At 49.7% G+C, this 120,644-nt stretch overlaps 2 protein-coding genes across 3 annotated transcripts; both read right to left on the reverse strand.

The window, feature by feature from the left end:
* Window positions 1–563: 563 nt before the first annotated feature.
* FBLN7 (fibulin 7) lies at window positions 564–35,779 on the reverse strand. Its single transcript, XM_030558216.1, has 8 exons — window positions 34,998–35,779; window positions 24,668–24,827; window positions 16,006–16,176; window positions 10,811–10,936; window positions 7,497–7,634; window positions 6,352–6,489; window positions 2,724–2,862; window positions 564–1,334 (listed from the first exon to the last, which is right to left on the reverse strand). The coding sequence occupies exons 1-8, from the start codon at window positions 35,070–35,072 to the stop codon at window positions 962–964; spliced, it is 1,320 nt and encodes a 439-aa protein (XP_030414076.1). The 5' UTR covers window positions 35,073–35,779; the 3' UTR covers window positions 564–961.
* A 19,875-nt stretch (window positions 35,780–55,654) lies between these two features.
* On the reverse strand, window positions 55,655–117,806 carry MERTK (MER proto-oncogene, tyrosine kinase). Of its 2 annotated transcripts, none has more exons than XM_030558218.1 (19): window positions 117,736–117,806; window positions 105,955–106,396; window positions 103,464–103,564; window positions 102,976–103,149; window positions 94,532–94,618; window positions 91,414–91,529; window positions 82,670–82,853; window positions 81,026–81,177; window positions 73,837–73,987; window positions 71,999–72,152; window positions 69,196–69,281; window positions 68,550–68,645; window positions 67,476–67,556; window positions 64,355–64,447; window positions 63,502–63,620; window positions 61,677–61,786; window positions 61,024–61,183; window positions 60,367–60,503; window positions 55,655–56,519 (listed from the first exon to the last, which is right to left on the reverse strand). In XM_030558218.1, the coding sequence occupies exons 1-19, from the start codon at window positions 117,776–117,778 to the stop codon at window positions 56,024–56,026; spliced, it is 2,982 nt and encodes a 993-aa protein (XP_030414078.1). In that variant the 5' UTR covers window positions 117,779–117,806; the 3' UTR covers window positions 55,655–56,023. The 2 variants fall into 2 exon arrangements, with proteins under 2 accessions (XP_030414078.1, XP_030414077.1); XM_030558217.1 differs by having other exon boundaries at window positions 73,837–73,990.
* Between the last annotated feature and the right edge of the window lie 2,838 nt (window positions 117,807–120,644).

Genomic DNA, 120,644 nt, shown 5'->3' on the forward strand with positions numbered 1-120,644 from the left:
CTGGTTAAGGCTAAGAAACAAAGGGAGGGGGAAAATCTCTGTGTTAGATTTACTAAGCCTGACTTTGCATACCCTCTGGGTGAGGGGAGAGAGAGATTGATCTCTCGGTACTTGTGTTTCAAGGACTTGAAGCAGGGACTGTCCGAGAGTACCCGGGGCGGGGAAACCTGGGAGGAGGTAAAGAGGGAGAAGGGAAGTGGGTTATTTCCCTTTGTGGTGAGACTTAGGGCATCTGAGTCTTGGGGGTTCCCCAGGGAAGGTTTTGGGGAGACCAGAGTGAGCCAGACACTGGAATTCTGGCTGGTGGCAGTGATATCAGATCCAAGCTGGTAATTAAGTTTGGAGGTTTCATGCTAGCTTCTCATGTTCTGAACTCTAAGGTTCAGATCTGAGTAGGAAAGTTATGACAGTGGCCCATTGCTAATCTGACTGCAGGGCAGGCCAGATTTCTGGGCGGATGCAGCTGTTGAGAGCACGTGATTTCAGTCACACTTGGTTGCCTGTTTTCCATGTATGTGAGTGTAAAACCAGCCAGGAGACAGAGCAGACAAATCAACCTGAAATCTGGTAGAAGGATATTTACTCTATGGAGGCTTATATAGGCTATAATCTGGATTTCCTTGCTACATCTCTGTTACTATGATTAATGTTCCTGGAGGCATGTGCTACAGAAGATGGTGAGAAGTAGAGTCAGAAATGTCCAGAGTCAAAACTTCTCAAGAACAAATGAGTCTGAGATTATTGCAAGCCCCATCTTGGCATTGCCAGAGTAATGTGGTTTGTCTTGTCTCTCAGCACTGGGCTTTTAAGGTCCTGTTTTTTAGAACTGCTGCAGCGCCGTGGCCTTTCACCGTTTCGAAAGGAAGGAATTTCATTCGAGTCAGCACTGAAAGAAAGCGAGCGATGAACAGGAACAGTCCTTGTGGCTGTTTATTTGCTGACTTGCAGAAATTGCGTTTCTTTAAAACTCATAGGGAGACACAAAGACTGTGATCTTGGAGACATGCTTTGCCTGGAAGGTGCGATCCAGATACTCGGACATGTCCACCTCCACCTCGATGGTCTGGGGTCCTTTCAGGCTTTGCACAAGGATCAGTTCTCCCGTCTGCCGGTCGGAGCGCTGCATCACAAAATGCCCTCGGTTGTTGCCTCCAATAATTCCGAAACGCAGGCTGTCAGGCCCAGGCCGGCCTGGGGCGGAGGCAGTTGCCATGCGGAAGAGAGGGGTGGGGGTTATTAGATTGGAAGGCAGAGGGAGATAATGGAAGGAGATGGACTTTGGGGCATGATGGCACAATCTGCTGTCCATTGGGCAGGGGTTGCGTTCACATTGGCTAGCAATGAAAGAAAGGACAAGGGTTAAGGCAATCCTGGAAGCGGGAAGAGCCTGTGCACTCTTACATTGTTACCATTGGGCCTTTGTGTTCTGTTCTGTTTCTGATGAGCCATTAAGGATCATGTGGAGAACTGACTGTCCCGTTTACTGCCCACACATTTCCTAAAGCACCTTCCCCAAAGTAACCTGGTGATAAAGCAGCACTCATGTACAGAGCCCCTAAACCACTGGAGACTCACAGCTCTAGTGATCTGGGGCAGTACTTTCATAGCTTGGATTCCTGAAAAGTAGCAGACCGGGGGCCAAATTCTGTTCTTAGTTAAACCAATGTAAGTCTACGGGATCTTCACTGAAGCCAATGAAATGAGTTTGGATTTATACTTGTGTAACTAAGGACAGAAACTGGCCCCTCCAGTGACTGAACTAGGGCCCCCCAACCTAGACACAAAGCCTCTCTGGGCATGTCTACATGGGAGGTGGGAGCCAGCCTCCCAGCCTGGGGAGCCAGATTGTCCTAGTGGGGCTTGAGCTAGCATGCTAAAACAGCTGTCTGGACAGCAACACCAGCAGAGGCTCAGGCTAGAGCCTCCATCCTGCCTGCTGGGTCTGAGCTCCGGGAGCAGCTCAGGGCTGCACCAGTGCCGCGACATCCACACTGCTATTCTTAGTGCGCTAGCTTGAGTGGAGCTAGCAGGAGTCTGTCTCCCTGGGCTGGGAGGCTTGTTCCCAGCTGCAGCGTAGACAGATCTTACGAGAGCTGGAGCTAGAAAGCCAGGCTCTGTAGCAGGGGCTGTAGCAGGCATCTGGTTTGTCTCAGACACAGCAGGGGACATGAAACCCATGCTGACCAGTGTGTCCCGCACACATCTTTCAGGAACGCCTGGAGGAGACCCAGGCACTTACAAAGGGTTGGGTATTGCAGCTGAGATCTGCTAGGTGAAGCTGAGGGTGAAAACCAGGGAAATCAATGAGAGTTTTGCAATTGACATCAACAGGGCCAAGATTTCATCTGCAGAATGGTATTTAACCCTATATTCATAGATGATACGGCCCGAAGGGGCCATTGTGAGTGGCCATCTAGGTTGTCTTCCTGTCTAGCACTGGCCACAGGACCTCCCTGAATTAATTCTGGTTTGAACGAGCGCACCCCTCTGCAAGATGCTCCCCTACTTTGGATTTAGCCAAATGAAGGATTGAACTAACTTCCAGCCGCACAACCTGGGAAGGGAAGAACCCTGTCCTTGGGAGTGACAGTGATCTCCCCGAAGCAGGCCTGTTTTAACACTGTTGCTCAAAAAGGTAAATACCCTGTCGAAATTATCAGCCATGGGCGGTTTTCTCTTGCATTGCCAGGGGGTTGATTCTCTCACAGTCCCCTACTACTTACAATGGCAATGTTTTCACATAGCTGGCATTGCCGCTGGGCCGAGGGCACTCGGCACTGACGCACTGGAAGCCTCCTCCTGTATTAATGCACGTCATGCCCCTGGTGCAGTTGTGCTGGGACAGGCTGCACTCGTCTATATCTGCAAAACAGCGAGAATCGAACAGAGCAAGCCAGACGGAACTGCTCAAAGTGCAGAAAAGTGACCATCAGTCAGCACTGAGGGCCTGACATGGCCGCCGGACTCCTATAAAACACGCTCTCTTTTACAAAGGGAAAGATGGGGGCATTTTTTAGAGTAGATTTGCCCTTGGAAGACTTCACGCAGCAGAGCGACTCTGCATTGTCAGAGACATTCCAACTCTCCTTGCGTTATATCTGCCTCATTAGAAATGATTGTAAATAACGTTAAATGTTGTTTTACTGAGTGGAAAGGTTAACACTCCATTGTCACTCACTCCTGCCCACCTCCGTTTTATCTCGTTACTGGGGAAATTTGGTCTTTTGGGTCAGAGGCTGCTCTTATCTCCTTTTCGCCTATTACCATCATGACAGCTTCTAAAGTGGTTAAATGGTTAAATATAAAGAAGAAAACACGATAGCAGCAATTTTCACTGATCCCTCTTCCTCTCTTTACTTAGCCATCAGGACCTTCTAAATACACATTACCCGTCTCCAGCAAAGTGAGTTTTAAAATAAAAAGCTAATGAAAATCATTCAGACTTGATAGAAACACTAGCATTCTCCATCTCTTCCTTCCTTCTGTCCTTCTGGCACATAACGGGATGCTTCTTCTACTATAACCTCTGTCCGTAGATAGGTTAGCCCTGCTGGCCCAGGAAAATCAAAAAAGGTCTAAACTAGAGCAGAAAAATTAAAATCTATTTTTGCAACAAATTTCAAAATTACAGAGTTGTTTGAAACTGACCTATTTTTTAAAAACATGGATAGAATATTTTAATTAAAAATCTTGCCAAACCATTATCAAAAATTTTCAGTAACTGCTCCTTCCCCCGCCCCCCAAAATATATTAAAAGGCACTAAATTTTTCACAAAAAAAACCACATTTTGACAAACTGATGCTTTTTTCTAATGAATTTCATTTTTGAAAACAGGCTATTTGATGAAAATCTGTTCACCCAAACAATTTCAACCAGGTCTAGTCAAATCTTTTAAAATAACCAATTCAAACTGGGACAGGTGCAGAGAAGGGCTACACGGATGATCTGGGGAATGGAGGGCCTATTTTATGAGAGGAGGCGGGAGGAGCTTAGCTGAGCAAAATGAAGGCTGAGAGGGGATCCGATCTCTCTCTAAGCACATCCAGGGGGTAAATACCAGGGAAAGTGAGGAGCAATTTAAGCTAAAGGAAAACGTTGGGACAAGAACAAATGGGCATAAACTGGCCATGAACGAACGTAGGCTGGAAATTGGAAGGAGGGGTTGTAACCCAGTATAGACAGTACTAGGTTGATGGAAGAATCCTTCTTTTGACCTAGCTACCTCCTCTTGGGCAGGTGGGTTAACTATGCTGATGGGAGAACCCTTCCCATAGGCACCGGCAGCATCTACACTGAAGCGCTACTGCAGCGACAGCGTTTCAAGTGTAGCGAAGGCCTTTCACCTGATCTGCCAACTCCTGTGACACCCGGAGGCTGCCTTCCTTCACTAGAGTCAACTCCAGCTAATGACACACCTTTTGTCCCAGTGAAGACAGGGCCACACAGATACAATAAAAGCCAGAGGCTAAATAATGTGCTTCCTAAAAAGCGAACTGGCCCAGCCCTCAGCTCTGCGCCATTCCAGTCACACACAGGGAGTGGACACTGCCCTCAACTCCCATGGGGGAGAGTCCCCAGCTGGAGAAGAGCCAGCCAGCGGTCGGCTACTAGGCCACTGCCCTGGAGCCCTGCAAAAGGGATGTCAGTGGGAGGAAGGTGTTGCCGGAGCCTAGCCTAATGGCTCTCTCGTTCCTTCCCTGCCGCACTGGATAACTCTTTGGCTGTGTCTACACTATCAGGCTAAGTCGACCTAAGTTACGCTACTCCAGTTATGTGAATAATGTAACTGGAGTCGACGTGACTTAGGTCGACTCACCGCGGTGTCCTCACTGTGCTGCATCGACAGGAGACGCTCTCCCCCCGACTTTCCTTACTCCTCCCGTTCTGGTGGAGTCCTGGAGTCGACCGGAGAGCGCTCTGCCGTCGATTTCGCGGGTCTTCTTCATGAGACCTGCTAAATCGACCCCTGCTGCATCAATCACAGCAGCGCCGTAATGAAGACAAGCCCATTATCATGGCACAGAATCCAGCAGTGAGCATTCACCACTACTGCTGACCCCTGAGCATAGGCACCAACTTCCTCTCTACCTGGGGGTATTTGACCCCCAACTTCGCCCCAGGCCTGCCCCCACTCCACCCTTTACCCCAAAGTCCCACACCGCCATGCCTCTTCCTGCCCCACCCGGCCTCTTCCTGCCCTCTTCCCCGAACACGCCTGGTCCCCGCTCCTCTCAGTGCCTCCTGCACGCCACGGAACAGCTGGTCGCGGCAGGCAGGAAGCACTGGGAGGGGGAGGAGTTAATTGGGGGAGCCACTGGCAGATGGGCGGTGCTGGGGGGAGAGTAGAGGCGGGGAGGAGGACTTGGCTGCCAATGGGTTCTAAGCACCCACTTATTTTTTTCCGTGGATGCTCCAGCCCTGGAGCACCCACAGAGTCAGCGCCTATGTCCCGGATTATTGAAAAATCATGAGCCAGACCACCAAAAAAAAAAAAAAAATAAATCAGGAGATTTGAAGCCAATCACGCATTTTATTTTATTTTATTTTTTTTACTTTGGGTTCTTTTTATTTACCTCCTGATTTTTGAGCTATTAGAATCACATTTTCCCAGCTTTTCTCCACAGCCCAGGAGGGCCAGACCATGACTTCTGTGGAAATGAAAGCTGGGATTCTCACCAAGCACCTGACTTGAGTTGGGGCTTTCAGAAAAACACCTAATATTGCCAGACTCATGATAAAATCCAGAGAGCTGGAAGCATCGAGGCCCTGATTCAACAAAGCACTAAAGCACAAGCTTAGTTTTGAGTGAGGAAAATCCCAATGCCTCTCCCTTTTACCTCTCTCCCCTACTTTGTTTCCACTGGGAAAGGGGAGAAAAAGGTAGAAAAAGGGAGAGAAAAGGATGTTTTTGACCAGCTTTATTAAAGACCCACCTTCTGCAGAATTCGGGAATGTATCGATTTTGATGAAATTCCACCTGGTGTCCTGCCAGCTCACTCGCTGGCTCCTCACAAGTCAGCCTGGGAGGCTGAAAGCCCACCTCCCAGGCTCACTGATCCTGGACAGCCTGTAATTACCACTCTCCACCCAGCTCTAACAATGGATACTGGCAGGGTGAAATCTCTGAGTCAACAGGAGTTTTGCCGTGGACTACACCATGTGAGGATTTCAGCCCACTTATAGCTTCCTAGCTATAAAATCTCTGCACACGTTCAGTTGGACCCAGCAGGTCTTTGTGACAGGAAGATACATATGAAATAAGAAAATAATACAGCTTCTGCAAATGCACTTTTGTTTCCTGCAGCAGGCCCCAGCCTGCGGTGCCCAGCTCTCCGAGCGCGCTGGCTCACCTTCACAGCTTTTCCCGTCTCCGAGGAGCTTGTACCCGCTGGGGCAGGAGCAACGGTAAGAGCCGGGAACGTTGACGCAGGCGTACATGCACAGACGAGGGGCTCCCTCCAGCTTGTAAACCTCACACTCGTTTACATCTGCAGAGGAAACACACAGTCCCATACAGCGTAGACTCTGCACAAAAGGGTCCACCCCGGCAAAGAATTCCTGCTGACAACCCTTTTGCTCTTTGCCAGGACAAGAGCACCTACGAATAGCAGCAAACTGCTCAGGTCCTCCCAAGAGTGGCCAGGAGTGGACCACCATGGAGAAACTAGTGAAACTGCAAAGGCACAGCGTTACCAGAGCAAAGGTATTTCGGTGCTTAGTGGTGTGTGGGATAAAATCTGACTCACCCCCACTTTGGGGCTGTCTGGCTTGATTCCAGCCCATGCTATATGACAATACGAGCGAGCAGTACGTAGGCTACGGGCCATGCAAAATGTATGTGCAAATTGGACTAGTATTTCCTTAATGAATGGGCAAGTCTGCTTGGGTTCTGCAAGTGATGGAGTTCTCGGGATGCTCCCAATTGCAATAGACAGAACTAGGTTAGCTGGGTTTAAAAGGCTTGGCACTTATCCTGGCCCTTGTACCCACAGATCACAACGCACTGATTTACAGGTAGGGGTCGTTTCATGCTCTACTGAAATGCAGGCGCTTTGGGGTTGGGAGGCTGCAGCCAGGGGATACAGCTGATTAGGACACTAAGTGAAGGAGAACAACTTGGCATGGAAATGCAGGGACTCTGGCTCCAGGGTATAACGTGGCTTGCAGGTACATAGAAAGTCGCCCTTGCATGGTATCTCCCTGAAACTGCAAGAGCTCTCCTGCTGACAAAGCACTGCTCACTCTGGCACTTTCTGTCCGCAAAACTTTTGTCATTCGCGTGTGTGGTTTTTTTCACACTCCTAAACAACAAATGTTTTGCTGACAAAAATCCAGCGCAGACAAAGTCTTAGCTTCTTCCAAGCAGTTCTGTCCACCATATTTGTCCGTAAAAGCTGCTGCACCTACTGAACATTCAGCTGCTTAGATGTGTTGTGTGTAAATTGGGCAGCAGACTGGTGAAAGTTGCCGATGGATATTTCTGCTCGTCTCCTACCCTGACATATGCTGTTGTCGGCCGTGCCGCTCATGTGGAAGCCGGCTTCGCAGCTGCAGTGCTGGGTCCTGTCGATTTTGGCACAGCGTGGCTTGCGACTGAAAGCTGGGTCATTTGTAACACTCCATGCAGGTGGGGCTAAAAGAGAGAAGAGAGGAAACTTTAAAGTGCTTCTCGGACACCTGGCTCACAGGCCCGCAGTAACATTTTCAAAAGTGCCTAAACCACTTAGGAGTCTCAGACCCATTTTCAAATGCAACTTAGGCCTAGATCTTTAAATGCACATTTGAAAATTCCACTCGATGCCTCTATGCATCTTTTGGCACCCAAATACTTTGAAAAATCTATCCCCGAGGAGCTTAAGTCTTACTGAAGATCACTGGGAATTATATTTTTAAGTCACTTAGGGACTTTTGAAAACGTTACTCTTGGTTCCTACTAGAGCCATGTGATTTGAATTTATTGTTCATATAATTTTACTTGAGTTTTTAATCACAATTCCTCTTGTTCAGGGGCATAGGTGATAAGTAGGGGCAGGCATGCGGGGGTCAAGTGCCCCCCAAGATTTCTGTCTGGCCTGGCAGTGGGGAGTGAGAGAGGCTCCATTCTTCTCCCCCTGGCCTGCCTCCCGGCAGGCTCGGCCTCTGTCCCTGGCAGCTGGCCTAGGAGGGGGACTATTTGCAATTCATTAATCATGTTGTGTGACTGCTTACCAAAGTCACATGATATTTTTTCTCCTCCTTGATGAGGTGTGTGAAAGTAGAATGAATTATATTGTAAAAATAAGAATGAATTAAAGAAATGTTGTATGTACCTTGTGAAAAAATTCCTCCTCTACCTTGGTGGGTCCTGCACTTATTGGCAGATTTGCTCACCTCAGTGATCTTCCCCACAATCTGGATCAACTCCTCCTGTGTCTGATCAGGAGTTGGGAGGTTTGGGGGGAAACTGGGCCCACCCTCTACTCTGGGTTCCAGCCCAGGGCCCTGTGGATTGCAGCTGTCTATAGTGCCTCCTGTAGCAGCTGCATGACAGCTACAACTCCCTGGGCTCCTTCTCCATGGCCTCCTCCAAACACCTTCTTTATCCTCACCACAGGACCTTCCTCCTGGTGTCTGATAACACTTGTACTCCTTAGTCCTTCAGCAGCACAGCCTCTCCCTCTCAGCTCCTTGTGTCTCTTGCTCCCAGCTCCTCACACGCACTTCCTCTCCTCTGACTCCCCCCTGCCTGATTGGAGTGAGCTCCTTTTTAAACCCAGGTGCCTTGATTAGCCTGCCTTGATTGGCTGCAGCTGTTCTAATCAGCCTGTCTGCCTTAATTGGTTCTAGCAGAATCCTGATTACTCTAGTGCAGCCCCTGTTCTGGTCACTCAGGGAACAGAAAACTACTCATCCAGTGACCAGTATATTTGCCCTCTACCAGACTCTGTACCCCACCGATTTGGGTCTGTCACAACCTTTAAGCAGAAATAAGAAATGTTGAAATACAGGTGCCAGGAAAAGAAACATTAGGCATAAACAATGGTGCTAATGGTGAAACATTAACAGGAGATTGGTAATAGTAATGAGATAAGATATGCATGCCTAGCCCAGGTAAACTTATCAGATTCTGTAAAAGCAGCAAAGAATCCTGTGGCACCTTATAGACTCAGGGCTTGTCTACATCAGAAAGTTGCAGCGCTGGTGAGGGAGTTACAGCGCTGCAACTTTGAGAGTGTCCACATCTGCAGGGCATCACCAGCGCTGCAACTCCCTGTTTGCAGCGCTGGCCGTACTCCCGTTTTGTCTCGGGTGTAGAGGATCCAGCGCTGGTGATCCAGCGCTGGTAATGCAATGTAGACACTCACCAGCGCTTTTCTTGACCTCCGTGGAAGGAGGAAGCCTCTGGTAATCAAGCTGGTTTCCTTTCCCGGTTTGCTCTCTCGGTCCCGGAGCCAGCCAGCAAACCGCAGGGAAGGAGACCTGCTTGCTCGGGGTTCCGGGACCGAGAGAGCAAACCGGGAACGCCGCGGTTTGCTCTCTCGGTCCCGGAGCCAGCCAGCAAACCGCGGGGAAGGAGACCTGCTTGCTCGGGGTTCCGGGACCGAGAGAGCAAACCGGGAACGCCGCGGTTTGCTCTCTCGGTCCCGGAGCCAGCCAGCAAACCGTGGGGAAGGAGACCTGCTTGCTCGGGGTTCCGGGACCGAGAGAGCAAACCGGGAACGCCGCGGTTTGCTCTCTCGGTCCCGGAGCCAGCCAGCAAACCGCGGGGAAGGAGACCTGCTTGCTCGGGGTTCCGGGACCGAGAGAGCAAACCGGGAAAGGAAACCAGCTTCGCCGCAGTTTGCTCTCTCGGTCCCGGAACCCCGAGCAAGCAGGTCTCCTTCCCCGCGGTTTGCTGGCTGGCTCCGGGACCGAGAGAGCAAACCGCGGCGTTCCCGGTTTGCTCTCTCGGTCCCGGAACCCCGAGCAAGCAGGTCTCCTTCCCCGCGGTTTGCTGGCTGGCTCCGGGACCGAGAGAGCAAACCGCGGCGAAGCTGGTTTCCTTTCCCGGTTTGCTCTCTCGGTCCCGGAACCCCCCTTGAAGCCGCCCAACAGCGCTGCAGTGTGGCCACATCTAACACCACTTGCAGCGCTGGTTGCTGTAAGTGTGGCCACTCTGCAGCGCTGGCCCTATACAGCTGTACTAATACAGCTGTAACAACCAGCGCTGCAAAATTTTAGATGTAGACATGGCCTAACAGATGTTTTGGAGCATGAACTTTCATGGGTGAATACCCACTTCCATGCATCTGAGGAAGTGGGTATTCATCCACGAAAGCTCATGCTCCAAAACGTCTGTTAGTCTATAAGGTGCCACAGGATTCTTTGCTGCTTTTACAGATCCAGACTAACACGGCTACCCCTCTGATACTTATCAGATTCTGCTTCCTTTGTTATCTTGTTAAGTTCTTGCCCTTTTATCTGTATAAATAAGATAGTTTGTGTCTTGCATGGGGCTCACATTAGCTGGGTGTTATTAGCAGAGTGCTGTGCTAATAAAACAGAGTGGTCTGACAAACTGTGAGTCCTGAGTCTAACTTTGACAGATGGGGCAGATTTTGGAAAGTGCTTAGTCTTTGGAAGCTCAGGGCCAGGGACTCTCCTTTTGTTCTGTGTCTGTACAGCACCCGGCACAGTGGGAATGGGCCTCTAAGTGCAACCACAATGGAAATTACTGTCATTCTGAGGGTAGAGGCTGACATCTGAGATGGGGCAGGGGCTTCTGCCTTGTAATTCATCGTCTGCCTTGCTCAAGTCTCTTTCTCTTTCACACCTCTCCTGGTTACATACCTGTTTGTGATTGGTACTGGCAGTTGTCACCAGTCCACCCTTGAGGACAAGTGCATTTGTACTGGTTCACTCCATCCACACAAGTTCCACCATTCTGGCAGGGATTGCTCCAGCATTTGCTGATCACTGGGGGAAAAAGCATTTTTAAAAACAAACTACACTGTCTCTCTCTCTCCTAACGTAAGGCCTGACCCTGCAGTCCTTCAGTGGATGTCAGCAGGAGCTTTGCCTGAGTAAGGACTGCGCGATCAAGCCCATAATTTTAATACTACATTTAAATCAGGATTTTAAAAATGGGTGCCAACATTAAGGCTCCTAAGACTTCCATAAATGTTAATGGGGGGATGCTGGGTGCGCAGTGCTTTTGAAAATCAAGGATTCAGGAGCCTAAAATAGGGATTTAGGAGCTTAAGTTGAGGCCCCCCCTCATTTTTTAAAATGTTGGCCTTAATTTTAAGCACGTCTTTCCTTGCCAAGCCACCAACACTACTACCCACGTCGTACCTTGATGGCTTTAGTGCCACGTGCATGTTTTCTGGTTGGCTGTTTCTGGTCAGTAAGTGTCTTACTGCCGGTGCAGCTAGTTTGTTTAACTGCATCGCCAAAGTAATAAACCTCCCGAAGGATATTTTCAGATTGTTTTTATTAGCAGCAAGTAACCCCTTTGCGATGACTGGCCCCATCGCTTGCAGAATCAATCTAAAAGCTATCATAGATGGTCAAACAACAAAGGCGACAGAACCCAGTGCAGTTAGTCACACCTCCGCCCCAGGATCATGTTGGCCTAAGCTGGGACAACCCCCAGCTTTGGAAACAATAGACAGTTCAACAGGACAGATCCAGCCTGAAGTACTTGCTGAGTTTGGTCTGAATGCTCCCAAACTCCTGTTCGCCTGAGCCATATTGTCACCCCTGCCTGGCATATTCTCTTCTTAACTTGTTAGTTCAAAGGAATGGTGCTGAAGAAGCAGGCTGTGAATGCTACGTGGCTAGCAAGTCCTAAGCACATGCGAAGAGCCGAGCTTGCTTGGTCATCAATAGCATATTCTAAATACTTCAGGACTCCTAGAGCATGAAGTTATTGACCAAGACGTGAGAGAGCATTAGCCGCCCCCGTCCTTGGATTTGCTGCCAGCAGAGATCCAAATCTCTCCTCTCGCTTGCTCTCTGCAGTGATTGTGTGCAGTGGGCCGCACTGACACCTGGCCGACAAGCTGGGGGGGGAGACATGTCCCAAAGTGGAACGCACGGCAGTGGCTGCACAGGTGTTCAGCAAAGGAACGCAGGGTTGTGTTGGTTGCCAAGCACTTTCATGTCAAGGAACACTACATAAAGCCTCCTTTATTTCTCATCTACATACCGAGCCTGGGAAGATTAAATGGCTCTCTGTCCTTATCCCCAGCTCAGTCTAGTCTCTTTCTACAGACAGTCCAGGCTGTCAGCTTATCTAGTATGGCTGAGTTCATCTCTTTAGGCACTTCATAATAGACCATTACAGCGTTCTGTGATGTCAGCAGTGCAGGGCGTAGATGTTGGGAGCTTAATCCACCATTAGCATTTCAGACAATGTGGTGGAATTTCCTTAAACAAACAATACTTTCAATCTGCACAGCTCCAAGCTATTTAAACCTTGTGAGCCCCACTGTGTGAATGTCAACTACCCAGGCTATAAAAAGTATGTTGGCCAAAGGGGACTGTTTGAGGATCCAAAAGACTGATACAAACATAGGCTTTATCCAGAACAAATGACATGATGTGTCTTGCATGGCATCCATACATGCCTGACCTTAAATTAACACTCAAATTCAATACTTCCCTACGAATTGCCAGGCATGAAAGGACTGGTACTAAAAAGACTCATGCAGTGCAGCTGGTAAGGTTTATTTTTCAAACTCTCTCCCATAACTCTGCCCTGAACCTGAGCTCCCCCAGCGAGCCACTCCACATACCAGCTGGGGTGAGTTCTGGGAGAAGTTGTGATGTGGACAAACTCCTTATACGATTAACAACAAAATCAAAGGCTCCATATGGTACGAGATGGCTCACTGTCTTATTAGCAAAAGGAGAACACAGATTTCTCAGTAGCAGGCACCAAAGATCTCTAAAGAACAGCTGGGGAGAGGAGGGCGGTGCAGTCAGTGACTTTGTGATTCTGAAGTGTTTGCTTGTCATAGGCTAGGCCGTAATTCATGTTCTGATTGCGTATAGCTTTGTAGGATTGTTTTTAAATCAATGAACACTTTATAAGCAAAGCAGGTGCCCGTGTTCACAGCCCTCCAACTTTAAACAGTTCATGTTGCTTTATAAATAGTTTTTCATCAGGATCATTTACTTTACGCCTGGCCAAGAGTTTGGTTTTAGCAGGTCTGTGAGGCTCTGATCTCTTTCTCAGCTTATCTTTGAGCCTCCTGGGGAACTTGGTTTTTTTTTTTTTTAGAACTCAAAGCCACTCCTAAAAGAGCATAAATACTAGTAATACTTAATGTTCTCTGGCACTTTTCATCAGTAGATTTCAAAACACTTTACAAAGGAAATCAGTATAATTATTCCCATTTTACAGATGGGGAAACTGAGGCAGGTGGCGATGCAGTGACTTGCCCACATTGACTCAGCCAGTCAGTGGTGGAGCCAGAAGTAAAACAGCAGGTCTCCTGAGTCACAATCCAGTGCTCTAACCACTAGGCAATGCTGCCTTGTATAAATATCCACATCAAGTTGAACATGTTTCCGAGATTCTAGGTTAAAACTGGCCTGAACATAGAGCAGCCACTGTAAGTTCATTGACTTCCTGGCTGAAGCATCCATGTTAGGAGTGCTTCAGTGGGAGGTTTATGTAGCATTAATCATTCTTCTCCCGTAGGTGTTTCTTAACGGGGGAATCTTTGGCAGATTCATGTGCGTTAAATGAAAGCAGATGTCAGTGTCTTGTAATCGACTCGTGCACAGTTTCTAGAATGCTGCTCAACAGCGTTTCTTTGGACTGATTCAAAATGCTGCATTTGGAAGGGAACGAAGCCCAGCCCAGCTCAGCTCTGGGAATGACGAGGGCAAGGGAGTGATGGAGGGATTCCAGGGTGGGTTACTGTGAAAAGCTGCCAATGTTTTAACAGAGGACCCCTCCGAAATGTTCCCTCTTTCTCACGTGCCAGGGGCTGAGCAGTGGTGAGAAGAGATGTGCATGAGGCACTGAGCAATTCCGAGTATCTTCCTCTGGGGAAATGTTTGTAAACGAGCTGTCTTTTGGTGCGATCTGGGCCATTCCCAGTGCAAAACAAGTGATGGTGAGAAGTGTTTCCAAGCTCCCCAAGTGGCCAGAATCATGAGTTGGGTATTCAAAAATCACAAGACTGGTTTAGACAAACAGCTCTGGCTCCACAGGCTCACACGTGCTACTTTGGAGGGTCAATCCTGAAAAACACTTGGTGCCAGAGGACAAACTAGTATGCAAGTGCCCTTGCAAACAAGCGCCTCGCACCTGTGCCACATCCCTGAAATACGCACAGTGTTTTAACAGGAAGAATAGCCAGTATCCTCGAAATGAGAGACACGTTACATGACAATGCATAATGCCAAGTTTAAATGGTTGTAAATTGGATCACAATTTGACCCAAAAGGAAGATGAGAACATGGATCCTGCTGGTAGAAAGCTCAGATGTTGTTACAATAATGTATCTGTGAATTAGAAATATATGTGAGAGCAATAGTTTCAAAGTAAATTTATTCTCCACCCATTGCACTTAGAGAGGGTCTTTCAGCTGAGGATCTCCCTGTGGGTGTGTCATCTCCCTGTTATATAGAGGAGGGAACAGAGCCATAGAGACTTTAAATGAGCTGAACAAAGTCACAAAATGACTGAGTGGCAGGGAACTGGCAACAGAACCTGTGACCCCACATTGAGCACAGGAATGCTGCTTCCGCGCAAAGTCTTTCTTTCTGGTACATGGAAATTTGTGGGGATTGTATTTCTGTTGAGTTACTTTGGTGGTCAGAGCGCCACAGTGGGTGCTGTAGGCTTTGAATACCAGTTTCAATCAGTCTTGTGGTTTTGGAAAACATACGTCAAAAAAAAATCCTTTTTTGCGCAACTGCATTAAGCCAAATGCCTGTTAACTACCATGAAACTCTGCCCAGGAAATTATTTTTAATAGAGGTAATTAGATATAATTTTCTTGTTTGCCAATTCAGATCAATCACATGTTGGACAGAAAGGCAGCCGTCCAAATAAACATCTGAGGGGAATTATTATGAATGTGATGCGCCAGCTGCTTCAGACCCTGATATTTCTTGTTATGAAATGAACTGTCTGTTGTGGAGTTGGTTTTATGCTCAGAGCTTCAGGATGAGAAAAGTGGAACAGATGCGAGGTTGACTGTTAGAGCCGGGGACCCCCGTTACGGAAAGCTGGAAACCAGCCGAACTACTGGTACACAAGGCAACGTACCCAGCCATTATTATTCCAAGCTGAAGAGGGGGACTTTTCCAGTTCAGTGGAGACTGTTCAAGCACAGCTGCAAGTGTGCGGACTTGCTGAGGCCTGCAAAGGGCCAGCTGTGAGTTCTGCAGGCAGGAGAGGACTAGCCGTGGCATCTCCACATCTCCTGTCCCTGGGAGTTGGTATACCTCTACCCCGATATAACGCGACCCGATAAAACACGAATTCGGATATAACGTGGTAAAGCAGTGCTCTGGGGGGGCAGGGCTGCGTGCTGCGGCGGATCAAAGCAAGTTCGATATAATGCGGTTTCACCTATAACATGGTAAGATGTTTTGGCCCCTGAGGACAGCGTTATATCGAGGTAGAGGTGTACGTGCAAAGAACAGAACATCAATAAGCTAAATGCTGAGGTCACAAGACCAACCCACTACTCAGTAAAGAGTGTAAGGTTGCTAAAATTCAGGAGAAGAATCCTTAATGGATAAGACAAACCCTCCCCACTCATCACCACACTTATGCAAGAAGCTGCAGTTGAGGAGATCCCTGACAAGCCAAGGGGAAGCAATAGCATCAAGGGGAACCTGGGAGATGCATTAGACTTTCCCGCACACCAACCATCTGCACTAAAAAGTTACGACACTTTACAGCAGGGTAGCGACACTAGTTTTGATCGCTAACTGATCGTGGCATGCACGGGCCTGTGCGGTGACATGAAGATGGGCTCGCACACTCAAACCAAGGGCATGAAAAGGCAAAGTACCTTTGCACTGTGGTGCTTCTCCAGTCCAGCTGCCATTTGCCTGACACACTCGGGTGCTGGAACCAGAGAGCTGAAAACCAGGTCCGCAGGTGAAATGGACTTCATGGTCCACAAAGTACTTGGTACCAAATCTTTTGCCATCCACGGGGGCATCCAGTGCAGGGCAGGACACTGCAAAAGCACAGTGGGAAACAGGGAGGTTAAATACTCAGTATGCTAGCCGCCCCTGGAGCACTCAGACAGCCAGCTGGCTTACAGCCTTCTAACTCTCAGCTCAGTATTGTTCCCATGGAGTAACAAAGCCACCTCCTCGCACAGCCTGAGCAATTGTAGTTGTTACCCCTGGGTGTTGGTCAAGCCTTGCTGTGCCTCCTGTGTTTAAACAGTGAAAGACCTAGAATCTGACAGAGATCCTCACAAAGGATAATTTTATGAAGAACAGGCCAGATACTGAGACTTGTATTCATAGTGAGCAATATTTGAGGCTGGAAGTGGTTCCATTGACTTCAGTAGGGTTACTCTCAGGGTAAGGCACTATTCAACTAGACAAAGGCCCTCAGAATCTGCCCCCAAAATACATGGTTTATTTTACATTAGGTATGAAATAATCAGAGAAAAAGTTTATGAAACATCAGCTAGCAGAGCCCATTCCTCCAGATGCCGTCTTCTGACTGAAAGCAAGACAGAAAAGTGAAGTATTGACATTCACAAAAAATCCACAAACCACAGGAGGAGAGTGAAATAGCTGTACCATTAAAGAATGCTCTGTCCTCAGCAAAGAAAATCAGCATGTCAATCAGAGGTTTGTGTTCAGAGCCCGCTGGTCTATTTCATGACAGAATTATATTAGTGCCCCGATGGCTAGTCACGTATGAAAGAAAAGAAAGAATGAGCAGATACCTCGCAGTGGAAGACTCTATGACATACCTACTTGTACTTTCTGGGAGATCCCTACTCTGAGTAGCCATTGGCCGGATGAAACATTTGATAACATGCAATTGTTACACTCTCTGGGCCAGATCTTCTGTTGGAGTAAACCGGTGCAGTGCCACTGAAGTCAGTTTAGAGCAGTAGCAAACCTGGCCATCTTCTGTTTTACATGAAACCTCTTCGCTTTCCGCAGAATGAGAAATGCGTCTCTGTGGGAGTAAAACGCCCCCTTGCTAGATGTTAAAAAAGTGCCTCTTAGGCTGGGGTTGCAGAGCACCATGTAGAGTGGTGGGGCACAGGTTTCCTCCAACCCTCCTCTTGCTGTCTCATGGGCCTCCCCTGCAGCAGCCTGATTCCCCTGGCCCATGAGTCCCTACACCCACCCCCTCCAAAGCTGAGTGGTATTGCCACCCTGTGTGCCAGGTCACAACCTCACTCTCTTAAATTTGGCCTGCCTGCACCACTGTCATGACAGAGGGGGCCACCGGGTTATGTTTCAGTGAGTGGGGATGTGAGCTGGTGCACAGGGTCGCAGCACCACTCACATGTGGCCTGGCCAAAAAACAGTTGGCCCATGGCCTGGGAGGCCCCTCTGGCTCTGTGGACTATGCTTTTGAGAACCTGATCCTGCCAATGCTACAGAGTGTAATGCTTCCTACCACTGACTCCAATAGGCACGGGATCTCACACCTGCACAAACTGTGTGAAAAGTTTAGGTTGCCATGTCGAGCAATCAAAAGTCACAAGTATCAGATCCATGGAGGCCCACGCAAGCTTCATTCAGCCTCCTTATGTATCCAGCCTGTCCACTGAACGAGGCAGGGATCTGGTGGGTGAGCCCATAATTAAAGACCGTACCTGAACGCAGGGTGATGCGAACAGCACCAGCCACCACGGAGAGGCTCAATATTCCTGTGTCCTAGCTCCAGTGCTGTATGTAAACATGCCCCCCATTGAATGCCTCCCTGTAGCAAGTCCAGTCAGCAGCAAGTGGGACTGGGGCAGGGGCTGGTTTGTCTCATCACCATTAATGTTTTAAATGGCTGGTAAAAGATGAGATGGTTTCAAAGGCTCACCCAGCACCTGCGGAGTGGGGCGCTCTAAGGGCGCTGCCCCAGACAGGTGACAGGCGTTGGGAGTCCATTCCAGGCAGAGGGGCAGCAGAGCAGAATGCAGAAAGGTCTGTGAATGAAAGGCTATTGTTGTAGCATTAGCAGAGCAGAGGGTGGGAGAACCTGGGGGGGGAGGGTGTTTGCAGGCTCCCAGAGGCGAGTCAGCTCTGGAGAAAGACTGCTGGGATTTCTGGAGTGTGCATTCCAGTCTGTCAGGTTGACTCTGTTCACTGCTCTGTTGTTTTATTAGCATCACAGGACACGAGTGAATTTTATTCAGCATTCTCAGAAATGTTCTCTGACACTCTTCGCCCCCAGTGGCAAAGCTCCCAGATAACACTCAGCCAGCTCTCAGAGATAAGGTCAGCTAGCCGAATCTTCACCTGCCGTGTGAAGATGTTTGGCCAAAGGCACTTCTGCTAAGTCAAAGCTCTTGGTTCTGGGTATGCCATTCAGTGTGCTATCAATTCTGTTACCTTACAGCAATGTCAGGTAAGAAAGTGAATCAGTAACATCTAAACTATACCATGAAACTGAAAAGGGAACTACAGGGAACTTCATTTACACTTTTCAATTTGGACGTGCATTCTACTGCCATCAGGTGCCATGCCCTGGCAGCTAGTGCCTGTGCTAAACAATATCCAGAAAAGAACCCTGCGATGGCAGAGAAATGGATAGTGACTGGCAAGAGTTAGGAGAACAGAGGGGTAACATTTGCAGGAACATCCATTGGCAGTTTAATTTCAGTGAGAGCTGGATTGAAACTAATGTGAGACTTTCCATGGACCCCTGGGAGATCTGAATTAGTGTATGTTGGAGTTGTTTTGGAACTCACCATAAGCGCTTCTGAAAGCGGCTTGTAGGCTGAGTTGATAAAATGACCACATCTTGACCATACATGTACAGCTCACATCTTTCATGGAAATGCTGTTGTGAGAGACTTTCATTCTGTGCATACTTCTCTTCTATAGGTGAAAGAGACTTGGATGCAAAAGATACAGGCTCTTAATCCGGTAGCAGGGTAGCATCCAATCCCATTTCATTGACATGAGTTAGGAAAAGAACCTAAGTCTCCTGACTCAGAATAATTGTTCTACACACTAGACAACACTTCCCTACAAAGTTTAATCATATGAGATTGCATTGGAAGAGCCTGATTCTCCACAGCCTATCTCCTTGGGGAGTCATTTGCACGGTGCGAATGAGGTGCAACGTAGCTCATACATTTCAAGGCAGGAAGCTCCATTAAGATAATTTACTCTGACCTCCCACATAGCCCAAGCCAGAGAAGTTTGCCCAGTGACTCCTGCATCCAGCCCAATAACTTGTGGCTGAACTACAGTGATTTTTTAGGCAGACATCCAGGCTTGATTTACATACCACAGGTGACAGAAGATGTTCCTGTGGTTAATTCCCATTCTGTGTTAAAAATGTGTACCTTATCTCTAGCTGCACTTAATTTAGCTTGAGCTTCAGCCACTGGATCTTGTTGGATGGATGTAAGTCACAATCATGAAGATCTGGATCAAGTAATAAAAGAATGTGAACATAAGAACAGACATGCTGGGTCAGACCAATGGTCCATCTAGCCCAGTATCCCATCCTCCAACAGTGGCCAGTGCCAGATGCTCAAAGGGAACGAACTGAACAGGGCAATTAGTGAGTGATCCATCACCTGTCGTCCAGTCCCAGCTTCTCGCAGTCAAAGGTTTAGGGACACGCAAAGCATGATGTTCTGTCCCTGATCATCTTGGCTAATAGCCATTGATGGACCTATCCTCCATGAATTTAATTAATCCTCGTTTAACTCGATTATCCTTTTGGCCTTCACAACAAACCTGGCAATAAGTTCCTTCCACAGGTTGACTGTGCGCTGTGTGAAGGAGCATTTCCTTATGTTTGTTGTACACCTGCAACCTACTAATTTCATTGCATGACCCCAGATTTTGGTCTTATGGGAAGAGGAAAATAACACTCCTGTACTACTTGTGCCACCTGGTTCATGATTTTATACACTTCTATCATATCCCCCCTTAGTCCTCTCTTTTCTAAGGTGAACAGTCCAAGTCTTTTCAATCGGTCCTTGTATAGAAGCTGTTCCATACCCTAATCATTTTTTGCTGCACTTCTGTATACCTTTTCTAATTCAGATATAGCTTCTTAGTTTCGAGATGGGGTAACCAAAGCTATATGCTGTATTCAAGTGTGGTCATACCATGGATATATCAAGTGGTGGTTGATATTTTTTGTTTTATTATCTATCCTTTTCCTAATAAGCTTTTTTGACTGCTGCTGCACATTGAATGGCTGTTTTCAGAGACTATTCATAACAACTCCAAGATCTCTTTCTTGAGTGGTAACAGCTAATTTAGACCCCATCATTTTGCATGTATAGTTGGGATTATATTTTCCAATGTGCTCTACTTTGCATTTATCAACATCGAACTTCATTTGCTGTTTTGTTGCCTACTCACCAATTTAGTGAGATCCCTTTGGAACTCTTTGCAGTCAGCTTTGGACTTAACTTGAATAATTTTGTATCTGCAAATTTTGCCACCTCACTGTTTACCCCCTTTTCCAGATAATCTATGAATATGTTGAACAGCACTGGTCCCAGTACAGATCCCCAGGGTATCTTGCTATTTACCACTTTCCATTGTGAAAAGTGTTCATTTATTTCTACCCTTTGTTTCCTATCTTTCAAACAGTTACTGATCCACACACAATGTGACCTTTCCTCTTATCCCATGACTGCTTACTTCGCGGAAGAGCCTTTGGTGAGGGACCTTTTCAGTTCAAGTAGATTATACCAAGTAGATCACCCATGTCCACATGCTTACTGACACCCTCAAAGAATTCTAATAGATTGGTGCACCTGTATTGATTCTTCCCCAACATATTGTGTTCATCTACGTGTCTGATAATTCTATTCCTACTATAATTTCAGCTAGCTTGCCTGGTACTGAAGTTAGGCTTACCAGCCTGTAATTGTTGGGATTACTTCGGGACCCTTTATTTATTTTTTTTTTTAAATCGGCAATACATTAGCTATCCTCCAGTTATCTGGTACAGAGACTGATTTAAGCAATAGGTTACATATCACAGTTAGTTTTTCTGCAATTTCATATCTGAGTCCCATTAGAACTCTTGGGTGAATCCCATCTGGTCCTGGTGACTTATTACCATTTAATGTATTAATTTGTTCCAAATGTCCTTTATTGACCCTTCAATCTGGAACAGGTCCTCAGATTTGGCCCCCAGAAAGAAAGGCTTGGGTGTGTGAATCTCCTTCACATCTTCTGCAATGAAGACCCATGCAAAGAATGAATTTAGCTTCTCCACAGCAGCCTTGTCTTCCACAAGTGCTCCATTAGCACCTTGACACTCCAGTGGCTCCACTGACTACTGGGCAGGCTTCTTGCTTCTGGTGTACTTACACACAATTTTGTTTTTAGCAAAAGACACAAAAAGTAGCTGCTCTTTAAATTCTATTTTGGCCTGCCTAACTATACTTTTACAATTGACTTGCCAGAGTTTATGCTTCTTTCTATTTTCCTCAGCAGGATTTGAATTCCAATTTTTAGAGGATACCTTTTTGCCTCTGAGTCTTCCTCTGCTGTTTAGCTATGAACAGACTTCAGACAGACTTCAACGAGAAACTGCAGAACTGGAATTAATTTGCAAACCTGACACCATCAAATTAGGCCTGAATAAAGATTGGGAGTGGCTGGGTCACTAGAAAAAATAATTTCCCCTCTGTTGATACTCACCCCTTCTTGTCAAGTGCTGGGAATGGGTCACATCTACTTTGATTGAATTGGCCTTGTTAGCACTGACCCCCAGCTTGGTAAGACAACTCCCATCTTTTCATGTGCTGTATATTCATACCTGCCTGCTGTATTTTCCACTCCATGCATCTGATGAAGTGGGTATATCCCACGAAAGCTTATGCCCAAATAAATGTGTTAGTCTCTAAGGTGCCACAAGGACTCCTCATTGGTTTTACTGCTACAGACTAACACGGCTGCCACTCTGAAACCTGTTTAGCTATGGTGGCATTTTTTTATCCTACTTTTTTTTGTGGGGGTGGGGTGAGGTGGTTATACATGTAGTCTGAGCCTCTATTATGGCGTTTTTTAGTAGTTTCCATGAAGCCTGCAGGCATTTCACTCCTGTGACTCTCCCTTTTAATTTCTGTTTAACTCACTTCCTCATTTTTGTGTAGTTCCCCTTTTTGAAGTTAAATGCTACCACAGTGGGTTTCTTTGGTATTTTCCACCCTACAAGGATGTTAATTTAATTATATTATGGTTGCTATTACCAAGCGGTTCAGCTACATTCATCTCTTGGACACGATCCTATGCATCATTTAGGACTAAATCGAGAATTGCCTCTCCCCTTGTGGGTAGCAGGATAAAATGCTCCAAGAAGCAGTCATTTAATGGTGTCTAGAAATTTTCTCTGCAGCCTGTCCTGAGGCGACATGTTCACAGTCAATATGGGGATAGTTGAAATCCACCATTATTATTGGGTTTTCTGGTTCTGTAGCCTCTCTAGTCTCCCTGAGCATTTCACAGTCATTGTTATCATACTGGTCAGGAGGTTGGTAGTATATTCCTACTGCTATTCTCTTAAATTCCCTACTTGAACAATCTCTCCATGGAGGTTCTGTGGTACAGTTTGATTCACTTAAGATGCTCTTTCACATATAGGGCCTCCCCCACACCAGCATGACCTACTCTGTCATTCCAATACATTTTGTCCCCTGGTATTACTGAGTCCCATTGATTATCAACTGTTCCACCAAATTTCTGTGTTACCTATTTTATCACTGTCCTCATTTAATACCAGGCTCTCAAGTTCACCATCTTAGTATTTAGACTTCTAGCATTTGTATATAAGCACTTATAACGTTTGTCAGTGTTTGGCTGTCTGTCTTCCGGTGATGTGACTGACTGGGACTCTTTCATGTGACTGTTTCTCTTCAGTTCCTACCCGGACTTCATCACCCTCTATCCTCTCCTCATCACTAAGATGTTGAGTTTCCCTTTTAATAGCTCCTCCCACTGGCCAAACTGTGTGCTCCTCTCCCTGTCGACTTCCCCCAGCCCTTAGTTTAAAAACTCCTCGACAACCTCTTTAATTTTAGATGCCAGCAATGTAAGATGCTATGCAGCGTTGCAGTGAAAAGGCTGGGAAACTTGAAAGTCAATACGGAAATGACCTTCCTTTCAACAGACATAGGAGAATTAAGTACGAATCATGGGGGCTCAAAAGACCCTAACTGACTTAAATTTCAGTGTGACTTGTTCTCCTACGATGCTTCTATAAATGTCACCTGACAACTCTCAGGGCTTGTCTACACTGGCAATGTTAAAGCACCGCCGTGGCAGCGCTTTAACGTGGCTTGTGTAGTCACGGCACAGTGCTGGGAGAGCTCTCTCTTACTTAAAAACCCACCTCGACGAGGGGCGCAGCTCCCAGCGCTGGTGCACTGTCTATACTGGCACTTTACAGCACTGAAACTTGCGGTGCTCAGAGGGTTTTTTTCACGCCCCTGACAAGAAAGCTGCAGCGCTGTAAAGTGCCAGTGTGGATAAGTCTTCAGTTTCTACACTGTTGTGACACTGCAAACCGTGCATGAGAAGTAAAGCTTTCAGGCACTATTGTTTTCCACAGAAAATATTATTTCTGCTTATCATATGCTGAGAAAACTGAATATCATTCTAGAGCAGTGTTTCCCAAACTTGGGATGCCACTTGTGTAGGGAAAGCCCCTGTCGGGCTGGGCCGGGCTGGTTTGTTTACCTGCTGCATCCGCAGGTCCGGCTGATCACGTCTTCCACTGGCCACGGTTCGCCACTCCAGGCCAATGGGGGCTGAAGGAAGCAGCGTGGGCTGAGGGATGGGGCAGATAAATAAACTGGCCTGACCTGCCAGGGGCTTTCCCTGAACAAGCAGCATCCCAAGTTTGAAAATTCCTGCTCTAGACCATAGAGAGACATATTTATTACTGCATGTGTCTCCACTGTATATGGAGACCAAGCAGACCCGAGAGAGAAACAGGAAAGAGGATTTAGCAAGCGAGAGCTATAAATATACTGACCTAATTTTAAGATCTAAAATTAAGATCATGGGCTTGAGCCCATATGGTCACAAGGCTTCAGCTGGTTGCGTGGAAAGAGCAGGTCACACTGAACATGATCTACTGTAGCTACTTTGGGGCAGATTCCTGATCTACAATCTGCATGCACAGTGATGTGTACAGCCATGGGATGAGACTGATGGACAGTGTGGTATGGGGAGAAAAGGTGTACTGGGGCTGTCCCACAATGTCTGGCACCGTTTGGGTGGGACACGTGTTCCCTTTCTCTGCCAAAAAGTAGGGAGAGGAGGGGAGAAGAGACAGGGGCAGCAGTGCCGCTAGGTCTTGGCAGTCGATAGTGCAGCGTGGCATGGTGGGCAGTGGGATATGCCAAGAGCCAGCTTGCCAGGCCCTTGCTCTCCCTGTCAGGGCAGGGCGGGGCGGGGGGAGGAAGCAGCCTGTCGGTTCTAGTATACACTGCAGGCAGATGCTCTATGGCTGCTCTTGTTGCTGAAAGGCCAGCTGTGGGTTTTTACCAGATTGTGGGTCCGGGGTGGCTTTCGTCACCGAGTTCTGCAGAGTTATCAGCCGGTTCTTCATGACGCGCACTCCCTCTGCAAACCGCGTTTCCTGCCCCTTTAAGAACTGCTGCATTTGGCGGATGGCAGCCAGGAGCTGCTGTTTGTTGAGACAGTTCTGTGAAGAAGAAAGAGAGAGAGAGAGAGAGAGCTGTTTCACCGCCGAGCGCATACGGCACACAACTGCGCGTTAGCTCCCTTTATCAGCAGCTGCCAGGGACAGCTCATTCAGCAAAATTAGCGAGCGATTATTCCAGTGTCCGCTTCCCCTCCTAACACATGTGGTCCATGTACATTTAGTGGGGTTCTGAGCAGTTTCGTTGGCACACCCAGGCCTTTTCAGGGATATGCTGTCAAATAACTGCAACATGGTAACCAGAGTGAGCAGCCAGAGCTTGTGAAAATCCATCCGTATTTTTAACCGTAGCAACAGCAGTTCAGCTCCTGCCAGCATCGTCCCATTCTGCAATTCCTCCCTGCAGCCCCAGCCGAGACATGTGCCTAGTGCCCCCTTCCTTGCCAATCCTCAAGGACTTAGAGATACATAATTAATTAAAGATTATGTCATGTGACTAAACATCCAGGAATACGTCCAGCCAAAATCAGCAACCCCTTTGTCCATCCTCATCCCCCCCCACACATCCCACACATCCCCAGCATTTTGTAACCCTGTTTTATTTACACATAAAGGAGATCTGGTGAAGTTTGGACCCTCAGAAAGACCGAGTCAGTATGGCATCACCAACGAGTTCCAGGCACTTTGTCGCACGGCTAAGTGCCAGCGCTACGTCATGCTGCCCATCTAGCACTGGGCCTGCAGTCACCCCATTGCCGGAGCCTTTCCTAAGCAAAGACAATTGCCAGGTGGATTGGTGAGGTGGCCCAGGAGGTATCAAATTCAACATATAGAAAGAAATGGCAGAAAAGCCAGACCCTGATCTGTGAGGTGTTATGTCACCACTTGCCATGCATGCCTGGGGGCCCCACAATGCTTTGCTACAGTAGCTCCCGGCCTGGACTCCTGCAGATCACATCCTGGGTGTCTGTGCATAGCCACCACCCTGGTACTGCAATTCTGACCTCAGCTGCCTGTGCACAGCCCCCCAACCTTACTCCAGCTTCCACCAGCCTGGGTTATAACAAGCAAGGTGACCCCAACGCACTCCCCATCCCAAATTTTCCAAAAACTATGTGCGCTGCAATGTCCAGTCCTTTCCTGGACAACTCAGAGAACTAAAAAGGTTTGTCTGTTCCTCTGATGACACAAAAGCACATCACAGCTTACTAATTTAACTGGATAAATACACCCTTCTATTTAAACACAGCACTGAGCTGGTTTAGAGTAAAAAATAAAACAAACTGTACTAACAATAGGACACAGGTTAAGGGATGCCAAATAAAAGGAATAAAGTTTGAAAGGGTTGCAAGCAATTAAGTGTGAAAATGTTTATCTAAAAGTGTACAACAATCTAGCAAGGTATAGATGTTATTCAAGATGGTTTCTCACCTATATTCAGAATATATGAGGTACACCATATGTTGTGATAGGTATGTATAGGATCCATGGATCTTGAAAGGTGTGTTGATCATCATGGCAGTGGATATATGTCCACAGGTTTTGCATTTGTTGCTCTGGCAAGGTCTGATGCTGCTTTGAGTTGGTGTGTCGTGGTCTGTGGGGGGCTTGCCTCTGATGAGCATGGGACAGGTTCCGGGGGTGGGGGTTGCTTGAAGGCCAGAAGACAGAACTGGGAAAGATTTCTTTCAGTATGGGGTGCCCACTGAGTATGGGTTTTAGTTGTTTGACGATACCTCATGTAGGTTCCAGGTGGTAGGTGACAACTAGGGGTGTGCAGTTGGAGGGGTTTTATTTCTGTATTAAAGAAAGTTCTCTCAGGGTATTTGGATGGCCCACTGCATGATGTAATCTACTATTCTGGTGGGGTATTCTTGTTTGGTGAAGGTGGTTATGTGTGTTTAGATGTGTCTCCCGGACTTTCTCTTCGGAGCACATTCTGTGGTATCTGAATGCCTAGCTGTAGAGAAGAGATTTCTTGGTGTGTTTGGCCACATACAACAGAAGTTGGTCCAATAGAAGATATTACTTCACCTGCCTTGTCTCAGGCTCTCTCATGAGATTCCAGAGCTTTCCCTTCCACAAACCAGGTGGGCAGGGGTCTGAGAAGATCGAAACTAAAGTTACCCCAATTATTTCAGACCTTGTGAAAAGTTCAGTTCCTGAGGTTCCAGAGTGATTCTAATTTTATCCAAATGGGCTCACACCAAAAACTGACTAGGTGAAGATGATAGCTGACTGTTTCCGGGGAATATGCCCAGAGAATGGACAGGTGGGGCAAATTATCAGATCAATGAACAGTGATTTGTTCATCTAAATCCCAATGCTACTAACTTCCATATTCCCTGCACACTGCTTATGATAATCAGTCCACCTGAAAAAGAAACCAAAGGGGATCCAAGTGTGCTCAAGGGTATGAACCACATGAATATCAGTCATCTCAGTCTAGCACTGAATCCTGAGAGGTGCTGAGGCATTGCAGTCAATGGATGCTCTCAGCATTTGGCTCCCAGGAATTTAGAGGGCCAGTAAAGAGGCAGGATGTTGGGGAGTGGGGCCACTAGCTAGCTCCTTAAGAGCACAGGACAACTACTATCACTTAATGTCTGCAGAGAAGGTGAAAAGCCACCCCAGTTCCCATCAATGTATGCTGCATGGAGGGAAGAGTGTGCCATTTGTGATACTTCTACATTAGGCCCTCCAAATATGGGCGTTTGCCTTGACTAGGAGTCAAGATAATGACAACCAGAATACTCACAGCACTGCTCAGTAAACACGGCTCTCTCTGGGAATCTGGCTACCAGTACTATCTGTCATCTCATCACAGGCAATGGCAACTGGGTAATACCACCTAGCTCTTCTGTAGCACTTTTCATCAGTAGATCTCAAACCTGCCAGTACCATTCCATGGAGATGCTCTGTACAATAGCTATCAATAAATCGACCTGTTAAGTGTGCGGTGACTGATAACGAGAGAGGTCAAAGTGGAAATTTCTTGTCTCACAGAACTTCTTTTCAGTAAACACATGCAGGGCCGTGACACCGTGGGAGTTACAGCCGTGACATGCTGGCCTAGAAGACATGAACCTCCCCAAAAGGAGCCATTCTGTATTTTGCAGAGTGTTGCGCAATCACTTGTTATGATGTTTCACTCTCCCAGACCCAAATCCATTCTGATTGCCTTTGATTTGTTAAACCGTCTCTCCTGGCTGGGTTATTACTGTGGAAAAAAATATCTCCTCAGAGAGAGAGAGAGAAAGAGAGTGTTTTGGGGGACAGATTGGAGATCCTGTTCCGCTGATCAGGAATCTTGGTCAGAGGAGAGTTATTTTCCAAGCACACACAAAGCTGAACAAGAAATCTTCCTGTTGTAGCTGGAAGTCACTCATGTTTTCTTCCTTTTTCAATATTTGAGTCTTCTTTGGTTAGCACTGCCCTCTAATTACAATGGGCAGACACTAAAATCAACCCTTCTAGCTACATTGCACTCCCAGTTCTTGATAAAATCTTCATAAACATAAATAAATGAGTTTTCCTAGGATTCACGCTGACTGAATGTATCCCTGCTGAGCCCAGCATGGGGCTTGCGGGTTAAATCTGGCTCCAGATTTGGGCCTTGATGCTGCTTCCAGACAAACCTCCCAGTGGCTCTGATGGAAAATTCTTTGTAAGATCTGTCTGGGGCAGATCAGGACTTTCTGCAGATTTTGCTTTTCATGCGACCAGACTCTTGAGTCCTTCATCCTAATAAAGAAATTCTTACTTCAAGGACGGCTTCCTGTGAACTACTTGTAAGAGAATAATTCAATGCTGAGTATGACAAGGAAGGGCTGTGATTACTTTGGAAATCCTGGGAGGGATTCCATAGCTCATGTTAAGTCCTTTTGGAACCAGAGCTATATTCCACTTCAGTTTTACAAAATAATAGGAAAACAGATGTCTTGTCCTTTCTTAAAGTGCCAGGAACACTTGTGAGATTTATGCCTGAACGCTAATAGTTCTGGTTCAAAGCCGGAGGGACTGATTCACCTGGGAGGTGTGGATCTTTGTGACAACATGCAGCAGAACTAACTTAAAACCAAAAAGCAAGCCTGAACCAAACAGGCAATTCTGTAGCTCAGACTCTCACCAAAACTCAGTTTCCCCCACAAATAAGCAACTTCTGTTCTACTGGAAAATGCCCCTTGTCAATGGGAACAGAGAGAAGATATGGTTCCTGCCTCTTGTTAAGAGCATTTCAGAAGGACCACTGAGTGCATAGGGATTGTCATACAGTCTTTAGCTACCTGCTTGCACACTATTTGCTCAACTTGGCCACGGCCTCAGTCAGTGCACAGAACATACAGCGAAGGAAGAGAACGATAGTCTTGGGTGCTTAAGGCATTAGCTCGGGACTCAGGAGAAATGGGCACTAACCCTGGTTCTGCTACAGTCTCTGTCTGTAACTAGAATGGTGAGAACGGGGAAGTAAGCTGCACTCTTTCCAAGGTGCTCTGTCTGAGGAATGATGTTAGACCCCGAGCTACTCCCGGGGTCCCAAAAGCCACGTCCACCTAGTGTTATGGAGGGGTCACCAGATGGCGCCGTGGTGTGGTGCAGATTCCCTGGGGAGGCTGATGCAGTCAACAAGAGAATTTGCTCTCTGCAAATTAATTAGAGGCAGCTTGGGCAGAGTCCCTTGCTGGGAGCCAGGCACTGGCGTTTGGGCCAAGCTCCTTGGTAGGAAGTGAGCCACGTTCCTTTCTTCCCCCAGTGAAGTATTGTGTTTTGGTCTAGATTATGGATTTATCCCAAGCGCTACATGTGGGGCAGCTGGGACCCCCTTGCCCCAAAGGGGACAGGAATTTGCTACTGGCCCTTACTAGCAGAGAATTTCTATGTCTATCTGCTAAGGTTCTGCCCACTCCTCCACTCCCTGGCCATCTGCTCTTGGGGTAGGGTTGAAAATGGGGCACACAGTGCCTCCCTGTGCGTCAAGACCCAAGGTCTGGGGAGGCCAAGCAGTGTAAGGGGCGGGTTCAGGAACCTATTTCCTATCATGCTGCTGAATAGATTGACTCAAGCCTAGCCCTTCAGTCTTTAGAAAGCTCACAGGTGTTTCCTTATAGATGGACAAGCAGCACCAGCAAGATCTGTGTTGTTCCCGCCTCTTTGAAAGAAGTAGGGAACAAAAATTCAGGCACAAAATATAGATGGCTACATCCGTAAGACGAGGTGTCCCAGCTCGCTCACAGGCAGGGCAGAACAGAACAGTTAAGAACCCAACATTTCAATCCTCAAATTTTGGCAGAAATTTTTAATTTTGACCAAAAAGGAGGGATGATTGGGGGTGGGGGGGGGGAGGTTGGGGAGTTTTATCCTGTTTTTTTGACTGGCTGTAATCACAGGTACAGACAGAACATAGCTGAAGGTAGGTCTTTCCCCTGCATCTACCACCTCCCTGAGGCTGCCTGGGGCCACATGCAGAAGCTGCTAGGACACGGGATTTCCCGCCAGGTGCAGCCAGGAGTCACTTGACAGAGGGGTTCCAGGAATGTGGGCAATGCTGTGCACCATGGTGGGAAAGTTCACACTGGCCAGCATTCAAACACAGACCCCTGCCCCTAGGCACACACTGGGCTCTCCGACAAACACAGGCAGCTGGAACAGCAGCCAGGAAACGTCTCTGACTCTGCCGTGGCGCCGCTCAGCACGATGTTTGCAAAGACTCCAAGGCCAGAAGAAGCCATTGTGATCACCTCCTCTCCGACCCTCCTGCCTAGCACCGGGCAGAGAATTTCACGCCAGGATTCCTGCCTGGACTCCCCGCCTTCTGGTTGACTGACAGTAAATCTCTTCGAATGACATCCAGCCTCGATTTACAGATTCCAAGTGATGGAGGCGCCCTCACATCCCAAATTACTTTGTTCCAAGATTCGATTCCTCTCCCAGTTTCATGATCTGCCCCTTCTTTTCAGTCTGAATGTGTCTGGGGTGACCAGATGTCCCTATTTCATAAGGACAGTCCCGATTTTTGGGTCTTTTTCTTATATAAGCTCCTATTACCCCCCATCCCTGTCCTGATTTTTCACACTTGTTCTCTGGTCACCCTAAACGTGTCTAGCTTCCGCTTCCCACCATTAGAGCTCACCGGCCCTTCATCTGCTAGAGTAAAAAGCCCTCTGTTCATTGTGAGAAATATTCTCCCTATCCAGGTGCTCTGGGTGCAGGGGAAACGCTCACTGTGACTAGGGAAGGGTAGAGAGAATGGACAGGGGAGCTACTCCGACTCAGGGGCTGACCTCCAGCTCGGCGTGCCGGTGCTCTTGCTCCCAAGTTCTTCCCTTCCCCAGGACTGGGGGTTTCCTACCTACTCCCCAGAGACTGGCCCAATCCGGTGCCCCATGGCGGCTGCTCCAGCCCCTCCTCCAGGCCCTGCTCTCGTCTCTGTGCCCCACACACGTGTGCAGGGGCAGAAACACAGCCTGGGCCCATTGTTTCCAATATTTCCATTGTGGGGGCGTTAGATCCCTCTGTTTCCACCACTGCTGTAAGCTCCAGTCGCCTCTTAAATGTCTCTTCACACCAGAAAGAACTCGGGGCCAGTGAAGCTTTAATCCTGCCCCCAATTGCAGGTTCACCCCGGTTTGTAGTTGTGAGGCAGGCTATAGTGGGGGTGTCTGAGGGGAGTTGGTTTTGCCCGCACAGTGCCATGCCCTTACTCCTGGACTTAGCAGCAGCCAGAAAGGATCGGGGCTGGCTTATTAGTGAAGGATCGGGGCCAGCTGTTCCCTGGCCCGTCGCAGCACGTTTTGCCTTGTGCTTGTGCCCTGCCACACCCTAGGGCTTTGCCCGTGGTGTCTGTCAGAGCGTCCTGCCCCACAGCAAGCCCCCCCACCAGAAAAGCGACTCACCAGTCAGCACCCCCATGTGGCTGGGTGAGGGCTGATGGCCGGCCGGACCCTGTGGCAGTCGGGGTCGGTGACTCTGGACAGGTCACACTTAAAAGCTCAATCCCCTTGCAGGATACATGGTCAGGCCCTAAGCTGGCTTCCTGAAAGCCCCTGATCCAGCTTCACGTGAGCCAGCAACAGTCTTTCCGAGCTGTACAGACCCTCATGCGAGGAGCCCTCTCTGACCTTACCTTTCGTGATAATCACACTCTTCCTTCCGGAGTTGCTGGGCCCTGGGCTTCTCCCTGGGGCCCTGCAGGAGAGCTCAGCACTACAAATCCGCCACCACCACAGCCCTGCTGCAAGCTCAGACCTCCCGTCCCTCTGGGGCTTCTCCTCAGCAACACCAGGCCCTGCACATCCTCCCGGGAGCCTGGCCTCGCCCCAGGGCCTGCCATAGGAACGAGCTCCATTCTTACAGCTGTCCCTCCCCAGCTGAGCCTCAGCTGCTCAGCTTCCTCCCATTTTATCCCACACCCTACAGCTGTGGCAACCAGAGCTAACCCAGGCCTCCTGGTCCTTACAGGAGCAGGCCACCCTGTTACAGGGCCTGTCAAACAGGGCTATTCCTGCATACCCTCCTTCCCAGAGCATGACACGTGAACGAGCACCATGCCAATGCAGAGTGTCGCTGATAAACAGAGAACACCAAGTCCTCACCTGCAGGCCACTGCTCTAGCCACTAGACCACACTCCTCTTCCAGAGCCAGAAATGGAACCCAGGACTCCTGACTCCTTACATACACAGCAAATAGTGGTGTAACCCGCTAGCAAAATGCATCTTACAGCTCTCTCTGGGGGCTGCCCCCCCGCAAGGATGATAACAGCTTTCTACTGCTGCCCGTCACTTCATTTCTTTAGCTCAACTGGTAGAGGTCTGTGCTGGAAATCTAAAGGTCTAGGACTCAAAACCTGCTAATGACCCAAGAGAAGGGTCACTACAGTGGCACATAAGATAATGTCTTTTTTTTAAATCTTTTTTAAAAAACCTAGGTAATTCCATTAAAAACCCCAAAACTATATTAACAGAACATTAAGGTTGCAATTCAAGTACTCAGAAGTTAAGAAAAGCAGATTCAGATTACCTATGAGACTTTAATTTGGCCCCCTTGTGTTATGAAACAGTCTTTATATTCATGATACCCTCCTATTTGTTCCACAGGACTGCTGCATCATTCAGTGCCCAGGGCAGGTAGTAAACGAAGCAGGAGAGTGCAAGAAGTGAAATATTGTCGTGTGATTGAGGCACTCGCCTAGCATTCCAGAGGACTGGATCCTATCTTAGCTTAAATAAAAGAAGGTTAAGGGGTGACTTGATCAAAGTCTGTAAGTATCAAACAAATATTTAATAATGGGCTCTTCAATCTAGCAGAGAAAGATCTAATACCATCCAGTGGCTGGAAATTGAAGTTAGGCAAATTCAGACTGGAAATAAGGTGCAAAGTTTTAACAGCAAGCAATTAAGCAGTGGAACAATTAACTGAGGGTCATGGTGGATTCTCCGTCACTGACAATTTTTAAATTAAAATTGGATGTTTTTCTAAGGCTCTGCTCCAGGAATTGCTCTGGGGCAGTTCTCGGGCCTGTGCGATACAGGAGGTCAGACTAGATGATCACAATGGTCCCTTCTGGCCATAGGATCTAGGCATCCCTAGTTCTGCTACCAACTTCTTTTGTGAAGCTGGACAAGGTGTTTAAACAACAAGCTTCAGAGGCCAGAGTTGCCAGTTTTGCCTTTCATTGAGCTACCTCGCTGGGGCATTATCAGGGTAAGTTCATTATCATCTGGGATGGGTGCTGACGCGCTCCATAGAAAAGCCCATGAGAAAACCAAAAGCCCCTTCTTTGGTGCAGGCTTAGGCTGGTGGCCAGTAAATCTGGGACAAGGCCACACAGTGAATGAGGGGGATAAAACAGCTATTGAACAGCCTCTTTCATTGAAGCCCTGTCTAGGCTATGTACGGAGATAGGCTGGGTCAGGTGGAAAAAGGAGTTTGTAATTCAAGACTGCATCATACAGCATGTGCACCAAGGGACTGACCTGAATTTGCAAGGGCAACTAACTTTTGAACACTTAACTCTGCAACCCCAATGTTCTTTTCTTTGTGTGGAATATATCTGTAGATATCTAGGCCAACTACCACTTGTTGTCCAACACTGTCATAAAAAATTATAGCAGCTGAATGTGGTATACAGAAATCTGGGGGAAAAAAAAAAGTTGATTCCTGGCATGTGGTTCACTTTTATAATAAGTTCTTTGTTAAAAGGCTATTTTTAATTTGAACTGCCAGACATACTGCAGCTAGCTTATGCTAACCAGAATAAACAGCACTAGGGAACTGCTCTCAGAAAATTGGTTCTAGTCTTTGTCCCTAACAGACCAGCAGAGTTTGTCAACGTGATTAAGCATGTGCATTGTATTCAGGATGTACCTGAAAGAGCTAAGTATTAACCATATTATTGTCTGCTGAGAAAAGGCTTGCGCATACCCTTTGTGATTCTCCTGATAATTACAAACTGTGTTACAGTCCCTGGGTTGTCACAGGACTGCAGAGTTCAGATACTTATGTGACATCTATGCAAGGATCCAAATTCACCGCCAGCATAGTACTGTAAGAACAGATGTATTACATGTAAAAGCTGCAGGGAAGATCATTACGCTGGGGATACAGGTCCAAAATATCCAATACTTCTGGCTGTGTGTGGTGAAGAAGAGTTTGAGAATGATGCAGGGTGAAATTATGAAGACTACAGCACCTGTATTTTCATGGATGTGACTTTTAACTATTACCTTGCCTTTGAAAGAGAAAAATGTCAGTGACAGAGGATAGTCAGAAGTAATGGCCTGTGATGGGTAGTTTTCCAGTAAGTTTATTCACAGGATGGATCTAGAAAGGAATATCACGAGTCCATGAAAAGAACAAGCTGAAGAGGGATACAGTCCTGCTCTGTGCAAACTATTTTGTTCCACAAACCAATTTTTAGCAACAACAATTTTCTGCAAATGCACAACTGTCATTGCTTGGTTAGTTCTGTGAAAGAAAGCTGGTTAGCACTCACAGGCTACCTACCCACAGTCTCTCACCTACATCACATGGAACTGGCTTGTAAAATACACACATCCATTGTTTGTCTTCTACACCTGGCTGAGGAAAGGCAGATTCTCCAAATGCCATGGGAAGACATAAAAGACAGTGGGGGTTATAGGGGGTAAGAGACAAGCGACAGCCACCTTCTTTGCTGTAGATAGTGTAATTATATGATAGAGATGGAGGCTTACCTGGGAAGCTGGAGATCCCTGGCATGCTGTGAGGCACAGGAACAGAAAGAAGCTGTACTGAAATCCAGAAACCATGGTCCTAGTTTCAAGGTAAAAATCTCTTCTCAGATTAGTTTCGAATGCTTTCCCCTCCTGAGTGTTTTCTCAACCTGCCTTAGAAGTCCCTGGGAATGCCTGGAATGCAGCCGAGGGACAGCTGACTCCGGCTTGCCAGCACCAACCTGGCTGCTCCTCTCACAGAAGGGCTGAAGAATACCACTCAGTTTTCAAGTCCTCATCTGCTGGCTGCCCTCGCAGCAGCTGCTGCTGTTGCTGCTGCTGCTGCAATCTGCCACTGCTGCTGCCTGTGTGAGCTCTGACAATCCTACACCTAAGCTGTGTGGGTCTGGCTGGGGGATTGGGTTCTCCCTCCCACTCAAGGTAGTCGTGGAAGGCAGGCTGGCTAGCTGGGTCCTAGCAGTAGGTGTTGGTCTCAGTGGAGAAATACTTGCCAAGTGGATATCTCCTCGTGGCTCGCACACTGGGCAGTGACCAAAGTGGGAGAGACTCTTCCCATTTGTCTTCTAGGAGAGGTTGGGGCTGTATTTCCCCAGAAGGCCCCTGAGAAAGGAGCACTCCTTTGGGATCCAACTGGTTTCCATTAGCCTTGCTTCCTTCTCGGATGGAGAAGAACAGCCCCATGTGCAATGCTGATCTGCTGCAGAGCAACTGGAGAGAGGAGGATTTGGGTGGAGGTTCATCCCTCCCTTGCCTGGCCTCCTAGGGTGCTATCCTGGGAGCACGGGGTTCAGGTGCATGTCACCACACTTCTGCCTTCAGCTCCCACGGAAGCCTGTGGACTCATGCATGGGTGTTTATCCAAAGGCAGAACTGGGCCCTGGGCCAGGGCCAGTGAGAATGCCAGGGTGCACTCAGCTGGAGAGCTCCCTTCCTAGAGAGATTGGGTCTTGTCATGCAATACCCAGCAGCTGATCTCGAAAAGCTTCTCCGCAAGCCACCTTTGGGGGTTCCCTCGCCGTCCAGCCTGCCAGCAACAGCTCCACCTCGGACACGTGATGGCCAATGCACCGTGTTTAACGCTGACAAACAGCCACTTGAATATAGCGGTCTTTAGACTCCTCAATCCACCCGGAGGCCTCTTTACAGACACAGCGGGGAACATTTACTCTCCCGGTCCACCTTGAAGCTTTACAAATCCTATAGCTTCGTGACTGATTTGGGGTGAATAGGTGGGGCTGCATTGATGGCTGAGTAGTGGCAGTGGCTGGCTCTGAATGCCCCTCCCCATCCAACCCCTTCCCCTGGTGGCTGCTGGTCCCCTCTCCTTTATCCTCTCTAGGCTCACCTGCAGCCCAGGAGTAGAACTAGGAGTGGCGGAGGGACATTAAGCAAAGGCAAGTGGAGCTGTGTTGGGTGTGGTGCGATCAGTCCTGGGAAGTGAGGGAAGCCACTGATACTAGACTGGACAAAGCAATGTCAAATATTGCGGGGAAAACACTACCTGCAGCAGAAATGTGGACAAAGTGGGACTGGGCAGGAAACAGTTTTCTTGGCCCCTGAGTAGTTTGAATAGTTCACAATTCTTTTCCATCGTGAATTGAGGAAAAATCCTCAAAATATTTGCAAACCAAAAAAACCCACCAAAAACAAAACAAAACAGATTTTTTTAAAACTCCTTTATTAGTCTAATTTGCTTAAATTTCTAAACAACCAGAATGGTTTGGTGCAAAAGCATCCAAACAAAAATGTTTCAATAATTTCAAAACGCCCCCTCTCCCCCTCCAACGTTTTTCTGAGTCAGGAAATTCATGGAAAATGACCTTCTTTGGCAAATAGTTTCGATTCTGATTAATTGACCTATTTATTGACCAAAAACCCACAAAGCATAAAAAAAAATCCCACCCAGCTGGCGTGCTAGCAAGACTTGCTTATCTCTGTCCTCTGTTATGGCCAACCCTACCAGAGAAGTCCAGAAGCTAGAGCTTTTGACTAACATGAATAGCAGTGAAATGCTTAATAGTTTAAATTGCTACGGGAGTAGGAGCAGGATCATGATCCTATTAACTCCCCATTGGGATGCGGGGGGGGGGGGCAGTATGCAGCTCTCTGAGCCCTTCCTCACAGCCCTCTGGCAGCAAATAACATTTGAAAGGTTTTCTTTAGAACCATGGCAATGAAAGACACCAGCCCAGCTCACAAGAAAGACCTGAAATGCTCCCTCTTCACATTCCCTTCCAGCCCCGGGTGAGAGATGGGCGGGAGGGAAGAGCACCCCCCCTTAGAACTACAGTATCCACTCCTGTTAGCACAGCCACTTCTCGGGGGTAGGAAACCCAGAGAGGCGATAGCCCTTCTGACCTCACCGCTGGGAACAGGGGCTGAGTCACATGGTTTGGGTTATGTGGATGGTTTTGGCTTTGATGCTGGGCGGCATTAGCAGCCTGTGGCATACAAGGGGGCTAACTGTGTGAGCTGGTGGCCTTAAACTCTAGGACTCTGTGATGGCTCTGCCAATATCTGCTCTTCTTGGGCTCTTTTTTCTCCCCCTAGACAGTCTGACCACAACAGAAGTCTTAGGTGGGGAGCTTTGTCACAGGACAAAGACATATGTGTTTACCTACAGCAGTAGTCTGCACTCAGCACTTGTGCTCCTCCGCTCGTGGCTATACTCACGCTAATTAAAAACCACATACATCCTATTATATCGTGAGCCAGTCGGAGACATTCTGATATTTGCATTTGTTTTATCCCCACCAGCTTCCCCTAGCCCAGAGGTTTATAACTGTGGCCTGCAGACACCTGGGGGGCAGGCGACCATACTAAGATTTCTAGAGGGGTCAGCACCGCCATTCAAAAATTTTCAGGAAAAGTTTCAGGGGTCTGCAAAAAAAAAGAAAAAAAGGTTGAAAAGCCTTGCCTTGGCTATCCCTATGTTCCATGTCTAATGTCTAGGTCGCTGTCATAACATATTTCCCAGATTTGAACCTTAGCGTCCAAAATATGGGTGTTAGCATGAAAACCTCCAAGCTTAGTTACCAGCTTGGACCTGGTAAAGCTGCCACCACCCAAAAAATTAGAGTGTTTTGGGGCACTCTGGTCCCCCCCAAAACCTTCCCTGGGGACCCCAAAGACCCAAATTCCTTGAGTCTTACAACAAAGAGGAATAAACCATTTCCCCCCCCCTTCTCCCTTCCAGGTGTTCCCTCCCTGGGTTCCTGGAGAGATACACAGAAGCAAGCTCCGTGAATCTAAACATAGGGACTTCACCCTCCCCATTTCCAGTCCTGGAAACACAAGTACTTCCCTCTTCACCCAGAGGGTATGCAAAGTCAGGCTTAGTAAATCTAACACAAAGAGATTTTCCCCCTGATTTCTTCCTCCACCAATTCCCTGGTGAGTTGCAGACTTAATTCCCTGGAATTCCCACTAAAGAAAAACTCCAACAAGTCTAAAAAAGAAAGCTTTATAAGAAGAAAGAAAAATACATAAAAATGGTCTCTCTGTATTAAGGTGACAAATACAGGGTCAATTGCTCAAGAGAAAAAAGTGAATAAACAGCCTTATCCAAAAAGAATACAATTTAACACATTCCAGCAACTACACACATGTAAATACAAAAGAAAACAATATAAACCTATGGTCTTCCTATCTTTGTACTTACAACTTGGAAACAGAAGATTAGAAAGGCAGGAGACAGAAAGATCACTCTCAGAGCCGAGAGAGTCAGACCCAAGACAAAGAACTCACACACAAACATCCCTCCACCCAGATTTTAAAAAAGTCTTGTTTTCTGATTGGTCCTCTGGTCAGGTGTTTCAGGTTACTGGTGATACCCCTTTACAGGTAAAAGAACATTAACCCTTAGCTATCTGTTTATGACAGTCGCACACTCCTCAGTGTTGGAGTTGTACCTTTTTCACCTCTGTGTGCTCCATACACGCTGTTGGTGTGACAAACCTGTTAATTAATACTAACAGGATTATGCAGAATAGGGATATGGCAATTTGAGCAACAGCCATTTTCCATGTCCTAAGTGAGCTTTTATGAGAGTAGCCCGGTTACTCTTGGGAGCCGACGTACTGACGTCCATGTGAACAAGGTCTGCACAATCCACCGGTACGTGGTGAAACGTTAGACTTGTCAGCTCCAGTGATCTGGTGGTGTGTGGGGGGGGGAGGCAGTGGAGAATCTGCCCCAAAGATTTTTCTCTTTGGGCAAGGACAGAACATCCGTTATCCGAGGCGGTTCGATCAGACTTGCACTGTAGGGCCATGTTCCCGCAATGCCACACACGTCTCTCAAGCCAATCGTACGTTTATGGACAGAATGATCCTAACAATGGTCCCAGACCAGGGGTGCTGGAACAGGTTTTATAATGGGGGTGCCGGGAGCCATTGAACCAAACTGTAAACTCCGTGTTTGATGGAAACCACTTCAAGCCGGGGGTGCGGCAGCTTCCCCAGCACCCCTAGTTCCAGCACCTACGTCCCAGACAATCCGGGACCAGGTCTTCGAAATAGGTGTTTCCCCAGCAGAATTCTGAACAGCAGCTAGATGTCTGCTGAGCTCTGCTGCCATCTTTTGGACAATATGAAAACGGACCCAAACCTGGGACCACGAGCTCTTTGGGGCAAGAGCTAACATTGATCCTAAGCATGTACCGGGCCAGCACAGTGCGCTGCCACCTGAGGGAGGTGTTTTGCCACTACCCCACTATAAATGTTAAATAGTAAAGACTGTGTTGGTCCTGCTGCAAACCTTGACGGATGGTGGGCCCACCTTGATATGAACTGGTCGCTCCCACCGGAACTACCTGAAGAACATATAAATGGCCACACTGAGTCAGAACTGATCCCTCTAGCCCAGTATCTTTTCTTCTGACACGGGCCAGGGCCAGGCAGGTGCTTCAGAAGGAATTAACAGAACAGGGAAATTATCGAGTGATCCATCCCTTCTCATACACTCCCAGCTTCTGTCAGTCAGAGGTTTAGGGACACCCGGAGTATGGGATTAGATCTCTGACCATCTTAGTTAATAGCCATTGATGGACCTAGCTGACAACCAGAAACTTAGCTAAGACTTTTCTTTAAAACCCAGTTATACTTTTGGTCTGCACAACATCCCTTGGCAACAGGTTCCGCAGGTTGTGTGTGTGTTGCGTGAAGTACTTCCTTTTGTTTGTTTTAAACCTGCCGCGTATTAATTTCATTGGGTGGCCCCTGATTCTTGTGAAGAAGTAAAGAAGACCTTTGTATTTACTTTCTCCAGACTAGTTATTTTATAGACCTTTATTACTTCCCCCCTTCCTTGTCTCTTTTCCAAGCTCATCAGCCCTAGACTTTATAAACTCTCCTCTTACGGAAACTGTTCCATACCCCTAATCATTTTTGTTGCCCTTTGCTATACTTTTTCCAATTCTAATATATCTTTTTCGAGATAGGGTGACCAGAACTACATGCAGTATTCAAGGTGTGGGCAGACCCTAGATTTATACAGTGGTATTATGATATTTTCTATCTTCTAATCTATCCCTGTCATAATAGTTTCTATTAGCTTTCTTGATTGCTGCTGCACATTAACTGGACTTAACTAACCTGAATGATTTTTTATCTTCTGCAACCTTTGCCACCTCTCTGTTTACTCCTTTCCCCAGATCATCTATGAATATGTTGAACAACACTGGCCTCAGTACAAATCCCTGGAAGACCCCATTATTTATTACTTTCCATTGTGAAAACTGACCATTTATTCCTATTCTTTGTTTCCTATCTTTTAACAGGTCACTGATCTCTGAGGGGTTCTTCCCTCTTATCCCATGACAGCTTACTCTGCTTAAGAGCCTTTGGTGAGGGACCTTGTCAAAGGCTTTCTGAAAGTCCTAGTACACGATGTCCATTGGATCACTCTTGTCCACATGTTGTTGACCCCCTCAAAGAATTCTAGTAGATTGTTGAGGCATGATTTCCCTATACAAAAGCTGTGTTGACTCTTCCCCAACAAATCCTGTTCATCTGTGTCTGATAATTCTGTTCTTTACAGTAGTTTCAAGCAGGTTGCCCTGTACTGAAGTCAGGCTTACTGGCCTATAATTGCCAGGATTGACTCTGCAGCCTTTTATAAAAATCAAAGAATGGGATGTGAGGCACAGACAGGGCTGCCAGTGGTGATGCCTCTCTGCCCTTGACCAATCAGCGCAGAGATGGGTCAGGAAATCCCATCCCTCTAGATCTCCCCAGACCACACCCAAGAGGCATACGCCATGAGTGTTTGTGTTTCCTTCTGGGGGGTGAGCTAGCCCCCATAACCTTTACTGCAGCCTGCTCACATTCCCCTCCAACAGTCAGCCTCAATCTAGGCCTCCATGTAGGCCTGAGTGGGAGCCAATTAGTGAGGCCTTGAGGTCGGTGGGATGCCTGAGGCCCAGCCCAACCAGAGAGGGTACCTTAGTACTTAATCTTAGCACGTAACCATTGCCTGCTTGATAGCATCAGTCTGGAAACACATCAGCCCTCGAGGTATGAAAGAGGGTGTCTTGTTTAAAGAGCCCATTTTCAGAAATTGTGAAAACATAGAGCGGAAACTTGGACTCCTTCACCAACCCTCGTGAGAACGACGGACAGTGTTTGAACTCTGACCATGCTCGGGCACTCGCAGAGAAAGCTCTACGTCAGTGGCAGTCATGAAGGAGGGCAGGAGGAGGCTGAGGGGATCTCTCTGACCCAGCTGCTGCTGGGGACTCTGGAACCTGACCGGGACCCCTGACTGATTGTGAGGCCATCTGACAGATATGGTGCCCGCCTGTTGTCTGAACCTATGGAGGAGGATTCATTCAAGGCTGGGGAATCTCCCTCAAACAATTTGAACCACGGAGCTGAGTCATAGGTAAATAGGACACAAAATACTGAGGGCTGGACATGCTGGGGTGTAGGAAGTGACCATGGCTGTGTAAATGTATAACGCATGCTTACCAGGGATTCTTTAGGGAAAATCTCTCAAAAGATGTACAACACCTACTAGAGAACCGGGAGAACATGGACAGTGTTAGAGTAGAGGATGCAGATGACACAGACCCAAAGTGCTTTTCCCCTCCCCAAGACAAGCTGTTTGAGAGGACGCTGAGGATGAGAATGAGAACAGTAAGAGGTCGCACTCACGTCTCGTGAGTGCCCCCTGCCCGAGTGCACATACCTGCACTCTCTCCGTTTGTGGTGGGTCTTCAGTGTCTCAGCCCTCCGGTCAAGTCCCACACCATCGGTATGTGAAATAAAATCCCCTTATGAGGAAACAGTTTGACATGGGGGCCTTACCTCAGAGCCCTGCCCTGGTTGAGTCCCAGCAGCCAATCTGGAGTTCCTTCTCGCTCCTACCGGTCTCTGCCAGCACTGCTCTGTCCAAGGTCCTGTAGCTTCCTCAGCCAGCCAGGCACACTATCCATGCTCCTCCAGCTCCTGCAAGGAACTGAATGCTGTGCTGCACTGCAGCTCCTTTTATATGGACCTGCTGGATCCTGATTGGCTGCCCCCTGCAGCCCCTTTTTGATTGCCTGTGTCCCACACAGCCATTCTAGGAAGCTTGGAGGTCCCTCTCTATTACCCTTTTCTGGGGCTGGTGTGGCAGGGCCATGAGGCCTCTAGCAGGGGGCTTCAGGGCCTGGTTCAGCTGCCCCAAATAGCTATAAGGAGCTCACTAGGAATAGAGCTGCGTCTGTCACGTCACAGTGCCCTTAAACACTGCCACAGGGACTAGCTTTCTGAAGACTGAGAGGGGTGTGTTAAAGATGTGCCAGGCCACTGACATCATGGCTGTGAACTGGACCTCAGTGGATCTAAACCATGAATTTCTGGCCCTTTATGTTGATCTTTGTCTGGAAAGCGTATTAAATGCTGTTACTGCCTTAGATTAGGCAATGTGCTGTCTGTGCTCATCTCAAGAAAACTTAGCTGAGGGGGCGGCCTTGCGAAATGCTGTGCAAACTTTGCAAAACAATAGGATCAGGCCGAAGGCTGACTGAGGGTGCAATCCATCCCATCATCCAGATCATTAATAAAGATGTTGAACAAAAAAGCATCTGGCTGCATGTCCACACCTGACAGACCAGAGCAGGGTTTGTCTACCTTGTCACATCCCCCATGTTCTTCTGTGCTTAGAGCCACAGGTGGGGCTGCTGCTGCCAGGCCTTGGTGCAAAGGGAATGCTGATAAGATCACAGGTCAACTGCGTGTGCATCAAAGGGGCTGTTCCCAGTTACCCTGCTAGCAGGCCCAGTGTGCAGGCCGGGCAGCAGCTTAGAGACTGCACAGCTCTGTGGTGCCCCTCTTCTCTCTCTAGGATCTGTTTGGGCAGCTGTTTCTAGCACTCTCAGAGCCAGATGTGCACGGGGTCGTGCCATGGACTGGCATGTCGAGTGGCCATACAGGCCTGGCAGCCTGCACCCCATGGGACTCCTCTGCATGCTGGCCTTGCGGGGTAGCAGTGGAAGGGATGGGTCTGTGGGCAGCTCTTTCCATAGCTTAATCTTCCAGCATAAGCCACACAGCAGGGTTGCGACTGCTTGCCCGACCCAGGGCTGGCTCCAGGGCCTTCTGCAGTGGAATAGAGCCCACCCGAATTACGCTGGCCTGTGTGGTGCTGTGAGCATGCCGCACCATGGGAACATGCCAATGGGTTTTGGAAAGCCACGTGTGTCCCCGCAACACAGTGAGATCTACTGCAGGAGACAGGAGCATCCACATTAAAGAGGAGAGGAAGAAGGGTAGCCAGCCACCTCGCTGCACTGTATTCTCAGATCCAGCAGGTGGTGCTCATGGGACGTAACTGACCCCATCCAAGGACAGTCCCACTGCAATCCCCCAGCCCTGTGTTCTGATATGGGCGGCTCAGCTCTTGTTCTGAGCGCCAACAAATCTGGATCTCAACCTCCTGGGTCTGTGCCACAGCCGAGCATTTTCCAGGTTTCCCTAATAGAAACGGAGTCTCACACGGAGGGCAGCGAGTGGGAGATACAGAAAGCACCTGGCCTGGCGAGGGTGGACATAACTGGAATCTTGTACCGCTGAATCCCAATGCTGGCTCTGCCATCTCCATCTACTGCTGGGGAGCCGACCCGTGGGCGAGCAGCGTCTTCTAGAGGCTTTATATAGACCCAGCGTGCTGCCCAGTGCCAGCCCTTTTCCCATGCTGGGCAGCCCAGTCAAGTTTTCCAGAGCCACAATGTTTTCACTTTTTGAATCCTCTGCTCAGCCTCTATCATTTTCTCTCAGAACAGAGCAACGACGTGTCCAGTGAAACAACCAGGCCTGTGTTTTGCTCCCATAGGAATTGTCAGACTGGATCAGACCTGGGGTCCATCCACTCCTGTGTCTGACTCAGACAGTGCCCCGCGCCAGATGCTGCAGAGGAAGGGAATATTGTGCCCCCACATTAATTGTCTCCATGATCTCTAACAATTAGAGCCTGGCTGAGGCCCTGCCACACGAGGTTTAATATCCCTTCCGGAATTTTTGTTGCCATTCATTATAATGACATGCAGATTCTCGCTATCTGTAGAAACATCCAGTCCTTTTTGCAGGAACCATTTTCAGGGCACAAACCCTGCAATACAGTCTGTGTATCTGCCATTCAGGCGCTCTGCAGATTCGGTCTCACTAACCACCAGCGCCCAGTTCCAGAAATCCAGCACAGCCCCTTCCCCGCTGCCAGGTGGACAGCACTCCTCACAGCAGCAAGAGAAGTGGAATTGGGCCCCTCATCTCTGGGAAATCATTTTCCCGATTATTATTCAGTTATGGGATTTCGTCCACTCAGTCCCATTTGAAACAGCACAGAGCAGAAACAGCACAGGGAGAGTCCAGGAAGGAAAGGAGAAAAGTACAAAACAGCTGAGGCAGAGTCTGCTCTTCGCACACGCAGTGCACCTTGGAAATGGACTTTGCTGTGTTGGAGTCAATGGAATCACTGATTGCCGAGTTGCTCCAACTGTGGCTTTGTCCCAGTGGACTCCCGAGAACAAAATTTGACCTCTTCAGACATGTCAGAATCTAATAAACATGCTTCCTTCTTTCCCGTTATCAGTAGGAAACATCCCTACGTTACAAAGAAGGGAGCAAAGCAGAAGAGGAATATATGTCACAGCTCTCGGATAACCATTATGGACAGCTTTGAGTACATAGTGTTAGAGAATGACATGGAACTGTCACAGATTAGGCCATCTCCAGAATGGGAAGTTAGAGACACTTCCTTGCATGTCTGGTGGCAGAGAATCTGGCAGTCAGCAGCTTTTAAGAACAAGCCCGTGATTTACCGCTAAAGTGACAGCAATGCAGATTGCAAATATTGTAGAGTAGTATTCCTAGGGAACCTGTGGCTGTGCCTGGGGACTGAGCTGAGAATCCTGCTAAGGCTCTGACTCCATCCCGTCAGGTATTGCAGCCCTGGAGGGCCTAAGCCAGGGGTAGGCAACCTATGGCACGTGTGCCGAAGGGGCACGTGAGCTGATTTTCAGTGGCACTCACACTGCCTGGGTCCTGGCCACTGGTCGGGGTGGCTTTGCGTTTTAATTTAATGTTAAATGAAACATCTTAAACATTTTAAAAAATGTATTTACTTTACATACAATAGTTTAGTTATATATTATAGATTTGTAGGAAGAGACATTTTAACGTTTTTAGAAGGTATGACTGGCAGGGCCGGCTCTAGCCATTTCGCCACCCCAAGCACGGCAGCACGCCGCGGGGGGCACTCTGCCGCTTGCTGGTCCCGCGGCTCCGGTGGACCTCCCGCAGGCGTGCCTACGGATGCTCCACCGGAGCCGCGGGACCAGCGGACCCTCCGCAGGGATGCCTGCGGGAGGTCCATTGGAGCCGCCTGCTGCCCTCCCGGCAACTGGCAGAGCGCTCCCCACGGCATGCCACCCCAAGCATGCACTTGGCGCGCTGGGGCCTGGAACCGGCCCTGATGACTGACACGTGAAACCTTAAATTAGAGTGAATAAATGAAGACTCTGCACAGCACTTCTGAAAGGTTGCTGACCCCTGGCCTAAGCACTCAGGGCTCACCATTAGCTTCCGATTTCCCTTGAATAATATATTTGTTTCTTACAGCCGTCATCTCTAATAATCCCTGGGCCCCTGCCAGCATGGGGAGAAGGACATCACACCCACGCATGCCTCAAGGATTGAGAACAGTGCCCTCGCTTGACTCTTCTTGAGTACTCCTCCCTGCTATGTTGCTCCCAAATCAAATCCCTTGAGTTGGGCAACTCTGCAGGGGAGGGCAGTGAAGGGTCAATGATGTTTTTGAATGTGATACAGAACAAGTGACCAGTAAGGCAGCCAGTTTGGGCAGGACCAGAAAACATGAAACCGTATTTCCTATTCCAAGTGCCTCTAACAGCTATCAACACAGCAACTAAACAGGGGAATCCTGAGCAGGAGCAAAGAGGTTATTTTACCTCTGTGTTTGGCACTGGTGCGACCGCTGCTGGAATCCTGTGTCCAGTTCTGGTGCCCACAATACAAGAAGATGTTGATAAATTGGAGAGGGGTCAGAGAAGACCCACGGGAATGATTGAAGGATTAGAAAACCTGCCTTACAGTGATAAATTACATAGATTGAGCTTCCTGTGTCTAGGGGTGACTTGATGACAGTCTATAAGTATCTACATAAGGAACAAATATTTAATAATGGATTCTTCAATGCAGCAGACAAAGGTCTACCACTATCCAAAGGCTGGAAGTTGAAGCTAGACAAATTCAGAGTGGAAATGAGGCGTAAATTTTTAACAGTGAGAGTAACTAGCTTTTGGAACAACTTTCCAAGGGCTCTAATGGATTCTCCATCACTGACCATTTTTAAACCAAGATTGGATGTGCTTCAAAAAGCTCTGCTCCAGGAATTATTTGGGGGCAGTTCTCTGGCCTGTGTTATCATCTAGTCTGACCTCCTGGATGACAATGGTTTCTTCTGGCCTTGAGATCTATGAACTAGACATCTTGCTCATTCTCCCTGGTGCCTGGTACTTCTGTGCTCTGCTCTTATGCTACCATCATAACAGGCTCATGAAGCCCTGGCAAACATCCCTCCAGCTCAGAAGGTGATAGCTCTTCCCATTAAATCATGAACCCTCTGTGACAGGCTAAGACGACCAAGACATTTGCTGTCTATAATCTTTCTGCAATGTTCTGAGCTTGTTAACATCAAAACAGGGGTTTGCTCTGCACCAGTGGGGTCTCTAGTCCTGACAACATAACTTGAGGCTGAATGAGAAAACACCTTGTCAGAGAACAGTGGAGCAGAAGAAAGGCTGGCAGGTTCCATATGTGTCCTGTGAGGGACAGGAGGAATGTATGTCTATCATCAAATCCCATTATCTTTTCCCTTCCACATAAGTGAGCAAGGATGAGGGAAGAATGAGACGCAATGAATTCACAGATTCATAGACTCTAGGACTGGAAGGGACCTCGAGAGGTCATCAAGTCCAGTCCCCTGCCCTCATGGCAGGACCAAATACTGTCTAGACCATCCCTGATAGACATTTATCTAACCTACTCTTAAATATCTCCAGAGATGGAGATTCCACAACCTCCCTAGGCAATCTATTCCAGTGTTTAACTACCCTGACAGTTAGGAACTTTTTCCTAATGTCCAACCTAAATCTCCCTTGCTGCAGTTTAAGCCCATTGTGTCTTGTTCTATCATTAGAGGCTAAGGTGAAGAATTTTTCTTCCTCCTCCTGATGACACCCTTTTAGATACCTGAAAACTGCTATCATGTCCTCTCTCAGTCTTCTCTTTTCCAAACTAAACAAACCCAATTCTTTCAGCCTTCCTTCATAGGTCATGTTCTTAAGACCTTGAATCATTCTTGTTGCTCTTCTCTGGACCCTCACCAATTTCTCCACATCTTTCTTGAAATGCAGTGCCCAGAACTGGACACAATACTCCAGTTGAGGCCTAACCAGCGCAGAGTAAAGCGGAAGAATAACTTCTCGTGTCTTGTTTACAACACACCTGTTAATGCATTCCAGAATCACGTTTGCTTTTTTTGCAACAGTATCACACTGTTGACTCATATTTAGCTTGTGGTCCACTATGACCCCTAGATCTCTTTCTGCCATACTCCTTCCTAGACAGTCTCTTCCCATTCTGTATGTGTGAAACTGATTGTTCCTTCCTAAGTGGAGCACTTTGCATTTGTCTTTATTGAACTTCATCTGGTTTACCTCAGACCATTTCTCCAATTTGTCCAGATCATTTTGAATTTTGACCCTGTCCTCCAAAGCAGTTGTAATCCCTCCCAGTTTGGTATCGTCTGCAAACTTAATAAGCGTACTTTCTATGCCAACATCTAAGTTGTTGATGAAGATATTGAACAGAGCTGGTTGCAAAACAGACCCCTGCGGAACCCCACTTGTTATACCTTTGCAGCAGGATTGGGAGCCATTAATAACTACTCTCTGAGTACGGTTATCCAGCCAGTTATGCACCCACCTTATAGTAGCCCCATCTAAATTGTATTTGCCTAGTTTATCGATAAGGATATCATGCGAGACCGTATCAAATGCCTTACTAAAGTTTAGGCATACCACATCCACTGCTTCTGTAACGGGATATCAACTACTTCTCACTTTAAATCTGGCACCTATCCCCATTTCGGTGAAGTGCGCATCACGGCTATTGTACTAGGGAATGGGCTACAGTCTTATGTTTGTCAGTCCGTAAAGCTGCAGGACAATTCTTGCCCCCCCCCCCCCCCCCCCCCCCCGAAACAACCATGTTCTCTTTCTACCCAATGACTGGCTGGAGAACCCAATTTCCAAGGGAACATGGTCCATAACTGGATGGCAGCACAGTATGTGTCTAGATCTGACCAGAAGACTCCAGCATGCTCAAGACAGTTGGGCACCAATGCTTAGATTCATGGATTCTAAGGCCAGAAGGAACCCTGGGATCCTCTAGTCCAGGGGTCGACAACCTTTCAGAAGTGGGGTGCCGAGTCTTCAGTTATTCACTTTAATTTAAGGTTTTGCATGCCAGTATTACATTTTAACATTTTTAGAAGGTCTCTCTCTATAAGTCTATAATATATAACTAAACTATTGTTGTATGTAAAGTAAATAAGGTTTTTAAAATGTTTAAGAATCATTTAAAATTAAATTAAAATGCAGAGCCCCACGGACTGCTGGCCAGGACCTGGGCAGTGTGAGTGCCACTGAAAATCAGCTCATGTGCCACCTTTGACACGTGTGCCGCAGGTTGCCTACCCCGATCTAGTCTGACCTGTATAGTCCAGGCCATGAAGCTTCCATTTCCCAGCCTTATTAACCAAAGCAAACTACGGTGACAGGCCAACACACAGGAGAGCCAGTTCACTGGTACCCTATTGGTATGATCGAACTACCTGGCCTGAGCAGACCTGACCATGGGCCTGATACACCAAAGGGCAAGAGATGTGATACAATCCACTGACGAGGGGAAACTGGGGCCAATCCTCTCCTACCAGGCTCAGGTCGAAATCTGAAGGGAGATCTGCGAGTTTGACAAGTTTGCCTGGTACTCCCCGGTTTTGGTGCCTGTTTCTCATAACCGAGTGCACAGTTCCTTTGTCTCCAAAAGAAAATAAATGGATAGTAATGGGCATCCCTTCTGCCTCATCTTTAACTTGTCATTAGCCTGCTGGCACCAGTAGCTGTCAGCCCCTTTGATGCAAGCTGGGAGATTTCATAGCTTGGTCCATGCCAAGTGTTTATTGCCCAGAGCAGAGTAAGTGTTTGCCTTCTGCAGGCTCCCACCTGTGGGCACAGCCCTCGGTGCCACTCAGCTCCCATTGCAGCCACTCGAGTGCCATGTCTCAGCAAGGAACGCTATATTAACAGTGTAACACTGGTGGGGGGAGCAGCGAACATCATTCTGGGCTGTATTAGCAGGAGTGCTGTGAGTAAGACATGAGACGTAATTCTTCCACTCTGCTCCGCACTGATTAGGCCTCAACTGAAGTATTGTTTCCATTTCTGGGCGCCACATTTAAAAAAAAGGGGGGGTTTAGTCAGGAGAAGACAAGGCTGAAAGGGGACACGATAACAGTTTTGAAATACATAAAAGGTTGGTACAAGGAGGAGGGAGAAAAATTATTCTCCTTAACCTCTGAGCTTAGGACAAGAAGCAATGGGCTTAAATTGCAGCAAGGGAGGTTTAGGTTGGACATTAGGAAAAAGTTCCTAGCTGTCAGGGTGGTTAAGCACTGGAATAAATTGCCCAGGGAGGTTGCGGAATCACCATGGTTGGGGATTTTTAAGAGCAGGTTAGACAAACACCTGTCAGGGATGGTCTAGATAATACTTAGTCCTGCCATGAGTGCAGGGGGCTGGATTCGATGACCTCTTGAGGTCCCTTCCAGTCCTATGATTCTGTAATTGGGGCATGTTGAGACCTGAGTGCTGGGTTCTGCTCATGATAAGGAGCTGGGGTTTGGAGCCAAGGCCTTGGAGCTAGTATAGCTGAGGGCCAGTGCACGTCTCTGCATGGGGAACAAATGGGGTCACATTCCACATTACACACCTGGGGCTTTTCTGCATATTGTTTAACCAGAAGGCAAACCCTGGAGTCCAGATGCCTTATGAGCAGTGACATGAGCTTCCGCTGACTGCCCACAGCCATGCCCAGTAAAATTAATATTTACCTGTCTTCTATTTGCCTGGGGTTACTGGGGTCTGCTCAGACATGTGCCCACGTGAGTTAAATGCAGCAATACCTTTTGCAATTACATTTCTGAGGCATATACTTTGACTTGAAGTTCTGAACATGTCACAGTTCAGGAATTTTCCATCCCGATCTGTTTCCCAGCCCCTGGGCGGGGGCAATAAATCACACCTGATGTAATGCACAAGCCAGCTCAATAAATCTCTGCTCAGAAAAGCAAGACAGAGTCCTCAGCTCAGGAACAGGATTATGCCTCCTGCTCCGTGGGCCATGCTGGAGGGGGTGGCTCAGAGTCCGGCCCCTAGACCCAGCTGGAATCAGAAGCAGCTATGGACTCTCTTTCTCCAACCCACTCGCTATTGGCCAGATCCTTGGCTATCACCGAGTGTCCCTTGTGCTGCTGCAGCCAAGGGGACTCTGAGCTGCCTAGGATTCTCCAGCAGACGGCACAGCCCTGCTCACCCCAAGCAGCAGAACAGTCCCTAGAGGAACGCTCCAGCACAACCGAGAGCGGCTCATTGTAGGAGCAGCACTCTAACCTGACGCTGGGCAGTGCTTGGCAAACACAAGCTGCGGAAGGTCCTTTCCCCTTTGCATTTACGAGAATATGCTTCTGTGTTCTATAAATCAGTCGGGGACTGGGCTGATCTGCTCAGTGCATCTCAGAGCCAGCCAGAGGCTTTGTTGTTCCCCTTGCAGCTTTGGGTTCAGTGACAAAGCGACCAAACAGAAGAAGCTAATGCTGACCCTGTAAATGGCACTTTGTGCCTGGCCGGTGCAGAGTGGGCATGTGCCGGGAAGACTGACCAGTTGCTATCTCTGTTTACAGAAAACAGAAACATGTTCTGCTCACAGAAGAAAAGGCCTCTCTTGGCTGGTCCACTTTGCACTTCTCAGCAGTTAAGCTCGAGGTACATTACTTCCCTGCTGACACAGCAGGTCAGGAGAGCCACAGGCATCAGATTTCTGAACCGTTGACCAATAGTGACCTGAAAGGTTTTAGTTTTGTATACACACCTGTGACAATTTGGAATTTGTCTATGGACGGCTTACGAATGCCAGTTTGCAGTTATGAACTCTTGGTATATCTGTATCTTTGTCAAACTGCACGCAAATGTGGGCCTCGTCTGTCTCACGTGCTGTCTTTTTACCTCCATGTTGGACAGAAGTCACAAGGAGTGGGACAGGCTAACACTGGAGGGTCATTAAACTTGGATGGCCCTCTAATCACAGAGAAGTCTCCTTGGACAAAGAGTTAGCTACTGTCCAGAAGAACCAGTCTGCCCAGGTGGGCTGGTAACTAAGCTATGGATCACCTGGTGGCGGGACCTTGATTATTTTATGAGGCTGCTCATGGAGTCATCTGACAAAAGGGACTGGAGGTTATAAAAGCCAGGGTCTCTCGGTGGCCATTTTAGAGAGAGGGAGAAGACCCCAGGAGCAGAAGGAAGCTGGCTGAAGGAAGGAGAGGAGACTCCATGTGTGAGGGGAAAAGCCATGTGTTAGAGAGGGACACTGGACACCCTACAGGACTCTGACTTGAGCTCAGAGAATGGTCATGAGCAGTGAGGAAACCTGGCAGGGGAATGCATACAGGTGTTCCATTGATTTATCTGGATCTGTCTCTCTCTTCAGCTATCTAAGATAAAGAGTGATCGTGCTGGAAACTTTCACAAGCCTGTGTGTTATGTGCTTCAAGTATCATGAGTCCCTGATGTTATATTCATGGCAAAGAAGTTAGATAAAAACACAAAATACTCTTGCAGGAAGGTTGCAATGCAACACAGCATTATTGCTTAGAATTCAGAAATGACAACACACCAGAACCCCAAACACAGAACGACACAGCAGGCTGCTCGGTAGAGCAGAGAGGCACACCTCACCCATCTTAGTCTAGGATGGCTTCTGCAGAGTAACTGCAAAAGACCCAGCTCATGCACTGCTCTACACAGCCCTCTTGCCTGCAAGCAGGATCAGGAATCCCCTCTCACATTTAATCTGACAGCTTGTAAATGTAGTACAGCTTTCAATACACTGTCCGGACCTGGAGGGGGAAGCTAGGTGCCCACAAGGGTGGAGCCCTGGGAAAGGGTGTGCTCAGCTACTGGGATGTACTGGTCCTGGGGGCCTAAGAGCTGGACCGTGAGGAGGCCCCACTCCCATGAAGGGGGAACACAGGGAGAGTCTGCGCCCAGGGAGTGTGCCACAGAGGCTGAAGAGAGGGACAGCGCTGGACGCTACGCAGACCAAGGAGAGCCTAAGAGCACACAGGACCCTACCCCAGCAGCCAGTGAGTGTCCCGCCCAGGAGCTCCCCCAGGCCTGTGACGTCCTGATGACACATACAGAGGTACACAAAGTTTCAGTTTCCTGTCCGCACCTTGTCCAGGCTGACGGCACGTGGCCACGTGACGAGCATCTGGCTGTGCTCAGAGCTGCACAGCACCTTGGGCAGTTGAACCAGGGAGCAGCAAAAGGCGGCGACTACCTGAAATAACCAACAATTGCTACCACCAGTTTGCAGCACTAGGGTTTGGAGCGTCGTCTCAACCAGCTGTGCACAGCCTGGGGCTTTGCTTTGTGGTGCGGCTCCTGAACCCAGGACCGCAGTTTGGTCCAAAGGGCTTCGGCCACAAACCAACCCTTTCATATTAGCTCTGAGGCTCAAGCCCCTGTGAGGGGCATGTCCGTCAGTCTGTGCAGGGTGAGGGCAGCGCTTCCTGCAGGCTGACAGGTGCCCAGCAGGATGAGGGAAGTGCAGACCCGGGTGCAGGGCTGAGCGAATCAACACACTCTCTGCTTCCTTTGTGAAGCTCCTCTTCTTGTCAGACTCAGGGGTGGGGGTCGCATTTGGCCTCCAGAGCAAGCCAGCCAGCCAGCTTTGGGACCTGGATACCTGTGGACGTCAAGGGTCTGCTTGCTGCAGATCCATAGGACTGCACAGCTCCCTGGGAACTAAGAGTCTCCCAAGGACTTTTCCTCTTTTTTCCATTCTTTTCCCGGCGGCTGAGTGACAGATGTTGGCACCATGCCTCGGAGTCCAGTGATTCTGTTAATGGAGCTGGCCTAGTTTAACACAGGATACACAGCAAGTCATACAGAATGGCACAGAACTGTGAGAGCTTACTCAGAATTGCACCAGTCGCTCTCACCCCACTAGCGAGATGGCAGCATTCCCCAAGTGCTCCGAGACTGGGCTAGCTGAGATGCCACAGGAGCTGCAAATAGCGGCACTGTCTCGGTAAACACTGACTTTAGCCTGCCCTGCGAAATTGTGAGTCTTCAAAGGGTGTGCTGAGTTACATATCTGGATGGGTTTCGCTCTGAGACAGCCTAGGCCAAAGCTGCAACCAAATTCCTAACAAGGAACAAAGAGTGCTCTAAAAATACCCCTGGCATCTGTACAGTTTCAATATGACCAGGAAGCAACACCACAAAGATTCCAAATACGCTTCACCTTTTTCACACTTCGGGTCAGACTTCACCATGGCCCTGCAGAGGCAGTCGCTCCTGTTGATTTACAAAGAGCTGGGGATGAACCTAGGGAACAAAAATTACTGCTAGCATTTTATGAAAGAAGAGACATTTGATTCTTGTCAAAAAATGTGCTGGTCCCATTCCCTGCTTTAACAACTCTCTATAAACTGGACAGTTGCTGCTGTGATTGCAAGTTTGCAGTGACATTGTTACTAATCCATGTAATTTAGATTGGGAAGGAAGCATGAATGGACAGACTCACGGAGATCTCGTGCAGCAAGGTATTTCAGCATACGCTTTACTGTGATTCAGTGGGAAGTCCTATTCACATGAATGCTACTACTTCCCTGCTTAAAGTTGGGCACATGCTAAAGTATCTTGTTGAATTGGGTCCACACCAGTGCAGGCTCCAACTCAGCAAGACAGCTAAGCATGTGTTTAAGGTCTATTGATTTCCACGGAGGCTCAGCATGGGAGTTTCATTAAGTACATGGTACAGTGCATTACTGAACTGGGGCTGACAATGGGAAGCCAACACCATCAGACCCGAGTGCCTGAAGTTAGGCCGACCCCCAGAGCCAGGTTTATGCAGAATAAATGCGCTGATTTTTGGGGGGTCCCTGCTCCCCTTGCTCACACGCTGATACTCCAGGCCACCTGCAAGGGGAGTTCTGGGTGCCTGAAAACTGGCCACTTATTCCGGTGCCTGAATATGGATTTAGGAGCCAAACTCTAGATTTCCACGTTTGAAATTTTAGCCATGTGCTCTAAAAAATAAAAAAAGATCTGAAAAATACCAGCGGCAGTTGCCCCAGCTCCCTGCTCAGCTGTTCTCATGTTGTCAACAGGATGGCTCCTCAGTACGGTTCTACCAGAAACATATTAACTGACTGTCTCTGAGGGGCGAAGGACAGCGTAGGCCAGGTGTTCCATGTCCACTTGATCACATCCCACGATGGTGCACTGCTCCGTCACGCTCTGTTGCTTCTGACCCAGCAGCTCTGGGGGTGCGGCGAGGTGCAGGGGGTTTCTAAGGGCATGAGCACTGGGAAGGGACTGAACATGGTACTTGGGAGGCTCCTAGGAATCTGTAGTAACCTGCAAGCAGGGGATGAGCTCTCTGCACAAGCTCTTCAGACAGTGCAGGTCACATCCGTCATGATGGCCTGTCTCCTACAAGGAAAACAGAACATGGGAGCAGCCCCTGCATCGCCTGGCGCTTATGCAAGAGACGAGGGGGCACATGAGTGAGCTGATCCAGCACCGTACAGCGTCACCAGGGCTGTAACCTGTTAATACAGCCCTGTCACCAGTCACCTTCCAAATACCAAATTCTGAGCTCAGTTCTACAGCTCTATGCCATAGGCAGGACTGATTGTGTATAAGGGGACAGTGTAATTACGGCTGTGACACTGTTAGCCTGGGGAGGGAAGGGGGGGACAGTTCATGCAGTTTTTAAACAGCAGAAACATCCCAAGACTGAATGATCAGTTACGTCATTTAATAAAAAAGAGAAAAGCATGAACACGAGGGTTTTAACACTGAGCTCTAATGTAGGGAACGGCCGCAGTGGGGGGAAAGACTCCAATTCCAAGACAGTAATGGAAGAAGAAATAAAATAGCCCCCCATAGGCTGTGATTTATTAAAATATAATCCCGCCAACTCTCTGGTGTCAATGGCTAGAGACATCACTTTGTACAAATTCAGATAGCTTGTGTTGCCTTGGCCACTCGCTAGACGGCTGGAATGGCCCAGTCACCTTATAATGCTATTTCTGTAAGACACAAATAGGCCAAGTAAAACATTCACTGCAAACTTCTGGCCCTCCAAGAGCTCAGTTTTCCAGTTCTCATTTCATAGCAGAACTTCGGAGTCCTCAGAACAGTTATCTGCATACAGCAGTTCATCTGCTAACGAGTTGCCCAGCAGCATGCTGGCTGGACCCCACGTGGCCCCGTTCCGGGTGATGGTGCCCTGCAAAAGAGGCGCATGCCCCTGTTCCAGAGTCAGGGAGCTTGCAGTCTGTTCATCTGTCTCCCCCTTTAAAATATACCTTTCCTCCCGCTGATCGCTTTCATGGACCTCTGCGGTGACAACCGTGGTGTCTGGCTTGGGGGAAGAAGACACAGTTACGTAATTGCGATTGAAAGCCATGTCTGTCTGAGGAAATTCAGACTCTTCCGTAAGCTCCTCACTCTTCTCTGGCAAGCTTGTGTTGATATAAATGACGTCTTCAGAGCCACTCACTTTGGGCAAACTTTCCAACAGCTTCTCCAGGTGGAGCTTTAGCTCTGGGAATGCAGGTCGCTCATGCGGGTCTGCTCTCCAGCAGGAGTACATCACTTCGTACCTGAAAGCACAAGGAAACAGAAGAGATCTTCAGGAAGCTGCACTGTTCACTACACAGTGCTGAACGACGCACAGGACAGCCGTGCGTGAAAGAGAACATCCTTTTAGCCTTCTGGCTCTACTGAAGGAGAGGCTTTCAGTTATGAAGACTAATGAGAAAAATGACCATTCCTCCTAACCATTTATCTTCCAAAATGACTGCTATATGCCTATGCAGTATTGTCATGGTCCCAGAATATGAGAGAGACAAGGTGTGCTCCAGAGTCACCAACTTTGGAGTATAGCTACAAAATGCCTCAGCTGAGCTCATACAGGACAAAAAGGATCTGAATCAAGATGATACAGCCCTTTCCTCTGGATATTAATTTTAACTCTATTTTACTTGTAAATTCTCAGAATATTCCGTCACTATTCCGACAGCAAATAGTGTCACTTGGGGGAAGAGACGCTGCATTCTTCACATGTCAGCAAAGAGGCTGATTCCATGATTTAACAGCAAACCTCAACTAGGGGGCTCTGCCCAGCACCTGCCCAACATCTATAAATAGATCTTTCTCCTGCAATCTGAGTTCCTCTCTTCTCATTCTGTACCTTCGCTTCAAGTCCCGGGGCAGCAGAGTGTTTGTTGCCTGAGGGGGATGGGAATGTCCTCTGAGTAAAGTGTTTTGAGGAGGAATCTAGACAAACTCTTCTACGTCAGAGTGACTGGCCAAGGTAGACTTTCAGATGCCACCATCTACAATGACCAACAAAAGCTGACTCCGGGCTGGAAACGAAAGGCTGCTGTTGTCGCATTCGCTATTGCTATGAGCTCTGTTGCTCACCCAGGGATCACAGAGAAATCACTGACTGGCTACTTGAGTACAGTCAGTCACAGAAGTTGACAGCGGCAGGAAAAGCAGAATAGTCTAGGAGACTAAGCCCAACCCTGGGAGCCAGGAATTGCGAAGTTCTAATCCCAGCTCTGACACAAACTCACTGGGTGGCCTTGAGACGGTGACTTGTAACCCTTCTATAGCTCAGTTTTCCCCTTCTGTAAAACAAAGATAACTCCTGCACTGGGGTGCAACCGAAACTGACCCCTTTGAGCTGGCAGAGGGATCTGAACCTGGGACATTAGCAATGATGGCACACTGCTGGCTAGTGCCTTATGGCAGGACCTTGGAGCGGGGTCTTTTTGAAAGCACAGATATGCCTCTGTTCCTAGAAGCAGAGCTCAGCTTTTTCTGCTGCTTTATGGTCATCTGATGCGCCGCAGATTTATCTTCACTCTTTTGGTATAAACTCGAATGTGGAGAGTGTGTTAATCAACCCTCGTTTCTCTCAGTGGTCAGCTGCAAACGACCTAAAGTTTCCTTTAAAAAAAAACAACAACAACAACTTTCCAGGCTGCCTCTAAATTTGAGAGACACAATGTGGGCGAGGTTGGTGAAAGAGACAAGCTTTTGAGATACAGCCTCTCTCATTTCCCGGGCCCAACACAGCTACAACACTGCCAACGCTGTCCAGCTCAAACCCTTCAGGCACAACAATCTAACCCCCAACTGCCCACTTCCTTTCAAATGACTGCGGCCGCTGTGCATTACCCCTTCTGCTTAACAATCTGCCCCCGTCGGTATTTAGCTCAATCACTCCCTTGCCTTCCCCAGACCTGAAGATGACCTCTGCGTAGCTCAGAAGCCTGTACCTCAGCAAACGTTGGTCCAGTAAAAGATATCACCTCACCAACCTTCTCTCTCTCTCCATTTTATAGACAACTGCACTCAGGGGCCCAATGCATGGATTTCTGTATCATTAGTTGATGTTCGTTTCTTTTAAAATCTGCTGGGTGAGGTAACCCTAACCCACCTCACCTCTCTCATATCCTGGGACCGACATGACTGCAGCAAGGCTGCAAACAACAGTGGAAGATATTGTACCTTTCAAGACTTGACGCTGACTGACCTCAGTGTCCCAAATACAATACTAAAAATGGTGCTGCTGAATGCTACAAGTGAGAATGTGGCGATCCAGGCCAAGCTACAGGCAAACTGGTCTTTGGGAGTCGAGGGCACGCAGCACTTTGCCGGATCTGCTCCTGATGAGAAACAGTGCAGCAGGTTCCTTCTGCATACGCTGGAGGGTATAATTGGAAATTAACACTGACACATTAAAACCATTAATCCTTGGACATGCATCCTCCTTCGCCATCTAAGAGGTTGAACCAAATCAATGGTTTATTCCTGACTCGCTTCAGGGAAGGGCATTTAAAATGGCATATCCACAAAACCACGACTTCGGGGCTTGAATTCATGCCATGATGTAATAACCTGGCAGCACTCTCACTTTCCATGTCAAAACATTGTTACAACTGCACTGAAAGCAGTGGAGAAACGGTCCGATTTACTAAATCCAAACAAGCCTGTGCACCCAGACGCAGAGCGTGAGAACAGGCCCTGGTTGTGTGCCAGGCACAGTTAACAGATGGGCTTGTTTTCTCTACCAATCGGTGGAAAAAAATAATCTGCAGCAGCACAGAGAAGGGGAAAGAGCAGGAGAGACCTTTGCCAAGGGAATACCTGTTTAGCGAGGTTGGGGTTTTTGGCTAGTAGCTTTGAGTGAGTCCTTTTAGGGACTGGTATTATGTAACTTCCAGAGGCCTGTTTATTGACATGGCTTCCCCTTGGCCTGGGGGGTTTTAAACATTTTGAGCGGTGACTGCACATAAGAATTCCTCAGAGACTCCTGTAGTTCAGCCAATGTTTAATACAAACCCTCTGTGAGCTACCCAGACATTTAAAACGCCGTCAGATCTCAGCCACATTGTAATGTCTCTTTGCCACAGATTTACAGACGTTAAGGACAGAAGGGCCCATGCTGAACATCTCTTTGGGCCTCAGCGGAGTTGTGCACAAGAGCTGGAGAGCAGAGCTGGCCCCTTATGATCCACATTTCCTTTTAAAGCAAGAGGATTTTGCACATGAACAATATCACCCAACACTCCCTGAAGATCCCTCCAGGGGCAGTTCCTTCCGGAAGCTGAGGGAAGCCCTATAGCTGGCAGCAGCCCAGCTCCTGAGAGCCAGACTCCAAGTGCACATCCCCAGACCGGGCTTTACAAAGTTCTTGGCAACTCCAGCCTGGGGTATTTAGCAGCCAGAACACCCCCAAGCCGAAGCAAAATTGTAAAAGAATGAAGTTATAGACTGACTGGAGATGCCGATTAACTCTACATTCATTTAGAATACATTCCTCGTGTCCCTCTACAGCCACTGTTCACTAAACCCAGGTGCAATTAAAGGCTCATGGCTTGCAATTTTTAAACATTTTTGTCTGAGGTTGATGCCAAAATCATCAGAAACCCTAACAGAGGGCTGGATCCTCAGCTGCTGTGAATCCGTGCTGCAGCACTGGAGTCAACAGGCTCTGGCCTTTAGCTGGTGTGAATCAGTGCAAGTCCACTGAAATCAATGGCTCTACCTCAATTTACAATGGCTGAAAATCTGGCCCCAAATGTTTCTTTTGCCGTTCTGTAAAGGAGAAACGGATGGAAGTAATTTTTGTCAATAAGCTGTCAGCCAGAGCTTTTTATTCCCCAAGTTTCAGCCAAGCTCACGTTTGAAAACTAAGCCACACATCTACGACAGCTGTTAGCTGCTGTGTCCATTTAGCTAAAGTGAGCCGCAAAAACATGGGAAGAGAGTGACGAACGACATGCAGCGAGGATTCTGCAGCTGAGCGAGGGTAAACGCTGACAGTCTGTGTGTTATTGAAACAGCTGAGACTGACAAGTACAAACATATTCCTGTGACTAAAGTGAGTCCACATGTCTGAATGTACAAAACCCAGGAATCAACATGAATACTCACAGCTCATCCAAGCAGTCCTCTGGCTGTTTCAGCCTGTGACCGTGAAGGAGGTAGTCATAGATTTCATGGTTCTGCACTCCTGGGTATGGAGTCATCCCTCGAGTGGCTATCTCCCACATGGTAACCCCGAACGCCCACTACACAGAACAAAGGGAAAGCCTATTAGGGTGACATTTCCAGAAGGCCTGAATGAGTCGTTTCACTGGGAAAGGTCATTTCCTAAAGCCCATGGGGATCTTGCATAATGTGGATAATTATACGCATAGCGTGAATATGTTCCCAAGCTGGAAATGACATGCCATGTCCTACAATAGCTCAGTGGCTCACTCAATACACCTATTTCAGGAGCCTTTACAAGCAAAGAGAGATCAGTGCACCACTCACCAGTGTGGCTGTGTTTACTCACAAACACTCATGCTTTCATTTATTTGGCTTTTCCATTTTCAGGATACAAAACCAAATAAAGCTAATGCAGGCGACATTCAAAAACCAACACAGGCTGATTAGAACAATCCAAACATGAAAATCAGAGGGCTAACGAATACCCACAAATACCCGCTGTGCTCAAGGTTTCCAAAGACTGGCTGTATTACACACTTCCACCATGGACTGGAGTTCTGACTTTAGGGTGGGGGACCCTGCACCTGGTGTACGTACCACGTCGCTCTTGGTCGTGTACACCCGATCAGCCAGGCTCTCAATTGCAATCCACTTGACAGGCATTTTAGCAATGCGCCCCTGACGGTAATAATCGCCGCTGTAGATCTTCTTCGACAAGCCAAAGTCCGCCACACACACAGTCATGTCATCCCGTAACCTGTCAGTGTTGACAAGAAAATGTTAATGTGAATGCCGAACGAGACTACATTTACTTGCTCACAGGTGTAAAGTTACTCACACTTTCAGGATCAGGGCCTTCGAGCGCCCCTCGCCCCCCGTTATTTCTTACTAAGGTAAACATGCCAAGATTTAAAGTGAACAGCTGGCAAAAGTCTTATTCCTACCCCTACCCTCCATCACAGATGTTAAGGCCAGATAGGACCTCTGAGATCATCGAGTCTGACCTCCTGCACAGAACAGACCACAGGACTTCCTTTCGCCTACCACCGTTCCTGTGAAAACTGAGCGAAAGAGAAAGTCTGACAAACCACGTTCTGAGTGAAAACATAAGCCGTTCTCACATGGCTGTTTCTCAAGACAGAGGAGATTTGATAGGAAAGTGAAAGGTTTGTTTCTAACGTGAGTGCATCAGAAACAGCACGAAGACGCTACATAGGCTATCTGTAATGAAACAGAGAAACCAAACTCACATGCAGTTTCGAGCAGCTAAATCTCGATGCAGAAATTGCCGAGTGCTGAGGTACTCCATTCCGAGCGCAATATCGACCATGAACTTCAGCAAGGTCTGCAGTGGCACGTGCTGGGAAGAGAGGGAGGAGGTTTGAACATACAGGAAGCATGTGAAAGCTGGAACATTCGGGACAAACACTGCTGCATGTGGACCTCAGCAGCTCCCATGTAGCCCAAAAGGAGTTAAAGCCACTTGAAAACCTCAGCAGAGACACTCACAGGCCAGGGCCCCAGGGAAACGAGAAAACACATTTTCCATTTCTACAGAGCAGCCAGTCGGACAAGGCTCTCTTTGATCAGTGCATAATTACACGCCAAGCTACCAGCGAGCTTTCCCGTGGTTCACAGCCCAGGAAGACCTGCTTGCGGTGGGAGCGCTGAAATACTTCATTGTTCGGGGCGGCCTGGTAAATCATATCAGTTTAGTGTCAGAGCTCTTCTTTGTAAGATACAAGGAGTAAATGAAACAATTTCCACACTGCCCAATAGGAACAGCACAAGCAACTCCACTTGCTCACAGCTGGAAGGTTCTCAGCACTGTGTGGCACCTTACTGGTGCTCCACAGAGGGTTAACTCATCAAAACAACAGGATCTATTTAGTTAGGAGCATACGGAAACAATCTGTGCCAGGCATGGTAGCTTAGGAATAATGGGAAGCATTATCTACCAGGCTACCACAATCACTACTACAGCAAAACGAAATGCCGCTGCTGGCTTTCTGTTGAACGAAAACCAAACTACCGTCCCCAACCCTGCAATGTGACCCCAGAGGCCAGGGGTGTCTGTGCGCTGAACGCGGCATTAACAAAGCTTTTGGGAGGTGGATCTTTCGTGCTTTCCCTCATACGGGGCTTGAAGTTACACTCATTGAAGCCCAATGCAAAGCTCCCACTGACTGCAGTGGGGCAGGATCAGGGCCTTCTCACTGAGGGGATGGGACAACCTCACAACCACCCCACAGACTATTTTTTGCATTCTTATGCGCTTAGACTAATCTTATCATCAAAATAGCCTTCAGTGACACTTGGGGCGTCAGTTCCCTTCTCTCAAAGGCATTTCTCTCATTGGTTCGTCAGCATCTAATGGATTTTAGAGATAAAGATTTAGACAGGAATTTCCTTTTTCAGAAACAGACACGTCTCTGAGCTTTACACCATGGCAGCACCTCATGAGCTGGTTCTCAGGGAGCCAGACACGGAGGGCCTGGGGCAGGCATTCCCACTCAGGCAGCATGACCGCAAAACACTTCTCTTCTATTTGGTAGTGTTGTGAGTCGTGCAAAGGGCGGCCCAGAGGCTGAAGAGCTAAGAGCCAATGCAACCGTGTTGCATTAACGGTGGATGTGTGTTATCCCCCCTCCCTTTGCGGGGTTTCTTATGGAGAAGCGCAGCTTGATTTTATTTTTCATAAACCATGAAAAGCTCAGACATTCCATTGGCCAAGTCACTCAGTTGCTGCGTGCTTCAGTTTCTCAGCTGTATGAAGGGACAATAAAAACACTTTGCTGTCTCTCTCTCCAGGATGAAGTTCTGGCCCCTATGAAGTGAATGGCAAAACTCCCGCTGATTTCAGTGGGGGAGGGATTTCTTCCCTGGTGTTTTTCAGAGACAGGAAGGACCATCTTCTTTTTATGTTTCAGAAAAATGAAGCCAGAGCTTTTTTGTGGAACCGGAAGATCTGGCTCTGGGTTGATAATTAAATGCTGAATACAACCTGGCAGCAGCTCCTCCTACCACCCTTGTCAGCTAAGCGTGCCAGTGCTTTGCAGCGGCTGAGTTCCTTACCCGGGTGCCTGTTTCAAACCGTGAGCGCAGCAGGAAGCTGTGCAGGTCGCCATATTTCATGAACGGGAGAACCACCATGGGCTTCGGGACCTGCCGGGAGCTGAGTTCTATGCACACACCTGGAACGAATGGAAGATGAGTGTCGCGCACCAGGCCAGGCCACTGCATAGACTGACGCCCATCCTGGGGCTGAGTCCTAGGAGGGCTCGGTGAGAAAGCTGGGGCTTGCCCTGGGCTGGGGAATCTGAGAATCCCATACAGCTAATGTAGCTGGCTCTTCAATACCCACTGCTGCCTACCCCCGTCACTGGGCACAGGGGAACGTCGGACAGGATGTGTGCGAGGGCTCTGGCAAAGCTGGGCTGGCAGATCCCAGCTCCACTACCCTGGTGTCCCTGTGCGGGGCATACCCAGATGCAAGCCGCGGTCACTGATGGTCAGTCTGATGGAAAGAGCACAAGCCAGTTTCCGTATGTGAGCCCAGCGTTATCCCACACAGCACAGGCCCTGAGCTGCAGAGTGGCTGCTGCCGAGAGCAGAGGCCTGGAAAGGTAAAGGTGCAATACACAGCACCAACCCAGAACTGCTCCCTAGCTGCCACCACCAGGCCCCGACTCCGGTTCTTTCCCTACAGGCAATCGTCCTCTGACCTGGACTGCTGTATTCTGCAGGAATGTAGACACGCTGTCAAATGTAACATGCACTAGTCAGAAACCCGGGCATGTCGGGAGAACCAACTATTGGAAACAGATGGGCAATGCGGATTGGAGAGGAGCATTGCCCTATGTTTTTGCTAATGGCAAAATTCCCTAGTGATGGAAAAGTGACCCCCTCCCGGGGGCTGTCCATGTACCTAGGAGTCTGATGACGTTTGGGTGATCAAAGTCCTTCATGCACGCTGCTTCGCTGAGGAACTCTTCGATCTCTCGCTGGGAAAAGTCCTCCACTGAAAACACCAGAAAAGGGAGATCACGTACAACAAAAAAGATTCAACTCCCTAAATCATTTCTGTTGTGATGGGTCTTATTGCCAGGACTTCCTACTCTGGGTAGTTGTCAGAAAAGCCCCCACCTAGGAGGAGGGAGAAAGGAAAGATATTACCAGACTGAAAGCAAGAGATGGGTAGCAGGCCTGCATCTGGATGTCTGCTGCAGCGAGCATGGGCTTTGCATGGCTTTCATTTTATTCCTGGGTGGCAGTCAGAGCAGTGGGAGGCTGATGGAAGAGGACAGGGGTACTTTGGTTCAGGGTTCAGAAGCAAGCGGGGAATATCGCGCGCAGCGCTCACATGGTTGGGTGGGTACGTGCACTGCCTGTTTCCCACAGATCACACAGTGTAGGCTGTGCTAATGCAGCGTGCCGCTGTCTGTGTACCAGCTGAGTGCAGCAGTGCTTTGGCTACCCTGATCTTCAGCAGAAGAGATCCGTGCCCAGGCCCAGATATGAAGGTCTGTGTGACTTCTGGGCACCTTGTCTATTACACTTCCTGGATCACCTGTAGCATCGCTCTAGGCCTGGGTACAACTCCTGCCTGGGGAGCCTGGGGGGTGCTTGGTTTATCTGCAGGTGCTGCAGAGTGAGCCCAGGCAGATATTTTCTCTTCTAAACTCTGCCTGGTTTTTCCAACCCTGCTGCTGTGCAATGCTGATCCACATTCTGTCTCCCTGGTCTACTCCGGCCACTTGGGGAAGCTGTCCACGTACAACAGCGAGAAATGGCAGGGGACGTAAAACCTTTTACAGGACCAGCCTCTGCTGGTGAAGGAGGCAAGCCTTCAAGCTTACACACAGCTCTTCGGGTCAGAAGACAAGCTGAAGAAGAGCTCTGTGTAGCTTGAAAGCTTGTCTTCCTCCCCAGCCGAAGGTGGTCCAGTAAATGTATTCCCTCCCCCACCTGAGTCCGTCATTAAGGGCATGTTGACCCAGACAGATGATTGAAGGCTGGGAGAAGCTGCTTTTCTCCCAGTTGTCTGCAGGAAGCGAAAATCAAGAGAGTGGAAAATCTCCAAAACAGCAGAAGAAAGAAACCCGGTGTTGGGGCAGCCTTTTCAAAACACCCAGGCTGAGGAACTGGGAAACTCAGCGGACTCGGAGACACACAGGGAAGGTGTGCAGGTGAGGGGGCATGCTTTCATAGTGGGAGGGTGTGTGGTGGTCTTGATTTAACTACAGGACCAGTTGAGGAAGAAGAAAGCTGGCCGCACAGTAGAGGGAGCGAAACTCCATAACCAAGAGGAGAATCCTGGACTCCCTGATGGGGTTGCCGCCTGGATGGTTTTTCTACCGCTTTGTCGGTTGCTGGTCCAAAGACATTGTTTGCCAGGTTTTTTGCAGCTGCCGGGTATTTCTGGCTATGTACATGGGTGGCAACGTGTGCAGCAATCTGGTAACTTTGGGGCCACGCATGTCACAACTCAATGTGCACCGCGGCCGCCCAAGAGTCCTTTTGGCACCCTGGTCCTGCTTTGAATGCATGCAGCATGCTGGAGCAGACACCAGCTAATCGGGAAGCAGCGCCCTAGCCCCGCCCTTGAATCTCTTCAACTCTTGTGTGACTTTCCATGAGCCAAGCCCCTCCCCAGGGCTGGGTGGAATAGAGGAACTTTCTGCCTCCACCTTCCCACAAACTGGCAGTTTTTCTGTACCTTGGAGGCAACCCCACCCCCTAGCAGACTGACCTAAGTCAGACAGCGCTCCAGGGTGGTGGGAAACAGAGTCACGCAACTGTTTATAGGGTCTGTCTGGATCTGTCTATCTTCTGTGCTATGTAAGCAAAGAGTATGTGTGTTTAGAAACCTTTGCAAACCCTAGCTTCAAGTGGCATGAGTCCCTGAAGAGTTCGACTCCACAAAGGTCTGGAGTGCGGGACCCAAACGCAGCAGCCTGGTGAGTGTCCAGCAGGGGGTGCTCTCCCAGGGCTGTGTGCGACATCTACTGTAAATCTCATGGCACACAGCCCGGGCCCTGTTAGTTTATGACACTGCTTATAAAAATGCTGGCAGTTTGCTCTCCCCTTTGTTGACGTGGGGAGCTGTGCGGAGGGACAATTTACCTATAACAGACACGTGAGCCCAGGGGTTGGCTCTGGGGAGGAAACCTGGGAAGAGAAGCAGCACCATGCAGCACATACAATGACATTTTCCAGCGTTCTTGCTCACAACACACACCAGAAATGCTTCATGAGATGGCCACAGCTCCACTTCCACGGCAGATTCTGCAAGCGCAGCAGTTCAAGCAAGAGGTGGGTTTTGACATTTCCCTAGGGTGGGAAGCAAACACTAACCTGAAATTCTGCAGAAAAGCAAAGCACCTGGGGGCTAATGCACTCTGATGAACTGTCTGATGCAGCAAACAAGAGAGAGAAACGGGGGACGTCACAGTAATGCAGACAATCAATACTAACTAGATGAAATCTGGAGAACAGGGAGCAAATTCTCCACTCAATAGAGTATGAAGAAACCCCGTTCCCATCCAGCAGCTCCCTGCCCCTGGAGAGAAAAACAGGCCCTCCTCCTTCGTTTTCATTTTTCAGGGTTTCAGGGCTGAGCGCTGAGGGTGCTTTCCAGCAATCTGACTGGCTGATCTGGTTACGGGGCATTGTTCTCTAGAAAGGCAGGACACACGCGGTGACGCTGCACTGCAAACATCTCCCCCAGGTCTTACCATAGCTCAGCTCCATTGTCTGACACTGACCCCAGGGGTCCTTTCCTGGAGATGCTCCTTATCCTAGTTATTCACTGATCCCCATAACATGCCCTGTATCCAAGCAGCTATTGCTTAGCTATGGCTGACAATCCCGTGCCTGACAACGCAGTTTCTAGAACAAACCACATTAACAGCTGCATGGCCCTGGGCTGGGCTGGGCTGGCGTTCACCCGCAGTGCCAGGCCCTCTAGTCCCTACTCTTGGGCGAGCTGGGCAAAGCTTGTGACAAAGCTAACAGTGCTAGATTTCACAGCCGTCACCACTACTTACGCTTCATGGTTTTCACAGCGACTTTCTGCACGGTGCCGTTGGGCTGGCTGAGATGCCCTTCCATCACCGACCCGAACTCTCCTGTTCCACGGGAGAGAAGGAACAGTCTCCTTTGTGCACAGGCCCCTGGCACCACCCAGCCACACACACAGAGACCCAAAGCAGGGATGCTGGCAGAGCACATCTGGCCCATGCTGTGCATGGCTTATACCACACATAGAGGAAAGACAGTGCATTGGGCCGGATACACCACAGCTGCTGCGAACACTGTCCCCATGGAATCACACACTGGGATGGAGCACGTACAGGCTAAGCACCAGTCAGACTGCAGCTCTGCTCCGCACACACAGGCAGCATGCCGCTTGCCAGCCCAGCAGAGTAAAGGACATCACAGCTGGGGATGGCGGCAGGGCCTCGGCTGGGGCAGAGCTGGGCTGGGTAATAACAAGGGGCTTGGCAAGGGGAGGGAACGGAGCTTTTCACACCCCTGTGCACAGCTACAGCCCACACAACATCCCAGTGGGGATGGGGAAGAGATGGGGCCATGCTTCCCCGGCAGGGCAATGTGCTATCTATGTAGTAGCAGTCTGGCTGCCTGTGCAGTGAGGGCCTGGGGCAGGCATTCTGCTTCCCCCTTTCCCGAGTTGGCCAGTGGCAGCAATGCTTCTGAGCACACACTGGCCCTCAACGTTCTTCCGTCTACTACAACAGTCCTAGAGATCCGGGCCCTTTGTGTTAAGTGCCGAATAGACACACAGTGAAAGGCTGTCCCTGCTCCAAAGAGCCCACAACTTAGACAAGGGTGGGAGGGGAAACTGAGGCACGGAGCCGTAAAGGGATTTGCCCAAAGTCAGCGGCAGAGTCAAGAAGACAACCCAGGTCTTGTGAGTCTCAGCCCAGTGCCTTCTCCTCTTGGTCACACTGCCTCCCTACCAGGCACTGGGTCTTGGGAGGATGCAGGGAAACCTGCACATGGGCAGAGGCAATGGTGTCAGCTAACGCTATGTAGATTCAGCACTGCGTCCAAGCCCTCCCCAACCCCCCACGGCGCTCCGGACATTCAGCACCACTCACCCTCTCCCAGAATCTTCCCCAGGGCGAGGGAATCCCTGTCAATCACAACGTCCTGGAGTTTCTGCTGCAGCTCCTCCCTGACACCCAGGCTGGCCACTGCAAGAGAGGCCCTTGGGTGAGCTGCGGAGCTCAGCACGTGCTCTGGGTGCTGCAAACCCGGGACAGTTGCCACAGGTGGACAAAACATCAGAGGCACCTTCAGGGCTAAATCCTGTCCTGGTGCCCGTGGTCGAGGGTAGAATTGCTCTCTCCACAGCACTCCAGGAACAAGCTGCCCCCCAATGTACCAGCCACCAGCTCCCATTGAGGCCCATGGCATGTGAAGGCACTCAACCCCTCCATGTGGGTCTGGTCCAGCCCCAGTGCATGCTGGAGTGGGGGAGCCTCAAGGGGGCAGGAGAATCCCCAGGGAGCCAAAAATGCACCATTTTTGTGACTATTTTGTGGGTTGAACCAGCATAAGGAGGCTCCAGCGGGGCCAGGCTCAGGCCCCTGGATGTTAATCAATACCTCGTTTGGGTGCACATGCATACACCCAGGTTCCTTCCCTGGGTTCATGTTTCACAGTCAGCCATCTTCCCAAATCCCCACATAGTCCACCGACCTCTCCACAACAGCCCTTACACCGGACTCAGTCAGAGCTTACACGTCAGTTTGACGGCTCTCCGGCTGTAGGACTTCTTTGCCGTGTAGCTGACGACATGCTCTGAATCATCGCTGTGGAAAGCAGTCCTAAGGGGACAGAAACAGAAGGTGTGCCAGGGCGGGGAACAACTTTTCTTCTCTATTCCTGGAGCGTAGGGCTGCACTACATTCGGATTGCTGAGACAGCGACAGCGAACAGGAACCACACCTTCTCTCCCCTACAACGCCTTTCCTTCCGACTGCATTATACCATCCCCTTGTTCACAAAGCCTTTGCTAGCTCTACACTCGATACAGTGGCACAGCCAGTGCTTTGGTGCAGCCACTTACTACCATGATGGGCAGGGTTTTCCGGTCGCTGAAGGTTCCACAGAGCGCTGCGTACAGCTTGGTTAGGTCGGCGTGGCTACGTCTCGTAGGGATGTGGATTTTTCACACCTCGGAGAGACACAGCTATGCTGACATAACTTTCCAGTGGCCACCAGTCCTACACGGGGGAAAACATCACCTCATCCACACTAATGGCTCATTTTCCTAATCACACAGCAGAGTATGTATGGATAATAATATGGCCCTGGGATCACTGTCCTTTCACAGATTTTAAAACTAGACGACCCCATTGTGATCGTCTAGTCTGATCTCCTGTGTAACGTAAGCCTTGATTTGAAAATTGTCAGCGATGGAGAATTCACCACAACCCTTGATAAACGGTTCCAGTATTAATTGCCCTCACTGTGAATTGATTCCTTATTTCCAGTCTGAATTTGTCTCGCTTCACCCACCGGCCACGGGTGGAGTTAGACTTGTCTCTGGTAGACCAAAGAGCCCATTGTGAAATGTGTGTGTACCGGGTATTTGTTCACCCACACTGTCATGTCTCACAAAGAAACCAAGAGCTTCCCTATTGTCAGCAGAGCAGATTCCCATTTTCAGCATTACCAGATCATCTCAAAACTTCAGCCCCTTCCTCTTTCAGAAACAAAAGTGGATTATGGCCAAACAAGCAGTGAACCCCAGAGCTCAAAATGCTGCAGGCAAGAAGGTGAAATGCGCTCTGGAACCTGTCTGACTTGTACTGGAGCAGACACTGAATCCTACAGGGCCTTTTGTAGGAAGGCAGCGTCTGGGAAAACCAACGTGCTGATTTTAACATGTGTTAGTCAAACAGGCGTGTGCGGGAAGAGACATTTACAGGATGTTTGCCCAGTAGGCAGATGGGATTCAGATACACCACCCGTTGCCAGACTGGGATCCAGTGTAACTCCTTGGGAAAGCCAGAGCAGTTAGGATTCATTTATCCATTTTTGCAAACTCCTTTACTCCAGTGCTCTGCACCCACAGGAACCCAAGTTTGGTTTCGGTACTGAAAGCTACAATGACCATTCTCATCGAGGAACAGCTTCTACCATGACTGCAGATGTGCAAAGACAAATAAAAGGCGTTACATCCAGATTCCTGTGGGGCTGAATTCCCAGAAGCACGTTATTGCACATGCGTCAAGAGCTGGTTATTTAAAAAGTTTTGACTAGAAAGAATCAAATTGTTTTTGAATGAAAAGTGCAGGGGTTGGCCTCATTTGAAACCCAACTTAGAAGGTCACAAGGGAGAATGCGTGCTGTTAATAATGGATCATTGTCCATGTTATAAAAAGCCACCACACAATGCAGAGCTGGCAGTCACTCTGCTCAGAAAGGCTAAGGATTAGAACAAGTGTGCTAGAAGTGTATCAGCAGAGCTGCACAAGGAAACTGCAGAGCCCACAAATCCTGATGCAAGGCAGCGCTAGTCCTACTCTTCTGCACTACGGCCATATTCCTCCGCCTTTGTAAGAACCAATTCTTCCATCGCAGCAGAAGTATTTTCAATGCAGCAAAGAGGGCTGTTCCACATCACTGAGCATATGCAGGCCAAATTCTGATGTAAAATGCAGCTGGTTTTTAGAGATGAACAAAAATCCCCCCTCCCCTCCTACAAAATAACCAAACCAAATCCGTGGGTTTGCTGTTTTTTAAGTGAGCTAAAATAATCTTGCTTAGTTTTTATCGATGTGTAGAACTTTTCTTCATGGTGACAGCTAGGTAGCTAGCCAGAGCCCCTTAATGCTGGGTTTATAAAGAAATTTCCAAAATTGATGCTGCAACATGAACAGCAAAGAAAATGATGTTTGCCTAATAGCTGACAATTACATACTGAAGTTACTTATGCTGCTCAAGGGTTAGGAGATTGTTACACTGGTGCTACAGGAGATGAGCCAGGGGCTTTCATCATCCATTTGCAAAACTTTGCTTGCTGCTGAATATTCTCTCTCTTGCTACTGAGCTGAGGTGGACAGAGCTGAAGGACCAATGCGAAACTAGGGCTAGGTCTTCACTACTGGCCGTATTGGGGCGGAGGGGTGTTCTCGGCACCGTGAGACCGTTGTGTTCTCTTTGGAGGCAGGGAACTGAGTAACTTCCGTGAGCATCCAGAGAGAGGGATGCTGAGCCCAAGCTGGCCAGCGAAAGGCTCCGCAAGGTACAGGGCAGGTGGTGACAGGACCCCTGCCCTGAGCAGAGTTTATATTATCACATTCCCTACAACACGAAGACCTGGCTGCGCCCCTCAGCCAAGGCCGTCAGTGCGCTGGCACTTACTAGGGCGAATGGGAGAGGTGAAGGTTTATTTAAACCCAGAGACAGAACGCCTCCTACTGCTCCCCTTGGCCAGCCCACTTCTGACCCCCACCACAGGGCCAGCAGCTAGTCCCATGCATGGCTTGCCCTGCCAGCCATCAGTGCTCCTGCAGCAGTTATTTCTGAGACTCACCCAAACTTGGTTTCCATCCATCTTTTCCTGACAATCACCGAGAAATACAGGATTAACCCAATGGCGACGATCCCAAGGATAAAGCCAAGGACTATGGCAAAGGAGTGGTTGTTTCCCGGTGCTGGAGTCGAGGAAGGCGCGGAGGCTATGAAACCTGATCAAACAGCCCGTAGTGAAGAACATAAAAGGGGGTCAGTCGACAACATGCGATAGGTGTTGTAGGATTTTTAAACAACAAAAACCAAACAAGGCATTTAAACCACAAAAGACAAGAAAGAAAACAGAAGCAGTATGGAAACATTGCATGTGGATGGAATCAATCACTGCACGGCTTTATCTGAACAACAAACTAAGGTGTACAGGTATTTGGGGACGTGGTTTCTCAGGGCTGGGTGCATTGTTATCTCTATTACAGTAGCACCCAAGGGCCAACCGAGATCAGGGCCCGGTTGGGCCAGATGCTGCCCAGACACAGACTAGGAGACCCGCCTGGGGCAGCTTGTGATCTAGTTGGCCAGGCAGCCATAGGGCATGGGAAACGCCGTCCCAGACACGTAGCCAGAGCAGGGGGCGGCTGTGAGCGGCACGGCTATTTTCTGCCAGGGTCAGCGGGTGAAATCTGTTGGGGAGCGGGGTTGTTATGAGGGGAATGACAAGACGAGTGGGTGAGAGGCAGAGGAAGCAAAGAGTGGCAGGTGGAGATACTGCCGGAGGGGGAGGGCTGGAGCAAACAGCCTATCTGCCCAGGCATGGAAAGACCCAAGTGCAGAAGGCAGACCCTGCCCGACACTCTGCACCTACTCTCTGGCTCTGTTTAGCCACCAGCCCTACAGGAGTGCCAGGAGGAGGTCTGCCATGCACATCCTGCCCAGGAGGCCACTTGAGCCTGGGCCAAAACCTGCAGAAGTGATGGGGAGGTGTCCAGAGGGCTTTGCACCAGGCCCCAGAGAGACTCTCTCTGTGTGTGCGTGTGTGTGCGCGCACACGTATGTGCGAGCGAGTGACCAGCATCTGGATGGCCTCTGCCCCTGCCACTCAACAGAATCCCAGGTGGCGACAGGCTGGGGAGAACCCAGGCCTGGAGATTGCACTGGGTGAGGAGCTGCAGCTGGGGAGGTTGCTGTATTAGGAGGGGTAGCCAGGTCTGTGGAAGAGCAACAAGGACCTCTGGGAAAGAGGCAATCCAGCTGGAGCTGCGTGAGCTGCCAGGACCTGAAGGGAGGGCTAACTGTGGAGGATCACAGCTGAGACGAGCACCCCTCATCCCGACCGCGCTGGGGACTTTGCAGAGCCAGGACCCATTTGGAGAAGGCTTCGGAAGCTCATAAAACCTCAAAGCTGATCCCTCCCCCAGAGGCGGCTCGCTTGGGGAATGGGCCCCTCTGCCAGGGGCATGAGGCCCCACCCCCCAGTCTGATCTTTAGCGCCTCTCTAGGCTGGTCGTAGCGACCAGGGCGGGGAGAGGCTGATGCCCGCTCCGGCTCGCAGGGAGGCTCCAGCAATGGCAGCTGCGTGCAGACGAGGGCGTGGGCATGTTAACGAGGACATGTGCGGTGGTAAAAAATGCACGGAGCCTGTCCACACTATGGTCCCTATCAACTGCTGCCATTGCTGGAGCTGCAGCGGCGGTGAATTCCACAGCAACTTGTTGGGGCAGAGGCAATCAAAGAAAGCAGCATGTGTGAACCGTGCGTTCAATAGCCAGGGAGATTCTGCATGTCAGACATGTACTTCACAAGAGAACTCTTCTGGTTCCAAAGCCAGGAAAGCCCACAAACCAAGTGGCCCTTTGAAGTGAAATGCCTCGTTGATGACACAGTTGTACTATTGGTTCTTACCATCCCCTGGAATGAAAACCACCACTGGGTCGCTGAAGGGCCCGATCCCCCCCTTGGTGACGGCGGCGACGCGCACAGCGTACGTGGCGTTAGTGACTACGATCGCGACGGTGGTGACGGTGGCGTTCTGCTGGGCTTCGGAAGAACGATTCTGCTGAAAATGAAAAGAAAGAAGCTAGCACCGGAGAGAAGAGCAGCTTGTTTTCGCTGGATATTGCCCAACCATGAAAACTTGAGATTTATTTTAATCTAACATTCTTTCCTGATGAAATGTTCTGGTTGCCGACCCTTAATGGCCAGCAGGAGTTATGACCCTGCGCAATGTAACTGGGAGCTATTTATAGGGAATAATTGTTCTTCAAGAGCTGGATGAAAACAACGTAGCTGGACAGGATTTCCTTTTTAAACCGCTTCACTGATTGAGGCATGATTCAACCCAATGGTCATGCAGCCTCCTGGGCTGCAGGCTCTGGGACAAGGTGAACTACCCTACCGAGGAGACAGGAAAACCTACACAAGAGAAAATACAATCACGTGTCTCTAGTTTGAGCCTTCAGGCTATCGTCTGCCCCTGCTGCCTGGAGCCATGTGGCTTGCAGGAGTTATTCCAATAGTCCCATCCCCGGCTCCCTGCGACACTCCCTGCAGTGCCACAGGACTCTACCTCCCACCCAAGACTCACAGAGCAGAGATTACATGTGGAGCTGGCCACAGCGAGGCCTTGTCTAGATGAGGGTTTAATGGTATTAGCTGACAGGTCTGAAAAGTGTAGCGCAGCCTTTGCAATGTGCTGAAAGGGCGAAGGCAAATCCCACACTCCCCTAACATCACTCGCCCAGCATTCTGCGTGTCCCAGGACCCGTGCCTGGTCACACGAGGGTAACCGGCCTGTTAGTTCAAAGAGGTTATTGCACCTTTTCTCCTAGCCCAGACGTGACTGGGGGGGACAAGAACCCAGCAGCAGTTTAAGTTCTCTGCATGAAGCACTTTTTGTGCCCCTCACATCAGGCTTGTCCCACACTTTGGCCCCGGCAGGGCGACAGGTTTGGCTGCAAGGGCTCCTATTGGCCCCACCTGTGACCATGTTACCACAAACTGACCTTGCTGGGGAAGGGACGGGCTCTCTGGGAGTGTGCTGGGTGGGAACTGTCTTCCTCACTAGGCTCCTGCTCTCTCCATCAAAGGGGAATAGGCTTTCCTCACGGGACAAGTTGGCCCCTCCATAGCACCCGGGCTGAACTCCAGACATGGAGCTCTCAGGGCTTGTCTACATCAGAAAGTTGCAGCGCTGGTGAGGGAGTTACAGCGCTGCAACTTTGAAGGTGTACACATCTGCAGGGCACCACCAGCGCTGCAACTCCCTGTTTGCAGCGCTGGCCGTACTCCCGTTTTGTCTCGGGTGTAGAGGATCCAGCGCTGGTGATCCAGCGCTGGTAATCCAATGTAGACAGTTACCAGCGCTTTTCTTGACCTCCGTGGAAGGAGGAAGCCTCTGGTAATCAAGCTGGTTTCCTTTCCCGGTTTGCTCTCTCGGTCCCGGAGCCACCCAGCAAACCGCAGGGAAGGAGACCTGCTTGCTCGGGGTTCCGGGACCGAGAGAGCAAACCGGGGAAGGAGACCAGCTTCGCCGCGGTTTGCTCTCGCGTTCCCGGAGCCAGCCAGCAAACCGCAGGGAAGGAGACCTGCTTGCTCGGGGTTCCGGGACCGAGAGAGCAAACCGGGAAAGGAAACCAGCTTCGCCGCGGTTTGCTCTCTCGGTCCCGGAACCCCGAGCAAGCAGGTCTCCTTCCCTGCGGTTTGCTGGGTGGCTCCGGGACCGAGAGAGCAAACCGCGGCGTTCCCGGTTTGCTCTCTCGGTCCCGGAACCCCGAGCAAGCAGGTCTCCTTCCCTGCGGTTTGCTGGCTGGCTCCGGGACCGAGAGAGCAAACCGCGGCGTTCCTGGTTTGCTCTCTCGGTCCCGGAACCCCGAGCAAGCAGGTCTCCTTCCCTGCGGTTTGCTGGCTGGCTCCGGGACCGAGAGAGCAAACCGCGGCGAAGCTGGTTTCCTTTCCCGGTTTGCTCTCTCGTCCCGGAACCCCCCTTGAAGCCGCCCAACAGCGCTGCAGTGTGGCCACATCTAACACCACTTGCAGCGCTGGTTGCTGTAAGTGTGGCCACTCTGCAGCGCTGGCCCTATACAGCTGTACGAATACAGCTGTAACAACCAGCGCTGCAAAATTTTAGATGTAGACATGGCCTCAGTCAGAGATGGGACCCAGGCAATATTGCCTCACGCCTGTATGCAGTGCAGCAAGTTATCTGTTGGGATTTGTTTTCTGCGTATCGCTCCTTTCAACGGAAGCGTCTCTCTCCCTGCTGCCCAGCCAGCTGCTGTCCTGCTCAGATACGGCCTGCCAGCTCTCCCCAGTCATGGATACCTTGTTCCTTCTCATTTTAGGCCTCATCCTCGCTGCCAGAGGTCTCCGGCCAATTTCCCCACCAGGGTAAATTAGTAAAACTCTACCAAGGTCAGTGGAGCAGGGACCGTCTGCACCCGCCGAGAATCTGGCCCCTCTCCTTTTTCCATGCATGAAGTGCGACCACACACTTGCAGTAAGGCAGATCTTTGTTTCACAATTAAAGCAATGAACCAGGGAAGGCAGACTTTGTAGCCGACTGTTTTATACCAATGTGCTTTCATGTCACGCTAATGACATTTCTAGTTTTACACTGCGTTTCCTTTCATGGCCCCATCACCACGTTAGATTTGTTTCAATGTTATCAAAGATGTTTTTCTTGATCACCTATACAAGTGATTCCCTTTGCCACAAACTCTCTGTTATTTCCTGCTTTTCTTGGAGTCAGCTGGAGAGCTGAGAAAGTGACTGGCGTTGCTCCATGATAACTCATTACTGAAAAACAACCGTTCGGTGACAGATCATACAGCTGGCAGACTGACGTGCAGATTACAACATCTGCAGACAGTTTTCAAACACAGTGCGGTCATGATACAGCAGCAACAGGAAAAAAAAATTGGTGAAGTGCCAGTTCAGCAGGAACCAAATCTGATTTGCCATTAGACAAAAGAACTCTAAAAATGGAAACGAAACTACTATATTAACATACACACACTTACAGGCCTCCTGGATGTAGGTGCTGCGAAAATAGCTCTGTCCTGTGGAGCAGCACTGAAGAATGCTTGGCCTGTAGTTAAGCACGTGAATACAGGGATACTTTCCTGTTCTTTGGCAACATTCCCAGGTTTCTCCTGCTTTCTTCATGGCACCCTGAGGCAAAGGGATGTCTGCAAGGTGGTGTTTGTATTGCTGTGTCTCAGTCAATGCAAAGAACGTCTACATTCTTTAATCTCTCGTGCAGCTGTGCTGTGCCACGTGAGGAATATTCAACTGGCTGCGTACAGCACATGCAGGAAATGCAGCCTTCTCAAGTGATGTGGCACACCCACTGGGTCAGATCCTCTGTCCCCCTTCAGGTTCTTGTAACAGGACACTGGAGAGTCCCCTGGCATAGGGAAGTTGCCAGGAGGCATAAAATGGGCACAGCCACCTCTGCGAGATTCCTGTCCTGCCCTGGCATTTTCAGAGGCGCATTGGTGGGGGGGGGGGAGAGGTTTCAGCATAACTTGGCTGCTGGAGAGATCCGTAGGGCTCTGTGACTTAGAGCAGTCGGCAGGCTGCCACCCCAGCCCTGGTGTTGGGGGCGGGAGAAAGGCAGCTCGGCTGGCTCTGACCCGCTGGATTTAATAACCAAGAAAACCTCAGCTCAGGAGCTGCCATGTCACAGTAAAAGCTGTAAACAAGCAGCTGTGTGGACTAGCCTGCAGGCAGCCAGCCGTTCCTTGGCCAACAGACTGTGCGAGGCCAGGTATCTGCATGTGTGATTTAGTATCTCTCCGCTCCATGGCCCCAGGCCGACACAGCGCTTCAGCACATACCTAACTTTAAGCACATGATTAACCCCACTGGCTCCAATGGGGCAACTCGGGCGTGAGGTGAGTTAGGCACAGGCTTACGTACCTTGCTGAATCAGGGCTGCTTGTCCATCCTCTCTGACCCTACCCTCTTCGTGCATCGAAGTCCCTGATTCAGAGCCTGGAGGGAAGTGTCCGGACTGACTGAGATGTCATTTGGAAACGCTACGGTCAAGATTTTCCAGAACAGATCCTGAATGAAGTTGGAATCCTACACCCACTTTTAGACATCTACCTTGGTGGCTTGATGTGCAAGGTGTTGAGGGTCGTCACATCCATGCCCCAGTTCCGGCCAGCGAGCGAAGGCACCTGACCCCATTGTTCAGGCTGGACAAGAGAGAGGTAAAACAGGGTGTGTTCTGCATACTGAAACACCCTCCCCAGGATTCCACCCTCGCCCACATAACAATCTGATGCATGCTGAATGGACGGCATCCCCATGTGCAGCCCATGGGGGAGCGGAGGGGTAGCCTGCAGGTCCCCTCTGTGGTTGATTGCAGCGAAAAGTGCATCCACTCCTGCTAAGGCACCCGTGCGAGTCAACAGCCGCTCTCCATCGTGGGAGCTGAAGGCAGCCACCAGATTTCTCTCTTCCCAATGTTTTACTGCATGCCATCATTAGCGCGGTCAACGAAGCACATACACAACTCCCCTCCAAGGAGCGGTCAATACGATTGCTCACACAAGTCAACGTATGTGGCGAAGGAGGTAGGGTCAGGCCCAAAGTGAGTCTGCAGGTCGTCTGGAAACTTTGTCTTCATTTCTTTGAAAAAACATGTGTTTCACAGCCCATCAACCCCTTCAATGCAATAAAAAAATCATGATCTCCCCCCTCCTCTGCTGTTACGTGATGTAGTAATGGAAGTGGTCTGCTGTTCTCCCCTTGCTTGAGAGCAGGTTGCACATTGTTAGCCAGTGTGGCATTCTGCTGTTACCCATGAGCATCCCACAATGGCACAAACGAGTTGTGCTTGGTTGTCGAAAGGACAACTACCCATTTTTTTTACATTAGTCTTGCCGTTTGCCGGGTTGCTGTAGTTGCGTTGGTCCCAGGATACTAGAGGGACAAGATGGGGGAGGGAATCTCTTCTACTGGACCAACTTCTGTGGGCATATCGAATTATTTTTGGTAACGGCTTTTAGGACATAGGCCGTAGGCTGGGAAGGCTGAAATGTTGGCCAAGGCACGGATTGATAGGATAGCTTGAGGTGTTGTGGAGGGACACCAGGGACAGTGGTTACAAGGCTCGCTTGGGTTTTGACCTGACGTGTGTGCACCCTAGAAGCCAGCTTGCGAGTACCAACATTTGGATATTTGTAGGGATGTGTAAGTAGGAAAAAAGGCCCTGAAATTTGTGTTCTGGGCTGCCTGCATTCTGACCCTGAGGCATTACATGACAGCAACATGATGTTTTGCCCTGCAATGAATGTTGTAAGTAGATGGTATGAATCAACCGTAAACACAAAAATAGTCTTCAGCCCCAATTCTGCAAAGAGCTTTTGTCCTGTCCAGCAAAGTCCCATTCTTATGCACCTAGCCAAGACCTCCTACATCAGAAGCCACTCACCCACTAGCAGAGATTTTATATCTTCCTTCGGCTCAGCAGGTTCTCCACACTGAATGGAGGTCACTGAGGAACAGTAAGCAGCTATGGTGTGTAATTATCCTGAAGTATAACACCTTTTTTATTGCTTAGAAGTCTTATGTTGGAAATTCACAAAAAATATAAAAATAAAAAAAGTCCTTTCTCCCCGGCCTTGTGAGAAGATAAATGTGTCAGCATCTTTTTCCAGTGTTAGTCACAAGATCATAATATCGTTTTCCCGATTTCATTGTGCATGGGCCGTGTAGATAGGATAAAAAGGGAACAGAAATCGCAGTGTCTTAGAAAAAGAGTGTGAATCATTTCTTCCATGCAGATTTCAGAAATGTACCCATTCAGCACCTTTTTGTGTTTTCAATTTTGGATTATTCAGAGGGCAAAAAACAGCCCAACAAAGTACACAAGTAAGCAGGCAACATCTGGATGGAACCATGTGTCCGGCTTGCCGGCTTCCTTTTGTCTGGTCTATAATGGCTCCATTTGCTTCACATTTGTTATGCAACTCCCCTCGTTCATGTGCTGGGATTTCCCACAGTGCAATGGCTCTAAGGTCATGTGTTGTTCTGCCTATTATCAGCAGTGACCCAGGAGCAGCTGGACTGATCAGGCTAGTCTGGCATGAAGAAGAGGCCAATATCTCTGGGTCCTGAAGGCTTTTGTAACTGGCTTTGCTGTAGCCCAGAGAAAACAAGCAAAAACAACAACACAAAGGGTCAGAATTTTAAACTCGGGATTAGGGCTGGCTGGAAAATAATTCTGTTCCACAAAAAACTGTGAGGCTTTGGAATTTGTTTCCGTTCCAATATGCAGCAAGACTGAGACCTTTGGAAATCTTTCATGAAAATCTGAGAGAGATTTGGAGCAGGGACTTCAACCCTGATCTCTCGTTTGCCCAGAGAGTGTCCTCGCCACCAGGCTCTTCTGTCTGCTGGGTCCCTCGCTTACCCTCTGAAATTCCAGCCTGGATCCAAAAAACTTTCCCTAGGGAAACGGTGTAGAAATCGGCACGTTTCCATGAAATATTTGTTAGGACAAAAGGGCATTTTCCAACCAAAAAAATGTTCACTGCGTTTTTTTTTTTGCCCAGTTCTATGCAAGATCTCAAATGTTCCCTTCACTCTGCCCTCCAAACAAAGAGGCTCCCCTGCTGCATACAACTCCCCACCCATGTACCTCGTAGCCATTTCCATCTGCAAAAGCTACCGAATCCGAATTCCCGCTCCAAAACCTCCAGCACCGGGAACAGCCCCTCAAAATACTAACATTTTATTTGTTTTTGTAGAGAAACCCCATAGAGAAGCAATAATGAACAAGCATTTTTCTTGCTTTGCAGCTCCCCTTTAAGACAAGAACAGGCACCACAGCACTGGCTAATATTCTTAGTTATGAACTGTAACTGTATTAAGCCAGGGCACTGCACAAACATACACCACAGAGCCAGTCTCTGCCTTGTATGGCTACAGACAGGAGGTAGATACAGATGGGGGCCACCAGGGAACACTGAGAGGACACCTGTCAGCAAGAAAGACAGCGTCGTAGCTGCCTGGCCATTGTTGAGATTTTTGTGGCCATCGCATTACATTTAGTTTTTATTATATTTCTTTTCATACTCACCGTTATCTTGGAGTTCTGCCATGTGTGCAGTAGCCTGTAGCCCTGCAGTTCTCCATGCTTTCGTCCAAGGTGAGGCTTTGCCCATCTGACTTCCAGGGAGGAGCTGGACTCGTTGAAGAACACTGTGACATTCAGAGGGGGAGTAGATGGGGCTACAAGACACAAACAGAATCACATACAGAGCTAAGAAAATCAGGCAGACGTGCCCATCAGCAACTCATGTGGATGTGGTGGGGCTCCCGGGTTGCAGAACTCAACTTGGGACATTCTGTGTCTCACAAATGGAGGCCCCAATCCTGCCATGACATTGGCGCCCATGTGGAGCTAATGGAAGGATCAAGGCTAATTCTTTAATTAACCCGCTCTCTAAGTCACTCTGTCCAAACAGCCATGTTTTTCAGATTTCCTGAGCACACTCTGGCCAGCCCCGTGGCAGGAGAGCCATCTGGAGTGGGTGGCATTCGAGGCTCTGCGTGTCTCAGGTCTAACTGCTGTTTTCGGTGCTGTGATAGCTGCCACGCGCAGGTGTCAGAAGGCTGCGGGGATGGGCAGGGGAGCGATTGAATAGGAAAACACATCCCTTCTTGAAGCTGCATGCACACATCAGGGCTGGGGGGGAAGAAGAGTCCCTGGCTCACTTCCCCCTCGCACTTCCCCACTCCGAGAGCAGGGAGCAGCCAAGACAAAAGCCATCTTTCATAACCCCCATACGACCCATGACCCCACTGTCCCCGTCAGAGCGCCAGCACCATGACTGCGGGGTGGCATCGTCGGCTGCTTTAGCTGCAGATAAGATGTGGACCCACAGCCCCTCGTGAGCACTGAAGAGTCTAGTGCATCTTTCCCAAAGGGCTAATTCCGGTCCGGGTGGCTGGGCCGTGTCTCCCTACGAGGGTCCTCGCAGTGCGAACTGAGATGCTCCTCTCCTACGCAGTAGGTGTTGCTGGCCCAGCATGGCAGCTGCATGGCTCCATGCGCCTGGATCCCCACAGAGCTGGGACCTCCCTCAGGCCTGAGAGCGAACACTGGCTGTGCCCTGCTTTGCCGGCTGGGCTTTCACAGCCCCAAAGAGCCAGGATCTGCAGTGTCGAGGGCAGAGTCAGGCGCAGGCTGGTAGGTGCGTCAAGTGTCAAACGGGGGATGCGCTGTTTCTCTCTAAGGAGCCCATCGTGCACCCCTATTCCCATGGAGCAGAATGAGCCCAAGCCCAACCGGCCAGGGGCTGATTCCCCCAGCCCTGTGCCTGCTGCAGCCAGGGAGCGCAGAGGGGTGGGACATGATAGCTGTGTAAGTCACTGCATGGAGGGTGGAGAGCAGAGCCCAAATACTCCTCCCAACCATAGCCCCCAGCTCCCCGCAGCCGCGCCCTGCCTGGCTGAACACTGAGGGCAATGGAAGCACTGGGGGAGCGGTGAAACACGGCAGTGAGGGCCAGCTAGCACATACACATGCCTGCCTACACTTCCCAGTGCCAGAGACCATGTTGTGCTGCCTGTGTGCTGGTGAAGGAGCTCCCGGTGACCCATCCCTTGGGCCTCGGCATGGAGCTGTCAGCACCCTCTCGGCAAACTGAACCCCTCGGCAGAGGGCCCTACAAAGCACAGATCTACAGACTGTCCTGAGACTTATTTGCTCTTGTCCTACCTCCCTCAGTTGTGCTGGCCAGAGTCCAGGGGCTGAATGAAGACCAGCCGACTTCGTTCCTGCAGGAAACACGGATGCTGTACTCTGCCAGGGGCTGCAGCTGCTGGACGTGATACCGATGAGGTGGCACAGAGGTGTTCCAGATCAGAAATGAGCCCTTGTTCAGTGGAGCCGCTTCCCTGACCTTAATTGAAAATCAAACAGGGACACAGATGAGTCAGCAAGAACCTGCCGTGCCAGAGGCATGTTAGGAATTTGAAGTCTGTAAACAGGATCCAGAATTCTGTCCTTCCCGCTTCCTCTGCTCTTCCCTCCACGCTCTCTTAACTCTTACGGGGAGGAGACCGGGGGGAAGTTTCATGGTAGACAGCAAGGCTGAGACTTCTAACAAACACGGCCTACCATAAGAAAGGCCATGCTGGGTCAGACCAATGGTCCACCCAGCCCACTGTCCTGTCTGCCGACAGTGGCCAATGCCAGGTGCCCCAGAGGGAATGAACAGAACAGGGAATCATCAAGTGATCCACCCCCTGTCACCCATTCCCAGCTTCTGGCAAACAGAGAGGAGGGACACCCAGAGCATGGGGCTGCACATGTTCTCATTTTAGAGGAGGACACAACGTATTTATGGTAAAATGCACAACTGCTCTGCTGTGTGCACCCTGATTTCAACGGAGGAATAAACAAAGTGTAACACAGACTTGGAAGCTGTCGCTTCTGGTACTGAATTTCCACTCTAAAAGCTCAGAGCGGTTCTATTCCGAGAAACTTCTTTGTTACTGACAAGCCCCCCAAAACTTCACAGACCCCAACCAAAGAGGATTCTGCAGCGTTATGAGGGAAACAGCCTGTGGAAGGTGGCAGGTCGATGTATTTAACAAGTTATTCTCCTTGCACTGAATTACTCAGAACCCACACACATTGTCAGGAGAAAGGCATGACAGGGGACGAAGGAGAAAGGCATGACCAGAACTAGGCACAGTGAGATTAGATGGAAGGCACAGAAAGATCAGCAAAAACAACGAGGAGTCCTTGTGGCACCTTAGAGAAAGCTTGAGCATAAATAAAATTGTTAGTCTCTAAGGTGCCACAAGGACTCCTCGTTGTTCTTGCTAATACAGACTAACACAGCTACAACACAGAAAGATCAGGATCTTATCTTGACCTTACAACTACCTGGGCTGGAATGGCTCCCCCAGAAGACGATTTCCCAGCTTCAGGCAAGCATGCAATTTCTCCTCTTCCCCACTCTATTTCAGAGTGAACCACTGAATGGGAAGTTCCCAGCTCAGCTGGTGTCTGAGGCCTTGTGCTCCACATAGGTTGTTTCAGGACAGCCAGCAGCACCAGTTTGCATTCAGCAAAGAGAGGGGCCCAGGCCTAGGGCTTAGTGTGCAGGACTGGGAGACAAGAGCCCTAGAGTCAGCATTGACACTGGCTCGCTATGCAGTCAGTGGGCAACATTCATCACCAAAGATGAGGACAGTTAATGTCGGATTCCCAAACCAGACAGAAATGCAGGGTCAGAGGCTCATCAGATGCTGCTAGATGCTTTGGCAAGAACGTTTAAAGCAGCGATCAAAACCATCTGCTGCTGCTGCCGTCTCATTTATTGTCATATAAATACCGTAGTATGTCTCCAGCTATTGTATCCTCTTGTCTCAACCCAGAGCCGTCCCTAGACATTGTGGTGCCCTACACACTCCCTCACCCCATGGGGGTGTGTGTGTGCTGGCTCCAGGCCTCTGCAGAGGGTGGGGGGGCTGCGCCCAAGGTCTGTGGGGGGCAGGAGCGAAACCACCCCCCAGCACGAGCCAGTGGAGTGGGTTGGGAACAGGTCGCTCCACCTCCGGCTGCCCAGTGATTGCAGAGTGGACCCGACCCCACACATGGGGTGGCGGGAAGTGGAGTGACCCAGCCCCAGCCTGCTCCACTCTGCTCCCCTGGCTCCCAGCCTTGGGACTTGGGGGGCAGAGGGGAACCGCCCCCCAGCACTCACTGACAGCACGGCTGGGAGCTGGTGGAGTGGGCAGGGTCACTCCACTTCCCGCCACACAGTGAGTGCAGGGCATGCCCGGTCCCTGCTGCAGTCCCCCGGGATGTAGCTCAGGGGAAGGGGTGGAGTGGGGGGGAGGCGGAGCAGGGGCAGGGCTTTGGGGAAGGTGCAGTGGGGGCAAGGCTGAGGTGGAGCAGGGGTGGGAAGAGGCAGGGTGGGGGTGGAGCAGGGGCTATGGGGAAGGGGTGAAGTGTGCACAGGGTGGGAGCAAGGGCAACTTTCCTGGCGGGCTTAGCTGCTGGCCGCTGGAGCAGCATGCAGTTGTGTAGGGCACCAGGAAATTGATGGTGCCCCACGCAGCTATGCAGTTTGAGTCTGGGTAAGGACAGCCTGTCTCAGTCCTACACAGTCAAATGTGCGATGAAAAGCCAAAGGGGCAGAAGAAAGCTGCCGCGCTCAGCCCCACAGCCTTTTGAATGTGTCAGCATCGGCTGTAATAGGCCCGATTCCCAGGGGTGCTGCGTGCCCTCAGCCCTCCCTGGCTTTGTCCAATCAGCCCCTCCGGAAGTCGGGCCTGTTACTGTTAGATCACAGTGAGAGTCAAGTGAAAAGCACCTGCATGACAACAAGTCAGGTCTTTTTTAAATAGACGGCAGGGCGAGGAAAGCACATCCCCCGAGACACCCGGAATCCAGACACTGACACCCAAGGGAAACCCTGCATCACACAGCGTCTTCCCTCAGAGAGCTATCGCTGCAGTGATGTTACCATTAGCTTCCTGCAGACTGCTCACCGGGACCCCCTCAGCACTGGTCAAGGTGACGCACTGCACTTTCCAGGGACTCGTCGCTAAATGGGGGTTGTGGGATGTGATTTACACCGTCTCGTTCAGCAGTGAACCGGGCTAAATAGAGAGGGCCCAGCGCTGCCTTTGATACACGTCCATACCTCCTACTGACCTCAACAGGAGCTGGCTGTGCATGTCTGAGGGTAGAATTTGGTTCACAAAATCCTAAGCAAAACCTTAGCAATATTATTCCAAATAGGGCTGCAACACGTATATCCAGAACGCGTGCTCAGCGACCAAATGTGCAAATGGATTCCTAATATGCAGGTGGACCGGTCATGATTATGAATTCTAAATCCATCTGAGTCTTGTTGATTCCCGAAAGGGGCCGACCGACCCAGCTCATTTGGAACTGGAACACAGGGCTCAGTTCCTGCCAGCTGGGGCAAGGAGAGCACCCGCTATTGTCACTGACAGGGTCAAAAACTAACTGCACATTTGGCAAGATGGCATCACCTGAGCCAGGCTGAACAGCGAAGGAGGTGAAAGTACAGTGGCTGAGTCACCGCAGTCGTTCTTGCCAGGAATCATATCTTGTTTTCTGATTTAAAAGGCTATTTCCTAGTGACGGGTCATGTAAATTAAGTCACAGGAAATTCTTTGTCCCTCCACCCTACTTCCTGAGCTGTAGTAAGAATGGAACATTAAATGCTGCACTCACTTTACACTGGATCGCATCCCCAGAGACCTTTCACTTTCACCAGCCCTCATACAGTGGGGGTTATGAAGTGCTAGAGGAGGAGTCACTCTGATCCGACACAGTGGACGTGACTGAGGGCAAATGGAAGGAAGCCGGGTCTTACTCACTATTTTTATTATGTACATTGTCCAACATTTTAATTCATCCACAGGCCAGGTGTTCTCAGAGCCGGGACTCCTGGGAGCGCAGTGGAATACTAAAGATGTCGCCTGACCCCGCTCGGATTCCGTCTAAGCCCCAGGCATCCCTTGTGCTGCCATCTAGAGCCTAGCGTGCTCACGTTAGTCATCGCCCTCAGCCGTGCCGGGCAACTTTTAAAACGCAGATTTTAGCCACCACAATGCATTTAAGCCAAAGGACATTTTCCCTGAAAAAGACGCAACCTTTGAAATGAGCGTCCTAAGCTGCATGCACCTGACTGAAAGGGTTAACAACGATGGGACATTCTGAATAAGTCATGGCACAGAGTGGCGTTTAGTTATATACCACTCGGCATTTCCCTCAGCAAACTGGCATTCAATAAAACTAGCTGCTATTCCGATGCAGGTAAAAATGAACCCCTGATAAATGATGCCGAAATCACCGAAGAGCAGAAAAAGGACTGGGCCCTGGAACACCCCCTGCCTTCCCAGGTTAGATTGCAGGATTGGCCCCAAAGCGCCCATACAGAAAGGAATATCGGCACTCACTCACTCAATCATTTATCAGGAAGCCAACTTCCTTCTGATGGCCGGCAGAGTGCAGAGAGGTGTCCTGTACCTTTGAGTCCACCTGGGGGCGCTTTGAAAGCTTTATTTTGCTTTTGACCTGCTTTATCAGCTTATCAAATGGGACAGATATTAACGCAACACAAACCCTTTATGGCTTCCAAACCACTTGAGTGGAAAAGCTGTAGCTGCCAGGTTGGATTCTCCCCACGGCAGGGGGAGTGCCCTGCCAATGGCCAGGACCCTGCTTTAAAAGCACCATTCTTCCCGTCAGTCCAGCAGCACTAGCGTTGCCTTGAGGTGAGCTGGGCTCTGAGTAGGATCTGTGACCATTTCAGACTCAAACTTCTCGTGTTGCCTTGTGAGCATCTGTCCGCGCGTCAGATGGCTACTGGCGCCAACACTCTCCCTCCGCCCAGCGTCCCACCCACACAGCTGAGCTGGGCGCTGGGACCATGCGTAGTGAGGGGCAGCCTCTTCCCCTGCTTGTCACAGAAACCTCCTCACAGGTGCTACTGAAGCCCAGAGGTTATAGCAGCCTCCAGAGGCCCCACAGTGCAATGCAGACAGGCCATGCAGCAGGAAAGCTACTTACTCTTGTACAAGTCCCCACTGTCCACACCCTGTGATGCGGGTGAAGGAGGGAGTGCATGCCGGGCACTACCCTAATGCGCATCTTGGCACATCACAGCTGAGTCTTGTGCTACGCAGGGATCTATTAATCCCCAAGGAGCACAACCACAGTGGTGGGACTGCCAGGAAACCCTGCACAGCAGCAGAGGACAGGACAGGATGAATCATTTAATTCTCCCACATGGAATTCAACTGCTGCGGGTGACATCTAAGCCAGCAGCCAGATGCCCACGATGCACCAGTGAACATCTGCCAGCCAGAGAGCAGCTTGGCCACAGGAGAGGCCATCTTCTCAGACCTTTCTGGGGGAGCTGGCAGGAGCACAGGGAGCATCGCTGTACTGTATCCACAAGATCGAGATCACCTCTCCAGACGCTGCCATAACCCAGTCACTGTGCTAGCAGAGTGTCACTCAGTAACCAACCAGTGCCTGACCTCCCGGAACACTGTACTCTGGCTGACCATTTCTAAGCCCTTAATGCTGCCCCCGCTGGGACGACACACCCAGAACGGCACAAATCCCATGGAGCTCTTCCCCAAGGGAGGCAGGTAATTGCATCCCTCTGCCCCGTAACTCCCCTCCAGTGACCGGAAGAGTCCACGCAGCAGGTGTCTCACACTTCCTATTCCAACCCCTCTATGCCTAGTTGAGGTCTGTCTGTCTCTCCGCTAACGTAAGCGGTGCTAGCTGGGAGCAGCCCAGCGAGGGCTTGTGATTCAGACACACACAGAGCTCTCAGAGCGTCACAATTCACTGGCCCCGCTTGTTCTCAGGGGGATGCACTTGGCTGCCGTCTTTTACAGGCTGGAGCTTAAATCTCCATGCTGGCCGGTGTGTGCAGGGAGGTGGCCCTGTTCCCATTCGGAGAGCTCTGTACCTAGCCGTTGCTCCAAGGTAATTTTTCTGTTAGACTCAGGCTGCCGGTCTTCAACAGCTGCATGCAATGATTGCACATCTGGGAGAACACCCCACCATTAACCTTTCCCTCTTAACCCTGCACTGGGAGATCTGGAACCAGGACCCTGCCACTCAGACCTCCCATCTTCCCTCGGCCTGCAAGTTAATGTGGCATAGGCGCCGACTTCTAATGGTTCCGGTGGGTGCTCAACCCCCCTCCGCCCCCGGCCCCACCCCGACTTCACACCTGCCCTGCCCCCATTCCAACCCCTTCCCCAAAGTCCCCACCCCAACTCTGCCCCCTCCCTGCCTCTATTTGTCTCCTCTCCAAATCCCTGCCTGGCCCCATCTCCTCCCCTGAGCGCGCCACGCTCCTGCTCCTCCCCCGTCCCTCCTGGAGCCTGCAACAGCTGTTTGGTGGCGGCGAGTGCTGGGCAGTAGGTGGAGGAGCAGGGACGTGATGCACTCAGAGGAGGACGCAGAGGAGGTGGTGAGGTGGGGCAGGGACTGGGTGCCGGTGGGTGTAGAGCACTCACTAATTTTTCCCAAGGAGTCAGTGCCTATGAGTGCATGTAACTGTAACCAACCCTGTCCTAAGCACCATTCCATTACCACCCTGTGTCCCATAGTGATACAACACAACCCTGACACGCTCTGTACAAACAGCAACTAAGATCTATACTAAATATCTTGCAGGCCTCTCATAACTGATTTAACCAAATAACAATTGCAGAATACTAACTGTGGTGTGTCACCTATCACTTAAATCAGCCTCTGTACCAGATGACTGGACGGTAGCTAATGTGATGCCGATTTTTTAAAAAGGCTCCTGAAGTGATCCTGGCAATTACAGGCTGGTAAGCCTGACTTTAGCACCAGGCACACTGGCTGAAACTACAGTAAAGAACAAAATTATCAGACACATCGATGGACACGATATGGTGGAGAAGAGTTAACACAGCTTTTGGAAAGGGAAAAAATCACACCTCAGCAATCTATTAGAATTCTTTGATGGTGTCCACAAGTCTGGATATAGTGGACTTGGACTTCTGACAAGGTCCCACAGCAAAGACTCCTCAGTAAAGTAAGGAGTCGTGGGATAAGAGGGAAGGTTCCTATCATGGAGCAGTAAGTGGTTAAAAGACAAGAAACAAAGGGTAGGACTAAATGGTCAGTTTTCACAATGCAGAGAGGTAAATAGTGGAATCCTCCAGAGATCTGTAGTGGGACCAGCGCTGTTCAACATATTCATTAAATGACCTGGAAAAAGGGGTCAACAGTGAGGTGGCAAAGTTTGCAGATGATACAAAATTACTAAAATACTTAAGTCCAAAGCTGGTTGTGAAGATTTACAAAGGGATCTCACAAAACTGGGTGACTGGGCAACAAAATGGCAAATGAAATTCAATGCTGATAAATGCAAAGTAATGCACATTGGAAAACATAATCCCCACTATACATATAAAATGATAAGATCTAAATTAGCTGTTACAACTCAAGAAAAAGATTTGGAGTCATTGTGGATAGTTCTCTGAAAACGTCCACTCAGCGTGCAGCGGTGTCAAAAAAGCTAACAATGTTAGGAACCATTAGGACAGGGATAGATAATAAGACAGAAAACATCATAATGCCACTATCTAAATCCATGATATGCCCTCACCTTGGATACTGCATGCAGTTCTGGTCGCCTCATCTCAAAAAAGAGATAGTAGAATTGAAAAAGGGTACAGAAAAGGGCAACAAAAATGATTAGGGGTATGGAACACCTTCCATATAAGGAAAGATTGAAAGGACTTGGACTGCTCAGCTTAGAAAAAAGAGACGACTAAGGGGAGATATGATAGAAGTCTATAAAATCATGACGTGGTGGAGAAAGTGAAGAGGGAAGTGTTATTTACTCCTTAACCTAACACAAGAACAAGGGGGGTCTCAATGAAATAGGCAGCAGGTTTAAAACAAACATAAGGAAGTGCTTCTTCATACAATGCACAGACAACCTGTGGAACTCACTACTACGGGATGCTGCAAAGGTCAAAAGTATAACTGGGGTCAAAAAGAACTAGGTAAGTTCATGGAGGATCAGTCCATTAATGGCTATTAGCCAAAATAGTTAGAGATGTTACCCCATGCTCTGGGTGTCCCTAAACCTCTGACTGCCAGAAGCTGGGAGTGTACAACTGGGGATGGATCACTCGATAACTGCCCTGTTCTGTTCATTCCCTTTGAAGCACCTGGCACTGTTAGAAGACAGGACGCTGGGTTAGATAAAGCATGGGTCTGACCCAGCATGGCTGCTCTTATCGTCTTAACTGAAACATGCCCTAAATCTTCCAAAACAGCAGAAGGGAGGGAGAGAGGGAGGGAGGGAGAGCTAATCCATCCCTCCATCCTACCTCCCAAGGGAAAGGTGATCAAGCATCCTGAAGGCACCTTAACACCTGTTTCTTCTTCTTCCTCCAGGATGCAAATCTGAGACGCCCCCAACTCTGAGATGTCCCCAACTCCAGCGCCCCCAGGGCAGCTGGCACTGCCCGCTGCCAGGCTGCAGGTGTCTGGCCAGCAGGGACCTCATGGCTTTGACACCCTGACACCCTGACCCCATGAGGGTCTTGACCACTTTGGGACCCCAGACCAGCAGCTCAGCATGAGATGAGCAACGTGCAGAAGCACATGGCCTGCCAGCTGCTCCGCACACTTGTGTCTTTTGACTAGTCCAGCATGGCCTTCCCACCTGCAGATGGAACAGGAGCCTGTGCTCTTATTTCTCGAACACAGAGATGCCTGAATCTCCACTCTCTCCCACCAGTGTTGACCAAGTGATTTACCCGAGCAGCAATGCAGCTATCCCTGGCTTATGCTGGTGCATGTGCAAGGAGAGACAGGCCCAGCATGGCTGGCAGCCTCTCTGCAAGCACCACGCCACACCAAACACAAGCAGCTCGAACCACGACGCCACGTCTTACCTGGAGGCGGCAGCTGTGCAGAGGCGAATAGCCGTCGAAGCCCGGCACCCAGGACACCACGAGGCTGTGCGCTGTTCTATTCAGGACACGCACATCGGCTGGTGCGGCCGGAGTTCCTACACGAGAAAGCCAGCGCTGGTCAGCTCTAACGCGTGTACACACAACGCCGGCTCCCAGCCGCCTGCAGTGCGAAAACACGCATGTGCGAGCTTTGCAGAGAAACACCTGAATGCTGAATTCAGCGCTGTGGAGGTGGCAGAAGCCTCCCCAAGAGAACTATGCTGGGCGTCCCAGGGCTGTGTTGGGCCAGGGGGAGCAGCACCACCTTTGGAAGGCAGATTCAAGCAGTGGCCTGACATAGAGGGGTGAGGAGCAATGGCATGTGGGGATTCCCGGGGCTGGGAGCTTGCCTGGAAGCCGCACAGACTCATAGACTCATAGACTCTAGGACTGGAAGGGACCTCGAGAGGTCATCGAGTCCAGTCCCCTGCCCTCATGAGGGAACTTCCAGTGCGCACCGGCAGCGTCTCCACGGAGTAACTGCTGTGCTGCGGGTGAGTGCGCTTTAGAAATCACCCCTGTGCTGCGTGTGGCCGCCCCATGCAGACAAGTCCAAGGGTTGTGCTCATCGCTATAGCACGGTCATGAGCTCGGGCATGCTCGGACCCCTTCGGGCCGCGAGGGGCAGCGTGTGCTCAGCATCAGAGTTTCAAATGGGCGTCGCTGATTTACCATGCTGTGTTCTGTCCTGTCGCCCTGCAGAGCTGCTCTCCTTGGCCAAGGATCACCTGCCCTGGCCGCTGCCCACTCGGAACTGCAGGACACAGCTGGGTTGAGCTGAGCGCCACCCCGGGCAGACAGCTATTGGCAGAGCACTGGTTGCAGCCCCGAGTCGGGAGTCTGGCTGCCGTGGGCTGGGCAGACGTACCCTCTGAGATAGTTGGAATCGTGTCTCCTTTCACGGGCCCGGCACTCAGAAGCGAGTGACTGGATGGTCTTATGGGGCAGGGGAGAGGGGGCAGGGGTGCCAAAGAAGTTAGGGCAAGGCTTTCTCAGAGGAGGAGGACACAGTGCTGTGTGTGAAGGCCAGAAGAAAGCTGCCCGCTGAGGGAGAGTGGGGCGGGGAGGGGGATGCAGCTAGACCACTGACCTCCTCCTGAGCCCATCCCAGCTGCCTTGGAGAGGCTACGCTGGGCGGGAGGGACAGGTCAGAAGCAAATCGCAGGGCTCACCATTATGCTGATGTAACAATACACAGCATCAGTTTATTGCTATCTCCAGGTGCCTCCCCAGTGCCAGCGGTGAGCAGCGGACTGGGAACAGCGCCTGATCATGCTTTAAACGTCCCCGAGGGGCCACATTACCCGAAGGAAGAAACAAGGCCTCTGACCCTCCATGTGGGGTACCTGCTCCCTGCACTCTCCCCTTCCCTGGCCTCCAGGACAGGTGCTCCTGGCTGGGCCCTGTTCCTGCCAGCCTGGGTGCTGCTGCCATCTGGGGCCTGGATATGGCACCCTGAGGTGCTGGGACTGGGGGAAATGACTTCCCAGAGCCTGCAGCACCATCCCTCGCAGGGAGTCGAATACCAAATGGGTGAGTTAGTCAGGAGCCCCCCTTTACAGTCCTAATTTATGGGGCAGACTGATAAAAATAGAGGCCATCCAGGCACTCTTCTTTAAGGTACACGGCCAGGCAGCCAAGCCTGATCGTGTGTGTGTGGGGCCGGCAGTACCAAGATTTCAGCCAGGCTGCTGACAAAGCCCTAAGGGAGTGACTGGCTGTTCGCAGCCCTCTGGGTCAGATCAGGGCGGCTGGCCAGGATGAGAGGCTGACGGTGGGAGCGGGGACTCGTTCAGGAGCACTGGACACTAACTCCATGTGGAATCCAGAACACAACAGACCATCTTCACCTTTCCTGGAGCCGCCTGCATACGCTCGGCGCCCGTGAACTGCAACCCGCACTCTGCCTCGGCTGGGAACGTGTGGGCTCAGGGAAAATGCTCCCTTGGCCGCCAGGGCGACTCCAGCTTGGGAATTTCAGGAATTCCCATCACTTCCGATGGAAACACGGAGGCTGGCTCGGACCATGAAGGAAGGAAGCGAGGGAGGGAATGGCACAGCCCTTCTGAAACTCCCCTCGGTTTGACAGCTCTGCTTACAAGTGAGCTCTTGGGTGCCTCCTCCCCCAGTCACAGCCCTGTGGACGCCCAGCTTCCCAGCTAGCAGAATCTCGGCAGGGGACGCTTGGGCTGCACTGGTGTCTGCTTTTCAGCCATAATCGTCGGGGGGCTGGGGGTTGTTGCTGCTGTGGCCAGCAAGGGAGGGAAGGCAGCATGCCCTGCTGTGGAGGGGACAGACTCAGACCAAAGCGCAGACACGCTGTGCCTCCATCCAACTCTCCTAAGTGCCTTAGGATTTATGGAGTTTTGTGAGTTTGGTGCATCTTGTCCTCTAGGGTAGGGGCAATATCTGCTCTCTCCAACACTACAACCTGCAGGGATCTCTGCCAATCCCCGGGGGAGGTTTGAGACCAGACTTTGGAGCACAGCTTCAAATGCAATGACTAGAGCTGGGCAGGAAACAGTTCTCCTGTCCGGCAAGAATTTTTGAAAATATTTTCCCACCCCAAATTGGGATGAAAACGCAAAATCTTGAAAATGTTCATCACCCAAAAATGCAATACTATCAGACTGGGTCAAGTGAAACACTGAGATCACTTCTAAAGGATTCTTTCTACGCTGACATTTTTTTGTTTTCAAGATTTTTTTTTAAACTATAAATCAAATTTTAAATTTTAAGACAAAACGTCATTTTGACCTGAACAATTTATACTTTGTTTTGTAAAATGTTAAAATGGGACATTTGGATGATTCCGAAATGTTTTTTCCAAGGTTTTTCCAAAACAGATTGAAATGGGCTCTTTCTGTGAACAGTTCTGGTTTTGATGAATCAGCCTCTTCTAGCACAAAATTTATTGTCCAAAAATTCCCAACCAGCTCTAACAATAACCTCATTTCCCAGTCTCACTGCCACGTGGGCTCAGGCAGGAGCCACAGACAGTTTACTAGGCAGAGACCTTAGCAGCAGTAGTGAGACAGACTTTACATTCATCACTTACTTTTGATATTGATCTGTACTTCATTCGAGGCAGTTAGCCCTTTCCTGTTGTGAGCTTCACAGCTGAATATTGCAGTTTCGCTAAGACCTGCAATAGGATAAAATACAGAGATTTAAACATTCTATTAAAGCTAATGTTAAAAAAATGATATAATACATAGGTTGGGAAAAGAGTGTCTGTACATCTGGGTATAGTGCTAAGATTATCCGCAAATACAAAGTTAGTTTTTTAAAAGTCATCTGATACATAGAGTTCACCATAACAGGACAATGGCCAGGCGGTGGTGACCTTTCGCAGGACAAAGGGAAGTCCTTTCACCACCCTGTATTTCTTTCAAGCTCATTTCATTTCATTCTCCACACAAAGATACCAATTCCCAGGTGCTGTTCAGCTAGCCACGAACCATGTCTGAACATCAACACTCCTTCACACACCAAGGGGAGACTTTGCATATTTTTTTTTGTTTTTAAAAAGTTATTTTCTTTTCTCACGAACATGAATAACCTATTTTTGCATGAACCACTTCAAATTTGCCATACGCTGCATTTCTGCATGTGCGGCGAAGTAAGCAGGAGAGGAGAAAGTTGACATCCTGGTCCCAGTGAAGCCAGGCGCTCAGATACTATAGTGATGAGTGCAGTATAAAAACCTACGTAGAACTTCTGCTAACTTCAGTAGGGCCAGGATTTCACCCAGTACTTTAACTAAGAAGCAGTGAACATAAGTGTGAGATGAGGGGAGCAGACCCAGTTCTGCAGCCCACAGCAGCAGCTGTTGCCCCATTTGAGAAATGGAGAGGCAGAAAGAGGAAGAACCCAAGACAATAAACCTTTGGTTTGTTTTTAAAGACTGCCCAAAAGTCACCCAAGTGCGATAGCAGCAGGAGAACCCCCCAGGGTCCAGACGTGACCCCCACCCTGATAACGGTGCCTCACCCAAAACCTCACTTCTTCCCAACAGGAACACGGGCCATGTGCAGAACTGAGCACCCTGGACCGCTGCAAGGCGACTGGGGAACGTAGCACGATGGATTCAACGCCCCCCACGGGCCTGCTGGTGCTGCCAGCTGCTGTGCCCACACTGCTCCACTGACGCTCTCCCCATGGCTCTGCTGCCTCCTAAACACGCAGCAGAGATGGCTGCCCTGGCAGTTTAAAGAGCCACTAGAAAAGCTCTTTTCTTTCGCAGGACACTCCCTACAACGACAAAGCCTGGCTAGCCCACCCTGTCGCCGGCTCTGTGGGCACGGGACCAAAGCCCCTGTGCCCTGTGTGGTAGCTGTTCCTAAAGGCAGGGGGACATTGACGTTAATTTCCAGGTAGGACTTGCAGACCAGGTCCACCTCTGTCTGCCAGGCCCCTCTCTTCCGAAGAGGAACACTGTGGCCCAGATGATCAGCTGGGGCGACGTGACGCAGTTCACCGCAGTCAACAAGCTCTGCTAAGACACACCAGCTGCGGTCTCGGCCCTGGGCTTTTATAGGTTGACCTCAGTCTCTGGCCATCCTGGGAGTCTTTAGTCCCCTACCTGCCCTTAAGTCAGGCCAGGGAAGTCTAAATATCATACAAATATTTTAGTGCTAGTTTGGAAGGGCCCAGAATTCTGGCCTCTACCTGCCAATCGAACCACTCGACCCGCCCAGGCCCATGCGAGGGTCAACAAGGAAGAGAGTTGAGACCCCCTTGCTGGGAAAAGGGTCTGGACTGAGGGGCGCGGTGGGCTCCGGTGGGGACAGACAATCTAAGGCTGACTGGCTTCTAGCTAAAACACTGGGATGAAGGCAGTGCTTATGATGTGTGTTGGCCTTTGCTGATCATAAAGGAACACTGGCAGTGCCCTTATCTGACAGGGCGGCTCGCTCTGTGGGACAGAGTCCAGAATTCTGGGCGTTACTTCCAGAATCCAAGAGGAAGGGAAAATTATGTGCACAACATGTTGTGGGAGCCTCTGGATACTACAGTAGACTCAGAGTCTGGGCATCCCCTTCCCAACCCACTTCCTGCTCTGCACGATCCTGCACGCCGACGCTGGGGACACGCTGTTCCTTGGCGTGCAGGACACAGAGACCAGGGCTCTCCTTAGGAGTTTGGGGAGGGCGCCCAACCTTAAGTGCCTCACTTTAAATAACTCTTTAAGCCACTACCAGCCACCTCTGCTGTCGAGGGGAGGAGCCCAGCAGCCCCTCTGCAGCTGGGCAGAGCTACCCACCTACGCATATTTGCCAACCTGTGTCTAAGGCAGGGATTGTGAAGGCTCCCTGTCCCCATCCACTACAGGAACTGCAGGGTATTTGGCAGGGAGAGCCTATATTGTCCTACGTACAGTGCCCCTGCTGCCTGCTCCAAGGACAGGGCGGGAAGCTGTAGCCCTCGCTGGTCAGAATAGGAGCTGGGGAAAGGAATCTTCCTCCCGTGCTGCTGGTGCGTTCTGCTCTCAGACTGACTCCCGGAGCTGCCTGTCAGCAAGCCCTGTTACAATCCCAGCACTGCTCCTGCCAGGATCAATCACTTGCCCAGAGCAGTCCACCTGGGGCAGGGAAAATGATCCCTCAGTCCATAGGCTGCTGCAGCACTGAAACACCAGCACTCGTTATGGCCCATATCCTGACCCTTTAAAGTCAAGGGATGCTTTGCCATCAGCTTGGCCCCTTGTATGTAGACTATTGTGTAGCGTGCTAATAAACCAGACCTAACGTTGTGAATTCTTCAGATTCAGAGCCTAGACTACTGCAGGGGGGCCAATGGGTTCCAAACCTAAAGGGTACAGTAAGGAACATAAGAGCAGCCAGACTGGGTCAGACCAAAGGTCCATCTAGCCCAGTGTCCTGTCTGCCGACAGTGGCCCCAGAGGGAATGAACAGAACAGGGCAATTAGCGTGTGATCCATCCCGTCGCCCATTTCCAGAGTCTGGCAAATAGTGAAACAAACCAGTGAGTTGTTAGAACTTGGTTCACCTTTTACATCTACCCGAGAGTTGGTGCATCTTCCAAGCTGCCCAAATCCACAGGTCTCCCGTTTCCCAACCTCTCTGCATTATTTATCACTATTATCCCTTATTCCCACCGCACCCCAATAAACGCCGCACACACAGAAGACAAGGGCTCATTCAGTTTCTGCTCCGATCAAACTAGGAGGCAGAATATAGAATAAAAACCAGCAATGCTCAAAAGGACACAAGTCTTTCTGATGATGGATAAAACTCTCTCTGTCTCTAGGGTGAGTATCAAGATTTCATCCACACTTTGGTCCCCTTTACGACTATACAAGCAAGAGCTTAATGCTGGATGTCTTAATGATTCTAGGAGTATTCCCCTCGTTAGATATACATCATATTACATCACCAAATCTAGCACTGTGCCTGGTATCTCCGGGGGGAAGAGCTTGAGAAGCCTGAAATGAAACAGGTTGCAGGTTTCTGAGGAATTCCTAGTTTCCATTTTGATTTTCATAATGCTTCTCAGCATCCGACTGCTTCTCTTAAAGTTAAATATCTGAGGTGGAAATGTGGAGTTTCCTCACTCCCAATAATTATAGGGTGGCTACCATGGAGCAGGGCCGCCCAGAGGATTCAGGGGGGCTGGGGTCTTCGGTGGCGGGGAATTGCCACTGTTCCCAGGGCGGAAGGACCACCCCGCCATGGGTCTTCGGGGCACTTCGGCGGTGGGTCGTGGAGTGGAAGGAACCCCCACCGCTGAATTGCCGAGGAAGATGCTCCAGGGGCCCGGCCTCGTGAGAGTTTTCCAGGGCCCCTGGAGCGAGTGAAGGACCCTGCTCCAGGGCCTCCAAAAAACTCTCATGGGGGCCCCTGTAGGGCCCAGGGCAAATTCTCCTGCTTGCCCCCTGCCCCCCCCAGCCCCCGGCGGCCCTGCCATGGAGTTAATGTGCCAGGATTCTAAAAGATAGATAGGAATTTGGTAGGAGACCAAAGGGGCAATGCTGAGTAACGCAGGCATGAAGGTCAGCTTTTGGTTATATGAATTAGTGGTAATGACAGCTATCAATCGTTAGAACTGGGCTGTGACTACAGTATAGCTACTCTTTAATTACCATACCGGTATTATAAAGTACATAAGAAAGAAGAGAGCCTGGAGCACTTGGCCTGGTGCAAGATTCGAGGCCTGACCCAGAGACTGTGAACCAAAATCAGTCCATGGATTAAAGCAGATGTTTACAAGTTCACTGTCTGATACGTGACCTTGTCAAAAGTATTGCTAGCATGGCTAAAACACAGGCACTTCTAAGAAGCAACAGATACTAGGTATATGTCAGAACACACTCCGGAAGATTAGCTCAGGGACACCCTGAGCTAACACCAGATAAGAGGATGTTTTGCCCAAGACACCTGGAGCATGATACAAAGGGAGACAACAAGCAGGTGTCCTGAAACATGTGAGGTGGCACAGAAGTTGTCTCGGTCTGTAAAGATTGGGGTACCTCACCATAACCCTTTGTGTGGCCAAGGGGGCATCAGAAAGTCCTACTGCACACTGAGTACTTGTGTTTTAGCATATGTGTAACCATGGAGCCAGGGTGCTAGACCTATATTGAGGGCAATAATCCTGGCCTTTGTCACTGAACCGTGCCAGTGGTCGTTCTTTCTGGGTAGGGCTATCGAGATCTGCTGAACCAACTGTTTGCCCAGGACTGGGAGAGCGCACAGAGAGAGCATGGATGCACCTAACTGACAACGAAGTATACCCACCTCCCACTGAAATTAATGACAGGTCCGACTAGCTCTAATAGCACTCCCAAACACAGCTGTGTTTGTCAGAGCTAAGTGCCTTTGCTTCCTAGCCACTGACTTTTACTAGTGGGACTTAACGGTTTGCATTCGGCTTTGTGCATGTTTTGGCAGGTTTCATTTCCAATGTTCTCTCCCTGGGATATGTTTTTCAGCTGACGTGATGTTATGGACAACTTTCCTTCTTCACGCTCCTGTTCTCACAATGTTAACGAACGCTTGGCACAATAACCCAGAATTGTTTAATGGGGAGCAGGGGTTACTCATTGGCTTCCTTCTTGCCTTACTTTTACATAGCTCTGAAATTTTCTTGTTTTCAATTAAAAATCCCATAAAACCAGGGCAATCCTTGTATTTCAGTTCTATCTCCCTGGCAGAGGTGGGATTTCCCAGTGTTCTTTTCAGTAGTTTCAAAATACTTTTGGAAAGAGGATTTATTTTTACCTTCTAATTTTCTAGGCCGTAATCACGGGGATCAGGGTCTTGCACTGAAACCTTTGCTCAACCAAACAGCTCTTGCTCATGCAAGTCGTCCCTTTGATGCCAATAGGGCGACTTGGGTGAGAAAAATTGCTCCAACCATCCGACCTAGAGTTTGCCAAACATAGACAAAAAATGCAGAAGGCATGAGTCAGATCTTCTGGCTTTTGCTGCCTTTTAAAATCTCTCTCTGGAGCCCAAGACATGCCAGCTATAGCATAGCACGTGTACAGCTGGGAGTGAATCAAGCAAATCCTCCACTTTGCTCTTTTATGGCAAAATCCTTCTGGATTTTACATCAGAGTGGGAATAAGGTCAGTTGCAGACAGGACGCGTCTCTCTCCCTTACTCATCCTGATTTGCCAGGTCTCGTTCCCCTCCCTACCCTCCATGCATATCCAAGGCTTTTCTATATCCCCATTTGTTGGCTCTCCTTGGGTCCCCTAGCAACAGCAGCAGCAGAGTAACCAGGTGTGATCTCAGCAACACTCACACCCCTATGAAACTCCAGGGTCACGGCAGCCTGTAGGTCAGAGTGAAACTCAGCAGACATCTGTAGGGAAACCCTGCCATGTGCTAACACTCAACCCCACGGAGCCATGAGTCTGGGGAGAAAGCTAAAAGGCAGGGAAGATGAGGGCCCTGATCCTTGGCTCCAGCCCAGGAGTGCTCGGTGCAATTCGGAGGAGTTGCAGTTGCAGCCCCATAGCTGCTCTGATCTACATTGGCTGCCAATGGCCCCAGGAGAAAATCCAGCCCGGTGATCCTGCACCCATTATAAGCCTCTCAGATCACTCAATACACTGACGGACTGAATGCACCTCATCCAGCTCCTTTGTGTGCCAGCCTGAGACAGCCCACCTCCCTCCCAGGCCTGCCTGTTCTCATGGAAATTCACAGCAGGAGTCCCAAGGATCCAGCCCTTTGAGGAAAGGAAATACACGCAGTGACCCTGCCATGGAGAGGACCCAGCTACCACGCAGGAAATGCCGCTTTCACTTCCTCATTTCATTTCCTCCCGCCCCAGCTCCCATGTCTACACAGCAGTTTTACAGCCCCGTGAGCCTGAGTCAGCTGACACGGCCCAGCTGCATGGAGGGCGGGGGCGAAGGAGGGGTGTTAACTGCAGTGTAGACAAACCCTAAGGAAACTGCTGCGTGGGCTGGTGGGGGAACCGATCCTCAGAAGCACCATAGCAAAGCTAGAGCCTCCTGCTGACTTCCCTTGCAATTCTGGGCTCTCTGCACCAAGACCTGCATTTTCTTATCGGAACAGCCTTCTCCATAGACTCAGTGCTTGCAGTTTCCTGGGGCTGCTGGCAGGAACGGGCTGTTCGTAGATGGGGGGAAGGGAAGTTTGACTGCAAACTTCCTTGTCAGAAGAAGTTTCCATCCCTAAACTGAAACAGGCTAGAAGCCCCCAAACCAGCCCTTTTGCTTCATGTGACCAAAGCCGACCTATATCTCGCAGCGGGGAGACATAGTCCCTGCCCTCCCTTCGCGGTATGAGGAGCGTCCTCGTCCATCCCACTCTGCAGGCCACGGCTCCATGGTTTCTGCTTGACTCAGGAATGGGGATCGAGTCTGCTGTCCCACGCAGGTCTCTGCACTATCAGACAAGCCTGAGCAATGACTCTGTTTTCACCCTCACCATACTGAGCCCGGAGGAAAAGGCAAAGCAGCGACTTTCATCTCAGGAAAAATCAGAGCAGTCGGCTGAGTTAGGGCTCACTTCACAGCCTCTCCACACGCTCGCGCCAAGCGTAAGGCATTGTGCTGCCTGCGAGAGGCCACATTCGCAGGGACGGTGCAAAATCTGGTTACCTCCCAAATAATTCATGGTCCAGCTCATTCGAGGCAGCAAGTTAGCTAAGCTGAAGTGGTTTCATTGTTCACATTTGGGAGGAGATGCCTAACAAGTGCTGTAATATCCCTACTCTCACCACACACCCAAACGAAACCATGGTGTGCTCGGGGTTAAAGCCAGTTCAGGTCACTGGGCTACGTCTTCACTGCAGCGTTAACGACGGCACTTGGCACCTGGCTCAGCCTAGTCCGGGTGTGAGTGGCCACACTGCAAAGCCGTGCTCGAGTTCCGGTGGCCTCGCTGGTGCTGCGCTCACCTGGACGTGTCACCAGGACTCCTCGGGGCACATCCCACGGTTCTTTGTGCTGAGCTGCTCTCCTGTGAGAACTGTGGGAAAACTTGCTCGTTCTGGGCACATGGGGTCGGGGAAAAGGAGGAGTTGTGGGCGGGCACTGGAGGACTACCAGCACTGGAAGAAATTTGCCAGTGTCCTTGCTGCCAAGCAAGCGGGTTACCAGCCTCACAGAGGCTCTAGCCTATAGCCCAGGACAGGCCAGAGCCCATGCTGAAAGCAGCATCGCACTTAGCAGAGTGCGTGTGGATGGGACAGAGGTTGGGGCGACACCCCAGGAAGAGCCTGGGTTAACTCTGCAATGAAGACATACTCTTATGGGCAGCATGCACCCAAACAAACCCTCCACAGCCAGCTAAGCCTCCTCATTTAACACACCAAGTTGTTAACTTCCACTGATGGATGCTAGAACTGGATCCCACGTGCGCCAACATGCAGAGTAACGCAGCATATGCACCACAGTCCCCACCACCCTTGTGTAACAAAGCATCCACCCTGACCTCAGCAGCATCACCACGCCAGGCTGCTAGACAGCCCTGCACCAGGGAAGCATATGACGCGGGAAGAGCCCTCAATATATAGATTTCAAGGCCAGCAGGGATCAGCACAATCTGGACCGGCCAGGCCTCCTGCAGACCATCAGAGACTGGCAAACTATCATTTCTGCATCAACCCTTGGTGGGATCAGAGTTCAGGGTTTGCATTCTAAGGTGGTACTGAGGAATGGGACATGGTAGGAACCCTGCTAGGCCAACGTGTCCGTCAGGGCAGGGTTTGACTCTTTGTATATCAGTGCAAGGATGTAACTGTCAATTCAACACGGGAGTGAGCCCTGCAGCAGGATGAGATCACGTCTATTGCAGAGCAGGATGGCTGAAAGCAAGGGTCATTGCGTTCCTGGCTGCTTCTGCATGCCAGCCATTAGTCAGGCGCAGCAGCCAACCGCCTACCAGCAAGTTCAGTTGGTGAATGCCAGCCAGCCAAGCCGGGCAGCTGCGGAGCTTACCATGCTCCTGCTGCAGTGACGGCCCCGGCACGCTGAAACTGCCCCCGGGCGACACTCACCTGGCAGAGTCAGGACGGAGGGGGAAATGTCCGGCTGGTCATTCACCCTGCTGCTGTTCCGAAACCAGTAAATCTGCACAGGCTCCGGGGGCCCCATTGCCTCGCACGTGAGGTTGAACCGTCTGTTCCTGGTAATGTTCAGACTCTGGGGCTGCCGAAGGAAGTGGGGGAGCCCTACGCAGAAAGGCACAGAGACCAGGCACCTTAAAAACACTTACAGTAATAACACTAGCCAACAACACCCAAGCCTGCCAGCATCACTGCCAATGCAATGGCGGCTCTCAGCACAGGCATCGTGTGCATTGGCACCTGCCTCCCACACTGAGTAGCCCAGCCTGCTCCACCATCTCCTGCTCCTGGATTGCTGGCTCCCACTCCAGTCCAGCTCCTGCTCCCAACTGCCCAGCCCCATATACGATCCCTGCCACGAGCTCTCCTGCCAGCGTGCAGGCATTCTTACTAACTGCCTCTTTCAGGCCCCTCCTTACCTTCCATCTGGACGAAGATGGGGTCGGACTCAATTTCCTCATTGTGGATTTTCAGCTTGCAGCTGTAGGACCCGTTATCAGAGCGCTGAGCATTGGTTATGCTGCCAGGGGAAAGGAAAGGATTTACCTTGAGATTTATCACTGGCACAAAAGACAAGAAATGCTGGAACACTTTTACGCTGGATCTCAGTATTACCCACAACAATGGCATTAGAAGAATGTTACAGTTGCAAAGTCAAGCACTCAAAAGATGCAACCTCCTTGTGCAAACGCATTATGGTACAGTCTTTAACTGGACTCAGACTTTCCGGCCAGAAGGGACCATCATGATCATCCAGTCTGATCTCCTGCATACTGCAAGCCACCGACCCTCACCTACCCACTCCTGTAACAGATCTCTAACCTCTGGCTGAGTTTTGAAGTCCTCAAATCATGATTTAAAGACTTCAAGTTACAGAGAATCCACCTTTTACACTAGTTTAAACCTGGAAATGACCCATGTCCCATGCTGTGGAGGAAGGCGAAACACCCAACCAGGGTATCTGCCAATTTGATCCAGGGGAAATTCCTTCCTGATCCCAAACATGGTGATCAGTTAGACCCTGAGCACGTGGGCAAGAACCACCATAATTACTGGATCACATGCTTTTTTCCCAGGCGGCCCTGCTTCATTCAGTCCACTGTGTGGCTGGTACCCATTCACTGAGCTGCTTCCCAGTACGCTGTTTTAGCCTCCGGATTTAATGTGCGGCTCTATGGTTGCCACTATTCAAACCCTGCTCTGGAAGCAGAATTATGAACATCCTTCTAGGCTTCTCTATGGTGCTCATCAGCATCGCTGCTGTAGTTCAGTGCTTCACACATTCCTTAATGTTTGTTTTCACAATGCCCTGGGACGGGGGGCACTATGACACCCACAGGACAGGTGGGGAACTGATGCACAGACAGGTTACAGTCACAAGTGTCCACTAATCCTGGGAGCACAATCTGAGACACCCAGGACCTGACTTTGCAGATGACTCGGCATCATACACATTCCAAGCCCAGCTCCCAGGGACTTCAGTTGTGCCTGGAGAACTCAGCCCTTTTTACATCAGTCCCCACGGTCTCAAGTCAGGCACACGATTAATGAGGGACACACAATTAGCGACCCCCTGTGTAAAGTCTGGTTGATGGGATTTGCCCCCACTCCACACACCTTCCTGGCTCCTAGCCCCAGTCTCCTTGCCAAGCCAGTCTCTTTTGTTGCGTGTCCCCCACCACAGCTCCCAGTCCCAGTCTCTCCCTATGGCCTGGAGATGGAAGGGCCTAGGGACAGCATTTTTCAAAGCACTTTAGGAGCACAACCCCATCCCCTTGCAATGGGACTTAAACTTTTAGGTGACTTTAGGGGCTTTTGAAAATGTTCCATTGAAACACTTTGCGGCAGCAATGCTGAGAAGAACCGGATGCATGCTAGGAAGTTTGCTTTGAGACCAGCACGCGTGTTTGTTTCAGGACTGTCTCACAGTGGTCCTGTTACAAACAACAATGGTGAAAAGCACATCTCTGGGGCCCTCTTGTAAATGACAGTCATGGGCAAGCTGGGTTTTTCCATGGACTCAGAAGCTACACACCCAACATATAGTGTGCGTGGGAGAAGGAGTTGCGGGAGGGGGTGGTATCTGTAGGGGGTCTATGTTTGGCTTAGTGGATCTTCCTTTCCTTTTCCTCCCTGCACTGTGGGTTTCATGCAGCTGATTCCCACCTGCGGAAGGTTATGCCATGCTGCCGGGTTTAGCTGCGCCTCCCCTATGGTCCTGGGTCCTTGCTGAATGCCATCACCAGTGGATCTGACCCTAGGACAGACAGGAGCTCTGTTCCATCCGAGGGCCAACCCTTGCCTCCCGGCCCAGCCATCCTGACTGCAGCGGGACTGAGGATCTGCCTTCTTTAAAAAAGAGCCATGACGGGGGGCTAAGCTGACAGCAATCCCAGCCCCTGCTTTGTGCTGGACCATCCGGGAGCTCTATCCTCCACCCACTCTGTTCCTGGATCTGTCACGCCTGGGGGGCGGGGTTTGCTTTGGGGAAGATGACTTAAAGCAAAAGGTGTGTGGGTGAGCCTGTATTTTCTGTCATCACCGGATTCCTATTTTCCATCACGCAAGAAAGGGTTAAAACTAGCTTTTCAGGTCTGCAGTTGTACCTGCCTGACAAGTCAGGAAGGGTGTGAATAGCCTGTGGTGTTACCAAAGATTGGAACAGCCAAACTTCCACCAGCTCTGACTGTTATCCTGATCAGCAAACACCACAGCCCTCTCCAAGCAGAAATCTATCTCGGGGCCTGACCCTGCTGGCTGAGGTCTAGGAGCACTATTAGCAGTCGTTCTGCAGGGATCTACAGGCAGAGATCTAAGCTACTGGACTGTGCTAGAGTTTTTAGCTGCTAAGCACTCTCGAACTGAAGATGGCAATCAGTGAACCACCTTTTAAACAGCTGGCTCGTTTACCTGAAGGTAGAGACCATTGTTGTTTCGACATCGTCTGTGACCTGGTAATGTCGAGTGGACATGCGGCCAGGCTCCTGCAGCTCCTTCCCATCTTTCCACAAGGAAATGACAGCAGAGTCTTGGTTGAATAAGAACTGGGGTACCTTAATTGAGCAGTTAAACTTGAAATCTTTGTGCTCATTAATTAATATATGGCCTACTGTGGGATTGAATTTAACTTGCTGTAGAGAGTGGGCCGCAGAGGCTTCATCCAAGAGAGACGCATTGGCCTGGTCAAGATGTAGTTCCACGGGGGTGGTCCGGGCGTTGGCTTTGGGGGTATCGTGTATGGTGGTTTGAAGGGAGCGGGAGCGTCGGGGACCAGCCAGCCAGTCCACCGAGAATGCTTGCGTGGATGGCAACAGGTGGGATGTCCTCCTCTCCTGCCTCGCCTCAGTGTTCTCTGCAAAATAAGACCCAGGTTTACGACCTTGCTCATTGCCAGCTGTGAGCTCACTGCGATATTCGGCGTTCTGCGTATCTCAGCAGCCCCCAAGTACAGATGTTTCTATTCTCCGTGGCCTCACCCCAGCACAGTGGCCCCAGGCACACTCCATCCCCCACAGTGGAGCAGACCCAATACTAGCAGGGTGTCTTCGCAGGGACCCCGAGTCTCTACGCAGCATGTGTTCACGAGCCAGACCCTCGGCTGGTGAAGCTCCACCAACCGGTCTGAAATACCACCCATGGCAGCAGAGACCCCCTTCATCGATACTGCCGGGCCCAGCCCCTCGCTCAGGCAATGACAGCTGGGCTCCTGCTGCCGCCCTACTGCAAGTTGGGGGGTTGGAGAAAAGGGACACGGCTGTGTGAAGGGACTGGCCTCCGTAAGTGATGGCTCCTCCCTTTGTGGATCTGTGGGTGCCCCTCCCCACGCAGCCCCTAGATCTGGTGGGGTGGAAGGCCTCACCCCCTGACAACTTGGTGCCCCCGAAGCCCTCTCCCAGGAGAGATGCATAAAGAGATGACTACAAAGGCAAGATTCAGCGTTTTTGCCCCTACTGTACATCCGGGTGTTTTCCGTAGGAGGGGTTTGTCTGGCCCAGATGTTAGGGTTAGTCCTATCTATACCCCACTAGGATCTCCAAATGTCTCCTTCACTGCAGTATAAAACCTGACCCAAAACGGTCCACATAGCCCAAAAAGCCAAAGACAGCCACACGCAGATGTGTCATCTAGCCAACCAGCCACGCTGTAGACATCTGGCCAGCCCTCTTTCCAGCACCCACCGACTGAGATGTCGCCATTAATACGAGGCTCTGTGTCTTCCACGCACTGATTCCAATGCACCCCACAATGAAGACAAAACTGGCATTTCCCTGGCTTTGCAGAACGTCATCTCATTCGAGGGCCTCAAAGCACTGCAGACATGAGCTGTGCCTTGCCTGCCTCACAAGGCTTTTGTAACCACTTGCAGTACCATGGAAGCCAGTGGGGCTCGGTGCAGGTGCAGTGATTTGCCCCAGGATGGACTCGAGCTCCTTGAGGCAGGGACCATGTCTTCTGGGTGTTTGTACAAAGCCTAACACAGCTGGGGTGTGATTCTGATGGGGGCCTCTGGTGCCCTGCAATGGAAATGTCAGACGATGGGGAGGCACAGACAGGTTGAAGGTTGAACCTGCGTGGTCCTGGGGTAGAGTGCTGGGCACTAAGTGGAAGATCAAAAGAGCTAGGAGCAGGAAAGAGAGGATCTGACCCCGCAATGCTGAGCACACGGTTGTACAGTCCCCACGTCACACCTGCCTTGCAGCAGAAGGTAAGTCTAAGGGGAAACGTGTGCCCTGCTAGGATTTACACCCATGTCTCCTCCACCCACACCCTGCCCCACTCTGACCCATGCATTTTAGTGCGAGGCAGGAGCCACCTGCTCAGCACAGAGGGTTATGCTATCACCAGAGCTGGGCTCCAGCTTTTGGATAAACGGGTTATCCGCTCAAACACGCAGCTTCAGTTGACCCAAAACTATTCATCAACTTGACCCAACTAGTTTCAGCTGGGAAAATGCTTTGCAGGACCAGCTTCAGGGTGTGTGTTTAGCCCAGTGGGTAGGGCACTCGCTTGGGGTGAAGGAAACCCAGGTTTGAATCCCCACTCTGGAGCAGGGATGTGGCCTCAGTTTTCTCTCTCCCTGGTGGGCCGGGCTGGTTTGTTTACCTGCCGCGTCTGCAGGTTCGGCTGATCACGGCTCCCACTGGCAGTGGTTCGCTGCTCCGGGGCGATGGGAAGCGGTGGCCAGCACATCCCTTGGCCTGCACTGCTTGCCAGAGCCCCCATTGGCCTGGAGCGGGGAGTCGCAATCAGCCGAACCTGCGGAAGCGGCAGGTAAACAAACCAGCCCGGCCTGCCAGGGTGCTTACCCTGGCAAGCTGCATGCCAGAGGTTGCCGATCCCTGTTCTAGGTTGTTCTGGGATGGGTTGATCACTCCAGCTGAAGCTGTTACACTTTGTATAGATACACTGGGCCAGAGAGAAAAAGTAGCCAGGTGACTGGGGCATTTACCTGGATAAGAGTGAAATGAGCAGTCAGACTTGGGTCTCGGCACTGCCCTGCCCAGAGGGCTAACAGGCAGAGCCAGGCACCCCTCTCAGAAGAGGACTAGAATGAAATGTTCCTGAGGACCCAAAATAGGCTTTTCTGATTTGCTGCCAATTCCAAAAGCGTTTGGAACGGAACTGAGGATTTTGTCTGGTTTTTCTGACCCAATGGGAGGGGAAAAACCCCATTTCTTTGCTCAGCTCTAGCCATGACTGGATGGCAGGCTCAAGGACACAAGGTAACTCTCTGACGCCAGGTGGGAGAAATCGATTTCAGCTGCTCAGCTACCCGGCCAGCTCAGGTGGCTCTCAGCGCTCCAGTTTGGAAGCCTACAGGGATCTGAATGTTCCCAAGCAGAACGAATTCAGTACAGGGCCATTCCAGTGAAAGCCCCTAGAAAGAGAGCGACGCTCAGGAAAACACTTGGGCTGAGGTGAACGTTTTGCAGTTGCTAAGTTCAAAATAAAGGCAACCCCCAGGAAGCAGAGAAGTTTGGACCAAATCCAACGGGAGTGAGCACACACTGTGCTAGGAAGAGGGTGGGAATGCCACTGATTACATATCCCTCGTGCTGATGTGAACATTGGTCCTTGCAGAGCCTAGGCTCACCCTTGTGCGACAACTGCAATTGCATTTGCTGCTGTGATCTGTTCAAGGACTTGAAGCATCATAAACTCCATGACTTCTGCAGGGCCACGCGGCAGTTCTCTGGCAGAACCGCGGAGAGAACCACAACAGTGAAGGACGGACTTGCAGCTAACCATGAGTGGGAGTTGAGATCTGGGGTCTGTAAGTCCTTTAGCCTCTAGGCACTTATCCTCATTTTATAGATCGGGGTAGGCAACCTATGGCACAGATGCCAAAGGTGGCACGCGAGCTGATATTCAGTGGCACTCACACTGTCCGGGTCCTGGCCACCGGTCCAGGGGGCTTTGCATTTTAATTTAATTTTAAATGAAGCTTCTTAAACATTTTAAAAACCTTCTTTACTTTGCATACAACAATAGTTTAGTTATATATTATACACTTATAGAAAGAGACCTTCTAAAAATGTTAAAATGTGTTACTGGCACGCGAAACCTTAAATCAGAGTGAATAAATGAAGACTCGGCACAGCACTTCTGAAAGGCTGCTGACCTCCGTTATAGATCATACCTCACACAAGTGGTTAGTGATCGCAAAGGGTTGAGAGAGCTGTGGTTGGAAGGCAATTGTGGCAGGGTCCTTCTGCTGAGCCACCCGTTGGCAGAGGTTAGAAACTTACAGGGGCTACAAATTCATTCCTATTGACTTGTTGTGGCGAGTTCAGCTTGTAAATCCCAGACTGGATATAAAGTGCAGCAGGGGAAGGATCTAGGATCTGGGACAGAGTCGTGTTCCCAGGAGAGACCCCAGGAACAGCCAAGCACAGGTATTTGTTGGTATTTGTTGTGACTGTATTAGCTGGATTTTGTTATGTGTTTCTTTGTTACAGAAGCCAAACTCCTAGCCAGGCACGGGGGAGCTGACATGGTCCAGTGTCACCACAGTGTTCAGTACAGGGCGGGAACGCCAATCCCCCACTCGCAGAAATATGTGAACTCCCAGACCAAACACACACACACACATTGCTTAACCTGGAACTGAAGGTGTGTGTGACGTTCACATGTGCCTTCACCAACAGACTATGCTGCCTGCACATTCTGACCCCTAGTTTGTAACCTAAGGGTACGTCTACCAGTTAGACACCTGTGGCTGGCCCAGGCCAGCTGACTCGGCTAGGGGGCTGTTTAATTGCAGTGCAGATGTTCAGGCTCGGGCTGGAGCCTGAGCTCTAGGACCCCATGAGGAGGGAGGGCCCCAGAGCTTGAGTCCTGACAGCTACAGGGCAATTAAACAGCCCCTTAGCCCGAGCCCCCAGGGGTGTCTAATTGCAGTGCAGACACACGCTAAACACTTGGCTGGTCGATCACAACCGACTGCTACTTAAAGTGTCCTTAACTGAGCTCCTTTATAGGAAAATAACTGAAGATTAGGACTGAGAATTGCCTGTAAATGCCTATTACAATTCAGGGTGGATTTAAAAAACAATTTTTCATTTTTTTTTAAATTTAAAAAAATCCTATTTTTATTTGTTATACTAATTTTTTCTTTTTAAAAATAAACCTAAACATACACTCACACAAATATGTTAACGCCTAAATTTATTAATCTCTTTAAAATGTTTACAGAAAAAATAAATATGCGAATCCATGAGCCTCTATCCAAAACTCTTTGAGTTATATGGAAAAGCAGCCTTTAAAGAAAGAACTGTGGGAGAAACATGGAACTTCTGAGGTCAGGCTTTATAAAAATAACTTGGTAGGTCAATGTAAGTAACTTTAAGAGACTGTCTTATTTTTAAGAGACTTACACGAGTAGGAATTTAAGTACCAGTCACTTTCACTTAGATGTATCTGAAAATTTGCACAGCTTAATTCACTGACTACAGTGAATCCCTCTGTTCCTTTAAGAAATCATTTAGTTGTAAATGCAAATCATGTTTTGATAAGAGAAGTTTATGTATCCAAAACATTTAAGGTCATTTTGTTTAATAAAAATAAATTGTATTTGCTGTTGTGTGTAATTCCAGTTACCATCCCAATGCAGTTTGACACAAATCATGAGCAAAAAGTTAATTAGTTAGGAAATAAGCAATCATTCACTGTTTTCTAACACACTAAAATATACAATTAATAAGAATCTGAAGATATTAAGCTATATAATTGCTTAACAAATGTATATAATTATAATGCACCCTCCTAGGTAGCAAAACAACATACCAAATCTACTGCAAAGGCTATATTGAGTTGTAAATCAGCATTTTTTAATAGTCATGTCAACCCATGAGAATGCATCTTTCTTTAGAAAATAACACATATAAATGGGAAAGTTGCTTAAAATGGGTGATTTAAATCATTGCTTTGAAATCACCTTGATTTAAATCAGACCACCCAGTTAGTTTCATCTTTCCCAGCCCCACATTCCACCAAAAAAACCAAGGAATCCTTGTGGCACCTTAAAGACTAACAAATTTACTTGGGTATAAGCTTTCCTGGGCTAGAACCCACTTCATCATATGCATGAAGTGAAAAATACGGGAGCAGGTATAAATACATGAAAGGATGGGGGTTGCTTTACCAAGTGTGAGGTCAGTCTAACAAGATAAGCAGACTAGATTTGTAAACATTTACCCAAGCAACCCTAACAGCAACCTCCTACAAAGGTTTCATTTCCCTCCATCCTTACATGATACTTCACTTTTGGAGCTATTCATTCAAGTTTTCCCTAGATTGATGGTACTCCTGAGGCCAATCTTGCATCAAACTAAAAGTAGCATTTTAAAATAATTTCTCAGAAACAAAGTTGTGTATTTTAAGAGACTAGATCTGGAGAATATTCCCCACACATCATTTTACTAGATTATTTTTAAAAACTTCTGTTGGATTTGACGGGCAAAATACACTACTGGCTGGATGAATCTGCTATGTCGATGGCAATACAGTTATGGCTGCTTACCATCAAGTCATGGAAATGCAGGGCTGGAAGGGACCCCAAGAAGTTATCAAGTAGCCCCCTGCTCTGAGACAGGACCAAGTAAACCCTGAGACCATCCTGACAGGTGTTTGTCCAACCTGTTCTTAAATATCTCCAATGGTGGGGAATTCCCCAACCTCCCCTGGCAGCCTATTCCAGAACTTATCTACACTCGTAGTTGGAAAGTTTTTCCTCCTGTCTAACCTACATCTCCCTTGCTACAGATTAAGCCTATTGCTTCTTGCCCTACCTTCAGTGAGTCAGGTTTTTTTTAAATCTTTGATCATTTTTGTTGCTTCTCCTCAAGACTCTCTCCAAGTTGTTCACACTTCCCTACAGTGTGATGCCCAGATTTGGACACAGTATAGAGCAAGACAACTACTTCTCATGTCTTACAAACCGTACTTCTGTCACTACACCCAACGATATTAACTTTTTTCACATCACATTGTTGACTCGTATTCAATTTGTGATCCACTTTAACCCCCAGATCCTTTTCAGCAGCACCACTGCCTAGCCAGCTATCCCCTATTTTGTAGCTGCGCATTTGATTTTTCCATCCTAAGGGAAGTACTTTGCACCTGACTTTATTGAATTTCATCTTGTTGATTTCAGATCAATTGTCCAATTTGTCACAGCTGTTTTGAACTCTAAACATGTCCTCCAAAGAGCTTGCAACCTCTCCAGCTTGGTATTATCTGCAAATGTTACAGGCATACCCTCTACTTCATCATCCAAGTCATTAATGAAAATTAATGGAAAAGTACTGGACCCAGAACTGACGCCCTGCCTGCCCCCACTAGATATGCCCTCCTAGTTTGACAGTGAACCACTGATTACTCTGAGTACAGCCAGTTGTGCACCCACCTTACAATAAATTCACCTAGACCACATTTCCTTAGTTTGCCTATGAGATTGTCACATGGGATTGTGTCAAAAGACTTATTAAAACTAACCATGTCTACTGCTTGCCCCAATCTGTTAGCCGGTAACTCTGTCAAAGAAGGAAAATAGGTCAGTTTGGCAAGATTTGTTCTTGACAAATCCACTCTGGCTATTCCTTATAACCCTATTATCCTCTAGGGCTTACATAATGATTGTTTAATAATTTGTTCCAGTAGCTTTCCAAGGATCAACATTAGGCTGACAGGTCTATAATTCCCTGGGGTTCTCTTTGTTCCCCTTATTAAAGAAAAGTACTACATTTGCCCTGCTCCAGTCCTCTGAGACTCCAGATATCCTCCAGGAATTCTCAAAGATAATTGCTAAACGTTCAGAGATTGCTCCAGCTGGATCTGCAAGTACCCTTCATCGGACTCCACTAGCTTGAATACTAACTTTGGCTTCCCCCTTGTTGTTAATACTAATTATGTTGAGTATCTGGTCACCATTAACCTGTTCAGTGAAGACTACAGCAAAATAGGCATCAGACACCTCAGTCTTCTTGATGTCATCGGTTCTTAGCTCTCCTTCCCTGCTAAGCAGAGCACCCAGGCTTCCCTTTGTCTTTCTCTTGCTCCTAATGTATTTAAAGAACCTCTTCTCATTGCCTTGTATGTCCCTTGCTTGGCGCCTTGGCCTTTCTGATTTTGTTCCTATGTGCTTGTGCTGTTCTTTTGTGCTCCTCCTTTGCAATTCGCCTATGTATCCACCCTGTGTAGGATTCCTTTCCAACTTTCAGGTCAGTAAGGAGCTCCTGGTGCCGCCATATTGGCTTCTGATTAGTCTTTCTAGCTTTCCTTTGTGCTAGCACAGTTTGCAGTTGTGCCTTTAATACCAGCTCTCCTGAACTCCTTTTCCCCTTAGGTTTTCTTCCCATGGGACCTTAGCTCCCTGTTCTCTGAGTTTATTAAACTCTGCTTTTTTGAAGTCTATTGTCACGTCTTCCTTTCCTTGAAATAATGGACTTCATGATTTTGTGACCCCTTTCACCCACATTCAGATTCGATGCCAACTCCTCCCTCTTGGTCAGAATCAAGTCTAAAGTGGCTGTCCTAGTTACTTCCTCCACTTTCTGAAACAAAAACTTGTCCCCAATATGTTCGAAGAACTTACTGGAAATATTGCATTTTGCCATATTACTTTCCCAGCAGATGTCGGGGGTTTTAAAGGCCCCCATTACTACCAGGTCTTGTGTTTTGGATATTTCTGTTATTTGTTCTAGAAATGCCTCATCCACCTCCTTTTCCTGATTTGGTGGGCTATCCTAGACCCTGACCACAATGTCACCCCTGTTTTTTCATCCCTTTTACCTTTACCCACCGACTCTCAACTGGTCTGCATCCGGCCTCCTTCTGGATCTCAGAACAAATGATGTATAATGTAACACCTCCTCCCTTTTAATCCTGCCTGTTATGTCTACACTCCTCTATACCAATATTTCAGTCATACCAACTGTGAATTTGATCCATCTTGATTAACCTGTCACTTTCACCAAATATTCACCGGATATAATTATAAAGTAAATCAAAGAATGAATAAAAAGTGGTGGCCTGTTTACCCAACAAGAACATTCAATATGCCTTAACTGAGTCCATTTTTTAGCTGGTTAGTACTTCTGAATACCAAACACCTCAAAGATTTTAACACCATGTAATTAATTTCCCCACTGTGACTAGCTGAGCAGAATTCAAGGGGACGTTACAGAAAGCCAGGAAATAGAACCTAAGTTTGAGGCTGGATACATTTCTTTGCCAAGTTGATTGCTATTTTTACTCATGAAAAACGATACTTTTAGACAGAAATTTCCAAAGTCACAAAACTGGTTCCCAGTCTTGTCTGTTATTACAGAGTAAATAGAAATGCTCTCCCGGTTTAAGATGCAAAACAACTGTCTTACGCTGCAAAAATAACTAAGCTTTTAAAGCCTGCACCATAATCTTAACCATAACACAAACAAAGAGCGTGTGACTGCTGCTGAACCTTCCCTATGCCACTTGCTGTTTACTTACACGGTACTAAAAACCAGTGATCAGGTGACCCGAGGAAAAATGCTTGAACAGCTCAGTAACAGATTTCTCAAAGAAAAACTTCTTTTCTGCTTGTTAAGGACATTTGAAACTTAAACTTCCGGACGCAACCCAGCCAGCTACACTTTATTCTTAGACCTTTAGTTCTGTTGTTATTCATACATTTCAAGAGACAATGACGCAGTGTAATGGACTGACTAGCCAACCAGCCACAAAAAAAAGCAGATATTACCAAAAAAAATCCAAAGAAATCAAAACAGCTCTCCATGCTCTCAGAGGGCTTGACAGTTTCTTTTCTGGTTACCAGACTGGGGAGTTAAGCCACAAACAAGAATATTTGTCTATTAACACATGCAAGAAATGTCACTAAAGGTTTAAAAGTAAATGGGGAAAGCCACCCCACACTTGAAATACCACCTCTCTACTCCAGCTCTAATAAGGAGCTATTTGAATTCAATAAGAATTCATGACTTCACTAACTCTATATTCCTCATTAAGGGCCAAAAGCCGTATGTTTACAAATGGGTCTTTCCCCTCCCACGTGTTGTTGACATGTCTTATTCCTCACACTGAGGATCAAAGGGGTCCATCAAGAGAGCTTCCATCACATCCACAGCTTCAGTCTCCATCCCAAAAAACAGTTTTCTAAATCGCTTCACGGGAAATGTATCTCAGGTAGCAGAACAGAGACACCAGAAAGAATCCAGTCTCTTCAGTGACATTCTCACTCCTGAATTCCAAGCCATTACCGGATCTCTGTTGTAAATCCAGGAACGTTTCCCCAAATTCTCCGCAGACTTAAGGTACTGCACCTTTACCCCACTGTATTCACGGTGAATCTTCAACAGGTTACAACCAGTGGTGACCCATCTACCTAGGACTAGCTCCTGACCCACATGCGGGAGCAGAATTCCCAGCAGCTTACAACAGAATATGAGGAAGAAACTTCGGTCACCTCCATGCGAGCCCTTAGATCAAAACAGCCTAGTGTTCGAGAAGATAGTTCAGGGCATTGGTGCCCGCAGGCCAGGGAAGCCCTCTATCTACAGCACAGTGCAACGCCCCCGCTGTTCTCACCCAGGTACTGCACCTGAGTGCTCCAGCGATGGGCAGGTAGTTCGGGCACCCCGGCCCATGGAGCCATGCCCCCTGCTGAAATGGCCAGCGAGGCTGGCGTGTCCGATGGGGGCCAGGACACTAGCCCATTTGAAAACTGTGCCCAGGAGCTCATCACAGCAGCGTGGTCTAACTCATCCCAGATCACGGGCTGGTGGCGGGGGCTGTAAGGACTTTAGCAGGGCTGGGGGAGAAGGTTCCCCCCCACAGCCAGGAGCCTTGGACAATTCTGTTCTAAACGGACGACTGTGTCCCTCACTCACCCCACTGACCAAACAGCCCCATGGGCCACAGCAGGAGGCTAACATCCCCCCCCCCCCCGGGCGCCGGGGGAATTGCCAAGCCCTGCAGACAGCAGGCCTGGGCTCGCAGTGAGACTCACTGGGTGGTGCTCAGGCTCCACTGCCCAAGGGGCCACACAGACACCCACCAGTGTGTGGAGACTGGGCCCTGCCAGGGCAGCGCTGCCCGGGGACCCAAACACTGTACCCCACCACCAGCTGGGCACATACTGCACCCTCCCCAGAGACTGGGGAGCCCCAGGCGCATACACATACCCACGCAGCCCCCCCCGAGCGTACTCACACCCATACTGCACCCCCCGCGCCCACACACACACTGCGCCCTCCCTGCAGGCTGGGGAGCCCCATGCGCATACACATATCCACGCAGCCCCCTCCGTGTACCCACACTCATACTGCACCCCCCGCGCCCACACACACACTGCGCCCTCCCCGCAGGCTGGGGAGCCCCATGCGCATACACATATCCACGCAGCCCCCTCCGTGTACCCACACTCATACTGCACCCCCCATGCCCACACCGCACCCCCACGCCCACACACACACACACACACACACACTGCGCCCTCCCCACAGGCTGGGGAGCCCCATGTGCATACACATACCCACGCAGCTCTCCCGCGTACCCACACCCATACTGCACCCCCCATGCCTACATTGCACCCCGCACGCCCCCCCCACACACTGCACCCTCCCCACAGGCTGAGGAGCCCCATGTGCATACACATACCCACGCAGCCCCCCCACACCCACACTGCACCCCCCACAAGCTGGGGAGCCCATGCGCATACACATACCCACGCAGCCCCCCCGCGTACCCACACCCATACTGCACCCCCCATGCCTACATTGCACCCCGCACGCCCCCCCCACACACTGCACCCTCCCCACAGGCTGAGGAGCCCCATGTGCATACACATACCCACGCACCCCCCCCACACCCACACTGCACCCCCCACAAGCTGGGGAGCCCATGCGCATACACATACCCACGCAGCCCCCCCCGCGTACCCACACCCACACTGCACCCCCCCCGCCCACACATTGTGCCTTCCCCACAGGCTGGGGAGCCCCACGCGCACATACGCACACTCACAGCCCCCCGTGTACCCACACCGCACCCCCCACATACTGCCCACACACAAACGCACACATGCAGTCTCCCTGTGCACACACAGAGCCCCCCTGCACAACACACGCACACTGCCCCCCCCTCACATTCCCAGACACTCACACAGCCCCCCGCCCGGGGCCCCGGACTCACCCAGCGCCGCGAGCAGCAGCAGCAGCAGCAGGTCCTGGCCCATGGCAGCCGCGCGCTGCCCGGAGCCCCCTGCCCCGCCGCCGACAGTCCCGAGGCGCCGGCTGCGCCGCAGAGTCCGCTCCGGGCCGGGCCGGGGCGGGGCGGCTCCGCCTCTAGGTCCGGCCCCGCGGCTGCGGCCGAGCGCCCTCCGCAGGCAGGGCCCGGGCTGTGCGGGGCAGGGGTCCCGGGCGCGGGGCTGTGCGGGGCGGGGGTTCTGACCGTGGCGCTGTGCGGGGCCGGGGCTCCGAGTATGGGGCTGAGCGGGACCGGGGCTCCGAGTATGGGGCTGTGCGGGGCGGGGGTTCTGACCGTGGCGCTGTGCGGAGCAGGGGCTCCGAGTATGGGGCTGTGCGGGGCAGAGGTCCCGGGCCGGGGCTCCGAGTATGGGGCTGTGCGGGGCAGGGGTCCCGGGCGCTGTGCGGGGCAGGGGTCCCGGGCGCGGGGCTGTGCGGGGCGGGGGTTCTGAGCGCGGTGCTGTGCGGGGCAGGGGCTCCGAGTATGGGGCTGTGCGGGGCGGGGGTCCCGGGCGCGGGGCTGTGCGGGGCAGGGGTCCCGGGCGCGGGGCTGTGCGGGGCGGGGGTTCTGACCGTGGCGCTGTGCGGGGCAGGGGCTCCGAGTATGGGGCTGTGCGGGGCAGGGGTCCCGGGCGCGGGGCTGTGCGGGGCCGGGGCTCCGAGTATGGGGCTGTGCAGGGTAGGGGCCCCGGGTGCGGGGCGGGAACTCCCGGTGCGGAGCTGTACGGGGAAGGGGTCCCGGTGTGGGGCTGTGCGGAGCAGGGGCTTCTGGGTTTCCTGGTGCCCAGTCGCTGCTAGGTGGAAGCGGTACCTGCAAGGTACCTCGGGGGCACCTGGTGCCCAGAAGCTGGGACAGCCATGGGATGTGGGGGAGAGCAGAGTCTTCCCAGGACTATGGTATCATCCAGCCCCAGCAACACTTCGGGGATGATAAATACCGTGGATCTAGGGAATAAACTTTATTCCCAGCTCTTGGCTGTGCCCACTTGAGCGAGGGGCAAATAGCTTTCCCCACAGGAAGGAAGTGTGACAGTAAATATGTCTGTGTCCAGCTCCAATGTGCGCTGTTGGCCTGTCCCATTCCCGGTCCCCAGCAGTGTAAACATGACAAGCCACCCTAGCAATGTGTGTCCTTGAACTGTGGCCACCAGAACTGGATACAGAATTCCAGCAGCGGTTGCACTAGTTCCAAATGAAGAGGTTTAATAAACTCTCTGCCCCTACTTGAGATTCCCCTGTCCATGCATCCAACCGCCTCATTAGCCCCTTTGGCCATGGCATTTCATGGGGAGCTCATGCTCAGCTGATTACCCTCCACAGCACCTAAAATCTTTTTCAGAGTCCCTGCTTTCCAGGATAGAGACCTCCAACCTGTAAGTGTGGCACAGTTACTTTTAGCCATATTAAAACACATATTGTTTGCTTGCATCCCATTTGCCAAGCGATCGGTGTCAGTGACCCGTCTTCTTCATTAGTTACCCACTCCTCCAATGTTTGTGTCACCTGCACAATGTTATCAACTATGATTTTATATTAACATAAATGTTAAATAGCGGAGGGCAAAGAACTCATTCTTGTGGGATCCCTCTAGAAACATACCTGCTCAGTGATGATTCCCCATTTACAATTACATTTTGAGACCTATCAGTTAGCCAGTTTTTAATCTTTTTAATGTGTGCCATGGCAATTTTATATCATCCTAGTTCTTTATAAAAATTTCATGTGGTACCAAGTCAAATGCCTTATAGAAATTTATTATATCAACAGTATTCTCTTCACTAAACTTGTAATCTCATTAAAAAAATACCAAGTTAGTTTGACAGGACCTATTTTCCTTAGACCCATGTGATTGGCATTAAATATATTACTGTCATTTAATTTTTTATTAATTCAGTATCATATCAGCCATTCCATTATCTTGCCTGTGATTAATGTCAGACTGATAGGCCTGTGATGACCTGTGTCATCCATTTATCCTTTTCACATATTGGCACAATATTAGCTTTCTTCCAGTCATTTGGAACTTCTCTGTTAGAAGTACAGAATATCAGGGTTGGAAGGGATCTCAGGAAGTCATCTAATTCAACCCCCTGCTCAAAGCAGGCCCAATCCCCAGACAGATTTTTGCCCCAGATCCCTAAATGGCCCCCTCAAGGATTGAACTCACAACCCTGGGTTTAGCAAGCCAATGCTCAAACCACTGAGCTATGAAAATCAACATTAAGGGTCCAGTGAGCTCCTCAGCCAGCTCCTTCAAAACTCTTGGTGTAATCGTTTCCCAGTGGTTTATCAATATTTTGAAGAAGAATCAAGTCACTGAAAGCGAGGTTATTAATTATATTGAAACAATCAAGGATCAGGGCTCTTTTGAGCTAGGCTGGTAAGAGTCACATAGTAAGGCATGTCTACACGACAGGGAAAGTCGGTCTAAGCTACGCAATTTGAGTTATGTGAATAGTGTAACTCAAGTCGATGTAGCTTAGAGCTACTTACCGCGAGGTCCACACTACGCGATGTCGACGGGAGATGCTCTCCCATCGACGCCCCTTGTGCTTCTCGAGCCGGTGGCGCACAGGAGTTGACGGGAGGGTGATCTGCGGTTGATTTAGCAGGTCTAGTGAAGACCTGCTAAATTGACCGCCGATGGCTCGATCTCTGCACATCGAACCCCTGGTGAGTGTAGACAAGCCCTAAAAAGCCAGTCCTATTGTCTTGTATAACTGACCATTTATAAGGGCACCTGTAACAACAGCAAATTACCTAATCCGCTACCAAGGCAAGAACCACATATAATCAAGTCTGAACTGTTTTCCAAGTAGAAAGTTTAAAAAATAACCAAGAGAAAATTCAAAAGTT

Source organism: Gopherus evgoodei, chromosome 3, assembly GCF_007399415.2.
Source record: "Gopherus evgoodei ecotype Sinaloan lineage chromosome 3, rGopEvg1_v1.p, whole genome shotgun sequence".
Lineage (NCBI taxonomy): Eukaryota > Metazoa > Chordata > Testudines > Testudinidae > Gopherus > Gopherus evgoodei.

Bases quoted from the DNA above. Each gene is read 5' to 3' on its own strand.
- FBLN7 (XM_030558216.1), bottom strand. From the start codon at position 35,072: ATGGTTTCTGGATTTCAGTACAGCTTCTTTCTGTTCCTGTGCCTCACA. The intron at 7,635-10,810 runs GTATGTAACCAG...TCTCTCTTTTAG, and splicing joins CCAGTACCAATCACAAACAG to CCCCACCTGCATGGAGTGTT. The intron at 1,335-2,723 runs GTAAGTAGTAGG...TTTCATTGCTAG, and splicing joins TATGTGAAAACATTGCCATT to CCAATGTGAACGCAACCCCT.
- MERTK (XM_030558217.1), bottom strand. From the start codon at position 117,778: ATGGGCCAGGACCTGCTGCTGCTGCTGCTGCTCGCGGCGCTGG. The intron at 106,397-117,735 runs GTGAGTCCGGGG...CTTATTTTGCAG, and splicing joins GCTGCTGCTCGCGGCGCTGG to AGAACACTGAGGCGAGGCAG. The intron at 103,150-103,463 runs GTAAGGAGGGGC...CTTTCTGCGTAG, and splicing joins CATCTTCGTCCAGATGGAAG to GGCTCCCCCACTTCCTTCGG.